The sequence below is a fragment of the Uloborus diversus genome, chromosome 7 (assembly GCF_026930045.1).
Source record: "Uloborus diversus isolate 005 chromosome 7, Udiv.v.3.1, whole genome shotgun sequence".
Lineage (NCBI taxonomy): Eukaryota > Metazoa > Arthropoda > Arachnida > Araneae > Uloboridae > Uloborus > Uloborus diversus.
The window spans coordinates 110,247,106-110,388,447 of NC_072737.1; the positions used below are offsets into that span (position 1 = coordinate 110,247,106).

The following is a 141,342-nucleotide window of genomic DNA, read 5'->3' on the forward strand; positions in this document are numbered from 1 at the left end:
CAATAAATATAGTAAGCATATAAACAGTAATTCTTTCTTTTTTACAGTTTATACATTCATATTTCTCTTAAAACACTCTCTCTCAAAAATGAGGAATATAAGAATATAGTAAATATAGTACACACAGTAAAACCCCTCCTAACGGTCACCCTTCAAAGGTGAACACTCCTCTTATGCGCACTATTTTTTGTTCTCCAGTTCCATTGCAAACAACGTTATTAAACCCCTGTCCTGCGGGCACCTCTCTATTGCGGACAAAACAAATTGTCCCGTTAGTGTCCGCATTAGAGGGATTTTACTGTACTAAGTATTTAAACATTACTTTTCTTTTTAAAGTTACACATTCAGATTTCTCACATATTAGGGATGGTATTATATAGCGAATAATAATTTTGTATTAATATAAAAATCTTCTGTGCGGACGTTTGTCACCATAAGGCTTTTAAACGACTGGATCGATTTTGATCAAATTTTTTGTGCGTAATTAAACTGTGGCAAGCATGGTTTTGAAGCGCGATGGATTGAATCGGAAACGTTTTTGTTAATTAATTCATTAATTTAAACATTTGATGATTTTATCTCCCAAATGACTGCTTATTTTAACCTATTGTTGAGCGAGAACTGAAATAAATAGTTAACCCGTTGCCAAAGAACAATAAGAAAGCCAGCTCTGCTTTTTGTAATGAAATTTTCTACTGTGATATGTCAATTGAGAATAGATAAAAGTAGAGGGAGTGAAGCCTTCATTTCTTGAAAGCAACGATTTTAGGTCCTGTGATATATTTTAAAGTCAAGTACTTTAAGACTGACGCAAAACGTGTATTCTGTCGTCGTAGTTGAGCCATGTGACCGGATCGGTGCTGTAGGTTTTCTTAACTAAATGATCAGAAAATACCGTACCTATCAATATTTGTTTCTCGGCTAAAATCCATCTGAGTTTTGGCACCAATGTCAAGAATACTTTAAGGATTATCTAACTAATGAGTACATTATTAATGGAAAAGATGATGGAATTTAAAGACGAAACAAATTTTATTTTCGTCCAGATAAAATACAACAGGGTAGTTCTGAACACAAAAGATCAGTGCAGTGGAAGGTCTTTATCTTTGGTGGAAAGAACAAATTAGGCATTATATGAAGTATTAAAAGGGAGGTTTTCGTTCAAAAGATCGGTCGGAGTTGGCTTCGCTCACTGATTGTCTGGATTACAGTAACGTAGTGGTTTGGTGACTTTGGCTATAAACAATAGAGTTGCATGATCATTTGTTTACATTTTAAAGCTACTGTTAATGTAATTTGTTGTATTTTTTGTTTATTTGGCGAAATATTTCAAATCGCAAAGAATTCCTTTTTGTTTTGAAAAAGTTTTTAGTCATTTTAGTTGAAGAATGCTTATTTTACATCGGGAGGGGAGGGGGGATGAGAGGTTTTCGCTAATTCAGAGAATTGTTTTTACATTTATCATTTTTTAAAACAATATCCTTTCGATTGTTCTATTCTTTTTCATATGGGGGATGTTGCAGCGGGATTTCCTGTTTGTTCTAGATGAGAAGTTAGTGTTTTACACTGAATATCTGAGGACACTTTTTATCCTTTGAGTATGGCTGAAGGAACAAACCATCAAGTACGGGTGAAAAAAAGTTAACAAAACAACTGCTCAGTGGGCATTCGATAAAAAAAAGTTGTAAAAAATATACGCATTCTGACACCAAGCAGTTTAAAACATTTTCCTTTTACTTATTTTTTTCAACAAAACAGTTCAAACACTTGATAGTTTATTGAATTTTTTTAACTTTTCAATTTACAAAGTTTGAACAGAACAAGGTCTGTCGGGTCCTCTAGTTTTGTATGAATTTCTTCCTGCTGAAAAAAGCACTATTGCCAACTCATCGCTTGGTCACATTTTCTTAATATACAAAAATACATTAATTTAAAATATTACTCTTTTTTTAAGAAAGAAAAAAATCATTAAAAATTATTTTAGAAAATTTCTGACGTTTTAATCATTTGTTTTATTTAGTTGCGCATTAGTTATAATAATTATTTTTTACGTTTACTTTTGCCTGCTTTTTAGGTGTCAGCTTAAGGACGCTTTACTTGAAGTTAACCCAGTTGCCAGGTAAGTTTAATAAATGCCTAGTGCTTGTGTAAACTTTGTTTCTTACGCAATCGAAATTTGTTATTTGTGCGGAAGGAAACATTTTCTTGCATTAAAACTTTACAGAGAGTACTGAGACATTTTGTCTGTTGCTGTTGCTTGTCATACATTTTTTATTTAAAAAAAAACCCCTCATTTTACAAAGTCAAAAAACAATTCCATGCTGAAGTTTCGATGGCACAATGTATTCTTTTCTTCAGAACATAATGAAAGAGAAATATTTTCAGTACTATCTCCTCGGAGTTTCGAATGGAGAAAATTAATAGTAAGCGATGACCTATTGACACTCGAACATTCCCCCAATGCAGTTTTTTTGTACTAACACTATCGCCGACAGGAAAAAAACTTCAAAGATTTTATAAGTGAGTTTCCTTCAGTTTGTACAGTGGCCGCCGCTTATATGAATCATATTTGTTCTAAACTGTTTGATTTCATAAAGCGGTCGATTCAATGAAACGGCTAATTGAATACAGCAGATTTTATTCTGTTTTTGACAATTTGATTCAGAAAAGCGGCTGATTCAATTAAACGCTGATTCAATTAATCGGCGTCCACTGTAGTTCCTTGTTTAGTAGCCTGTCATACATTTTTTACTCAAAAAAAAAAAAAAAATGTCATCCCACAAAGTAAAAAAAGCTACAGTTTCGACAACACAATGTATATTTTTCTACAAAAATAATGAGCAAAAAGTATTTTCAGAACTATTTTTCTGAGTTTCGGATGGAGAAAATTAGTTGTTGTAAGTCAGAGGTCCCCAAACTTTATGCGTCCAGGAGCGCATTTTAAAATTCTAGTCGAGAAGTGGGCACCCCCTCCCCCCATGTAGTTGAACAATATAGGTTAACGTATAAAATTTATTGTTAATAGAGTCGCTTGTGAAATAAAAATTACTAAACACTGCATGCAAAATCTTTGAAGTATAAAAATTCTCCATAAAAATATAAATTAAAAAATCAGTTCAATTTTTGTCATTGAATTTCATTGGCTATTGCTACGTAATTTTATCCATGTTGTCATTTTTGAAAATCCTGAGTTTTATTTCCAGTTCTGTTCTTACTTGAACAAGCTCTGAAACGCATGTAGGGTAGGTAGTTCGGTTAAATTTACTTACTATTAAGTAAAGCATGTAGATATTTCGCTTACATTTACTTACCGGTAAGTAAAAAAGATTTTTAAAAGTGTCCATTGATTCGATGATATTTAAGATTAAAAATACTTATCAAAAGAGATCGGAAGCATTTCGCTTTGTAATTTTGCCAGTGTTGGATATCATATTTACTTTTCGTAACTAATAAAAAATTGTAAAATTTTCATGCAGCATTTAAAAAAAAATATTTTATTGCCTTCATACAGGGCTAGCGCACGTAAAAAGATTAACGGGCGTACAGTGGAGTATTTGACTGAAAATCCTGGCCAAAACTAGTTTAAAATTTTCACTCTTCTGAAGGCGACACCCTTGTGTGCGTTTGTGCGCTGTACGGCGAAGCTATCCCACTTATAGACCCGAAACTTGATATACAAGTTGTCTGAAAGGTCTGATGTTACAATTTGAAACTTGATTTTTTTTCAATTTGAATTAGAAAATGAAATATTTAATATTTTATCCACGGTTTAGACTTTTGCATGTTTACGACCGTAAAAACGATCCTAGTGAACGTAGAAAAAAACCCAATGCATCACTAGACAGGAAAAATTATTTTCTTCAAGAATATGGTTTGTCTGAAGTACCGTAATTAACCGAATTTCTAGGAATTTACAAAGTGAGGTCACTTTTTCGACTTTTTTCAATTATTCAATCAATGTAAACTAAAATTCCTGCATCCAATATTCTAATATCGTTATGGATCTGAAACTTTTTAAGGAAATAATATAAGCACCTTACCTTCATTTACAGCGAAAACGGTGAAGTTATGTTGTTTCACTGATTTATAATGATTTTTTTTTCAATGAGTTGAAATAAAAATTTTCAATAATTTTCACTCGATCCGAAATGGATGCCACAGTTGGCTGCTTGCCAAAATTCTTAGACAAGTGATAAGTAAACACGTTTGATGCGAATGGCTGTTTTCCTTTGAAGTATGTAATTAAATGCACTGTTCGAGGGAAAAAAAAGCGGTTAAAAAATCCTAGTATTCTGTACAAAACACTAATTTAAAACCAAAAAAATAATCAATTTTATTCTTTTCGTTTGGTTTCAATCATTAAAACCCTGAGTTAATCATGCACAAAAAGAATTGAAGACAAGGGTTTCGGGGTTACAAAGAACCTTTTTTTTCTATTGTAAAAAAATAAATGAACTAGGATGTCATAACTGTAAAAACACTCGAAAATAGATATTCAAAAGCTCTTTGCTTTTTAATTGTATATATAGTACTCGTACCTTGGGTCGATACTTAGTTTTACATAGCGTGATGTGTCCCGCTAAAAACTGTACGAACAAAAACTTGGAACTAAAATTTAATATAACTTCAATATCACAATGAGTAGGTAAAATGTCTTAAACGTGGATAGTAACGCTCGCTAGCGTTAGGAGACAATTACAATTGTCTCCTAACGCTAGCGAGTGTGTGTGGGAGGAGGGGGGGGGTTCCCCCTTATGCTACGTATAACGGGTAAAAGACCATCCTTCCCCGGTACATTATTTGCAGCAATGATCTGAAAAATATAAATATTTATTTAATCTAAAATCTATCTCAACTTTAATGAAGAGCAAATTTCCTTAGCGAGATTGCAAAATAATTTAATTTATTAATTTATTAACGTACATGAGAAAATTAACATAATTGAACGCAAACACATGTTTTAGGGGTGCAATGAATCTCTTTAGCGATGCATAAAGGTAAGCGTTTCAAAATTAATTGGATGATTCTTCCATAGCTTACATTTTTATACATTGAAGAAGCGGTTTCTCGTAACCCTGAAACTGGTACCTGAAATTTTATTGTTGTTTGTGCGCTCAAATATGTCGATCTTTTCATTCAGTAGCACTTATGATAACTTTTTACAAATTTATTAATTCTTTGTAAGTAAATTAAGTTTAAAATCATGACTTGTCACAGAACGATCGGATTATGCACTTTAAAAAAAAATCGTATAAAAAAGGGCAGTTGTAGGCGGAAGATTTTTTTGCTGAAATTAGTACTAGAGACTTTGCCAAATACGATGCAACTTTCAAAACAGCCCGACCAAGCCCGACACCCATTTAAAAAGCTTTCTCTAAGTATAAATTAAGGCGAAAAGCCTTTAAATATCTCACGTACCAAGTTTTCTTTATTTTTTTTCACAAAAAGGAAATAAAAATATTTACTTTGATTTAAAATTAGCACAAAGCCCTGACATTTCTTTATCCTGTAAAATTGGTTTGGTTCAATTCCATTCATTTATAAAGCCACAGAAATATCTACATTGAAACGTAATAATTAAGCTGAAACGTAACAAAAAAGTGAAAATTCTTATAGAAATATCATCTTTTACCGAGGCTATGAGCAATTGTACGTGACTCAAGCTTCCAAAACAGGTGCCGATCGATGCACCAGTTAGTCAACTATCATAGAATAAATTTTCATAAAAATCGGGGAATTTTTTAATTTTGGGCTTTTGGCCAGGATTTTCAGTCAAATACTTCACTGTGGGCGCAATGGTTCCCGCGAGCATTAGTTTGGCATTGTTATAAGCAATGACCTATTGACACTCGAACATTCCCCAAATGCAGTTTCTTTGTGCTGACACTCTTGCGGCCGAGAAAACAACTTCGAGGGTTTGATACGTGGGTTTCACAAAAAAAAAAAAAAACCTTTATTTTTTTATTTTTCTGGAACGAAGGGGGGGGGGGGGGGAATAATTAAAAATTAAAAAAATAAATAAGTTAATAAAAATGGGGTGCAAATTGTCGTAAGCATCACAAAAAATTATTTCCCTCTCGTTGCTTAAAGCTATGTTTTAATCTAATAAAAAAAGAAAATAATCAAACACTATAAAATAAAAAAATTTGAAATTTTTTACAATTTTATAATTTCATTCCAGGAAAGCTTATATAATAAGAAACTTTCCGTAGGATTGAGTTATTTTTTCGACATAAAGCGATAGTAACAAACTACAAAACTAATAGCGGTTTTATATTTGAGATGGCTGATCGAAAAATGAGATTTTACTCAATGTAAATCTAGATAGACTTGCATTTTAATTTGTTTATCATATCTGTTAGAGCATTGGTTTCATATATTAAAAGAAATTATACTACAGTAGAATGGACTGTATAAACAAACAAATATAAGTACATAAATAAATAAGTAATATAAGTACATAAATAAATAAATACATATAACACATATATATGGTTCCATATACTTTTGATACATATATACTTTTCTGGTAAGTAGCAACGCGTCAGAAGTGTATGTGGGGTATGTATATATATACAGTGGCTCCCAAAAGTGTTCGTACACCTTGAAATTTTGTATTAAAACCAAAATAAGGCGAAACTGAATTCAAATATGAAATCCAATTTTTTTTCACTCCAATCCTATGCCATTCTGGATAAAACCCAGTAGTTTTATTCAAAATATTGCCCAGAATTTTATTTTTGAAATTTGTCAAAAAACGATGAGACAGAGAAAAAACACGCCACGAAAGTCATCGTACACTGAAATATTTTCGAATTAATTCATGATTAAAATTATCATATGGGTTTTTTTTTTCATTGTAATGACACTGTAAAGTCATTAGCCGTTATTTTTTTTTTGTTTATTTATTCCCTAATACTCTGCTTATTATTTTTAAATGGCAGGTATGCGTAGAAAACAAAAACACGATTCAAAATTTGAATGTTTTCCCTCATTGTAGCCATAAATTGGTTTGAAATGTCTCTAAATTAGTTAATTTATACTATTCTATTGTGAAGTGCTTGATAAAATGCTTTAAAGACAAGAATCGGACCGAAAACAAGGTAAGAAAAGGTCAACTGGCAAAGTTAACAAAGCGTGATCGGAGGTTTACAGTTAAAAAAAATATGAAAAATACACATTTGAGCGCTGAAAATGATTCTGCAGAATTGAGTGAAACATTTTACGTTTAATTTTCACCTGAAATTGTTCGCCAAGTCCTCTGATTAGCTGGATTAAAGGGGACCTCTTCCCGCAGAATTTTCTTGTTCGTGCGAAAAACAGTAAGCTTACGCTTTCCGTCGTAAAATCAATGATAAATAAGCTCAAAACGTTTTGGAAGAACGGCTTACTTATAGATGAAAATAAATTCAATATTTTGGGTTAAATTGTTGTACAATTGTTAATAGAAGAAAAAATGAGGAATTTAATCTTAAGAACTTAGCTGGATCAGTTAATCAGGACGGTGAATGTGTTCTTGTGTGAGGGTGTATAACAGCATTAGGACTTGAAAATTTGGAATTTTTTGATGAAATAATGAATCATGCTGTTCATTTAAATATTTCAAAAAGCAATTTTAAACCATTAGCCCAAAATTTGGCAATCGGAAACAACTTAAGATAAGAAGTACACGTTTGCGTTTGGAGCCGCAAAAATTGTCCTTAAAATGAGAAATATCTCCTCAATCGCCAGATTTAAACTTAATGGGACATATTTGAAGATATCTGGTGACTAGATGACGAAAATACACCATTGAAACGAAAAGCGAACTAAAAACATTAAGACTCGAAGTACGGCTGAACACTTACTCAGAAATTGCATAAAAAAAGGAAAAAAAAAAACAATGAAATCTATTCCCAGACGTTTAAAAGCTGTTGTTGGTACTGCATAATATTCTACTAAATAATAATTTTGCAAAAAGTTAGATTATTTACTAATTTTTCGACAATTTTTAAAAGTGTACAAAAACTTTTGTGAGATAAAATTTCCGGCACTTTTTGGTTTTTGATTTTTTATTAAAAATTTTCCTGTAGTTTTGTTAAAAATAAATCATTGATCATATAATTAAATACCTGTTTCGAAATATTAATTGTAATCAATGCATAGGGGCCTATTTCATTGAAAGTCGTAGGTGTACGAACACTTTTGGGAGCCACTGTATTTATATACAGATTTGTTTTATTTATTTTCTTCTTTGCTGTTCTACACAGACAATAATTCACACTCATGGTGATAAATGTTTTTCGTAAGCAAAAATAATACATGAAAAGGAAAGCAAATAAATTAATGGATATGTGACAAACTTGTCTCGTAACGTATTGTTACTGTGTCCCACAATCTTTACAATGTTTTACTAACAGTGTCAAATAATAGGCAAGCACATTAGCAGTCAGAATTCATTAAAATATATAGCTTGTAAAAAAATACACTTTTTATTAACTTATACAGTTGAAGGAACAAAGAAATAGCTCTGGCAAAGTTTATTTCAAAATGATTGAGAAGAAAATCAAATTTTCGGAAGGTAAAAGAAAAAATATCCTGCGTCGGCCGGGAGTCGAACCCGGGTCAACTGCTTGGAAGGCAGCTATGCTAACCGTTATACCACCGACGCTTGACGAGAATGGAGAAGAAAACAAACAAAACGAAAGAATACAGGTCAAGCGTCTTCCTCTTTCATTCGTAACTTTTGATCCATCACAACACAAAAGCATAAAATGGATTTCAAACCGTACAGAACTCGCTCCGTACAGTGAACAAATTATTCACAACAGATAGAAAAAAAGTATGTCTGGTATTTTAACGTTATAAGGGAAGATACTGCTCACTATATCTTCTATTTGTAACCATCTTTTCTTGACGACCCCCGACTGTTGTTGTTTTGCAATGATTTGCCTGATCGTTGCGGTGCGGGGAGTGGGGAGGGGGGGGGGATTGCATGTCAGAGTAGAAGAAGTTTGAGTATTCTTTACATCGTATGAGTTCGGGTATAACTTCTTTTCTCCGAATATTTCGAGTTCTTTTCTTAAATTTTTTTCTTTACTTATAATATGTTTTCTTCATTAAAATATTAATTTTTTTTTTCTAATAAGCCCAAGTCAGGTGCAGAAAGAGCAAACGCGTGGTATGAGAGGAAATGTGCATGTAAAGTGACAGATCAAATTATTTACAAAAAAAAAATAAATAAAAATAAAAGAAAAAGGTCTCACTTTTATTGTGTTGTGTCTTTACGACACACAGTTTTTTTATTAATAAAAAATATACTGTTCATTATTTTGTAAGAAGTTCAAAATATTTCATTGCTTAAAAAACTAAGGAAGCAGAAGAAAAACTCTTTCACATCTTGCAAAAAAAAAGAAAAAAAAAAAAGAATTTTGACATCTTGAATTCAAATTATGTTTTTCGCAATCACGAGTGTGTGTGTGTGCATATGTAGGGGTGTTTGTTTGTGTCTGTGGGGGCTGGGGGAGGGTATGTGTGTTTGTGTGTGGGGGAGGGTATCTGTATGTGTGTGTAGGCCATTGAACTATAAGGCTTTGTCTGTGTTTGTGTCTGTGCGCAGGCATGAATGTGTGGGTAGTTGTGTGTATGCGCGTCTGTGTGTGTAGGCATGTGTGTTTGTGTGCAGGCATGAGTGTGCTAGTAGTTGTATGTACGTGTGTGTGTGTGTGTGTGTGTGTGTGTGTGTGTAGGTGCGTGTATGTATGCGTGTAAGTGTAAGATATTGATGCAACCTGGAGACGGTTTTCGCAAGAGGAGCAGCATCGTGAGGCCGGTCGACGGTGGTGCTGCAGAGGGAGGCGGGGGAAAATAAAATCATAGGAATTCAAATACAGTCAAGTGAGAACAATAAGCAACCGTGATTGCTCAAAAAAAGGATATTACTACCGTATTACCCCGCATTATCCGGCATGACAGATAATTCGAGGTTTATTTTGCAACAAAACAAAAGCGAATTTCCCCATTCAGTTCCAATTCTGTATGGCATATAATATGTGCTTGTTATTTATGGTAGGTCTTTATATTAACAGATTTAATTATATGCTAATTAAGTCATCAATTTTTAATTTAATTTTTATAGAGTTATTCATTATTAAATAATATTTCTCTTGTTGAAATAATAAATGACATTGTTAGTTAATATTTTCCAAAATTAAACTGTTTATTAATAGTAATTAGATATGTATAGAATTTATAATATTTTTTAAGCTGAACATATATTTTTTAAAGTATTTCTTTTTTCCTAACCTCGATTTTTCCGGCATGCCGGAAAGGACCAGGCAAGTGGTATTGAAAATCTGGTGACACTCGAAATTTGTGACATGCCGGATAATGCGGGGTAATACTGTATTTTTCACCGCATAAAGTTACTCCCAAATCGTAGCCAGTAGCGCGGCCAGAAATTACCTCCTGTGTGTCATTTTCGGTCAGAATAGGTCCTATATGCATACAAACTACTGTAATAGGATTGCAAATGTGTGTTTAAACCAAGGATTCTTGAAAGGCTTTGGAATAGGTCTGTTGTCGGAGTGGAGAGAAAATGTCTGACTCCAGCTCCGATTCAGAATCCGAAATTTTAACGCCTTCAACTCCAACTTAGACTCCTTTGCTCCAAAATCACACCAATAAGTAAGACTCCAACTCCAAGATTTCCACTCTGACTCCGCAGCCATGGTTGAGTTGCGGATTCGGAGGGAAAATAACTGACTCCGACTCTTTGAATCGGAGTTTTGAAGTTTTGGACACGCGACTCGATCTTTGATTCCACACAATCCCGACTCCGTAGTCCTGGTTTTGACCTCAAATTTTCCCTCTGGCTGCGAACCTGATCGTAGTGTCCGGATAAGTGTGCGCATCGAATCTTAACCTAATTATATGCTAAATAAACTGGTATTATGTGTATTGAGAACAATATTTTTGCCGATATATGGAGCAATTCAAATTACATCAAATGCTCAAATAAATTTATAACTATTTGATTAACAATGTTTCTCAAACTTTATTTTTGATACAGTGCGATCCTGAAAATTTTAAAATTGTTTTCCCACGGTCAATTCTGAAATTCAGAAATGATGCAGTGTTTTGTTAATAGCACAGCTACTTTCTGTGGAAAATTATTCACTTTCAAAGCCATAAGGCTTTTTTTCCGGTTGTTAAATTTGATAACCATCAATTAATTCAATGAGAGATTTTATTCAATTAAAATACAGATCGTTTCTGTTTTTAGTGTGATCTCGGAGAAATCGTCTGCATCAAGAAACAAATAAATAAACTTTCTATTGAACTCTTATCAAAGCAAGAAAAAAGTGCAGAATCCTGAAATTTGTTTTTCCAAGCTATTTTATGTAATGCAATATAATGGATGTAATATACGGCGCCAATTGAAAAAACTTCGTTTTTACTTTCTCCATAAGACTTCCAGAAGCCAAACGTAAGAAATAATGTGCACTTTAGTCTTGTTTTTCTTACCCCAGATTGACTCTCATTCGTGTTTTCATTTGTCTTCACCGAATGTTTCCGACAGTTCAAACTAAATCAAACTTTTCAGTAAAAAACATTGCAAAACAAGACATGATATAAAAATCCTGCCCCACTCCCCCTCGTCGTGAAAAAAAAAAAAAAAAAAAAAAGGAAAAGAAAAAATTGAGAAATTAGTTACCTTCAACTTTTACTATCTTGCTAAAGATCGTAAAAAGTAATGCCATTGCATCGGCCGGGAATCGAACCCGGGCCGCCCGCGTGGCAGGCGAGCATTCTACCACTGGGTCTTACGGTCACGCGCAGGGTTTGGCAACTTTATTACGCTGTTTCCTTACAGAGTCAGATTGCTCTGCTTAGGGCCCGAAAAACTGTGGAAATCAGGCAGTTAAAGTTTTAAAAAGTTCGAGTAACTTTACACCGCACTATAGGAAGAAAGCAAGATGCAATTTTTAAATCTATAACAAAATGAACCCCTTAAATTTTTATCTCTTTCGTCACTTACGGTTTAACACAATAATAACAGCATTATTACATCAAGAGCTTAATATAGATATTTTCTATCCTTAGGTTTAATTGAAATAACTTATCTGTTGTTATTCTACTCTTATTAAAACAATAACTCATTTAGTTTTTTCTACAAAATTTTTTAAATAGCCAGAAAGTCACACTTTTTGCGTGTCCCCATCCGCTTTTCCAATGGACCTAAATTATTTTACAAATTTATAGCGACATTGTACAAATTCAATTTGTAGTACAAAACTAAGCATACGTAAAGTTGTAAAATAGCATTCTAAATAAATTAAAATATTTAAATCATCAAGGTACATCGTTTTAAACTTTGTCCCCAGGTTTTTATGTCATTCTCCTGTCCTAGGAGTGAGTTCAATCATTATAAATTTAAAAAGGAATTTTTAATCTTCTGTTGTACTATAAAACTTTTTATTATCAATATTTTTTTAGATTTCTTGAGAATTTTGTTAATATGATTTGTTTGCTGTTCTCATTAACATTTTGAAGTTCAAGAATAGGGTATGTAACATTTTCGCTGTCATTCTCCTGGACAATATTGCTGTTTTTAAAAAAAATGAAAAATTTTAACTCTATTCACAGTATGTGGTTAAATTATGTGGTTAGAATAGAAAATAATATTATTTACCATAAATATAATCCTGGGCCTACGTTAGAGGCAAATGGTATGGAAAATGTCATACTCCTGTCCTAAAAAAAAATCCCTCTCCTAGCATTATTTCTCAAGCACTGGTAATCTAGTAATGCATCCAGTAGAATAGAAGGATTTATTTTCAGTATATTAGTTGAAAAATAAGACTGATTGAAAAAAAAAGAAAATTAAATTTGGCGAACGATAAATAAAAATGTATTAGTAAAATAGTTCTATTTCTTTAACATTTTTTTTGTTGTTGTTCAGACAAATCGTTCCAAAAGAGATTTATTTTTTAGACATTTGTTTATCTAAATATTGCTCGAGTAGGTTAGTGAAGTTGCTATAAATTTCATAGTTGATATAAATTAAAAGTAAAATATATGTTACTAACATTGCTGATTCCCTTTTTATTTTGTGTTTGTACTTCCTGAACAATAAAACAATTCGCAGGTAATGAGAAGGTAACTTTTCATTTCGTGAATTTTATCATACTGTGTATTGCTAACTTAAAGAAAGTTTTAATGTAGTAATTGACTTTTTTTTCGCTGAAATGAATGTTTGTTATTCAGAGTGTAAGCTATTCAGAGATAATAATATGGAAAAACCTATGTGGGACTTGTACTCGAAGAAATTGGGGGGTGTCCGTTAAAGGAGGTTTTACATAAATTTTGTTTTGTCATTTAATAACCATACTTTTTGATTTAGGCTTCAGTTATTTCTTTATTGCTATCGTTACATTTTAGACAACCTTTGAAGAAATTCCTTTTTTAACTCTCCTGGTGTTGCTTGTCAGTCTCTTGCTGTATGAAAATTTGACCCCTCTTTTGAGGGTGAAACATAGTTAAAGTGAGCTCCCTCTATTTTTCTCTTAATAAGTTCTTAACAAAGAGTAAGCATAATTTTTTTCAGCATTTTTATTTTTTTAAATAATGTGTTTGGAAAATGTCAGGTTTTTGAAGAATCACCCACATATTTATTCATTTATACAAAAAGAGGAGCGGTAAGATAGTAAAGTATCATGTTTATTTATTTGATTGATTTTGGGGAAAGAAACAGGAAACAGATAGTATATAGAAATAGAGTTGCAATTGTTATTTATTTCATTAAATAATGACATTTTTAGGTTCTTGTTTCAGATGAATGGTATTTTGTGTTTTTGTTTGTTAAAAATATCTGGAACGGACAAGACAATGAAGAGTAACCATTCCGCTCTTTTAATTGGACACTTCAAGGGCCCTCTCGCATATTCCAACGGCTCCCACTCTGAGAATCTCTGCTGTATAATGTATATTTATCATATTTAACTCTTCTATTTTTATATGCATTATCCTCATATATATATATATAATAACCAAAATCACTGATCTAGTACTGTTACATCACCAACAATTAAACTCGTACCATAACATGCGTGACGGCATTATTTCACTTTTGAAGCACGAAAAATTTAGTCAATTATTTTTAATTTGCTTACGTTTTTTTGGCAATGTTTGACATACTAGGAAGTACTTTATTTTGACCAGTCTGAATTGGATCCGGTAACTTAACTCTTTTATTGGGAAGACTGTTATTTTAGGAAAATGAAGAAACGAAAGAGTGGTCAAAAATGAAAGCTATCTATTGGAGTTTAGGGTTAATCCAATGGAGTTAGGGTTAAAATTGCAACTATAAAAATATTTCCAAATAAGGTAATTACTTCGTTCAAACGAAGAAGCAATTTTCACCCGTCATACCTTGATGGGCAATTTTCTAGTATTGTAGTATAGTACATCGTCATATAGAGCTGGTTGCTGTAATACGTAAGAATTAAATACCTTATTACTTCACTACATATTAAAAGCAAAACAAAAATGGGGAAAAGGGTTACCCAGTAACTTCTACGTTCTCGGAATGTATTCTGTGATATCAAATGCGGATGGGAAAATGCACTCAGAGTGATCCAAAAATAGTAATCAAATATTCAAAATATATCTCATTTCGATTTCGATTCCGAGTCACAACGACTACAACTGTATTTATGTCGAGGACTGCATACTAAGTACCTTGCCTCCATTTTTTTATACCGATAAATGGCATTACCATCACCGGATCGAACAGTTAATGAGAATTTAGAACTAGACCAGGAGCTAATAGCTACCTGGTGCTAGCACCCCCAGAGGTATCGTTTCACTTGGAGGACATTGAGACCACGAGCATATTTAACGTCGCCCAGTCCCCTTTAATGACGACGGTGGGTCTTCGACCATCGAGGTTCGAACTCAGGACCCTCCGGCCCCGAATCCGACACTCTACCGATAGGGCTACCACAGCCCAAAATCTTTCTCATCAAACTGTTTTTCAAAGATAGTCAAATGGAAAGGAGGATCCGCATGCAGTATAAGACGACCGTTATAACGCACACCTTGAGATCAGAGATTTTGCTTTACATAGGTTTTGGTGTTGAGTTGATCATAGGTCATTTCACATAGTCAGAAGATAATATTCAGACTTTTTCAATATATTTACGCATTTGAATAAATTTTTAGAACAATGAATATTAAATATCAAATTATGCAGTTCATATTCAATATATATATTGCCATTCACAACTAATAGTAGGGGGGCATACTACATTCCGTGGGAAATTTCGTGAGGAAATTGTGAGACCAATTTTTTATATTCCTTATGGCCTGTGTAACTATGCCTCACCGGGTGTTTTGCTTGAATTTGTGTCAGACGGTCTGTATGACGTCATCAATCCAAGATGGCGGCTTTGATGAGTTTTTGCAATTATGAGTTAATTTTTGAGTATTTTGTGATAATTTTCTGGTGAATTTACTTGATTAATATCCAATTCATCTTCTTACTATAAATTAAAAGCAAAATATTTAATTTATTTGTTTATTAAAATTCTGATAAATATTCTTTTTTTCACTTTGACTCTCAGAATTAGCTGCTTTAAAAGTACCTCGAGTGAGCTTTGTCAGTTAAAAATACTTTTAATTTTCAGGCTTAGATCACTAAACATTAGTTCAGTCGAGCCTCGTTAATTCGAACACGATCACAACGAACTACTGCTAAAGCGAACTACATTTGCATCCCCGTCCTTCTGTTTAAAATCACTTAAGACACCTAACACTATTGTTTTTCGGATAAAATGAGCTGCTGTTGAGACAAATTCACTTTGAAGGTCCCTTTGATATCGTTTTAACGAGGTTCGACTGTATAATCGTTTCACAGAATTCTAACAACCTGTATACCTCCTGACGCCCTAAACTCTTTGACCGGATGTGAATATCGTACATCAGGGGTGCTCTTATAGAATTTGTAGGGAGAGTAGAAGATAAAGCTTCTGAGTAGAGAAAGTATTGTTTGCCGGTTCGTTGGTGAATAGTCTGCAAATCTACAAGTACGGTTATTTTTCCGTAACTTATCACTGCTATTTTATTTACGATGTCTTCTCTCCCAGAAACTCATTTACAAGTTTCTTTGCCTCCATCTGCAAAAAAAGCAAGGCTACAAATTAATTATAAACAATGTATATTTTGTCAGATAAAGAAGTGCCCATTAGTTAAACCCATTGGTAATCATAAAGTGTTCAGTTAAAGTTAAAGAATATATCAAGAAGAGAGTAGAATGAAATGACAAAGAGTATATACATTACTTACTGGTAGATTAACGAATGTGACCGTAGAAGAATTGAAAAATAAAAATGCATTATGGCCTGCAGAATGCTATAAGAAGTGCACTCATAAAGCAAGAATGGACAGAAGTAAGAAATTACACAAAGCGTAAAAGAATAAACCATCTTGTTCTACTTTCATTCATGAAGAAAATGTTGTAGGCTACACACAACGAGATCCAAAATTGTCGTTGGTGACAAAAATAAATGTTTTTTCTGCCTGGGAAAAGGCGATGTGAGAAAACCATTGGTGGAGATAAAAAAGATCCTGCAGGTCAGCAATTAAACAAGAAGTTCTGTCTAGAACTAAACGAGCCTACTTTCCCATATACCCATACTACTTTCTAGCAGGGCTGCGGAGTCGGAAGGAAAATGACCGACTCCGACCCCGACTCCGACTCCTGGATTTTGAAACGCCCGACTCCGACTCCAACTCCGATTCCGACTCCGGATTTTTAAAAAAAAATTTAATTGTATTTTTTCAACTCCCTCGCTCCCTTCAGGGGAAGGGGGAAAACCTCTAAACAGAGATTGAAATATTAATTCCATTTTATGAAAATTTCGCATTTTGTTTTTTATTGTAAACCTAAGACGCGTACAACGTTAGAAATTCAATTAAAAGATCAAATTTTCCAATAGTTACGAGTTAAAAAGTGAGATGACTTAAAAATCCCTTTTAAAAAATTTGAAAAGGATTATCTGTAATTTGCCCCCTTTAATGTTTAGCAAATAGATATTGATCAAACCGTGTGCTTTCAATTTTTTAAAGCTGTAACTTGAGAGAAAAAAAGCTTTTTTTTCTAAATCCAAGTTCTTGAGAGGGGGTGGTTTGCCCCGGGTGACACCCATCTGGTAGATGACACCCAAAGCTAATTTCAGAGTTTATAAAAAATACAAATACTTTAATTCTGAAAATTTTTGCGAATATATTTTAAATTATATTTTATCAATAAAATTTCAACGAAAATAGGGCACATATACGTCAGGAGCTAATTTTACACAAAATGCGGCGGTATATAAATTTGTACGAATATCTGTTACTATACCTATATTTCTTCTTCGCTAAATTTTTAATTTAAATTTTATTGGCTGCTTTGAATTAACCTTAATATGAAGATTTTAAGATTAACTGCAATTATTGAGCGTTGTAATCAAGAAATCATTTACACTTATTTTGTTCCATACTTTTTAGTGAGAACCAAGCTTATAGAAATAGTCTTAATAAAGAAAAAAATATTTGATTATTTCATCGAATCTTTTGGATTCGTACTTTCGCGCCAGAACTTCTTTGAATTTGCCGTTTACCCTTAAACGCTTCAACCTTAGCTACTGGCCTCAATTTACTAATTTGTTACGTTTCTTTTACTATTTTATAATTGAGATCGAACAAAACACTATATTTCTATTTTTATTTGAAAGTGATTACTTGAAAATGTTAGGCAACAAAACCGTTTGCTGACAGTTGCTATTAGTTAAGTTAAAAAGCAAGCAAACTAGGGGACAGCTACAGAAAGTTCGATAAGCACTCAAGCTAGCTGATTGCCATAATGGCAGTTATTTCCTTATTAGTATCTTTTTATACGTGTAATCGAACCAATTGGTAGTCCGTTTTTAAAAAATGCAAGGAGAGTCAGAGAAAAGGAAAGAAAAAAAGAAACCCGGAGTCGGAGTCGGCATGTTTTCTAACGACTCCGACTCCAACTCCTTTACCCCAAAATCAGTCCGACTCCGACTCTTCGACTCCGACTCCACAGCCCTGCTTTCTAGTACCTGATCAATATTCTCAAAAATAGCTAAAATCACAAATTGTTTCAATAATATTTTTTAAATATTTTAAGCTGATTTCTAGGAATAAAATATTTCTCACTCATCTTTAAAAAAAAAAAAAGCAACACCTTTTAAACAAAACAGCTAATACCCTTTTTTCCATTAAAAAAATCTTTAACAGCTTTCAAAACGAAAAAATAATAATTAAAATTAATAAGCTTATCAAAATAAATACATCATATAAAAAAATCGTTTCTTTTTCCCCTGTTGCCAAAAATAATTTTTAAATGAATTAATGCAATTACCAAAATAAATAAAAACAATAAAATGTCAACTTAAAGAAATAATTTTCATTGTCAAAAAAAAAAAAATCGTCTGCGTATATCTTTATGTAGAAACATGAATGACTTCGAGTTTATTCGCCGAAAACTGAATGCCTAAATTAAAACTTTAGCGTCGAAATAAAAACAAGTCATATCAACAATAATTATTTCACAGTTAAAACCATAGTTGCGGAGTCGGAGTCAATCTCATTTTGGGATAAAGGAGTCGGAGTCGAATATCCAAAAATCAGAGTCAGTCATCTGTCCTCCGTGTATAAATTTTTGCCAAAGCTACGAAATCAGAGTCGAAGTCGGGGAGTCGGAGTCCGATTAATTATCGGGCACAGGAGTCGAGTCGGAGTCAGGTGCCCCTAAATTCTCGGAGTCGGAGTCTGGAGTTTGGCGTCAAGAGCTGTTTCCAACAAAATTTGTTTGAAGTAAATCCCCTTCAAGTACGGAATCTACATTGACTTTCAGTTTCCCCGTAGGCGCTAATGTTAAGGGATTTGAACTGTTCAAAATTGAACGGAAAATTGTTCAAATCAAAAAGGTATTTTATATACAAGTTTTTCATCAAAAGTTTTTTCCTACAAAGTTTGCTTGAAGCAAATTCGCCTCACAGTTCGGAAGCGCTAAGGTAAAGTTTTTTTGAACTGTTCAAAATTAAACAAAAAATAGTTCAAATCAAAACGTGAAATAGAGGAATAAGGTGTACTCGCCGAGATCTTTCGAACAAAAAAAAAGTTTGTTCGAATCGGACTATTCATTCAAAAGTTATTAGGGGGGGGGGGGCAGACAGACCGACAGACCGACAGACATTTTCCCCCATCTCAATACCCTACTTTCCAATTTTTAATTTTTCAATATTTATCTAACTATTTTATTTATTTTTGACTTTTTTTTGCTTTTCGGGATATTTTTAAGATGCATTAAGCCTTCTTTCATGCTTTTTTCTTCTTTTTCTGACTTTTACTGGGAAAGTAGGCTAAAAAAGCGATTGAAATTTCCAATTTCAAAATCAGTGACTGTACAGATCCAGGAGATGCAAAGAACATTTTATACCATAAATCTTACTGGGCAAAACATGTATTTAATGTTTTAAGAAAAAATATCGATTCTGATGTAGTAGGACATCGGAAAAAACATGAGAACTATCTTTGAAGCTGCAAACATTTTACGCTAAGCAGTTTTATCTGATAAGAAATAGACATTTGCAGGATGTCTTGAACATAATCAGATAGTTGATGCCGTTCCAACCGAAGTTGATCAGTTTTTTAAATGGTGCTGCAACGTAAAATTCGAAATTAATTCTATTTATGAGATGCAGAACAATATCGTGCTGAATAAAGCTAAAAGACTATCACACATATTCAAGTATTAAAATACTGTTTCCGTACCAAGCTTCGAAAGAAACTTCATCGACACGCCCGAGATATGCCTTTGCAAGTTGGTGTTGGCTTTAATATGCACTCTGCTACCCGAAGCAAATATATAATTGATTTTTTTTTTACATAAAATTGGTGTTTCGATTGATTATGCTTAAGTTCTACGCTTGGAAACACAGATAGTGAATGAGGTAATAAAGGCGCATGGATGAGAGTGGAGGAATCTATATTCTTTCTGATCTGATAAAAGCAACATTTTTATTTTATGCTGTAGGTAACATCTATTTCCTTGAAGACACATCTTATGGGAAGGGTACTTTGCATGGCATTGTAATGATACTTTAGCAACAGAAAAAAGACTCGGATAGAAAAATTCCACTTTCTCTTACCACACTTTAGCAGCCCGTTCCCTTATGACATTACCTCAGTCCCTGACTGAAATAACGTCCTAAGACAAGTAAACCCAAATGTTCAGCATTAGGGGAAGTATTAAATGATAAGAAAACTGAAAGTGAGATATTAAAGGAATTATGACCGCATTAGAGGACCAGAAAAATCTAAAGGAATATTAGGACTCCATGCTCTATCAGGATGTGATACAAAAGGTTCACTTGCTAAGAAGGGAAACCATCTTTTTGGAAAATTTATAAGACGGTAGACAAAAATAATCTGAATGCTTTGAGTCATCTGAGGTCAATCGAAGAATTTAGTGCAAATGATAAAGTTGCTATTGAAGGATTTATATGCTCCGCGTATGTGCCGCTGATCAAGATTTCAGACATTGTAGAACTTTGTTGGTTCATGTTTTCCAAGCAAGAGGCTCAAAATGAAAATTTGCCTCCTACAAGAGCACCTTTGTCCCCATACATTTTAAGAGCACATTATCAGGTATTAGAGTGGCGTCTTGCTGACCAGCAGCACCCGAAATCACCATCACCGTTAGACTTCGGATGGGAAAAGAGAGAACTTCTATGCTTCAGTTATATGTATACATTCTTGTGCGTTTGAATCCATCTTGAAACTAGTTCGATGCAGCTGTGTGAAAGACAAATGCATTGTTTCATGCAAATGCAAATTTCAAAACATTTCATGCACTGAACTTTGTGTGTGTAGAGGTGATGGGACTTATGTGAAAAGCCTCCTCCCCCCCCCCCAGCCAACAAAGCGATATTGATGACACTTCAGATGAAGAACTTTAAGTGAGGACTGCTTGTTTACTTCTAAATTTATATTTTTGAATTAAAATCAGAGTTTAAATAAATTATTCATTACTTAGAGTACATAAAATGTAAAAAATAAAATTGTCATTGCTTCTGATATTAAGTAACGGAAGTTGTAAATTTTTTCTACATTAAAAAAAAAAAAATGAACCTTGTAACTCCAAAACAAGTGTATGTAAATAATGTTACAGGTTTTTTGGAGTAATAAATTTGATTTAATTATACAAGCTTTCCAAAATATTTTTTAACTGCTATTGATTACTAAAAAAGTTCATAAAATCTGTATCAGTAATAAAAAATAGCAAAATAGATAACTTATTTTATATATACAATTTGTTTTTAAATTTGAAATGTAATAGTATTAAAGTGTTAAATATATAATATAAGTTGAAAAAATTTCATAATATGACTCAAAAATGAGTTAAAACCGAAAATTTTCATCAACATCTAGTGCAGCCGCCATCTTGGACTAATGACGTCACACAGGCGGTCTGACACAAATTCAAGAAAAACACCCGGTGAGGCATAGTTACATAGGCCATAAGGAATGCATTAAAATTAGTCTCGCAATTTCCTCACGAAATTGCCCACGGAGGGTCTTTTTCCCAATGCTGTATGCAACTGGACTATAAGTATGTTTTTTATTTTAAAAAAAGTGCATTATTGTGCTCTTTTGCTAGCTTCATTGTTTTCATTTCTGTTGCGCTTTCTAGAACCATCTGGAACTTTTTAATGTGAATACTAAAAATCATTTAATAACTTTGAATGAAGACGGGAGAGTGAAAAACTTTTTCTTTTTTACCTATTGCCTTCTTCAGAAAGACATTAATCCACATAAAAGGCAGCCATGAACAGGAAAAGTTACTACAAAAAACGATTGAAGATATAACAGCAGCAACAATTTAAAATAAAAAAGAAATCTGTAATGTGATTTGAATAATGAAAAGCTGCCAAAACTTAATTTGCCAAGGAACGGGGTCGTTTCCAAAATTTTAAAAGTATTTTTTTCTGAAAGAGCATGCTTAAAAATATAGGATCTGACCATTTTTTAAATAATTTGTATAAGTTTAATATTTAAAAAAAAACTTAAATCGGTGCTCTTTCATTGTTTACGTTTCTGTCGTGTGACATCGCAAATGATGAAATGCCATTCAGTGTTGCCATTCACGGAGAAAAATATTTAATTCGCATCTTTACTCACGTGTGTTTTGGCAAACGGTATGGTTGATAGCAAGCGTAGAGCGCAAATTCGCTTCTTGATTATCATAACGTGGAAACGTGGTAGAAAGATGCGCCAAATTGCATCCTTTGTGACGTCATAAAGACAACGCCTTGTTTTCAAAATTAGACATTTAAAAAAATTAATTAAAAATTAACTGTTGGGAAAATGAAAGTATTTTCTGGGTAATTGTTATTTTTTTTACTCATTCTATCAATTTCAGTGACTAAAAGTAGTACTTTTGACTGAAGGAAACAACCCCATTGTTATATTTGAAGGCAAAATAAAGCATGCCGAGACCGGTGCCGTAGGCGGTTAATCTACACACCTTGGTGGCTAGTTTCTTACTTAAAAATTTTGAGTTCTTTTCACTTGCATCTAAGAATAAGTCTACAGAATTTTTCAAGAATCTGCGACGTACGTCGCAGCGTCGCACAGTTTCTGCTTCTGGGATTGCTATGATTATGTTATTATTACTTATTACTAGCAATAAATAATAATTACTTTTTATTTCTAACAATTAATAATTGCTATTTATTGCTAGCAAAACATAGCAATCATTATTTACTGCTAGTTGCCAGTCTTCTAGGGAGACGATTTTTCTGACTGCATCAGCAATTTCTTTTTCACGGGAAAAATCTGGTAAATATGACTATTAAAATGAAGCACTATTTGAAAGATATCGATCAATATGTAGTAACAGGTGAAAAGGTGTTCCTGACAACGCACTTGCCACTCACCTGTCCCAATGCTTCCATACCTCACGCTTGAACGCGTCGATAGTAAACATGATTTATTCATTTTGCAAACATTGGCAACGTTTAAGATTTGCTCAGCTTATTGCATTTCAATATATAATAAGCTTTCAATTTTGTGTCCTTCTGTACGATCGCGTTTTATGGAAAATATTTTCTATGAATAGAGACATTTATATTCTTATATGTTAAGAGATGTAGGGAGTTTTGTTAAATTGATAAATTGGCGAATAAGTAACTTAAGGAATGCGTTGTATTGAGTACTCTTTTGAGCGCTTGTTTAGTAAAATTTATATGAGAAAATATATTGAAATCATACATCAGGATCCCTTACAGCAATTTATGTAAATATACAATGTTATTTTATGCTAAGTGTGATTTGATTCATACATATACAGTGACTTCCAAAAGTGTTCGTAGACCTACGACTTTCAATGAAATAGGCCCCTATGCATTGGTTAGAATTAATATTTCGAAATAGGTATTTCATTATAAGATCTATGATCTATTTTTAACAAAACTACACGAAATTTTTTAATAAAACATTAATCGAAAATTTAATTTTTTTAAAATTAAAACCCAAAAAACATTGGAAATGTTATCTCACAAAAGTCTTCGTACACTTTGAAAAAATGTCAAAAAATTAGTAAATAATCTAACTTTTTACAAAATTATTATTTAGTAGAATGTAATGCAGTATCAACAATAGCTTTTAAACGTCTGGGAATAGAGTTTATTGTTTTTTCTTTCTTTTTTCATGCAACTTCCGAGTAAGTGTTCAGCCGCACTTCGAGTTTTACTGTTTCCAGTTCGCTTTTCGTTTCAATGATGTATTTTCGTAATCTAGCCCCCAGATATCTCCAAATATGTTCCATTAAGTTTAAATCTGGAGATTGAGGAGATATTTCTATAAGCTTAAGAACAACTTTGGGCACCAAACGTAAACGTGTACTACTTATCGTTATCTTGATTTAAAAAAAAACGAGCTGATGTGTGCATCACATGACTTCCTTTTACACCAATTTAATGCTATTTCCCTATTATTGCAATTTTAATGGGATTCTCTCTCTAACTCTTTAAATATCACTAGCAATGGCCACATTGAAAGCAGATTTAAAAAAAAAAAAAAAAAAAAAAAAAAATCGCCAAATTTTTCGCCAAGTTGGCGACAAAACTTGGCAACCAAAAGACTGGCGATATATCGCCAAGTGACCGCCAAATTATAACACCACTTGAGTTTGCATCGAAATTAACAATGATTTCCCCCCAAAAAGGTGCAAAAGACCCCTTTAGAAACACCCGAATGCAACCAAAATAGGAGGTGCACAACTAGACCCCACTACGAGTCTATGTACCAAATTTCAACTTTCTAGGACATACCATTTTTGAGTTATGCGAGATACATACGCACATACGCACATACGCACATACGCACATACACACATACGCACATACATACAGACGTCACGAGAAAAGTCGTTGTAATTACCTCGGTGATGGTCAAAATGGATATTTCGCGTGTCTATACATTCTTAGGCACTTTTCCGCATGTGGTCGAATCGAAAAAAAAACTCAACATTCATTTGGGGGTGAGCAAAATGGAAATTAAGGGCGATTTTTGAGTGAAAATTTTTTCGCGAATACAATACTTCCTTTTTTGTAAAAGGAAGTAAAAAGTTGTTTTCGATTATCAAATTTCGGACTAATAAATAAAATTTTTTTTTAAATATTTAAATAAACAGCATGATTCATTATTTCATCAAAAAATTCCAACTTTCCAAGTCCTGATGCTGTTATGCACCCACCTTCACCGTCTTGATTAACTGATCCAACTAAGTTCTTCAGATCAAATTCCTCATTTTTTCTTCTATTGACAATTATACAACAATTTAACCCAAAATATTACATTTATTTTCGTCTATAAGTAAGATGTTGTTCCAAAACGTTTTGAGCTTATTTATCATTGATTTTACGACGGAAAGCGTAAGCTTACTGTTTTTCGCACGAACAAGAAAATTTCTGCAGGAAGAGGTCCCCTTTAATCCAGCTAATCAAAGAACTTGGCGAACAATTTTAGGTAAAAATTAAATGTAAAATTTTTCATTCAATTCTGCAGAAACTTTTTCAGGCTCAAATGTGCATTTTTCATAATTTTTTTAACTGTAAACCTTCGATCACGCTTTGTTAGCTTTGCCAGTTGATCTTTTCTTACCTTGTTTTCGATCCGATTCTTGTCTTTAAAGCATTTTATCAAGCACTCCACTATAGAATGGTATAAATTAACTAATTTAGAGACATTTAAAACCAATTTACTAATACTGTGAGGGAAAAAATTAAATTTCGAATCGTGTTTGTTGTTTTCTACGCATAACTGCCATTTTAAAATAATAAGCAGAATATTAGGGAATAAATAAACAAAAAATTAAAGGCAAATGACTTCAAAGTGCCATTACAATATGAAAATAATAAAAAACCGCATATGATAATTTTAATCATGAATTTATTCGAAAATATTTCAGTGTTTGATGACTTTTGTGGCGTATTTTTTCTCTGTCTCTTCGTTTTTTGACAAATTTCAAAAATAAAATCTGGGAATATTTTGAAAAAAACTACTGGGTTTTATTCAGAATGGCATAGGAATGGTGTGAAAAAAAAGGGATTTCATGTTCGAATTCATTTTTGCGTTATTTTGGTTTTACTACAAAACTTCAAAGTGTACGAACACTTTTGAGAGCCACTGTATAGATATTCTTCAAAGTGTACGAAGACTTTTGTGAGATACAACTTCGTGCACCTTTTGGTTTTTGATTTTTGGAAAATTAAGTTTTAATATTTTTAAAATGATTTTCATGTAGTTTTGTTAAAAATTGGTCACAGTTCTTATAATTAAATACCTATTCCGAAATATTAGTTCTAACTAATGGATGTGGGCCTATTTCATTGAAAGTCGTAGGTGTGCGATCACTTTTGGGAGCCACTGTAAATGCAGTCCTACTAGAATGATCAAGTATTTCTTTAACTAGTATTTTTTTAACTTGTTATTCAGGGCCTTTTTTTTTCTCTTCTTTGAAATGATTTAGAATAGTTGACATCATTTATCTATTTATTTATTCTATTTTTGCTTTATTTAAATCAGATTTTAGGCATAGAACATAAAGTTAAGCACGATACAAAACTTCTCACTTTCGAGAAAAGAAGTGAGAAGAAGTGAAATTGCAAAGATTATTTAAATGCGGGGGGAGGGGGTTAGATTGAAACTGGTATATTTGCGCAATAGCTTTTATTAACATATTAAATAAACCGGAAAAAAAGTTTCAAGAGAAGATAAATTACAAAATTTTGTTTGATTTTGTTTCAATGTTAAATGATCAACATTCTCTCTCTGGATTTTCTCACCAGTAGCTTTTGCATAGGAAACTGGATTTTGTTTGTTTTATTATTAGAAATACTGGTTCCATAAATTTTGGAAGCAAAATACAACAACTGGTTCCGATATAATATTATTTCTATCTCATGATATTTGTAGTAGTATATTAACATTGTTTATATCAATAGTTGGGGCAAACCTCACCTGACAACGTTGTAATGCTGTGGTTAGGATCTGCGTAGCCTTCACAATGCTGCCAGATTAGGTTTGTCTAAATCTTTCAACTATACTGTTTTTATTTGTATCTAGTTACTTATACATAAACATTATCTCCCACAAAATACTATTGCTTCATTGTTCAACAACAATCTCTATTGATTGAAATCTATTGATAATTGCGAGAGCAATTCTTTTTAAGGTCCGAACGGTCGCCATCCAAAAACTGCTGTGGAAATCCGAAGGCTCTGCATGCAGATGTGTTGCGCAGTGTCTCGTCTCTAGTATACCCGTCTAATAACACACCAGGTCGCAGTAGTCAGTTCAGATATCACAGTAATCAGGCAAATATACCGCGGGCAATAGAATCTCCTATGCAGTATGAACTTCATGCTATAGAATGTCATTAGATTTCTGCATGTTTTGCCCTACTGAAATGAGCAATACAGCAGAAAGCCTTGTGGCTTGCAATAGAATGTGGCTCGTGGTATACATGGTAGTACGCTCTTCGTAGCATACGTTGGACGTGGTGTATCCAACCTTGGTGGTGTTCATACATTTTATTTGTTGTGCAGAAAATTTTCAGTTCTTCACGTATGTCTTCGTTTCTATTTTTATCGAGAGTTGTTCAGACTTTTACAGATCAATTACAGCAACGGGGGGGGGGGGGGGATGGCACTGAAATTTTGAAGCGAATGTACAGATGTCCTTGATGTATGTATCCAACCATCATGGTACGGACTTGGCTCCATTCTGTTTCCACTTTTTGCGCGAATAAAAATATGATTCTGAGAACAAATTTCTTTCTCAGGATAGCTTAAAAATTGGATGTTAGACGAGGCGGCTACCTTGTACGACGAGAGCAGAGAAAGTTGGTGCTATGCTATGGTGAATAATCTATTATTCCAAACAAAATGGTTTTACTTTTTTTGTGTGGTTTTTATTTCACGACTGATTGGACTCTGGAAAAAAAAACCGTCTTGTAAGCTTTAAAAATAGCTAAAGCATTTTGAAAAATATTTTTATTCCACAAAATAAATATGTGGTTACATATGGCATTACACAGGAAGATATTAAGCCATAGATAAAAGGCAGCCAAAAACAGGAAAAGTAACTACATTAAACAGTTGAACATACAACAAAAGCAACAATTTAAAATCAAAAAGAAATCTAAAAAAGTAGAGGATTTTACAATTGTAAAGTCATTTCAGGGAGTCCATGACACATCGAGCAGACCAATAAAAAACTTTCTGAGTAATTTTAGTTTTTTTTTTTTTTTCAGTTGGGTTAAGTTCAGAGTAGGAGAGGATATGAGCAGCATTCATGTTGCCAAAACCGCAAATTAGACAGGTACTAGATGTTAAGATGCCTATCTTGTGGAGGTGCTCAGCCAGGTAATCATGGCGTGTAGAGAGCCTAAAAAGAGCCACACCTTCCGCTCGAGATTTGTTACAGTCCACAAAAGAAAAAATATCCTTATATATTATTTCTGTAGCCTGTTTTTGGTTTCTACGCCAGAGTTTCCTCAATTCTTGATCGATTTCTTTGATTTACGCCTTATTTTAAAGCTTATGGTGCTGGCTTTTGACGAAAAATAGACCCACGGTCTAAAAACTGTTTTTTTCAGCCGAAAAACCTGTTTTAAAGAACCAGAATGAGGTTTTCGGAAACTTATAACTTTAATTTTCGCTATGACCGACAGAGCTAAATAGCTTGATCGGCAGAGCGTTTTCTTCGTAACCAGGAGAACGCGTGTTCGGACCCACGTCTGGACAATCTGCATCAAAACATTAGAAAAATATCGCGCATTACATGAATAACAAATATGAGGGAATACTTTAGGTAGAAACGCTTCTAGCTGTTATGAAAACTTGATGCAACACGGAGCTAAATTGATACTCTATTGTAAGGTTTTTTTTTAAGCTTTGCCTCCGGGAGGAAAATTAAAGCATAATGTAAGCGAAAATATAAGTATCAGGTTTAAGATTTCAGACTACATTGGAATTGTTTTTTGTTCAGTAAAATATAATAAATCGCATGTTGAAATATTGATTCTTCTAATGAGTTTTTGACTCTTTGTACAAATAAAAAAAATACTACCTCAATTTAAAGGGTAATATATATATTTTTCTTTTTTTTGCAAAAAAACAAATAGCGTATCACATTTTTACTACATTTGAAAAGCTACGCTTAAAAAAGAACTTAGTTCAAATTATTTTGTATTTTAACCGTGCTGTTAAATGATGAACACGTGCTGCCATCTAAGTCAACGGTTCAAACAGCCTGCGGTAACAAATTGTAAAATTTTTTAAAAATAAAAACACTTCTCGGCAAGAAAAAATTTAAAATTACCTGTGGGTTTTTTTTTCGGTAGAGCGTTCGGCTATAAACTGTCTGAACTTCGGGTCAGTTCGGGCTGTCCGACATAATAGCAAATTTACAGTAATATTACGCATTACATGTACTCATAACATGCAACAGATAACACACGTAATAAAATTAATGCAGTGGGAATGCTATTTGGTGTTTCGATTCCTATATGCAGGCTACAATTATCATTCAGATAAGTTGACTGCGAATCGAAGGGTGTTCTTCCCTTTTTTTTAAGCTTTGACTCCGCCCAGACCACTGAGCATAATGTAAGCATAGAAAAAAGTATTGGATACACTTCAAGGGAATCCTTTTTGTGCAGAAAAACATTTTCATTGTATGCTGAAATGTAAATTTTTCTAATAGCAGTGTTCGAACTTTTGTACAAATGAAAAAATACTACGCCAAATTCAAACTACGAGTTTCAACCAGTAAATCTTTAATTATTTATTCGAATACGATATAAAACATTAAAATTATTATCAACTTCATTAGTAAGAAATCATTTTCTACTCCTCTGCTTTCGGCTGAAAAAAAAAAAAAAAAAACATTTTGTCTACGTTCGAAAAATTACACTTAAAAAACGGACTCAGTTCAACTGGTTTTTGTTTTGAATTTTAAGTGTTCGATTAGAACAAAAACAAGTAAGCCGTACAGGTTAAAGAAGACTGCTATGGGAAATTGTTGAATATTCAAAAAAAAAAAAACACTTATTTTTTCAACCGAATTTATTGCTTCTCTAGAATGTTTGTTTCAATCGCTACGTGAGATCTTCCTCATTCTTTAATCAAATTCCATGTTTTACGAATAATTTTAAATCGTATCATGCTGGCTAATGACAAAACATAGACGCATGATCTTATTATATTTTTTTCGGCGAAAAACTTTTTTTACTGTGTTTTATTACGCATTCCTTCAATGAATAGCATTCGAAAAGGAAGGCACAGTTGCTAGGTTTGTTGGAGCGTCGTACTGTTAATCAGAATGGCGCCAGTTCGAATCCGTGTCACTAAATATCTCTTAAATGTTTCTTCTTTTTCCGTCAGATGCTCACATGGGCAGGACTGTATTTGCCACAACCTGTTTTTTCAAATGCAAAATTACTGATTTTTCACGTGTCACTCAGCCACACTTTTAATGATATTTATATTTGCATTGAAAATACGTACAACCAAAAGGGGAGAGATGATCAAATTATCACAATGTTTTTTTTAACGAGGTTTTGTTACTGATGTCTTTAAATTACATGCCTTCTCTTATGCGCTTACTTTTTTCCGTTTACTTTTTTCGGTTTTACTTCATAATATTCTTTCTTTGAAATTTTTAAAGAGCGAAATGCCTTATGAAACGATTCGAAGTACAGTGCGGACTTCCGCACGGGTCGACTAGTTTAGAATAATTTATATAAATTTTATGTTTTTACTAGTGGTACCCGCACGGTTTTGCCCGTAGTTGAAAATTAAAACGTCATTCGGTTCGCCTGCATATTTACAAATAATGAATGACGAATGTCTCGCCAATTGGCTATGTTCATTCGCTCTCCCATTCCAAGTCATGATAATTTCATTATTTACACGTCCATCTTATGATAATTTTGCTCTGGAAAATGTTCTTAAAATTGAAATAGAAAAAGAAAAAAAATCGAATTTTTGAAAAATCGCTTCGAGGTGCACACCCCTATGCTACAAACTAACTTTGTGACAAATTTCATGAAAATCGGCCGAACGGTCTAGACGCTATGCGCGTCACAGACATTCAGACAGAAAAACTTTCCGCTTTATTATTAGTGTATTACTATATTTTTTAAAAATTAGTTATTCAATTGAGGGGACACCTAGCCACCTTCGTTACTCATTTAGCACCACCCGGGAGACACGTGACAATTAAAGATATCACGGACGCGAGTAACATCGCCTCCCAATTTTTTAAAATAATTATTTAATCAAGCAAATGTTTTTTTAAACCCTTAATAATGAAGTAAATTTTACAATAACAGTGGATCATAAGTATGCTATTTAAACGTACTTATGCTTTTTATATCCATTTGCTATCGCCTGCACTAATGAACTCTTCGAATCCGTTAAGGAAGTTATAATACTGTTTCAGAAAACGAATTAAAATGAAGCTTGTTTAGAAAAAAATATTTTTAAAACTGTTAAAACGTGATATGAAGCAACTCTTCTGGGTGTGCACCACTGATTCTTGATTTAATTGACTTTTTTGAGTCCAATGTACTATACTTTTTACTTCTTTTAAATAAGTATTTTGTTGCAATAAAATATTTTAGAAAAATGAGATGCAAGAATTAACTATAAGAACTTGATACATATACTCGAGATTATATGGAACTCATATTATTAAACACAGATCTTTCTTTGTATGTTAAAGTGTTAGAAAAGTCTCTGAGAAGGGCCGTGGTAGCCCGATCGGTAGAGTGTCGGATTCGGGGCCGGAGGGTCCTGAGTTCGAACCTCGATGGTCGAAGACCCACCGTCGTCATTAAAGGGGACTGGCCGACGTTAAATATGCTCGTGGTCTCAATGTCCTCCAAGTGAAACGATACCTCTGGGGGTGCTAGCACTAGGTAGCTATTAGCTCCTGGTCTAGTTCTAAATTCTCATTAACTGTTCGATCCGGTGATGGTGCTGCCATCTATCGGTATAAAAAATAATGGAGGCAAGGCGCTTAGTATGCAGTCCTCGATATAAATACAGTTGTAGTCAGTTGTGACTCGGAATCGAAGTCTCTGAGAAAAATCTAACGAAGCAGATGAAGCTAACTGTTCTAGGCAGGTAAATAGATATGTTGCAAAAATTTAATAATAACAATAATGATAATAATAATGTTAATGATAATAATAATAATAATAATAATAATAATAATAATTATTATTATTATTATTACATTTTTGACATCTATTTTCATTAGTGTTACTGGAGAAGCTTGCTTATTTAGTTTCCGTTGTAAAAGAAAAGTCTAACTTCAACATTTCCCTATTACAGTCGAGTCCCGACTTGTGCGAGAGATACGTTCCAAGACCCCTCGCATAAGTCGAAATTTCGCGATGTAACAAAGGGTATGTTTACGACTTTTTGAGAAACATAAATAATTATTTTACTCTTGTAAACACCCTTAACACTGCTTTAAAACATTTCTTAAGTATATGCCAACGTTTTCCACCTAAATAACTGATATTATACTGCATTTAATAAAAACATGTGTTATTCAATATAAACTACTATAATGATGCACAAAATCAATTATCAACGGGAAAGTGAGACAAAAGTGCAATACTGTATGTACAGTACGCAATAATAATAATAACGAAAGGCAACACTATTGCACTACTCTACAGTAGATAAAGTAGTAATAATTGCTATAACTAAAAAACGGAAGATGATGATGGTTAATGCTGTGAAACTCACCCGATCGATATTGTTCGGATATTCACTTTTTCTTTAATTTTAGGAAACTTTCTCTTCTCCAGCTTAAGCTGAAAAAGCACGCTTTGATTCTACTATGTAAATTAACTTTCACACTTAGAGTGGATAATGCGGAGCCTTCCCACTCCAGAGATTTATCCATTCTTGAAACCAATATTTAGTAGCCAGTATCGAAGACGATACTTACGCTGAGCGATTCCTTAACAAAAATTTTCGTGTTGCGGGCGAGGAATTCACGTTAGCTCGAAAATTCGTTACTCGTGAAAATCTCGCGTTATAGCCGTTTCGCGTAAGTCGAATTGCGTTTTAGCGCGAGTCGACTGTATACGTATTGAATCCATAACGCTTTTCTTCGAATTTCAGGAAAACTTATTTCCGCAGATACTGCCGTTTACCTGCCCACGGCAGTATAACCGCTTGAATGCATTAATACATTGTCTAATTATCATTAAACTCAAGCTAAGGTTAAAAAAAACGCTCAATATATTATGTTAATGTGGCGTATTATGAGTCTAATTATGAGAGATTTGTCTCCCACCGAAATTACAACACAATATAACGCAGATAAACAAGTTCAAAGTTATAATCTTTAATCACAAGCAAAACATCTTTTCCTAAAAATTAGCATTTTATGTAATCGTTTTATCTCTCATAAACTATTTTATGAAGTAAAGTAGTTAATATTCTAGAGCACGTGTATTATTTAGGGTAGGTTCATTTTTCATTTGGTTTGGTCCTCAGAGGAAACTCATTTAATCCTCCAAACTAAAAAGACAAAAGTGTGCAAACAGTAACAAAGAAAACATTCTTTTAAATAAATATGAACTCCAGTTCTCTTATGCCAAGGAAATGGAATATTTAAAAGCGTAAAAAGAAAGTAAACTCTTCGCTAAGTAGCGAAAAAGAATAATTTATGGCATGAAATCTGCTCGGCACGTATGCTTCATTTTCAGCGTACCCAGGAGACCCCTAAAAATCTATTTAAAAACCACATTTCTCTCTACTTTAATGTAGAATTTATTTCAAATTAAAAAGCCAAAGGAATAAATTTTGACAATGCTTTAAAAATCATTCATTTATTCTATGTATTGACAATAGTAAAAGCCGAAACATGATACATGCATTAATATTGGAAATTGACCAGAAAATTCAAACAACAATAATAATTAAAAAATAATAATTGTAATAATAATAAACTTGAATTAGCTTCTGACAAAGTTTTTGCAAGCACGGACTACAGCAAGGTTTTGAAACATCGTTTTTTATTATTAATAAACAAATTAAAATTTAAAAAAAAGCTTTTTTTAAAGCAGACAGAATGAAGACAAAACAACGTATTCTAAAAGAATTAAATATCATTGGGATGAAAAAATCTTAAGTTAGATGTGATTTAAAAAATAATTATTCATATGCTACGTAGCTAAACGTTTTGAAGTTAAATAATATTCCAAAAATACACAAGGAATATCTGGTCAGAAAGAAGCGGTCAAAGTTAAAGAGAAAAAAAAAAGATAAAAATGAACTCTAATTTGAGTCGTTCCACGTCAACTGACCTAATTTTTCAAATCGTCCCTACTCGATTGTCTTCGATTTGGATGAAACTTTATCTAGGTGTTGAGATGTCTTTGAAACTAACCTATGTAAGTTTTCAGCTTCCTAGATCCAAATTCTGAGGGTCTAAGACTTCCGAAAAATGTGATCCAAAATGTCGGATCAGCTTTTTTTGTTAAATTGCCAAGTTCAGACTAAGTTTACAGAAAAAATTATCGCGCTGAAGGCCTGAAATTTTGGGCACCTAAAGTACAATTGGCCGTTAATATATTCAAGTATTCTTGTGAATTTAAGCTAGTTAGATTTTGTGTAGCATGCGCTTAAACTTGTGAAAAAGCGCGGTATGGAAAAAATTTCCTGAATTTAAGGTTGTCATAAAACTTAAACAAAAATACTTCAAAAGCTCATGCTTCGTGAATCTATAAAAAAAATACTTGTTTTTAATTGTTTACAGTTGCAGAGCTTAAATATGTATTTTCTAAAAGATGTACTTCCAAAGTGGCTATCAAAACCGTTCCAGAAAAAATAGCCTATTTTCCAAGCGCTATAGCTCAAGTTTGTCACTTCGCATCTTCTTTTCGTTAAAACCAGTAGAAACAACAGATTCTTCCTTTTCAAAATAATTTTTTTTTCAATGGTGTTCTTTTGCTTAAGGATAAAAAATTGAGCTCAAAGTTCTATCTCTCGAAACGAATTGACATGTTTAAGAGCAGGTTGTAGAACGTTTTATAACATTGGAAGCCTGAAATTTTAGGGGCGTAAAATACTTTTCATTGTCAATATGTTTTAGTATTTTTATGAAAATGTGTTCATTAGCTTTTGTGTAGCACGCATGCAAAATAACAAGAAAAACGCAGTGGAGAAACTGATTCCTGGATTTTGGAATGTCATAATTTTTGAACAAAAATGATTCAAAAGCTCGTACTTTGTAATTCTATTGTCAATATACATGTTTTAATGGGTGCAGAGTGTAAATATTGATTCTCTAAAAGATATTGGCATCCAAAGAGGCTGTAAAAATCCTTCTCATGAAAAATGGCCTATTTTCAAAGCGCTGCGCTGTAGCTCAAGTTTGTCACCTTGCATCTTCATTTCGTTGGTACCATTAGAAAGAACATATTTTTCCCTATAAAAATAGTTTTTCCTTGCGATGGTGTTCTTTCACATAAGCGTATAAAAATGAACTTGAAATACTATTTGTCGTTTGCGAGAAACTCTCGTTCCACAATAAATAAAGAATGGTGAATGCCATGAAAACTGACTAATAATGACTTTGCAACTGTTATAAGTCAGAAATTGTTTTTTATTTATCTTTTAAAAATATACTTTGCAAATGAAATATGATAGAAGAAAATTATCTTATTCTGTATGATGTATCAGTCTGCTTTCAGTACAGGATATTTTTCTGTTACTATCATATTTATTTTGCAAAAGAACTTTTAAAAAGAGAATTAAAAAACTATTTCCGACTAATAACAGTTTAACAATCCCTATTAGTCAGGTTCCACGGCATTCTCCATTCTTTATTCATTGTAGAACGAGATTTTCTTGCTATCCACAAACAGTATTTCAAGCTCATTTTTTTACGCTCACCTGAAATAACATCATCGGAAAGAAAAACTATTTTTTTTTAGGAAAAAGTATGTTCTTTCTAATGGTACTAACGAAAAGATAATGCAAGGTGACAAACTTGAGCCACAGTGCATTAAAAATCGGCTATATTTCATGTGAACGATTTTGACAGCCACTTTGGATGCCGATATCTGTTAGAAAATCAATATTTATGCTCTGAAGTTATAGCCCCTTAAAAATATGTATATTTACAATAGAATTACAAAGTACGAGCTTTTGAATCATTTTTGTGCAGAATGTATGACATTCTAAAATCCAGGAAAAAGTTTCTCCACTGCGTTTTTCTTGCGACTTTGCATGCGTGCTACACAAAAGTTAATGAACTCAAATTCATAAAAATAGTTGAACATGTTGACAACCAAAGGTATTTTAATCCCCTGAAATTTCAGGCTTCCAATGTAATAAAAATATTCTACAACCTGCTTTTAAACATGACAATTCGTTACGAGAGACAGAATTTCGAGCTAAATTTTTTATCCTTAAACTAAAGAACACTATAATATATATATATATATATATATATATATATATATATATATATATATATATATATATATATATATATATATATATATATATATATATATATATATATATATATATATATATATATATATATGTATATATATATATAGAAAGGAAAAAATCTGATGGTTTTAGCGAAAAGAAGATGCGAGGTGACAAACTCGAGCTATAGCGCTTTGAAAATATGCTATTTTTCACTTGAATGGTTTTGATAGCTACTTTGGATGACAATATTTTTTAGAAAATACATATTTAAGCTCTGCAACCGTAACCCATTAAAAACAAGTGTATTTGCAATAAAATCACGAAGCACGAGCTTTTGAATCATTTTTGTTCAGATTTTATGGCAACCTAAAATCCAGGAAATATTTTCTATATCGCGCTTTTTCATAAGTTTACGCGCATGCTGCCCAAAATATAACGAGCTCAAATTCCCAAAAATAGTTCAATATATTAACCGCCAATTGTACTTTAGGTGCCTGAAATTTCAGGTTTCCAGCGCACAGTGCGGAAGGCTATGGTCAAAAGTGGAAAACGCGACTTGAAATTTGACCTTTTTATCCGATATCATAAAAATAAAGGTCAGAAATCATGTTTGAACAAGTGGCAGATTGCATTTCTCTATAAGTGAAACACGTTTTATTTGGTGTGGTCTTCTTTCCTGTTGAGGACGCATCGGTAATTTTCATAAATTTTATTATATGTATATTTCATTTAGTATGTAAGACATCAAATAAGGTGATTAAGATCCATTGTTTCCGTTTATATCTTTGAATAAAACATTTTCGTTAATATCTTTAAATATCGTTAAAAAAAAAAATCTTCAAGTCAATATTTTTCAATTTCGACCCAAAACATTTTGAGGTTTTGAAATATTTTGATTCAACAACAATCATACATCATAAATATACAAATATTTCCTGCTTTAAACTGCTTTGAAAAGTTTTTAGATTTAGATTTCTGACTGGGTGATTTTCAAAAAACCTCACATTTTCCAATCTCATTTTTTTTTAAATTAGAAATGCTGAAAAAAATCTGAAAAAAATTATATTTACTCTTTGTTCAGGAAAATGTGTAGAAAATTTGTAGAAAAATATGTACATACTTATTTTTTTATTTTTTTTAAAAACTGATGGCTAGAGTAATATTTTTTAAATTTATATATATATATATATATATATATATATATATATATTTTTTTTTTTTTTTTTTTGAATAAATATGCACATATATACAATGATGCAGCATGTTTCATGAGTCAATACTTTTCTCCTTTGGAATAGTGCTTTTAGATAACCTTATACATTTTTTATAATGAATAAGAAACGTGGATCAAATGCCTACTAATAATGTAAAAATAAATTTAAATTAAAAAATGCTCCTAAATTTGCCTAACTGACCACAGGCTGTTCCCTAATATTTTGAACTTTTCATGTCTAATTAACATTTTGTGATTTCATTAATATGAAAATTGGTTGAAAGAAACTGCACGAAATTTTAAAATTACTTTTGGAAAATTAGGAAAGAAGAGGAAAATTGTCTTTCACAAAGAAACTGTTAACTATTTCTAATGTCAAAAGAGAGATGAAAAAAAGAGAAATAAAAGAAAAAAGTCACGGAGGAATCAGTAGCATTAATAATAATCATTATGATCATTAATCGGCCAGAGCCGATTAATCGGTCATCGGCTCCTTTGCTTATCAGTGCATCCCTATAATTCCTTTTACTAAATCTCGTCAAGAACGACTTGTGTCCACTTCGACTGTAAGATCGCCGCACTGTGCAGCGTGATAAAATTTTCTGTAAACTTAGTCTGAATTTGGCAATTTGATACAAAAAGCTGATCCGCCATTTTGGATCACATTTTTCGGAGGTGCTAGATCCTTAGGATTTGGATCAGGGAAGCTGAAAATTTGCATAGGTTAGTTGCATCCAAATCGGAGATGGTCGAGTGGTCGACCCCTAGATCACTAGACATGGAATGACTCATTTGGCATGTGGATAAAGCAGACTATAATATTTATTACCAAAGATGCAATTTTTCTTCGAAAATTGAGATTTAGTGAGTTAAATTCGTCTGGAAATCAATATTGATCATGTGACTCACTATTTACTAATCACATGTAAAACAAACTGTCACTAATCAGTGGTGAAGTGAAAGCTATAAGCAAGCTTGTTAAATTGATAAGTAAGTAAAATTAATAATTAAAAATTCACATTTATTTGCAGTTGAATCTCGTTAACCCAAGACCCGGACATCCCATCACATTTTCAAAGACTATTTGAATTTCATTGCTTAGTCATTTCGGATTTTGAAGTCTTGTTAATTTCTAGGTGTTTTTTTTTTTTATTTTTTTAACGAAAATTAAAACTTTTTCTTAATTCACACGTGTCATCAAGTAATGTACTGGAATGCTCATCCCACTCAAAGCGCACGCTAATGCTTTATACTCTTATTTTTGTTAAAACATTCTGACCTTTATAAATTGATCTTGTAAGAAAATTTCTAGATTCTTTTGACGTGCTTTAAAATTACAAAAATAATAAAAGTAATATTAAAAAAATGGGGTTCTTAGAAAAATATGAATTTGTTCTCTCAATGCATTTCAATTTTTTCGGAAAATGGGGATTATTTGCCCGAGTAAATGATTTAAAAATTGTATACTAATGCAAAATGTACTTTTCTCAAATTTTTAAAGATACTTTCAAATCAACAAGGTGAATATAAATTAGATTTAGATTTCTGACTAATGGTATTTTCTGTTTAGTAAATTTAAAAAAGAAAAAACCCAAAAGAAAGAAATATATGTTTGAAATACATCTCGCCTCGTTTTCTTTGATGACTGGATATTTCAAAATGTGTCTGAATTTTTAAAAAATGTAAATTATTTACGACGCAAACGAAAGATATTTTTTCTTTGTAATGTGAATGCATATCACGTGACCTTTCCAAATTAAATACTAAGGACTTTTCAGGAAAGAATTTTTGAAAAATGAGTGCTGAGCATTTTTTTTAACGTGATTGCGAAACAAAAGCAATTTTTCTTTATATAATTTATTCTGGGTACGTTTCAATAACATAGTTAACAAAATATTAAGTAAAATAAAGTTGAACAAAAGTTTGTACTCTAATATAAATTCTTAGTTTTTGTCTCTATTGCTTAAACCTTTTTGGTGTTACGTTTTCTAAGTGGTTCTTAGAAAACGTCAATAAAACTGTATGTTCGACATACATCGAAAACTACTCAAAACTTAATGTAATTGAGTTATCGGTTTAGTCCAAAGCTTTAGCTAATATTTTTCTTTGTGAAGAGCAATTTCTGATTTTTTGTTCATTTTACAAGATGAATAAAACATTTTATCTCTCCATTTAGTTATTTTCGAAATCTTTCGTTAATATAGGCTGGTATAGCTTGACCGCAGAGAGATGGCAGGTTAACTCGGAGCGGACCTCTTCAAGTTGTAATAGGTAGGACAGCAAGTACGCAAAACTTGACTGTTGACAACGTACTCGCTGATTCTACCTATTAAAAATGAAGTGGACCGTTTTCGCTTCCAGTTCCACCGTTTTAAAAAGTACCTTAAAAAGTGTTCTGTTGTTCATACATATTGTTTTGTCATCATAAAACGCTTTTCGATGCTTTTCGTATGAATGTTCGGTACTAACAGACTGTCACATCTACCAAAATTAGGAGTCTTGGCGAATATTCAATTTTCTTTTATGGCAACCAGATTAATGGAAGTAACTGTCCTGTCGGAATTTATAGTTTATGTAGTATGACAAGTCAGTAAAGAGATTTCGTATTTTGGTAGCTGATCAAATTAAACAGTGGTGACTTGGCGAAATTAGATAACTTTTATGACTATCAAAACGAGAAATATTTTAATATGAAAACTGGAAAGAAGAAAAGTATAAATGAAGGACTTCTAAATTGATCAATCTATGGTAAAAAGACAGCGAAGAAACGACAACACGTTTTGTACAAATCAAGGCTTAGTTTCGAACAAAATAGGTGCGAGATCTCTAATAGTATTTTGAACTTATTTTTATACTGAAATATACTTAACCCTTTTAGACGTGGTGTCCGGTATACCGGACATGAACTTTAAACAGCTGCTAATCATTCATTAATTGATTAAATTACTCGATTTTTTTTTGTAGTTAACTCTTTACAGTCTGCTTATTATTATCTGTGCAAGAATTTTTCATTTTGGGATTGACAAAAGTGAGAATTTGGGATTGAGAGAGAGAATGGGACTGACTCATTTTCTCAACCACGGATTCTCGTCGCAAAAGTGAGGGTTTTAATATATAATCTTGATGTTTCATTGTTTTTTTTATCTGAAATATGTATTTCAGTAATATTTGTCCAGATTATTGGACGTGTCATAACTCTTTTAATTTTTCACCTATAAACTTGAAATTTTGTCTATAAGATGCTCTGTACCATAGTACACTGCTTACCAAATAAAAACGTTTTTGGTTAAGTATTTCAAAATTCCGTCTAAAAGGGTTACTTTGTTTAACATGTAAAAAATAAATAAACCTTGTAATGGGAAAGTAGAGGAGCTGAGCTTACCGTGAACTCCCATGCAAATTATAACGTTGTTAATGGTAAAAAAGTAGCGAAGTAACGTAAAAATATGGTAAAAAGTTATCGAAGTAACGTAAACATAATTTGTAACAAGAAGTTCCGTCTAGAACTAAACGAGCCTACTTTCCCTTATACCCATACTACTTTCTAGTACCTGATCAACCTTCTCAAAAATAGCTAAAATCGCAAATTGTTTCAAACATATTTTTTTAAATATCTTAAAATGATTTCTAGGAATAAAATATTCCTCTCTCATCTATATAAAAAAAAACCGAACAAATAAAATAGCAGCAACTTTTAAACAAAGCAGCTAATATTTTTTTCCATTAAAAAAATTCTTTAACAGCTTTCAAAATGAAAAAATAATAATTAAAATTAATAAACTCATTAAAATAAATGCATCATATCAAAAAAAAAAAAAATCATTTCTTTTTCCCCTGTTGCCAAAAAAAATTTTTTTAATTAATTAATGCACGTACCAAAATAAATCAAAACAATAAAATGTCAACTTAAAGAAATAATTTTCATTGTCAAAAAAAAAAAAAAAAAAAAACATTGTCTGCGCATACCTTTATGTAGAAACATAAATGCCTTCGAGTTTATTCACCGAAAACTGAATATCTAAATTAAAACTTTAGCGTGAAAATAAAAACAAGTCATATCAACAATAAGTATTTCACAGTTAAAACCATAGCTGCGGAGTCGGAGTCGGAGTCAATCTCATTTTGAGATAAAGGAATCGGAGTCGAATATCCAAGAATCGGAGTAAGTCATTTGTTCTCCGTGTATAAATTTTTGCCAAAGCTACGAAGTCAGAGTCGAAGTCAGGGAGTCGGAGTCTGATTAATTTTCGGGCACAGGAGTCGGAGTCAGAAGCCCCTAAATTCTCGGAGTCGGAGTCTGGAGTTTGGCGTCAAGAGCTATTTCCAACAAAATTTGTTTGAAGTAAATCCGCCTTCAAGTACGAAATCTACATTGATTTTCAGTTTCCCCGTAGACGCTAATGTTAAGCGATTTGAACTGTTCAAAATCGAACGGAAAATTGTTCAAGTCAAAAAGATAGGGTCTAGTGGGGTAAAGTGGTCATAAAATCGCAGGTTTTCAACTTAGGTGGATGATAAATACAATAAATTCTTTAAACACTTGAACTTTTTTTATTGTTATTTTACATTGCATTATTAAAGAACACGGTGCATTGAATTTCAGGAAAAAAAAAATATATTGATTTAAGTAGTTTTATAACATTTTCTTTTCCCTTTGTATTTATGACCACTTTACCCCATGGAGTGGGGGAAAGTGGTCATAGCATGGGGTAAAGTGGTCATAGTTAAAAATAGATGCAAAACCGTTACAAATAACCCTAATTTTTGTATATTTAGGTTATTTTTATAGTTGCAAGTATATATATATATATACGAGTATATGCGGGTATACACGAGTATACTATATGTGTCATGTAGACATGAGTAAACATGTCCATATATGAATAGATAAAAGTATACATCAGATACATGCATGCACGTGCCTACTTAAGTATATACGTGCATACACGAGTATATGAGTATCTATACTTGATTACCTACAGGAGTGAATACGTGGTCTACACTAGTATACGTGTCACATGTATATGCGAGTATATACGCGTATAAACGAGCATCATATGCGTGTTTGCACGTATCTCGAGTATATACGTTCATACCTGAGTATATTCGTCTATAGTCGACGCATATATAAGTGTGCATGCATACTTATACGAGTATACACGAGTTAATTCGTGGATATATCCAGTGCGTGCTTTTACGTGTCGATTCACATGTGTATATATATGGAAGCACGAGTATATACGTATGTTTACGTGTAAACACGATTATATACCTGTTAGACGTATATACGTGCATTTACGTGTATACACCAGTACATGTATCCACGTATATCCACGAGTATATCCGCTAATGTACATTAATGCTTACAGAATGAATCCAAGATCTTGAGCAAAATCTAAGTGGTGTGAAAGGGGAGGATAAGAAGCAAAGAATCGTAAGGAACTTGTTTCGCTGACGCGCTACATGCACACAAGGTCAGAAACTGATATTAGCAAAACAGGTCACAGAATTGTTACACAAAGATGATCTTAGCCGACAATTTAGTTTTTAAGAAATATTTAGAGCAATTGTTGACAGTTACTGCCTGTAGTAGCTCTAATACACGCATCGCAACAAAGGCGCAGCGACTGATGAAACTTTTTCAAAAGTCTCGTAATTGCAACAGAGTGATTGCGATGCATGTATTAAAGCTGCCGGTCGAAAAATTTCCTCAATCACTTTAAAACTTTCTTAAAACCTAAAATGTTGTGTAAAATTATCTTTGTGTAATAAATTTGTGACCTGTTTTGCATCCACCAGTTTCTGGCTTTGCGTGCATGTAGCGCGTCAGCGATGAGTTTGTGTCCATACGTTTCTTATGATTCTTGCTCTTATCTTCCCGTCTAATACCTTTTAATAATTTGTCCAAGTGTTTAGACTCACCCTGTATATCATATGCTTGTATGTAAGTGTTTACTCGAGTAGGTACGTGTATATACGTGTCTCCCTGAGTATATAACTGTTCGTATATATACGAGCAGAAGCGGGTACATACGTGTATAGTCGAATGTATATCTGTGTAGATAAAAAATACTTGCAGATACCCAAATACGTGTTTATCGGTGCATTTATGTGAATGCGTATATATACGTGCCTACACGAGTATATGCGTATACATACGCATATACTCGTATATTTAACCCTGTTTATTTTAAAAACAATACATATTAAGTGAAATTAATATTAAATTTATATCTGCCTTATACTTAAAGATTAAGTGACTTAAGAAGAACAATATTCGTTAAGCCTAATATTATGACCACTTTATCCCATCTTACTTAAATTGTTCTAAAAAATTATTCAAAATAGATTCAGCTAACTGCTAATGAGTAAGAGTTCTTGAGACATGTAGGAAGCTTCCAGTGCAGTCAATCTGTTCATGATTCTAACAAACAAAATTTCTCATGAAAGTTAAAAAAGGTGTTTAGATTTTAAAAATTTTCATATTTACACAAAATATTTCTTTTTATCAAATAAAATTTAGCCATTTGTAAAATTTTGTGTTTAAAGTGTAGTTTCTAAATGCACTACTCTAAAATAAAATTTTCACATTCATTCGAACATTAATTTCCAAGCTATAGCCATTTATTTGAATTATGACCACTTTACCCCATTGACTACTTTCCCCCACCAGACCCTATTTTCTATACAAGTTTTTCTTTAAAAGCTTTTTCCTACAAAGTTTGTTTGAAGCAAATTCGCCTCACAGTTTGGAATTGTCTTGAATTACCCCGTAGGAGCTAATGTTAAGTTATTTTGAACTGTTCAAAATTGAACAAAAAATAGTTCAAATCAAAAAGTGAAATATGGGAATGAGGTGTCCTCGCCGAGATCTTTCGAACAAAAAAAAAAAAAAAAACGTTTGTTCGAATCGGACTATTCATTCAAAAGTTATTAGGGGGGGACAGAGAGACAGACCGACGGACCGACAGACCGACAGACATTTTTCCCCATCTCAATACCCTACTTTCCAATTTTTAATTTTTCGATATTTATTTATTTTATTTATTTTTGACATTTTTTTGCTTTTCGAAACATTTTCAAGATGGATAAAGTCTTCTTTCATGCTTTTTTCTTCTTTTTCTGACTTTTACTGGAAAAGTAGACTAAAAATCAAGGCTTAAGGAGGTCCCATTAGCCTTCTGAATTAATTTTGGTTAAATGTACTTAATTTGACCTACTTTTCATATACTTGAAAACTTTGGGAGCTGAGCTTCCGTGAGCTTCCATGCAAGCTGTACTTTTGTGATTCAAGATCATTTATTTAGGAATATATTACACGGAAAACGGCCATTTTGTCCCGCACGCGATGCCATATATATTTTATTAAAAATAACACTTTTAAATATTAATGAACATTTTTTTTCTGATTAGCAAATTACAAACTCATGTGCGATTTTTTAAGCAAAATATTACGTCATTACAATTTAAAATTATTACTTTTTAATGAAATATATGAACCTTCACATGCAGGACAAATTTTTGACTTTTTCGTGGAATGGCCCTATTCGCAACTCCGGTAAACTGTAGGGAGCGCAGCAGCCACTGTCTAATGGCGGATGAAAAAGTTAAAGCAAACAAATGCCGTAACTTATGACTTGGTTTGACACTTAACCGTTTAACCGCCGAACTATTGACGGATGATCAAATTTGAGTAATTTTTTGAAATTATGTCTATTTATGTCTAGTAAATACAGAAATAAAATAAAATTTCCAGAAAAAAATTTTTTACTATGATTTTCTGTGTGTTCCATTTTTGGAACATTGGCGTTTTGCATGAAGTTTTTTTTTTTCAGAGAATTTTTTTAAACTAAGAGGTTTTGAATGCGGTTTTTATCTTAGCATACTTTATTGCGGAAAAAATAATATTTTAAATTGCATTTGTGTACATATCAGAATTCAGAAAATCCAATACTGAAATATCTAATGCCCATCATATGAAAGGAAGCGTTGCTGGTGAAGTCGTTTGTTGCAATGGAAACATTTCTTAGTCGTATTTTTTTTGCACACCGCGCAACGTCCTTGGGATGCAGATACAATATAATGTCCGTCAGACATTCTTGATCGTTTATGTAAATGACAACGAGGCCCTGGAGGACTTTCCACTCGTACTTTTCTTCTTAGGAGGTGAGTTGTTATTTCTCTTCGGAACTCTAAATGCTTCATCTTGACTTCGTGTAAATCACAATGAAGTAACCAACTAGCTACAACTGAAATATTCAGCGCATTACTAAAAAGATTCCACCACCATTTTTTACTCCTCAAATGAGGTCTGTAGCTCCCTAAAAGTTTATCCAAGTCGTCCACACCCCCCATTCCTTCATTGTATCTCTTGATAAGATGAGGTTGTGGCACATCCATCTTGCATTTCTGCGCATTTGAGTAACATTTTACAGATGCAAGTGTCTCATGTGTATAACAATTAGATGCTACTGTAACCACTGCATTATCTTTCCAGCTGCACATGTACACTGATCCATCAGATCGATAGTCAAAATTTCCGCGATCTTCTTTAGAAAGGGCTTTTTTGGATTTCCGTGGACAATGGCCAGTTCGGTTTTCACGAATTGTTCCTGTTGCTCGTACACTTTTTTTTTTTTGATAGCTGAGAAATTAAGTCATATGATGTAAAAAAGTTATCAAAGTATTCTTCATGCTTAGACGTGTCAGTCAAAACTGATAATAGATCATTTACAACTCTGGATCCTAATTGCAGATCAGGGGATCCTTCTTTTTTGCCTGAATAAATCTCCATGGAATATGGGTATCCACTTAAAGAGCACAGCATCCAAATTTTGAAGCCGAATCTTATTGGTTTTCATCTAATAAACATTTTACATGAATGCCGACCGTAGTAGGGAACCATAGATTTATCTATGCTTAATTTTTCATGAAATACACCAAATTGTTGAGGGTTTTTACACAATTCTTCCTAAACAAGGAAAACTTTTCTTAGTTTGTCATTTTGTTTTAATTCATGGTTTTCCATCAAATGAAAGTTGTTTTTTATTTTTCGAAAACGATTTTGAGGCATAACTGTTGGTACAATTGGCACAGATGTATCTTCTGCACTGCTCCAATACATATCTTCAGAAGGAACAGAATGGTACCCACTCAATAGCAACAAACCAAAAAATTGTAGGATTTCATCTCTGTCAACATCTATTCTTCCTCAGTGATATTGCCTAGTTCATCAGGGGGTAATTGGCATATATCTACATCTGACAAATCTGAATCTGAGAATGTCTCTAAATAAGCCACAGCTTGTTCTACAGTAAGAAATCTTGTAGACATTTTTTAACATTTATGAACAGTTGGTATACGTCAAACAGAATTTCGTTTCGCCCGGAAACAAAGCTAGCGAATTATTGAACTGCATTTAAAATATGAAGAATAAAACTCTCACTAATATTATTTTTTATTATTACGTGACAATGCAGCTGTCCGAGCAGGTGTGGATTCGGAGCCATATAGTCCGTCAAACAGAAGACTGTTATTATTTTCTTTGCTAACGAAACGTCATATCCTTTCAAAATATAAACTTACTTGGTTTTGCCAACATCTACATCAGAGTACATTCAAAATGAGAAAAAAAAAGAAACATATATTACGAAAAATGAAATTTCCCCTTGGAAGTCGAACGATTTACTTCTAGGAAATTTGACTCCCTAAAAGCGCCAATGTTCCAAAATTGGAACATGCTATTTTGAAGGGGTACACCTTTCGGAAATATCATTGTACATTTCTACAAGCATTTTAAAATCATACATTGAAGTATTTTTCACAACTATAATAAATATCATCACATTTTCTGAAAAAGCCAATTTTTGGTAAATTTTATAAGAAAAAGTTGCAAAAAGCTAAAAAAAACACTCATCTTTGAAAAATCGCAAAAAATAATTGAAAACATATAAACAATCAAGCAGGAAATCAAAAAAATACTTTGAAATAAGACTAAACTGTGTTAAAAAAAACTTGTTTATTTTAACGTTATTTCTTGGGAAAATTTTCACTTAAATATGATGTTCCATTTTTGGAACATTGGCGGGTAAACGGTTAATGAATGACAGTAACTTTTCATCGTCTATGTGGGGAGCTTTCTTTTCTATTCTTCTGAAATTACATTACACCATAATCTGTCTGAAGCCTGTAATTTACCCCCAAAGAAAGCACGTGGAATGGAATGTTTTACCTTTTTCTTTAGTATTGTTAATCACCGCAAGGTAGCGTATTCGAGCTCTGGAGTTTCGAATAGCATATTGAAACGACAAAGCAGGAGTTCAAAATGTTGTCAAAATTGGAGCTGACCAAGTCACACCATCGAATAATAAAGGACTGAAACAGTATCATTAATTGGATCCAACGTTTTACAGTAAAACTAAATTTCTCTGTGGGTAAATTACTTTCTATTTTGAAAAATCGCTGTGTGAACACACGGCATAAAGTCAAAATGCAAAGTTTAATTTATATTGAATTAGTATAACTATGTAATTCTTCTTTTTATTACTTTTTTCTTTCTAGCGATAAAAGAGAGCAGCGAAATTCTAATAAACGCGAAAGTGTTGTTGCATATGCCGGCGGCACTTTGAAGTTCGCGTAACTCTTTCATCCAAAAGTGCTATTGTCCTGGTAGTCTTAATTATTGCCTCTAAGAAAATTGTTTCTGAGTTAAAAGAATCTTCAAGGAGAAGAATAGAAATCCAAGCGTTTACTTCGTAAATGGAGAGGGAGGAAGAAATTTATTTAGTTGTTTATATGTGTACCCCTTACATGCGCTTACACTTCAGTATATGTTGCTTAGCAACTGCGGCTGAAAACGGAACGCGTGTCCGATTTGGGGACTGTGGATAAATCAAATCATACTCGATTTTGTAGTCGATGAAGGAGAAAGATTAAAACTGTGGTTGATCTGATAAAGACTTGACAAGAAGTTCATGCAAAACTATACGAGCTTACTTTCCTTGTATCAAAACCGATTTTCTCTCTTGATTGTCCCGGGCTCGAGTGTACCTTTATTCAAATATAACATTTCAAAAGTTAAAGTAGTTAATTGAAAACAAAATATAATTTATTAGAAAGCAAAACAGGGAAGTTTTTGTTGTTGTTGTTTTGTGCCAGCTAGGCTGGCAGTTTAGTGTGAACTGCGTCACTCTTCCAATTGTATTGTAATTTGGTGTGAAGTCCGACTTCCACTGTACAGACAAGCTATAAGGACCTGTTTATAGGGTAGGAAACCATTAACATGACAACAATACATTCACATAAATATAAGGACAAGGCCAGAGGGAGAAAGTAAAACTTGGCCACGCAGAAATGGCGGATGACCTTAAAGTGGAAATAAAATAAAATCATGAAGCGCTTAAGAGCCATTGTCTGTAAGAATCAGGCAGTTTAAAGCATTTGTGATTGTTGACATTTTTATTTTTTTTTATTTTCACATATGTTGTTCCTTATCATAAATGTAATGTTTGTGCAAAATATGAGCTTTGTCTGCCTTATCGTTTTTGAGGAATTAAAGTTTTAAATTTAGGGGGCGTGGCACATTTTTGCTGGTTTTTCAAATTTGCAGATTTTAATGTGCTTGTTGCTTGAAGCGCCCTTATAATGACATGGATTTTTCAATTCCATATTACTATATGGTCTTGTTAGATACTGTTACAGCTGTCAAATCGGTGACACTACGAGGGCGACGCCCACAAACTCCGTTTAAAAATGACCAAAAATGAATTTTTTTCTATGTTCAAGGCCAATTTTCTCAAAGCGCCTTCATGATGACACCAACATTTTTAGATCATTTTCTAGCCACACTTACATACATCAAAATATGTATCAAAATCGGTGTCACTATAAGGACGCCAGAAGATATTGGAACTTTTATTCGATAAATTTCACAAAAACACAAATATTTAAAATCTAACTACAACTGTCGCCCTCATAGCAGAGATCTGATACTACATTAGGTTGATAACCAACATGTTTGTCTAACATTTGCACAAAAAAATCGGTGTCGCTCCTATTATTTTTGGAAATATAATCGTTCCAAGTTAGTACGTTATGGCGTTTTTTTATATTTATTTATTTAATATTTTCACACCCAGATTTTTTTTTGAACATATTTATTTTTAATTTAATACAAAGAAGTGTACCTTATAACATAAACAGCTTTGGGCAGCAAGAGAGTGTTTTTCTTAAATAGAAAATGCCCGTTTTGATATAGGTACCAGGTGGATCTATTGTGCATAACATGTCTAGACTATTATACCAATACTCGTCTTGTTTTTCCGGCCAAACAAATTTATTTATTCCAAATGTTCTTGACATGCATTTAACCTAAACTTGCAAATGGTCAACTTCTACAATTTTTCTGGGATACCATGTTTTCCCATGCTTTAGTGCTACAAAATTAGCAGTTTTCAATAAGAGATGACCGTCTTTCTGAAATTGATTTGATTTGATTCTTAATTTTTTCTTCGTTTTGGTCTACGTTATCCTCAAATTCAGTTTCAGATTCTGAATGTTCGCTTTCTTCAATATTCTCATTTGATGTATTGAGAATGCATTCGTTTTTTTGTTTCTTCCATCGAAAAAATAGGGATAGGATTTGTTTCATAGTACAATACTCTGAAGCAACGAACAGTTTTTTCCCCTTTAAGAACTGCATTTCTCATCTAGTGTGCAACTTGACAGGTAAGTTGTTCTTTCCCAATATTTTCACCAATCGTAAATTGTTCTTATAAGTACTCCTTCTGCTTTGAAGTGAACTTGAACTGAGCTCGTAAAGATAGGTCCCATCCAATTTCGTTAAATTGAACTTTTGGCAATGCAGGGGTATTTATTAGTTGAAAATTTGAAGCATTTATATAAGATGTTTGTAAGAGCTTCTCTCTATACATCTTTCGTATAAAATCCATTTGCAAGTTGTGGTCAAATGTATGTCAAGAACAATTGCAATAAATAGATTTGTTTGGCCGAAAAAACAAGATGAGTATGGTATGATAATCTAGACATATTATGCACAATACATCCGCCTGTACCTATATCAAAACGGGCATTTTCTATTCAAGGAAAAGACGCTGTTACTGCTCAAAGCTATTTATGTTAAAAGATACACATTTTTGTATTAAACTAAAAATAAATATGTTCAAAAAAACTATCTGGAGGTGAAAAGATTAAATAAATAAATATTAAACGAGCTGATGTGTGCATCACATGACTTCCTTTTACACCAATTTAATGCTATTTCCCTATTATTGCAATTTTAATGGGATTCTCTCTCTAACTCTTTAAATATCACTAGCAATGGCCACATTGAAAGCAGATTTAAAAAAAAAAAAAAAAATCGCCAAATTTTTCGCCAAGTTGGCGACAAAACTTGGCAACCAAAAGACTGGCGATATATCGCCAAGTGACCGCCAAATTATAACACCACTTGAGTTTGCATCGAAATTAACAATGATTTCCCCCCAAAAAGGTGCAAAAGACCCCTTTAGAAACACCCGAATGCAACCAAAATAGGAGGTGCACAACTAGACCCCACTACGAGTCTATGTACCAAATTTCAACTTTCTAGGACATACCATTTTTGAGTTATGCGAGATACATACGCACATACGCACATACGCACATACACACATACGCACATACATACAGACGTCACGAGAAAAGTCGTTGTAATTACCTCGGTGATGGTCAAAATGGATATTTCGCGTGTCTATACATTCTTAGGCACTTTTCCGCATGTGGTCGAATCGAAAAAAAAACTCAACATTCATTTGGGGGTGAGCAAAATGGAAATTAAGGGCGATTTTTGAGTGAAAATTTTTTCGCGAATACAATACTTCCTTTTTTGTAAAAGGAAGTAAAAACGCTATAACGTACTAACTTCGAACGATTATATTTCCAAAAATAATAAGAGTGACACCGATTTTTTTTGCGCAAATGTTAGACAAACATGTTGGTTATCAACCAAATTTAATATCAGATCTCTGCTATAAGAGCGACAGTTGTAGTTAGATTTTAAATATTTGTGTTTTTGTGAAATTTATCGAATAAAAGTTCCAATATCTTCTGTCGCCCTTATAGTGACACCGATTTTGATACATATTTTTGATGTATGTAAGTGTGGCTAGAAAATGATCTAAAAATGTTGGTGTCATCATGAAGGCGCTTTGAGAAAATTGGCCTTGAACATAGAAAAAAAATTCATTTTCGGTCATTTTTAAACGGAGTTTGTGGGCGTCGCCCTCGTAGTGTCACCGATTTGACAGCTGTAACAGTATCTAACAAGACCATATAGTAATATGGAATTAAAAAATCCATGTCATTATAAGGGCGCTTCAAGCAACAAGCTTATTAAAATCTGCAAATTTGAAAAACCAGCAAAAATGTGCCACGCCCCCTAAACAAAAAAAATTGTTTTCTCAAAAACAGCGAGTAAGACAAAGCTCAAATTTCGGATTTACATTACATTTATGATAAGGAACAACATATGTGAAAATATAAAAAATTAAAAATCCCAACAATCACAACCTGCCTGATCCTTATAGACAATGGTTCTTAAATTTTTTGGCGACAAGTCGGACGTCGGTGGTATAACGGTTAGCATAGCTGCCTTCCAAGCAGTTAACCCAGGTTCGACTCTCGGTCGACGCGTTTTTTCTTTAGGCTTCTAAGTTTTGGCTGAGAATAAATATATCCGAATATATACGTAGTGAATAGTAAAAAATTATGAAATAAAAACAAAAAAACCCGATTGCGTAAATACGAAAGAAACTGAAAAGAAAAATGTATAAGCCCTGTAGCTTAGAATGTTATTAAGTACTACTGAATAACTACACGGTTGAAATAGTTTTATAACCGCACACAGATAAGACAAATCAAAAATTCAAAAGCAGAATAGAAAGATCAACAGTCGAGGCCGATTCCTTTTTGATTCAAGGAACCTCGTAAAATTTGAATGAGCCCCGACTGTAGATCCTTCTATTCTGCTTTTGAATTTTTGATTTGTCTTATCCTGTGTACGGTTATAAAACTATTTCAACGAGGTAGTTATTCAGTAGTACTTAATAACATTCTAAACTACAGGGCTTATACATTTTTCTTTTTAGTTTTTTTGGTTTTTACGCAGTCGGGTTTTTTGTTTTTATTTCATAATTTTTTATTTTACACTTTTTTGTTAATTTTCATTGACTTAGTTATTATGATTATAAGACAGTACATTTCGCAATCTTGTCATTTCATTGAGAGAGTTTGTTTGTATCGTGAGGTTTATTAAGTAACTTGCGGTGGTCTAAACTACTGATAATTAGTCCCTCTAGGGACCTAACTCGGCTTAAAGCTACATGTGCTTGACCTTCAGCAACAATGCTCGAACGTAAGTCAACCCCAACACAGCTATATAAACAGCCTGTATAACTCATGATGACGCGAAATCGGAAACGTCGTAAGCCAAATCTTTCTCGCAAAACTAAAAAAACCTGGCAAGAAAGTACATGTCGCGAAACTCAGTCCCATGAATCAATGCAAAAACAAACGCAACATGTTAGAGATCCTATTCCTATTCCTATTCAGAGTCACAACTGACTACAACTGTATTTATGTCGAGGACTGCATACTAAGTGCCTTGCCTCCAATATTTTATGTACCGATAGATGGCAGCACCATCACCGGATCGAACAGTTTATGAGAATTTAGAACTAGTGCAGGAGCTAATAGCTACCTGGTGCTAGCACCCCCAGAGGTATCGTTTCACTTGGAGGACATTGAGACCACGAGCATATTTAACGTCGTCCAGTCCCTTTTAATGACGACGGTGGGTCTTCGACCATCGAGGTTCGAACCCAGGATCCTCCGGCCCCGAATCCGACACTCTACCGATCGGGCTACCACGGCCCCGTGTTAGAGATGAAAATTGAATTAGTAGACTTTCTTTCTTTTGGTGCTTATTGCACGGGTTTATTTTGATGAGGACTACAATCTGAGTGTCTTGCCTTCGTTACGCATAATATATTTTTTATTGCAGTACAGAATACATATAAAGAACACATGAAAGAATTTACATCAGAAAGAGGGGAAAGTACATCCGGAGCGAGGGTGTCTTGACCAACCGCTTCAAGTGGGAGAAGCATCCGCTTAGACCACTTGGTCATTGAAACCTCAATTAGTAGACTTAGTAAACAAAATAATTCAGGCAACGAAAACTACCTGCATTTGTCGCACGCTGGTAGCGTGCGACACAGTGCGCGACAACCAGCGTGCGCCGATCACCAACTGACAAAATGGCAACTGGTTTTTCAAATGGAACTTTTGATTACTGTCATGTGTTTAGTGACACACCCAAGGTTAAGACAAATCGATTGACGTAAGAATTACCAAAATTGGCCAAGGCGTTTAGCCTGTAGAACGCCACATAGAAACGGACATACATACATAGACTGATAAACACGTTACCCTCCTTTGCGTCGCGCATGGGCAGTCGGGTAAAAAACTAAGACAACAGTGGAAAAGGTCTCTAAAATTACTGAACGAGACACATTTTTCACTACACCCTCATCATGAAATAAAAAGGCGACGGTAAGAAACTTAGCACTTATAAATCATCCGTAACTTTTTCAAAAATGACTCGAAGACACCTGTACCCAGGGGCGTGCACAGGGAGGGAGGAGGGACACCTGTTGGCCCGGGCCCAAGCCTGGAGGGGGCCCAATATTTTTATAACTAGCGGTGAAATATAGGAGTAAAAAATATGGAGAGGGGCCCGGAAAAGTCATTTGGGTTGGGCTCCAAAATTTCTGTGCTCGCCCCTGCCTGTACCGATAAGGAAAAGTCTTTTTTTTTTGTTTGAACGGTCTAATGTGAATCAAGTTCAGGTTTGATGAAATTGATGGAACTCTTCAAATATCATACTCACATTTAAATCGATTTGTACTTTATTAACTTTGCATATCGTCTCACTTAGTAAACCGGTTTTTATCCTTGTTTAGGGGTGGTCTAACTTAGATTCCAAATCTTTGATTTACCCTATTTGTTCTTTAGGGAAAAGTTAAGGGTAAAACAATAAATTTCATGCAATTTCCCTCACAAACGGTAAAATATAAAACCCATTGATAAACAAAGGACATAAAACAAAGGTTTATATTTTCTTTACCTATAGTTAAAGAAAGTACTAAAAATATATATTATTAAGAGTAACGATAGTGAAAATTTTGAATTAAGGATTCTCTGAAGCAAACATAAAATTCATTCTAGTGGAATTTTTAATTTTCATCTATAGTGGGGCCATGTGAAGAAACATGCGACTTTTATCACGAGTTACATGACAATAATTGCGAAACATAAATTACAATTTACAATATTACAATTCTAAAATTTACAAGTTTACAAATAAAAACTTAAAGCGATTTCGTTTTTTTTTTTTTTTTTTTTTTTTTTTTTTTTTTTTTTTGTCGGAAGTCTCCGAGACGCTCGCCGTGTTATTTACACCACTAAAAAGCAAAAAATGAATTTCTTTTAAATGAAAAAAAAAAAACCGCCTTAAAAAAATAACCAGGAACTAAAAAGCAAAAAATAACTGATTACACTTGCATTCTATATCCTACCCAATCATTGAAATGAAATTTATTTTTCAATTCCAGTACAAAAATCAACTAAACTAAGCACCGAATTTTAAAATAAACACTGATTTAAATTACTATACGATGAATTATTTTAAATACCGAACTAATTATATACGATCTCTTAATTTTTAATATCCTTTTGTCCTTTTGATGTCGGGGCCTCCTACAAACTACTACCTAACGGAACTGAGTACGTTTAGTTTTAAAGACTAATTTCGTGTATAGTTAAATTATTGTTTAATTCAGGATTTGGTGGGTTGTCAGTTACGTTATGTAGTTGTTTATGGGAGGCTCCAACTTCAAAAGGTTATTAAAAATTAAGAGATCATTTATAATTAGTTAGGTATTTAAAATAATTCATCATATAGTAATTTAAATCAGTGTTTATATTATAATTCGGTGTTTAGTTTAGTTGATTTTTGCACTGAAATTGCAAAATAAATTTCATTTCTATGTTTCGGTAGGATATAGAAAGTAAGTTTTACCCTATACAGTACAACTATTTAAAACGAGCTGATGTGTGCATCACATGACTTCCTTTTACACCAATTTAATGCTATTTCCCTATTATTGCAATTTTAATGGGATTCTCTCTCTAACTCTTTAAATATCACTAGCAATGGCCACATTGAAAGCAGATTTAAAAAAAAAAAAAAAAATCGCCAAATTTTTCGCCAAGTTGGCGACAAAACTTGGCAACCAAAAGACTGGCGATATATCGCCAAGTGACCGCCAAATTATAACACCACTTGAGTTTGCATCGAAATTAACAATGATTTCCCCCCAAAAAGGTGCAAAAGACCCCTTTAGAAACACCCGAATGCAACCAAAATAGGAGGTGCACAACTAGACCCCACTACGAGTCTATGTACCAAATTTCAACTTTCTAGGACATACCATTTTTGAGTTATGCGAGATACATACGCACATACGCACATACGCACATACACACATACGCACATACATACAGACGTCACGAGAAAAGTCGTTGTAATTACCTCGGTGATGGTCAAAATGGATATTTCGCGTGTCTATACATTCTTAGGCACTTTTCCGCATGTGGTCGAATCGAAAAAAAAACTCAACATTCATTTGGGGGTGAGCAAAATGGAAATTAAGGGCGATTTTTGAGTGAAAATTTTTTCGCGAATACAATACTTCCTTTTTTGTAAAAGGAAGTAAAAAAGGGTAGTGATATTGTTTTAATTACTAGAAGTTATGATTTCACTCTTATTTTGAGTTAATATACTTTGCAAAACTGACATAGAAAAAGTGCTAATTATATGGAAATGGCTCGTCGACCGATGAAACATTGATTTGGAGAAAAGTTTAATGTCCATTATTTTGGACTCAATATGAGCACACATTTCAATTAAAATAAAATCACGAAGCGCTTAAATTTTCGGCGTCGATTGTGGCGTCGGTGGTATAACGGTTAGCATAGCTGCCTTCCAAGCAGTTGACCCCGGGTTCGACTCCCGGCCGACGCAGCAACATTTATAATTCTAAGTTTTGACTTCGAGTGAATTTATCCAAATATATACGCAGTGAATAAAGACTAAGGTAATAGTGGAAAAGGGTCTCTAAAACTACTGGGCGGGACACATTTTTCGCTACACCCTCATTATGAAATAAAAAGGCGACGGTTAAAAACTTAGCGCTTATTAATCATCCGTGACTTTTTCAAAAATGATGGCCTCGTGTAGCATCGGTGGTTCAGTGGTAGAATGCTCGTCTGCCACGCGGGCGGCCCGGGTTCGATTCCCGGCCGATGCATGTTACGTTTTCTTACTCCGCAAGAAGCTCAATGTATACATTACAGAAAGAGTCCTAATCGGCATCACATGACATTGTATTGTTAACAATTCTACCCTTTGTCTGATTTACCTTACCAGAATGAAAATTTATTAACATGTGCATTTATATATTAATTCAAAACTCAGATTGTTAGGAAATCTAGTCCGCAGTAGCATTAGAGTAGTTTTATATTTTCAGAATACGCTGCACCGTCACTGCGGGACTACGAAAACAGGGCGAAAAGATTTTTTCCTCCCTACATAGTATTTTCTCTCTCATGCTCCAGAAAACCTTTGATCTAAACTGAAACTGAGATATTAATAATGACATGAGAAGAGCCGTCTGTTTCCGAACTCTTTCGGAAGTTACAAAAGGAGATATATTTCAATTTTACTGATATCAAAAAGTTTTTCAGTTCCCCTTCTCAGTCAAGGCGTCGGTGGGATAACGGTTAGCATAGCTGCCTTCCCAAGCAGTTGACTCGGGTTCGACTCCCGGCCGACGCAGCGGTTTTTTTGTTTTGCTGTTTAAGTTGCGAATAAATACATGCGGGAACAATGATTAACTGTAAATTAAATCAGTCTAAAAATAGTTACTGAGCCGCTTTTTGGGAGTTTTTATTTTTCTCGATATGTTTTTTGTTAAAAAGATATCGCTTAATATTAGGGTCTGTATACACGACGCTTTCGAAAATGAATGATTTCCGTAGCATCGGTAGTTCAGTGATAGAATGCTCGCCTGCCATGCGGGCGGCCCGGGGTCGATTCCCGGCCGATGCACGCCTCTTTTTTTGACGCCGGAATGAACAGTTCGAATACAATCTTGCGTCTCTTATCGCTATGTATTGCAAGTTTTTCTGATGTATCATTCTTGTGACGAAAGGATTCGTTTGTTCACTGAATTATAGTCTGAAACTTTTTTACGCTATACAACTATTTAAAAAAAAAGGGAAAGATATATTGTTTTAATGCCTAGAAGTTATGATTTCATTCTTATTTTGCGGTTATACTTTGCAAAACTGATAAAGAAAAAGTACTAATTATACTGAAATGGCTCGTCGACTGATGAAATTTTGATTTGGAGGAAAGTTTAATATCCATAATTTTGGATTGAATATAAGCACACATTTTGATTAAAATAAAATCATGAAGCGCTTAAATTGTCGATGTCGGGTGTGGCGTCGGTGGTGTAACGGTTAGCATAGCTGCCTTCCAAGCAGTTGACCCGGGATCGACTCCCGGCCGGCGCAGTAACTTTTATGATTCTAAGTTTTGACTTCGAGTGAATTCATTCGAATTCAGTATACGCAGTGAATAAAAACTAAGGTAAGAGTGGAAAAGGGTCTCTAAAACTACTGGACGGAACACATTTTTCGATACAATCTCATTATGAAATATAAAGGCGTTGGTTAGAAACTTAGCGCTTATAAATCATAGGTGGCTTTTTTAAAAATGATGCCCTCTTGTGGCATCGGTGGTTCAGTGGTAGAATGCTCGCCTGCCACGCGGGCGGCCCGGGCTCGATTCCCGGCCGATGCATGTTACGTTTTCTTACTCCGCAAGAAGCTCAATGTATACATTACAGGAAGAGTAGCCAACGGCGGTACATATGCTGTACCGACAAAAAGTGCTCTCTTCCTACGGCTGTGGTACAACGTCTGTACCAGTCCTTCCCTTCCCCCTCCAGTTACTTCCCGCAGTTGATAATCCTTTCACACACGCCTACGCAGGGAGAAAATGAATGAAACGCACTACACCCCTTTTGGGGGTCTGTCAATCAGAGGCGTTTGGCATAGTTTTGTTCCCAGTGAAGGAATGTGTGGCGAAGTTTCGAAAAAGAGGGGAGAAAGTTAAGCAGAAGTAAAATACTTGAAGGAAAGAAAAATTTTTGATAGCCTTTTTCTGTTTAATAACCCAATAGTAAGGCTTCCTATAAATATTAACAGCATATTTTACTGAGTACAAAACACCTATTTAGTTTAAGCAGTGTAGATATTTAAGGAGCAGAGCGCAAGAAACATCATTCTCCAAAATATTTCTTTTGTTATGGTTTTATAAAAATAATTAAACACTTGAAAAGCATATCTTATTTTGCTAACTTTTCGAAAATGAATATCATGCTGAATAAGAAACAACTTATCAATTTGCGATTTGCCACGTTTCATTTATTTCTTTATTTACATTTTAACTGAAAATTATTTGTAATACCGTTTCAACAAAACATGGAAAACATTCTAAAATCAATAAATTTGAAAGAGAGGTCCAATTAAGAATTTTTGTCGTGAATCTTTTGGTTTGAAAATTGAAAGTTAGACTAAATGCTCATTTTTTTTTTTTTATATATAAAAACAGTCACTAGCACAGCCAGAATTATCTTCTGGAGGGGGTTTTCTGTTCAAAACGAGCCTTTTCATATGTAAAAGTTATTGCACTAGGGATGGCAAGAATGTTAAAATCAAGGGCTCTGAGGGGTGTTTTTATCCCCCCCCCCCCCCCTTCGCTACGCCTCAAAATCTATCTAATTGTTCACTTATTGAGTGAAAAGCATAAAAACTTAATTTTGATGTTTTAGAAAATATAAATGTATTTCCTTGATATTTTGTCTATAGCAAATATTATTTCAGTAGAAAGTCAAAAGGACTAAGGATATGCTGAATGAAACAAAATAAGTATGGTACACCGGGGCACGTTTACGAGGATTTTTTTTTTTCGCTGAATTTTTTAATTTTATGTTCAACTTAGGAATTCTTAAACGTTATGACCTTATAAAGCAGTTAATAAAGTATAAATTTGTGCATTCAGTTTTCCCCCTGTTTGTATTTAAGGGGCTTAAAATGTTAGTTTTTAAGTCAAAGTCGGTTGCTCCTCTTTCTTCCTTGCGCAAAAAAAAAAAAAAAAAAAAAAGAGGTTAAGTGAAAAGATTTATAAGAGCACCTGATATATCTTACTCAGTTTTCAATGAGAGTCTAATGTCTGTTTATTTTTTTTTCTGTTAATTAATTCTTACATTTGGAACTGTTTATGCCAGTAAAAAATGGAAGAAAGAGGTTGGTTTTCTGTTTACTCATGCGTATTTTTTTTTTACTTATCTTCTCTTACTCACAAATAACAACGTACTGGGTAGTGAAAATGTATTATAAAGATAGTACATAAATAGGAAATGTTGAAAAGAGGAAAGACTTGGAATCTAAAACAAATTTGCCCAGATATTTTTCTTGTGCATTGTGAAGGGAGCGGAACTTAATCCTTCAACAATTACTAGAGTTATTTCAACCACAATTAGAAGAAAGAGTGAATGGGGATATCAGGGGATTTGTAGGCTGTCTCTCCATATTATCTCACTCGACAGTGATTGACTTTGAAACGCCAGCTTCATATACAAAAAAGGGTGCCTTGCATGCTCTAAAACATAGATAAGCGCTAACGTTCTTTATGTAAATGAATACGGTGTTCAGGCATATTCCGCTTGCACCTGCTCAGAAAAGCAGAGCAAGGAATTGTTCGCTATTATTGTGGATTCTTTCTTGGACACACGTATTAGTGTCATCATTTTTCTGAATAGCCAAGCTGAAAAGCAAAGTTGCCTCCCTTGAATCTAAGGTATTCTACATTGTATTTACAATGGCTTTGGTCTCAGTTGAACGCTATTTACCTCCGCATTTTAGCGCATAGATAAGGACATCTGGCATTTATTGAATCCAGTGGTCTACCTCACAAATAGAGTTTGATATTTATTATTTTGTTGTCGTTAGCCTTAGGTTAGATGAGAAGCGTTATTTCAGTGATTTCAATTTTAAAACTGAACCAAATATACTTACAGAAAATCTAAACCTAGAGAACCCCATAAGGAACAAGGAGGGAAAAAAATTATTTTCAAACCATTGAATAAGTGATGACTAGTCAAGTATAGTGTCCCACTATAGTAACCCTGTATTGCGGAGAGCTCAACGGTCGAAGTGGACATCGCCCCCTTTATGCTGTCCTATTCGGGGGGGAAGGAACTAAGAAAGCTTTGAGCCGTAGGGAGAGGGAAAAGATAATTGTATAGTTGCCGTAGCCTAAAGGTAATGACATGAGACGAGCCGTCTGTTTCCGAACTCTTTCGGAAGTTACGAAAGGAGATATATTTCAATTTTACTGATATCAAAAAGTTTTTCAGTTCCTATTCTCAATCAAGGCGTTGGTGGTATAACGGTTAGCATAGCTGCCTCCAAGCAGTTGACCCGGGTTCGACTCCCGGCCGACGCAGCGGTTTTTGTGTTTTGCTGTTTAAGCTGCGAATAAATACATGCGGGAACAATGATTAACTGTAAATTTAATGAATCTAAAAATAGTTACTGAGCCGCTTTTTCGCAGTTTTTATTTTTCTCGATATGTTTCTTGCTAAAAAGATATCGCTTAATATTAGGGTCTGTATACACGACGCTTTCGAAAATGAATGATTTCCGTAGCATCGGTGGTTCAGTGGTAGAATGCTCGCCAGCCACGCGGGCTTCCCGGGTTCGATTCCCGGCCGATGCACTCCTCTTTTCGGACGCCGGAATGAACAGCTCAAATACAATCTTGCGCCTCTTATCGCTATGTATTACAAGTTTTTCTGATATAACATTCTTGTGACGAAAGGATTTGTTTGTTCACTGAATTATAGTCTGAAACTTTTTATAGGTTTTTTAACCTATATAACTATTTAAAAAAAGGGGGAAGATATATTGTTTTAATGCCTAGAAGTTATGATTTCATTCTTATTTTGCGGTTATACTTTGCAAAACTGACAAAGAAAAAGTACTAATTATACTGAAATGGCTCGTCGACTGATGAAATTTTGATTTGGAGGAAAGTTTAATATCCATTATTTTGGATTGAATATAAGCACACATTTTGATTAAAATAGAATCATGAAGCGCTTAAATTTTCGACGTCAGGTGTAGCGTCGGTGGTATAACGGTTAGCATAGCTGCCTTCCATGCAGTTGACCCGGGTTCGACTCCCGGCCGACGCAAAAACTTTTATGATTCTAAGTTTTGACTTCGAGTGAATTCATTCGAATTCAGTATACGCAGTGAATAAAAACTAAGGTAAGAGTGGAAAAGGGTCTCTAAAACTACTGGACGGAACACATTTTTTGATACCCCCTCATTATGAAACATAAAGGCGTTGGTTAGAAATTTAGCGCTTATAAATCATCCGTGACTTTTTCAAAAATGATGGCCTCTTGTAGAATCGGTGGTTCAGTGGTAGAATGCTCGCCTGCCACGAGGGCGGCCCGGGTTCGATTCCCGGCCGATGCACTTCTCTTTTTCTGACGCCGGAATGAACAGCTCAAATATAATCTTGCGCCTCTTATCGCTATGTTCTGCAAGTTTTTCTGATACAACATTCTTGTGACGAAAGGATTCGTTTGTTCACCGAATTATAGTCTGAAACTTTTTTACCCTATAAAACTATTTTAAAAAAAAGGGGAAGATATATTGTTTTAATGCCTAGAAAGTATGATTTCATTCTTATTTTGCGGTTATACTTTGTAAAACTGACAAAGAGAAAGTACGGTACAGATGTGATATACCCCCCCATTTGGCGACATTCGATTTTTTTGCACAAAATCAAAATATTTTTCTCGCAAATGAGGCGATAATTTTTTATGCATGGCATCCCTGGCCAAACTAACCTGTGTTTAGCAACCCGAAGGCAATCTTACAGATCTGTTCAAACTTGTTTACTTGGGTTGTTTGGGTTTCACGCAGGAGAGATACGTGGTGTTGTTTCGTGCAATATACCTTACAGGAATGCTAATTTTGTGTTAGTTTAAATTCAGTAGTTGTGTTTTGAAGTAAAAACATTAGAAAATGCCAGTTTCTTCAAACTTGAAGGTTAATTAAAAGTTAACTCCAACGTGGTGTGTATCTGTAACGTGCCATTGTCATATGATGTATTGTCTTAGACTGAGTGTGAATATTTATAACATATAAAAAGGTAAGTTCTTTATTTTAGAATTCAAAAAAAAACCTCTCACTTCCAAAATTCTTCGTTTTTACAAATCCTTGAGGGGTTCTTGTAGTTTTTAACTTTATTTTTACTGTATGTAAATCAATTTTACAGAAATAGTACGGTTATTTTGTTCTAAAAGTTAATTCTTATCGATGCCACGAATTATTTAGACATTCTATTAACGTGCCTCCTTTAGGTACTGAATTTTATGTTAACAATTGAAAGTTCTTTCGGTTGTACTCTTAAAAATGCTGAATTTTATTAATAAATCTGCACAATAATGGTGCATATTTCACACTTAAAACTGTGTCATTATTGTACACTGAACGGAAGGAGCCACCCTTGGGTGTCTCCATGAAAATATACATAACTGTGACCATACTCCGACTGTAATGTATATTAACAGTCGGAGGGATAACGGACCGAGTGGAGTGAGGTCCTGGCGAGACAGAGGTCTCATAGTACTTTCGTAATGAGACCGAGGCAGGGCCGGCGAGCCGAGGTCTCATTACGAAAGTACTATGAGACCGAGGGCCCGTATCCCGGAGAAATGATGAAAAAAAAATTAATGCATTAATTTCGACTTGTAATTAATACAATAATTTATTTCAATGTATTTTAATATGTTTACAAAAAACCCCGGCCCTGTACATTTTTGAAGCATATATTCGTGATGTTTTTTGTTGTGCTTTTATGTTGTTTTTAAACATATTGTGTTCTGAAGTGCTTTGATCATGTTTTTTTATCTGATTTTTTCCTGTTGGCGCTAAAAAAAAGCATCGCTCAGAACGATGTAAGACATATGTCGTCATACATCGTTTTTTTGGCGACGCTTTCTTGGCGCCGACAGGAAAAAGTCGCCAAGGGTGGGGTATATCACATCAGTTCCGAAAGTACTATTTATACTGAAATGGCTCGTCGACTGATGAAATTTTGATTTGGAGGAAAGTTGAATATCCATTACTTTGGATTGAATATAAGCACACACTTTGATTTAAAAAAATTCATGAAGCGCTTAAATTTTCGACGTCGGGTGTGGCGTCAGTGGGATAACGGTTAGCATAGCTGACTTCCAAGCATTTGACCCGGGTTCGACTCCCGGCCGACGCAAAAACTTTTATGATTCTAAGGTTTGACTTCGAGTGAATTCATTCGAATTCAGTATACGCAGTGAATAAAAACGAGGGAAAGAGTGGAAAAGGGTCTCTAAAACTACTGAACGGAACACGTTTTTCGATACACCCTCATTATGAAATATAAAGGCGTTGGTTAGAAACTTCGCGCTTATAAACCATCCGTGACTTTTTCAAAAATGATGGCCTCTTGTAGCATCGGTGGTTCAGAGGTAGAATGCTCACCTGCCACGCGGGCGGTCCGGGTTCGATTCCCGGTCGATGCATGTTACATTTTCTTACTCCGCAAGAAGCTCAATGTATACATTACAGGAAGAGTCCTAATCGGCATCCCATGACATCGTTTTGTTAACAATTCTACCCTTTGTCTCATTTACTTTACCAGAATGAAAATTTATTAACATGTGCGTTTATATATTAATTCAAAACTCAGATTGTTAGGAAATCTAGTCCACAGTAGCATTAGAGTAGTTTTATATTTTCAGAATACTCTGCACCGTCACTGCGGGACTACGAAAACAGGGCGAAAAGATTTTTTCTTCCCTACATAGTGTTTTCTCTCTCATGCTCCGGAAAACCTTTGAACTAAACTGAAACAGAGATATTAATAATGACATGAGACGAGCCGTCTGTTTCCGAACTCTTTCGGAAGTTACAAAAGGAGATATATTTCAGTTTTACTGATATCAAAAAGTTTTTCAGTTCCTCTTCTCAATCAAGCCGTTGGTGGTATAACGGTTAGCATAGCTGCCTCCAAGCAGTTGTCCCGGGTTCGACTCCCGGCCGACGCAGCGGTTTTTGTGTTTTGCTGTTTAAGCTGCGAATAAATACATGCGGGAACAATGATTAACTGTAAATTTAATCAATCTAAAAATAGTTACTGAGCCACTTTCTCGGACTTTTTATTTTTCTCGATATGTTTCTTGCTAAAAAGATATCGCTTAATATTAGGGTCTGTATACACCACGCTTTCGAAAATGAGTGATTTCCGTAGCATTGGTGGTTCAGTGGTAGAATGCTCGCCTGCCACGCGGGCGGGCCGGGTTCGATTCCCGGCCGATGCACTCCTCTTTTTCTGACGCCGGAATGAACAGCTCAAATACAATCTTGCGCCTCTTATCGCTATGTATTACAAGTTTTTCTGATATAACATTCTTGTGACGAAGGGATTCGTTTGTTCACTGAATTATAGTCTGAAATTTTTATAGGTTTTTTACCCTATATAACTATTTAAAAAAAAGGGGAAGATATATTGTTTTAATGCCTAGAAGTTATGATTTCATTCTTATTTTGCGGTTATACTTTGCAAAACTGACAAAGAAAAAGTACTAATTATACTGAAATGGCTCGTCGACTGTTGAAATTTTGATTTGGAGGAAAGTTTAATATCCATTATTTTGGATTGAATATAAGCACACATTTTGATTAAAATAGAATCATGAAGCGCTTAAATTTTCGACGTCAGGTGTAGCGTCGGTGGTATAACGGTTAGCATAGCTGCCTTCCATGCAGTTGACCCGGGTACGACTCCCGGCCGACGCAAAAACTTTTATGATTCTAAGTTTTGACTTCGAGTGAATTCATTCGAATTCAGTATACGCAATGAATAAAAACTAAGGTAAGAGTGGAAAAGGGTCTCTAAAACTACTGCACGGAACACATTTTTTAATACCCCCTCATTATGAAACATAAAGGCGTTGGTTAGAAATTTAGCGCTTATAAATCATCCGTGACTTTTTCAAAAATGATGGCCTCCTGTAGCATCGGTGGTTCAGTAGTAGAATGCTCGCCTGCCACGCGGGCGGTCCGGGTTCGATTCCCGGCCGAAGCATGTTACGCTTTCTTACTCCGCAAGAACCTCAATGTATACATTACAGGAAGAGTTCTGATCGGCATCACATGACATCGTTTTGTTAACAATTCTACCCTTTGTCTGATTTCTCTTACCAGAATGAAAATTTATTAACATGTGCGTTTATATATTAATTCAAAACTCAGATTGTTAGGAAATCTAGTCCACAGTAGCATTAGAGTAGTTTTATATTTTCAGGATACTCTGCACCGTCACTGCGGTACTACGAAAACAGGGCGAAAAGATTTTTTCCTCCCTACATTGTGTTTTCTCTCTCGTGCTCCGGAAAACTTTGAACTAAACTGAAACTGAGATATTAATAATGACATGAGACGAGCCGTCTGTTTCCGAACTCTTTCGGAAGTTACAAAAGGAGATATATTTCAATTTTACTGATATCAAAAAGTTTTTCAGTTCCCCTTCTCAGCTAAGGCGTCGGTGGTATAACGGTTAGCATAGCTGCTATCCAAGCAGTTGACCCGGGTTCGACTCCCGCCCGACGCAGCGGTTTTTGTGTTTTGCTGTTTAAGCTGCGAATAAATACATGCGGGAACAATGATTAACTGTAAATTTAATCAATCTAAAAATAGTTACTGAGCCGCTTTCTGGGAATTTTTATTTTTCTCGACATGTTTCTTGCTAAAAAGATATCGCTTAATATTAGGGTCTGTATACACGACGCTTTCGAAAATGAATGATTTCCGTAGCATCGGTGGTTCAGTGGTAGAATGCTCGCCTGCCACGCGGGCGGCCCGGGTTCGATTCCCGGCCGATGCACTTCTCTTTTTCTGACGCCGGAATGAACAGCTCAAATAATCTTGCGCCTCTTATCGCTATGTATTACAAGTTTTTCTGATACAACATTCTTGTGACGAAAGGATTCGTTTGTTCACCGAATTATAGTCTGAAACTTTTTTACCCTATAAAACTATTTAAAAAAAAAGATGAAGATATATTGTTTTAATGCCTAGAAAGTATGATTTCATTCTTATTTTGCGGTTATACTTTGTAAAACTGACAAAGAGAAAGTACGGTACAGATGTGATATACCCCCCCATTTGGCGACATTCGATTTTTTTTGCACAAAATTAAAATATTTTTCTCGCAAATGAGGCGATAATTTTTTATGCATGGCATCCCTGGCCAAACTAACCTGTGTTTAGCAACCCGAAGGCAATCTTACAGATCTGTTCAAACTTGTTTACTTGGGTTGTTTGGGTTTCCCGCAGGAGAGATACGTGGTGTTGTTTCGTGCAATATACCTTACAGGAATGCTTATTTTGTGTTAGTTTAAATTCAGTAGTTGTGTTTTGAAGTAAAAACATTAGAAAATGCCAGTTTCTTCAAACTTGAAGGTTAATTAAAAGTTAACTCCAACGTGGTGTGTATCTGTAACGTGCCATTGTCATATGATGTATTGTCTTAGACTGAGTGTGAATATTTATAACATATAAAAAGGTAAGTTCTTTATTTTAGAATTCAAAAAAAAACCTCTCACTTCCAAAATTCTTCGTTTTTACAAATCCTTGAGGGGTTCTTGTAGTTTTTAACTTTATTTTTACTGTATGTAAATCAATTTTACAGAAATAGTACGGTTATTTTGTTCTAAAAGTTAATTCTTATCGATGCCACGAATTATTTAGACATTCTATTAACGTGCCTCCTTTAGGTACTGAATTTTATGTTAACAATTGAAAGTTCTTTCGGTTGTACTCTTAAAAATGCTGAATTTTATTAATAAATCTGCACAATAATGGTGCATATTTCACACTTAAAACTGTGTCATTATTGTACACTGAACGGAAGGAGCCACCCTTGGGTGTCTCCATGAAAATATACATAACTGTGACCATACTCCGACTGTAATGTATATTAACAGTCGGAGGGATAACGGACCGAGTGGAGTGAGGTCCTGGCGAGACCGAGGGCCCGTATCCCGGAGAAATGATGAAAAAAAAAATTAATGCATTAATTTCGACTTGTAATTAATACAACAATTTATTTCATTGTATTTTAATATGTTTAAAAAAACCCCGGCCCTGTACATTTTTGAAACATATATTCGTGATGTTTTTTGTTGTGCTTTTATGTTGTTTTTATACATATTGTGTTCTGAAGTGCTTTGATCATGTTTTTTTATCTGATTTTTTCCTGTTGGCGCTAAAAAAAAGCATCGCTCAGAACGATGTAAGACATATGTCGTCATACATCGTTTTTTTGGCGACGCTTTTTTGGCGCCAACAGGAAAAAGTCGCCAAGGGTGGGGTATATCACATCAGTTCCGAAAGTACTATTTATACTGAAATGGCTCGTCGACTGATGAAATTTTGATTTGGAGGAAAGTTTAATATCCATTACTTTGGATTGAATATAAGCACACATTTTGATTTAAAAAAATTCATGAAGCGCTTAAATTTTCGACGTCGGGTGTGGCGTCAGTGGTATAACGGTTAGCATAGCTGCCTTCCAAGCAGTTGACCCGGGTTCGACTCCCGGCCGACGCAGTAACTTTTATGATTCTAAGTTTTGACTTCGAGCGAATTCATTCGAATTCAGTATACGTAGTGAATAAAAACTAAGGTAAGAGTGGAAAAGGGTCTCTAAAACTACTGTACGGAACACATTTTTCGATACACCCTCATTATGAAATATAAAGGCGTTGGTTAGAAACTTAGCGCTTATAAATCATCCGTGACTTTTTCAAAAATGATGGCCTCTTGTAGCATCGGTGGTTCAGAGGTAGAATGCTCACCTGCCACGCGGGCGGACCGGGTTCGATTCCCGGTCGATGCATGTTACGTTTTCTTACTCCGCAAGAAGCTCAATGTATACATTACAGGAAGAGTCCTAATCGGCATCACATGACATCGTTTTGTTAACAATTCTACCCTTTGTCTGATTTACATTACCAGAATGAAAATTTATTAACATGTGCGTTTATATATTAATTCAAAACTCAGATTGTTAGGAAATCTAGTCCACAGTAGCATTAAAGTAGTTTTATATTTTCAGAATACTCTGCACCGTCACTGCGGGACTACGAAAACAGGGCGAAAAGATTTTTTCCTCCCTACATAGTATTTTTAACCGACTTCAAAAAGGAGGCGGTTATCAATTCATACCGTATGTATGTTTTTTTTTTTTGTTTGTCCACTCATAGCGTCTCACCTAGTGAACCGATTTTGATGATTCTTTTTTTAATGGATAGGGGATGGCTCAACTTAGGTCCCATTACTTTGTTTGACCATATTTGTTCTTTAGAAAAAAAGTTATGGGCAAAAAACAGTAAATTTTATGCAATTTCCCTATTAAATGATTTTGTAGCGAAGTTCGCACTTTTCATCCGCGGATAACGGTGGCTCAGTGGTAGAATTCTCGCCTCCCACACGAGCGACCCGAGTTCAAATCCCGACTAGGAAAAAGTGAATTTTACTAAAATTTCGTTTCTACTGTTTCCCGTATTTTCTCGAATCTTCTATTAATTTCTGTATTTTTCCAAGTCTGGAAAGTTCCAGCACTTTCTCAAGTTGTATATAAGGAGATGTAATGTTCATTCGTGGTTCTGAATAAAGATCTCGAGTTGAGACAAACGAGTATTCGCTTCATTTGGCTTTCACATTGTCTTCGCTATCTTCATCTACGCGACAATAGGAAACTCATTGTTATAAAAGTTTGGTGCCATATAACAGTAACTTTAATAGTAATTGTAATGATAATTTTGAATGAAGGCTTCTCTGAAGCAAGCATCAAATTTCTTCAAGGGATAGTTCGATAATGGGGAATCTGGCGCTGTCGTCTCATTTTTGGCGTAAATAATTTTATTTTAGTAACCCTGCTGATTTATAGTAACCCTATGTGAATTATCAAAATCTTCCTTTCTTCAGTGCTCTTGCTCCATAGTAGGGGTAAACCTAAGCTGGAAGCGAGGTGATGCAGTGATTAGGATCTGCTTACCCTTCACAATGTAAATTAGTTAGGAAAAACGTAATACTTAAATGGTTATAATTAAATTAACTACGCATGATTTCCAGAGAGGAACAAAGATAAGTTTTTAGTGCCAATCGCTTAAAGTTTAACGCGTGTCAATAGTTTTTTTTTTTTTTTTTTAGTATGGAGCATTTTTAAGAAAAAAAATGTGAAGTTTCGTGATGGTAACTTCTTATTATTTTTGAAATACCTACATTTACACTAAAAAGAATGAAATAAAAAAATTTTGAAAAAAAAATAGAACCGACTTCAAAATTGCTCTGAAAAGTGAAAAATAATTTTATTCTTTAAACACCATCGATAATGCTTTTAAACATAATTTTTGAAGTTGGCGCAAAAACGATAGATAAAATCATTCACAGTCATAACTCAACTACAACTATAAATTTAACCAGGCCCAGTTTCTTCACTATCACATAAATTATGCATTGATGACAACATATTTGAATAACGACATAAATGTTTCGTTCCTAACTTTGGATGCTTTTCTGAAAAAAATATGAACGAAGCATGGTTACACTGGATTTTACGTTTTGTTTTTGCGCCAACTTCAAAAATTATGTTTAAAAGCATTATCGATGGTGTTTAAAGAATAAAATTATTTTTCACTTTTCAGAGCAATTTTGAAGTCGGTTCTATTTTTTTTTTCAAAATTTTTTTTCTCTCTCATGCTCCGGAAAACCTTTGAACTAAACTGAAACTGAGATATTAATAATGACATGAGATGAGCCGTCTGTTTCCGAACTCTTTCGGAAGTTATAAAAGGAGATATATTTCAATTTTAATGATAGCAAAAAGTTTTTCAGTTCCCCTTCTCAGTCAAGGCGTCGGTGGTTTAACGGTGGGCATAGCTGCCTTCCAAGCAGTTGACCCGGGTTCGACTCCCGGCCGACGCAGCGGTTTTTGTGTTTTGCTGTTTAAGCTGCGAATAAATACATGCGGGAACAATGATTAACTGTAAATTTTATCAATCTAAAAATAGTTACTGAGCCGCTTTCTGGGAGTTTTTATTTTTCTCGATATGTTTCTTGCCAAAAAGATATCGCTTAATATTAGAGTCTGTATACACGACGCTTTCGAAAATGAATGATTTCCGTAGCATCGGTGGTTCAGTGGTAGAATGCTCGCCTGCCACGCGGGCGGCCCGAAATCGATTCCCGGCCGATGCACTCCTCTTTTTCTGACGCCCGGAATGAACAGCTCAAATACAATCTAGCGCCTCTTATCGCTATGTATTACAAGTTTTTCTGATATAACATTCTTGTGACGAAAGGATTCGTTTGTTCACTGAATTATAGTCTGAAACTTTTTTACCCTATACAACTATTTAAAAAAAAAGGGGAAGATATATTGTTTTAATGCCTAGAAGTTATGATTTCATTCTTATTTTGCGGTTATACTTTGCAAAACTGACAAAGAAAAAGTACTAATTATACTGAAATGGCTCGTCGACTGATGAAATTTTGATTTGGAGGAAAGTTTAATATCCATTATTTTGGATTGAATATAAGCACACATTTTGATTAAAATAAAATCATGAAGCGCTTAAATTTTCGATATAGGGTGTGGCGTCGGTGGTATAACGGTTAGCATAGCTGCCTTCCAAGCAGTTGACCCGGGTTCGACTCCCGGCCGACGCAGTAACTTTTATGATTCTAAGTTTTGACTTCGAGTGAATTCATTCGAATTCAGTATATGCAGTGAATAAAAACTAAGGTAAGAGTGGAAAAGGGTCTCTAAAACGCACGGAACACATTTTTCGATACACCCTCATCATGAAATATAAAGGCGTTGGTTAGAAATTTAGCGCTTATAAATCTTCCGTGACTTTTTCAAAAATGATGGCCTCCTGCAGCATCGGTGGTTCAGTGGTAGAATGCTCGCCTGCCACGCGGGCGGCCCGGGTTCGATTCCCGGCCGATGCATGTTACGTTTTCTTACTCCGCAAGAAGCTCAATGTATACATTACAGGAAGAGTCCTAATCGGCATCACATGACATCGTTTTGTTAACAATTCTACCCTTTGTCTGATTCACCTTACCAGAATGAAAATTTATTAACATGTGCATTTATATATTAATTCAAAACTCAGATTGTTAGGAAATCTAGTCCGCAGTAGCATTAGAGTAGTTTTATATTTTCAGAATACTCTGCACCGTCACTGCGGGACTACGAAAACAGGGCGAAAAGATTTTTTTCTCCCTTTATAGTGATTTCTCTCTCATGCTCCTGAAAACCTTTGAACTAAACTGAAACTGAGATATTAATAATGACATGAGACGAGCCGTCTGTTTCCGAACTCTTTCGGAAGTTACAAAAGGAGAGATATATTTCAATTTTACTGATATCAAAAAGTTTTTCAGTTCCCCTTCTCAGTCAAGGCGTCGGTGGTATAACGGTTAGCATAGCTGCCTTCCAAGCAGTTGACCCGGGTTCGACTCCCGGCCGACGCAGCGGTTTTTGTGTTTTGCCTGTTTAAGCTGCGAATAAATACATGCGGGAACAATGATTAACTGTAAATTTAATCAATCTAAAAATAGTTACTGAGCCGCTTTCTGGGAGTTTTTATTTTTCTCGATATGTTTCTTGCCAAAAAGATATCGCTTAATATTAGGGTCTGTATACACGACGCTTTCGAAAATGAATGATTTCCGTAGCATCGGTGGTTCAGTGGTAGAATGCTCGCCTGCCACGCGGGCGGCCCGGGTTCGATTCCCGGCCGATGCACTCCTCTTTTTCTGACGCCGGAATGAACAGCTCAAATACAATCTTCCGCCTCTTATCGCTATGTATTACAAGTTTTTCTGATACAACATTCTTGTGACGAAAGGATTCGTTTGTTCACTGAATTATAGTCTGAAACTTTTTTACCCTATACAACTATTTAAAAAAAAAGGCGAAGATATATTGTTTTAATGCCTAGAAGTTATGATTTCATTCTTATTTTGCGGTTATACTTTGCAAAACTGACAAAGAAAAAGTACTAATTATACTGAAATGGCTCGTCGACTGATGAAATTTTGATTTGGAGGAAAGTTTAATATCTATTATTTTGGATTGAATATAAGCACACATTTTGATTAAAATAAAATCATGAAGCGCTTAAATTTTCGACGTCGGGTGTGGCGTCGGTGGTATAACGGTTAGCATAGCTGCCTTCCAAGCAGTTGACCCGGGTTCGACTCCCGGCCGACGCAGTAACTTTTATGATTCTAAGTTTAGACTTCGAGTGAATTCATTCGAATTCAGTATATGCAGTGAATAAAAACTAAGGTAAGAGTGGAAAAGGGTCTCTAAAACGAACGGAACACATTTTTCGATACACCCTCATCATGAAATATAAATTCGTTGGTTAGAAACTTAGCGCTTATAAATCATCCGTGACTTTTTCAAAAATGATGCCTCTTGCAGCATCGGTGGTTCAGTGGTAGAATGCTCGCCTGCCACGCGGGCGGCCCGGGTTCGATTCCCGGCCGATGCATGTTACGTTTTCTTACTCCGCAAGAAGCTCAATGTATACATTACAGGAAGAGTCCTAATCGGCATCACATGACATCGTTTTGTTAACAATTCTACCCTTTGTCTGATTTACCTTACCAGAATGAAAATTTATTAACATGTGCATTTATATATTAATTCAAAACTCAGATTGTTAGGAAATCTAGTCCGCAGTAGCATTAGAGTAGTTTTATATTTTCAGAATACTCTGCACCGTCACTGCGGGACTACGAAAACAGGGCGAAAAGATTTTTTCCTCCCTACATAGTGATTTCTCTCTCATGCTCCTGAAAACCTTTGAACTAAACTGAAACTGAGATATTAATAATGACATGAGACGAGCCGTCTGTTTCCGAACTCTTTCGGAAGTTACAAAAGGAGATATATTTCAATTTTACTGATATCAAAAAGTTTTTCAGTTCCCCTTCTCAGTCAAGGCGTCGGTGGTATAACGGTTAGCATAGCTGCCTTCCAAGCAGTTGACCCGGGTTCGACTCCCGGCCGACGCAGCGGTTTTTGTGTTTTGCTGTTTAAGCTGCGAATAAATACATGCGGGAACAATGATTAACTGTAAATTTAATCAATCTAAAAATAGTTACTGAGCCGCTTTCTGGGAGTTTTTATTTTTCTCGATATGTTTCTTGCCAAAAAGATATCGCTTAATATTAGGGTCTGTATACACGACGCTTTCGAAAATGAATGATTTCCGTAGCATCGGTGGTTCAGTGGTAGAATGCTCGCCTGCCACGCGGGCGGCCCGGGTTCGATTCCCGGCCGATGCACTCCTCTTTTTCTGACGCCGGAATGAACAGCTCAAATACAATCTTCCGCCTCTTATCGCTATGTATTACAAGTTTTTCTGATACAACATTCTTGTGACGAAAGGATTCGTTTGTTCACTGAATTATAGTCTGAAACTTTTTTACCCTATACAACTATTTAAAAAAAAAGGGAAGATATATTGTTTTAATGCCTAGAAGTTATGATTTCATTCTTATTTTGCGGTTATACTTTGCAAAACTGACAAAGAAAAAGTACTAATTATACTGAAATGGCTCGTCGACTGATGAAATTTTGATTTGGAGGAAAGTTTAATATCCATTATTTTGGATTGAATATAAGCACACATTTTGATTAAAATAAAATCATGAAGCGCTTAAATTTTCGACGTCGGGTGTGGCGTCGGTGGTATAACGGTTAGCATAGCTGCCTTCCAAGCAGTTGACCCGGGTTCGACTCCCGGCCGACGCAGTAACTTTTATGATTCTAAGTTTAGACTTCGAGTGAATTCATTCGAATTCAGTATATGCAGTGAATAAAAACTAATTTAAGAGTGGAAAGGGGTCTCTAAAACGAACGGAACACATTTTTCGATACACCCTCATCATGAAATATAAAGGCGTTGGTTAGAAACTTAGCGCTTATAAATCATCCGTGACTTTTTCAAAAATGATGTCCTCTTGCAGCATCGGTGGTTCAGTGGTAGAATGCTCGCCTGCCACGCGGGCGGCCCGGGTTCGATTCCCGGCCGATGCATGTTACGTTTTCTTACTCCGCAAGAAGCTCAATGTATACATTACAGGAAGAGTCCTAATCGGCATCACATGACATCGTTTTGTTAACAATTCTACCCTTTGTCTGATTTACCTTACCAGAATGAAAATTTATTAACATGTGCATTTATATATTAATTCAAAACTCAGATTGTTAGGAAATCTAGTCCGCAGTAGCATTAGAGTAGTTTTATATTTTCAGAATACTCTGCACCGTCACTGCGGGACTACGAAAACAGGGCGAAAAGAATTTTTCCTCCCTACATAGTGATTTCTCTCTCATGCTCCTGAAAACCTTTGAACTAAACTGAAACTGAGATATTAATAATGACATGAGACGAGCCGTCTGTTTCCGAACTCTTTCGGAAGTTACAAAAGGAGATATATTTCAATTTTACTGATATCAAAAAGTTTTTCAGTTCCCCTTCTCAGTCAAGGCGTCGGTGGTATAACGGTTAGCATAGCTGCCTTCCAAGCAGTTGACCCGGGTTCGACTCCCGGCCGACGCAGCGGTTTTTGTGTTTTGCTGTTTAAGCTGCGAATAAATACATGCGGGAACAATGATTAACTGTAAATTTAATCAATCTAAAAATAGTTACTGAGCCGCTTTCTGGGAGTTTTTATTTTTCTCGATATGTTTCTTGCCAAAAAGATATCGCTTAATATTAGGGTCTGTATACACGACGCTTTCGAAAATGAATGATTTCCGTAGCATCGGTGGTTCAGTGGTAGAATGCTCGCCTGCCACGCGGGCGGCCCGGGTTCGATTCCCGGCCGATGCACTCCTCTTTTTCTGACGCCGGAATGAACAGCTCAAATACAATCTTGCGCCTCTTATCGCTATGTATTACAAGTTTTTCTGATACAACATTCTTGTGACGAAAGGATTCGTTTGTTCACTGAATTATAGTCTGAAACTTTTTTACCCTATACAACTATTTAAAAAAAAAGGGAAGATATATTGTTTTAATGCCTAGAAGTTATGATTTCATTCTTATTTTGCGGTTATACTTTGCAAAACTGACAAAGAAAAAGTACTAATTATACTGAAATGGCTCGTCGACTGATGAAATTTTGATTTGGAGGAAAGTTTAATATCCATTATTTTGGATTGAATATAAGCACACATTTTGATTAAAATAAAATCATGAAGCGCTTAAATTTTCGACGTGTGTGGCGTCGTGGTATAACGGTTAGCATAGCTGCCTTCCAAGCAGTTGACCCGGGTTCGACTCCCGGCCGACGCAGTAACTTTTATGATTCTAAGTTTAGACTTCGAGTGAATTCATTCGAATTCAGTATATGCAGTGAATAAAAACTAAGGTAAGAGTGGAAAGGGGTCTCTAAAACGAACGGAACACATTTTTCGATACACCCTCATCATGAAATATAAAGGCGTTGGTTAGAAACTTAGCGCTTATAAATCATCCGTGACTTTTTCAAAAATGATGCCCTCTTGCAGCATCGGTGGTTCAGTGGTAGAATGCTCGCCTGCCACGCGGGCGGCCCGGGTTCGATTCCCGGCCGATGCATGTTACGTTTTCTTACTCCGCAAGAAGCTCAATGTATACATTAGAGGAAGAGTCCTAATCGGCATCACATGACATCGTTTTGTTAACAATTCTACCCTTTGTCTGATTTACCTTACCAGAATGAAAATTTATTAACATGTGCATTTATATATTAATTCAAAACTCAGATTGTTAGGAAATCTAGTCCGCAGTAGCATTAGAGTAGTTTTATATTTTCAGAATACTCTGCACCGTCACTGCGGGACTACGAAAACAGGGCGAAAAGAATTTTTCCTCCCTACATAGTGATTTCTCTCTCATGCTCCTGAAAACCTTTGAACTAAACTGAAACTGAGATATTAATAATGGACGAGACGAGCCGTCTGTTTCCGAACTCTTTCGGAAGTTACAAAAGGAGATATATTTCAATTTTACTGATATCAAAAAGTTTTTCAGTTCCCCTTCTCAGTCAAGGCGTCGGTGGTATAACGGTTAGCATAGCTGCCTTCCAAGCAGTTGACCCGGGTTCGACTTCCGGCCGACGCAGCGGTTTTTGTGTTTGCTGTTTAAGCTGCGAATAAATACATGCGGGAACAATGATTAACTGTAAATTTAATCAATCTAAAAATAGTTACTGAGCCGCTTTCTGGGAGTTTTTATTTTTCTCGATATGTTTCTTGCCAAAAAGATATCGCTTAATATTAGGGTCTGTATACACGACGCTTTCGAAAATGAATGATTTCCGCATCATCGGTGGTTCAGGCGTGGTGGCAGAATGCTCGCCTCGTCACGCGGGCGGCCTGCTCGATTCCCGGCCGATGCACTCCTCTTTTTCGACGGAATGAATAGCTGAAATACAATCTTCCGCCTCTATCGCTATGTATTACAAGTTTTTCTGATACAACATTCTTGTGACGAAAGGATTCGTTTGTTCACTGAATTATAGTCTGAAACTTTTTTACCCTATACAACTATTTAAAAAAAAAGGCGAAGATATATTGTTTTAATGCCTAGAAGTTATGATTTCATTCTTATTTGCGGTTATACTTTGCAAACTGATACAAAGAAAAGTAATTAATATATCGAATGGCTCGTCGACTGACGAAATTTTACTGGAGGAAAGTTTAATATCCATTATTTTGATTGAATATAAGCACATTTTGGATTAAATAAAATCATGAAGCGCTTAAATTTTGATGTCGGGTGTGGCGTCGGTGGTATAACGGTTAGCATAGCTGCCTTCCAAGCAGTTGACCCGGGTTCGACTCCCGGCCGACGCAGTAACTTTTATGATTCTAAGTTTAGACTTCGAGTGAATTCATTCGAATTCATTATATGCAGTGAATAAAAACTAATTTAAGAGTGGAAAGGGGTCTCTAAAACGAACGGAACACATTTTTCGATACACCCTCATCATGAAATATAAAGGCGTTGGTTAGAAACTTAGCACTTATAAATCATCCGTGACTTTTTCAAAAATGATGTCCTCTTGCAGCATCGGTGGTTCAGTGGTAGATCGCTCGCTCGTTACGCGGGCGGGCCCAAGGTTCGATTCCCGGCCGATGCATGTTACGTTTTCTTACTTCCGCAAGAAGCTCAATGTGTTATTGTGAAGAGTCCTAATCGGCATCACATGACATCGTTTTTGTTAACAATTACTCCCTTTGTCTGATTTACCTTACCAGAATGAAAATTTATTAACATGTGTACCAAGTATATTAAATTCAAAACTCAGATTGTTAGGAAATCTAGTCCGCAGTAGCATTAGAGTAGTTTTATATTTTCAGAATACTCTGCACCGTCACTGCGGACTACGAAAACAGGGCGAAAAGATTTTTTCCTCCCTACATAGTGATTTCTCTCTCATGCTCCTGAAAACCTTTGAACTAAACTGAAACTGAGATATTAATAATGACATGAGACGAGCCGTCTGTTTCCGAACTCTTTCGGAAGTTACAAAAGGAGATATATTTCAATTTTACTGATATCAAAAAGTTTTTCAGTTCCCCTTCTCAGTCAAGGCGTCGGTGGTATAACGGTTAGCATAGCTGCCTTCCAAGCATTTGACCCGGGTTCGACTCCCGGCCGACGCAGCGGTTTTTATGTTTTGCTGTTTAAGCTGCGAATAAATACATGCGGGAACAATGATTAACTGTAAATTTTATCAATCTAAAAATATTTACTGAGCCGCTTTATGGGAGTTTTTATTTTTCTCGATATGTTTCTTGCCAAAAAGATATCGCTTAATATTAGGGTCTGTATACACGACGCTTTCGAAAATGAATGATTTCCGTAGCATCGGTGGTTCAGTGGTAGAATGCTCGCCTGCCACGCGGGCGGCCCGGGTTCGATTCCCGGCCGATGCACTCCTCTTGTTCTGACGCCGGAATGAACAGCTCAAATACAATCTTGCTCCTCTTATCGCTATGTATTACAAGTTTTTCTGATACAACATTCTTGTGACGAAAGGATTCGTTTGTTCACTGAATTATAGTCTGAAACTTTTTTACCCTATAACTATTAAAAAAGGGAAAATATATTGTTTTAATGCTTGTGAAGTTATGATTTCATTCTGTTTTGCGGTTATACTGTAAACTGACAAGAAAGTTCAATTATACCGAAATGGCTCGTCGACTGATGAAATTTTGATTTGGAGGAAAGTTTAATATCTATTATTTTGGATTGAATATAAGCACACATTTTGATTAAAATAAAATCATGAAGCGCTTAAATTTTCGACATCGGATGTGGCGTCGGTGGGTATAACGGTTAGCATAGCTGCCTTCCAAGCAGTTGACCCGGGTTCGACTCCCGGCCGACGCAGCGGTTTTTGTGTTTTGCTGTTTAAGCTGCGAATAAATACATGCGGGAACAATGATTAACTGTAAATTTAATCAATCTAAAAATAGTTACTGAGCCGCTTTCTGGGAGTTTTTATTTTTCTCGATATGTTTCTTGCCAAAAAGATATCGCTTAATATTAGGGTCTGTATACACGACGCTTTCGAAAATGAATGATTTCCGTAGCATCGGTGGTTCAGTGGTAGAATGCTCGCCTGCCACGCGGGCGGCCCGGGTTCGATTCCCGGCCGATGCACTCCTCTTTTTCTGACGCCGGAATGAACAGCTCAAATACAATCTTCCGCCTCTTATCGCTATGTATTACAAGTTTTTCTGATATAACATTCTTGTGACGAAAGGATTCGTTTGTTCACTGAATTATAGTCTGAAACTTTTTTACCCTATACAACTATTTAAAAAAAAAGGGGAAGATATATTGTTTTAATGCCTAGAAGTTATGATTTCATTCTTATTTTGCGGTTATACTTTGCAAAACTGACAAAGAAAAAGTACTAATTATACTGAAATGGCTCGTCGACTGATGAAATTTTGATTTGGAGGAAAGTTTAATATCCATTATTTTGGATTGAATATAAGCACACATTTTGATTAAAATAAAATCATGAAGCGCTTAAATTTTCGACATCGGATGTGGCGTCGGTGGTATAACGGTTAGCATAGCTGCCTTCCAAGCAGTTGACCCGGGTTCGACTCCCGGCCGACGCAGTAACTTTTATGATTCTAAGTTTTGACTTCGAGTGAATTCATTCGAATTCAGTATATGCAGTGAATAAAAACTAAGGTAAGAGTGGAAAGGGGTCTCTAAAACGAACGGAACACATTTTTCGATACACCCTCATCATGAAATATAAAGGCGTTGGTTAGAAACTTAGCGCTTATAAATCATCCGTGACTTTTTCAAAAATGATGCCCTCTTGCAGCATCGGTGGTTCAGTGGTAGAATGCTCGCCTGCCACGCGGGCGGCCCGGGTTCGATTCCCGGCCGATGCATGTTACGTTTTCTTACTCCGCAAGAAGCTCAATGTATACATTACAGGAAGAGTCCTAATCGGCATCACATGACATCGTTTTGTTAACAATTCTACCCTTTGTCTGATTTACCTTACCAGAATGAAAATTTATTAACATGTGCATTTATATATTAATTCAAAACTCAGATTGTTAGGAAATCTAGTCCGCAGTAGCATTAGAGTAGTTTTATATTTTCAGAATACTCTGCACCGTCACTGCGGGACTACGAAAACAGGGCGAAAAGATTTTTTCCTCCCTACATAGTGATTTCTCTCTCATGCTCCTGAAAACCTTTGAACTAAACTGAAACTGAGATATTAATAATGACATGAGACGAGCCGTCTGTTTCCGAACTCTTTCGGAAGTTACAAAAGGAGATATATTTCAATTTTACTGATATCAAAAAGTTTTTCAGTTCCCCTTCTCAGTCAAGGCGTCGGTGGTATAACGGTTAGCATAGCTGCCTTCCAAGCAGTTGACCCGGGTTCGACTCCCGGCCGACGCAGCGGTTTTTGTGTTTTGCTGTTTAAGCTGCGAATAAATACATGCGGGAACAATGATTAACTGTAAATTTAATCAATCTAAAAATAGTTACTGAGCCGCTTTCTGGGAGTTTTTATTTTTCTCGATATGTTTCTTGCCAAAAAGATATCGCTTAATATTAGGGTCTGTATACACGACGCTTTCGAAAATGAATGATTTCCGTAGCATCGGTGGTTCAGTGGTAGAATGCTCGCCTGCCACGCGGGCGGCCCGGGTTCGATTCCCGGCCGATGCACTCCTCTTTTTCTGACGCCGGAATGAACAGCTCAAATACAATCTTCCGCCTCTTATCGCTATGTATTACAAGTTTTTCTGATATAACATTCTTGTGACGAAAGGATTCGTTTGTTCACTGAATTATAGTCTGAAACTTTTTTACCCTATACAACTATTTAAAAAAAAGGGGAAGATATATTGTTTTAATGCCTAGAAGTTATGATTTCATTCTTATTTTGCGGTTATACTTTGCAAAACTGACAAAGAAAAAGTACTAATTATACTGAAATGGCTCGTCGACTGATGAAATTTTGATTTGGAGGAAAGTTTAATATCCATTATTTTGGATTGAATATAAGCACACATTTTGATTAAAATAAAATCATGAAGCGCTTAAATTTTCGACGTCGGGTGTGGCGTCGGTGGTATAACGGTTAGCATAGCTGCCTTCCAAGCAGTTGACCCGGGTTCGACTCCCGGCCGACGCAGTAACTTTTATGATTCTAAGTTTTGACTTCGAGTGAATTCATTCGAATTCAGTATATGCAGTGAATAAAAACTAAGGTAAGAGTGGAAAGGGGTCTCTAAAACGAACGGAACACATTTTTCGATACACCCTCATCATGAAATATAAAGGCGTTGGTTAGAAACTTAGCGCTTATAAATCATCCGTGACTTTTTCAAAAATGATGCCCTCTTGCAGCATCGGTGGTTCAGTGGTAGAATGCTCGCCTGCCACGCGGGCGGCCCGGGTTCGATTCCCGGCCGATGCATGTTACGTTTTCTTACTCCGCAAGAAGCTCAATGTATACATTAGAGGAAGAGTCCTAATCGGCATCACATGACATCGTTTTGTTAACAATTCTACCCTTTGTCTGATTTACCTTACCAGAATGAAAATTTATTAACATGTGCATTTATATATTAATTCAAAACTCAGATTGTTAGGAAATCTAGTCCGCAGTAGCATTAGAGTAGTTTTATATTTTCAGAATACTCTGCACCGTCACTGCGGGACTACGAAAACAGGGCGAAAAGATTTTTTCCTCCCTACATAGTGATTTCTCTCTCATGCTCCTGAAAACCTTTGAACTAAACTGAAACTGAGATATTAATAATGACATGAGACGAGCCGTCTGTTTCCGAACTCTTTCGGAAGTTACAAAAGGAGATATATTTCAATTTTACTGATATCAAAAAGTTTTTCAGTTCCCCTTCTCAGTCAAGGCGTCGGTGGTATAACGGTTAGCATAGCTGCCTTCCAAGCAGTTGACCCGGGTTCGACTCCCGGCCGACGCAGCGGTTTTTGTGTTTTGCTGTTTAAGCTGCGAATAAATACATGCGGGAACAATGATTAACTGTAAATTTAATCAATCTAAAAATAGTTACTGAGCCGCTTTCTGGGAGTTTTTATTTTTCTCGATATGTTTCTTGCCAAAAAGATATCGCTTAATATTAGGGTCTGTATACACGACGCTTTCGAAAATGAATGATTTCCGTAGCATCGGTGGTTCAGTGGTAGAATGCTCGCCTGCCACGCGGGCGGCCCGGGTTCGATTCCCGGCCGATGCACTCCTCTTTTTCTGACGCCGGAATGAACAGCTCAAATACAATCTTGCGCCTCTTATCGCTATGTATTACAAGTTTTTCTGATACAACATTCTTGTGACGAAAGGATTCGTTTGTTCACTGAATTATAGTCTGAAACTTTTTTACCCTATACAACTATTTAAAAAAAAGGGGAAGATATATTGTTTTAATGCCTAGAAGTTATGATTTCATTCTTATTTTGCGGTTATACTTTGCAAAACTGACAAAGAAAAAGTACTAATTATACTGAAATGGCTCGTCGACTGATGAAATTTTGATTTGGAGGAAAGTTTAATATCCATTATTTTGGATTGAATATAAGCACACATTTTGATTAAAATAAAATCATGAAGCGCTTAAATTTTCGACATCGGATGTGGCGTCGGTGGTATAACGGTTAGCATAGCTCCCTTCCAAGCAGTTGACCCGGGTTCGACTCCCGGCCGACGCAGTAACTTTTATGATTCTAAGTTTTGACTTCGAGTGAATTCATTCGAATTCAGTATACGCAGTGAATAAAAACTAAGGTAAGAGTGGAAAAGGGTCTCTAAAACGAACGGAACACATTTTTCGATACACCCTCATCATGAAATATAAATTCGTTGGTTAGAAACTTAGCGCTTATAAATCATCCGTGACTTTTTCAAAAATGATGGCCTCTTGCAGCATTGGTGGTTCAGTGGTAGAATGCTCGCCTGCCACGCGGGCGGCCCGGGTTCGATTCCCGGCCGATGCATGTTACGTTTTCTTACTCCGCAAGAAGCTCAATGTATACATTACAGGAAGAGTCCTAATCGGCATCACATGACATCGTTTTGTTAACAATTCTACCCTTTGTCTGATTTACCTTACCAGAATGAAAATTTATTAACATGTGCATTTATATATTAATTCAAAACTCAGATTGTTAGGAAATCTAGTCCGCAGTAGCATTAGAGTAGTTTTATATTTTCAGAATACTCTGCACCGTCACTGCGGGACTACGAAAACAGGGCGAAAAGATTTTTTCCTCCCTACATAGTGATTTCTCTCTCATGCTCCTGAAAACCTTTGAACTAAACTGAAACTGAGATATTAATAATGACATGAGACGAGCCGTCTGTTTCCGAACTCTTTCGGAAGTTACAAAAGGAGATATATTTCAATTTTACTGATATCAAAAAGTTTTTCAGTTCCCCTTCTCAGTCAAGGCGTCGGTGGTATAACGGTTAGCATAGCTGCCTTCCAAGCAGTTGACCCGGGTTCGACTCCCGGCCGACGCAGCGGTTTTTGTGTTTTGCTGTTTAAGCTGCGAATAAATACATGCGGGAACAATGATTAACTGTAAATTTAATCAATCTAAAAATAGTTACTGAGCCGCTTTCTGGGAGTTTTTATTTTTCTCGATATGTTTCTTGCCAAAAAGATATCGCTTAATATTAGGGTCTGTATACACGACGCTTTCGAAAATGAATGATTTCCGTAGCATCGGTGGTTCAGTGGTAGAATGCTCGCCTGCCACGCGGGCGGCCCGGGTTCGATTCCCGGCCGATGCACTCCTCTTTTTCTGACGCCGGAATGAACAGCTCAAATACAATCTTGCGCCTCTTATCGCTATGTATTACAAGTTTTTCTGATACAACATTCTTGTGACGAAAGGATTCGTTTGTTCACTGAATTATAGTCTGAAACTTTTTTACCCTATACAACTATTTAAAAAAAAGGGGAAGATATATTGTTTTAATGCCTAGAAGTTATGATTTCATTCTTATTTTGCGGTTATACTTTGCAAAACTGACAAAGAAAAAGTACTAATTATACTGAAATGGCTCGTCGACTGATGAAATTTTGATTTGGAGGAAAGTTTAATATCTATTATTTTGGATTGAATATAAGCACACATTTTGATTAAAATAAAATCATGAAGCGCTTAAATTTTCGACATCGGATGTGGCGTCGGTGGTATAACGGTTAGCATAGCTGCCTTCCAAGCAGTTGACCCGGGTTCGACTCCCGGCCGACGCAGTAACTTTTATGATTCTAAGTTTTGACTTCGAGTGAATTCATTCGAATTCAGTATATGCAGTGAATAAAAACTAAGGTAAGAGTGGAAAGGGGTCTCTAAAACGAACGGAACACATTTTTCGATACACCCTCATCATGAAATATAAAGGCGTTGGTTAGAAACTTAGCGCTTATAAATCATCCGTGACTTTTTCAAAAATGATGCCCTCTTGCAGCATCGGTGGTTCAGTGGTAGAATGCTCGCCTGCCACGCGGGCGGCCCGGGTTCGATTCCCGGCCGATGCATGTTACGTTTTCTTACTCCGCAAGAAGCTCAATGTATACATTAGAGGAAGAGTCCTAATCGGCATCACATGACATCGTTTTGTTAACAATTCTACCCTTTGTCTGATTTACCTTACCAGAATGAAAATTTATTAACATGTGCATTTATATATTAATTCAAAACTCAGATTGTTAGGAAATCTAGTCCGCAGTAGCATTAGAGTAGTTTTATATTTTCAGAATACTCTGCACCGTCACTGCGGGACTACGAAAACAGGGCGAAAAGATTTTTTCCTCCCTACATAGTAATTTCTCTCTCATGCTCCTGAAAACCTTTGAACTAAACTGAAACTGAGATATTAATAATGACATGAGACGAGCCGTCTGTTTCCGAACTCTTTCGGAAGTTACAAAAGGAGATATATTTCAATTTTACTGATAACAAAAAGTTTTTCAGTTCCCCTTCTCAGTCAAGGCGTCGGTGGTATAACGGTTAGCATAGCTGCCTTCCAAGCAGTTGACCCGGGTTCGACTCCCGGCCGACGCAGCGGTTTTTGTGTTTTGCTGTTTAAGCTGCGAATAAATACATGCGGGAACAATGATTAACTGTAAATTTAATCAATCTAAAAATAGTTACTGAGCCGCTTTCTGGGAGTTTTTATTTTTCTCGATATGTTTCTTGCCAAAAAGATATCGCTTAATATTAGGGTCTGTATACACGACGCTTTCGAAAATGAATGATTTCCGTAGCATCGGTGGTTCAGTGGTAGAATGCTCGCCTGCCACGCGGGCGGCCCGGGTTCGATTCCCGGCCGATGCACTCCTCTTTTTCTGACGCCGGAATGAACAGCTCAAATACAATCTTGCGCCTCTTATCGCTATGTATTACAAGTTTTTCTGATACAACATTCTTGTGACGAAAGGATTCGTTTGTTCACTGAATTATAGTCTGAAACTTTTTTACCCTATACAACTATTTAAAAAAAAAAAAGGGGAAGATATATTGTTTTAATGCCTAGAAGTTATGATTTCATTCTTATTTTGCGGTTATACTTTGCAAAACTGACAAAGAAAAAGTACTAATTATACTGAAATGGCTCGTCGACTGATGAAATTTTGATTTGGAGGAAAGTTTAATATCTATTATTTTGGATTGAATATAAGCACACATTTTGATTAAAATAAAATCATGAAGCGCTTAAATTTTCGACATCGGATGTGGCGTCGGTGGTATAACGGTTAGCATAGCTCCCTTCCAAGCAGTTGACCCGGGTTCGACTCCCGGCCGACGCAGTAACTTTTATGATTCTAAGTTTTGACTTCGAGTGAATTCATTCGAATTCAGTATACGCAGTGAATAAAAACTAAGGTAAGAGTGGAAAAGGGTCTCTAAAACGAACGGAACACATTTTTCGATACACCCTCATCATGAAATATAAATTCGTTGGTTAGAAACTTAGCGCTTATAAATCATCCGTGACTTTTTCAAAAATGATGGCCTCTTGCAGCATCGGTGGTTCAGTGGTAGAATGCTCGCCTGCCACGCGGGCGGCCCGGGTTCGATTCCCGGCCGATGCATGTTACGTTTTCTTACTCCGCAAGAAGCTCAATGTATACATTACAGGAAGAGTCCTAATCGGCATCACATGACATCGTTTTGTTAACAATTCTACCCTTTGTCTGATTTACCTTACCAGAATGAAAATTTATTAACATGTGCATTTATATATTAATTCAAAACTCAGATTGTTAGGAAATCTAGTCCGCAGTAGCATTAGAGTAGTTTTATATTTTCAGAATACTCTGCACCGTCACTGCGGGACTACGAAAACAGGGCGAAAAGATTTTTTCCTCCCTACATAGTGATTTCTCTCTCATGCTCCTGAAAACCTTTGAACTAAACTGAAACTGAGATATTAATAATGACATGAGACGAGCCGTCTGTTTCCGAACTCTTTCGGAAGTTACAAAAGGAGATATATTTCAATTTTACTGATATCAAAAAGTTTTTCAGTTCCCCTTCTCAGTCAAGGCGTCGGTGGTATAACGGTTAGCATAGCTGCCTTCCAAGCAGTTGACCCGGGTTCGACTCCCGGCCGACGCAGCGGTTTTTGTGTTTTGCTGTTTAAGCTGCGAATAAATACATGCGGGAACAATGATTAACTGTAAATTTAATCAATCTAAAAATAGTTACTGAGCCGCTTTCTGGGAGTTTTTATTTTTCTCGATATGTTTCTTGCCAAAAAGATATCGCTTAATATTAGGGTCTGTATACACGACGCTTTCGAAAATGAATGATTTCCGTAGCATCGGTGGTTCAGTGGTAGAATGCTCGCCTGCCACGCGGGCGGCCCGGGTTCGATTCCCGGCCGATGCACTCCTCTTTTTCTGACGCCGGAATGAACAGCTCAAATACAATCTTGCGCCTCTTATCGCTATGTATTACAAGTTTTTCTGATATAACATTCTTGTGACGAAAGGATTCGTTTGTTCACTGAATTATAGTCTGAAACTTTTTTACCCTATACAACTATTTAAAAAAAAGGGGAAGATATATTGTTTTAATGCCTAGAAGTTATGATTTCATTCTTATTTTGCGGTTATACTTTGCAAAACTGACAAAGAAAAAGTACTAATTATACTGAAATGGCTCGTCGACTGATGAAATTTTGATTTGGAGGAAAGTTTAATATCCATTATTTTGGATTGAATATAAGCACACATTTTGATTAAAATAAAATCATGAAGCGCTTAAATTTTCGACGTCGGGTGTGGCGTCGATGGTATAACGGTTAGCATAGCTGCCTTCCAAGCAGTTGACCCGGGTTCGACTCCCGGCCGACGCAGTAACTTTTATGATTCTAAGTTTTGACTTCGAGTGAATTCATTCGAATTCAGTATATGCAGTGAATAAAAACTAAGGTAAGAGTGGAAAGGGGTCTCTAAAACGAACGGAACACATTTTTCGATACACCCTCATCATGAAATATAAAGGCGTTGGTTAGAAACTTAGCGCTTATAAATCATCCGTGACTTTTTCAAAAATGATGCCCTCTTGCAGCATCGGTGGTTCAGTGGTAGAATGCTCGCCTGCCACGCGGGCGGCCCGGGTTCGATTCCCGGCCGATGCATGTTACGTTTTCTTACTCCGCAAGAAGCTCAATGTATACATTAGAGGAAGAGTCCTAATCGGCATCACGTGACATCGTTTTGTTAACAATTCTACCCTTTGTCTGATTTACCTTACCAGAATGAAAATTTATTAACATGTGCATTTATATATTAATTCAAAACTCAGATTGTTAGGAAATCTAGTCCGCAGTAGCATTAGAGTAGTTTTATATTTTCAGAATACTCTGCACCGTCACTGCGGGACTACGAAAACAGGGCGAAAAGATTTTTTCCTCCCTACATAGTGATTTCTCTCTCATGCTCCTGAAAACCTTTGAACTAAACTGAAACTGAGATATTAATAATGACATGAGACGAGCCGTCTGTTTCCGAACTCTTTCGGAAGTTACAAAAGGAGATATATTTCAATTTTACTGATATCAAAAAGTTTTTCAGTTCCCCTTCTCAGTCAAGGCGTCGGTGGTATAACGGTTAGCATAGCTGCCTTCCAAGCAGTTGACCCGGGTTCGACTCCCGGCCGACGCAGCGGTTTTTGTGTTTTGCTGTTTAAGCTGCGAATAAATACATGCGGGAACAATGATTAACTGTAAATTTAATCAATCTAAAAATAGTTACTGAGCCGCTTTCTGGGAGTTTTTATTTTTCTCGATATGTTTCTTGCCAAAAAGATATCGCTTAATATTAGGGTCTGTATACACGACGCTTTCGAAAATGAATGATTTCCGTAGCATCGGTGGTTCAGTGGTAGAATGCTCGCCTGCCACGCGGGCGGCCCGGGTTCGATTCCCGGCCGATGCACTCCTCTTTTTCTGACGCCGGAATGAACAGCTCAAATACAATCTTGCGCCTCTTATCGCTATGTATTACAAGTTTTTCTGATATAACATTCTTGTGACGAAAGGATTCGTTTGTTCACTGAATTATAGTCTGAAACTTTTTTACCCTATACAACTATTTAAAAAAAAAGGGGAAGATATATTGTTTTAATGCCTAGAAGTTATGATTTCATTCTTATTTTGCGGTTATACTTTGCAAAACTGACAAAGAAAAAGTACTAATTATACTGAAATGGCTCGTCGACTGATGAAATTTTGATTTGGAGGAAAGTTTAATATCCATTATTTTGGATTGAATATAAGCACACATTTTGATTAAAATAAAATCATGAAGCGCTTAAATTTTCGACATCGGATGTGGCGTCGGTGGTATAACGGTTAGCATAGCTGCCTTCCAAGCAGTTGACCCGGGTTCGACTCCCGGCCGACGCAGTAACTTTTATGATTCTAAGTTTTGACTTCGAGTGAATTCATTCGAATTCAGTATACGCAGTGAATAAAAACTAAGGTAAGAGTGGAAAAGGGTCTCTAAAACGAACGGAACACATTTTTCGATACACCCTCATCATGAAATATAAATTCGTTGGTTAGAAACTTAGCGCTTATAAATCATCCGTTACTTTTTCAAAAATGATGGCCTCTTGCAGCATCGGTGGTTCGGTGGTAGAATGCTCGCCTGCCACGCGGGCAGCCCGGGTTCGATTCCCGGCCGATGCATGTTACGTTTTCTTACTCCGCAAGAAGCTCAATGTATACATTACAGGAAGAGTCCTAATCGGCATCACATGACATCGTTTTGTTAACAATTCTACCCTTTGTCTGATTTACCTTACCAGAATGAAAATTTATTAACATGTGCATTTATATATTAATTCAAAACTCAGATTGTTAGGAAATCTAGTCCGCAGTAGCATTAGAGTAGTTTTATATTTTCAGAATACTCTGCACCGTCACTGCGGGACTACGAAAACAGGGCGAAAAGATTTTTTCCTCCCTACATAGTGATTTCTCTCTCATGCTCCTGAAAACCTTTGAACTAAACTGAAACTGAGATATTAATAATGACATGAGACGAGCCGTCTGTTTCCGAACTCTTTCGGAAGTTACAAAAGGAGATATATTTCAATTTTACTGATATCAAAAAGTTTTTCAGTTCCCCTTCTCAGTCAAGGCGTCGGTGGTATAACGGTTAGCATAGCTGCCTTCCAAGCAGTTGACCCGGGTTCGACTTCCGGCCGACGCAGCGGTTTTTGTGTTTCGCTGTTTAAGCTGCGAATAAATACATGCGGGAACAATGATTAACTGTAAATTTAATCAATCTAAAAATAGTTACTGAGCCGCTTTCTGGGAGTTTTTATTTTTCTCGATATGTTTCTTGCCAAAAAGATATCGCTTAATATTAGGGTCTGTATACACGACGCTTTCGAAAATGAATGACTTCCTTAGCATCGGTGGTTCAGTGGTAGAATGCTCGCCTGCCACGAGGGCGGCCCGGGTTCGATTCCCGGCCGATGCACTCCTCTTTTTCTGACGCCAGAATGAACAGCTCAAATACAATCTAGCGCCTCTTATCGCTATGTATTACAAGTTTTTCTGATATAACATTCTTGTGACGAAAGGATTCGTTTGTTCACTGAATTATAGTCTGAAACTTTTTTACCTATACAACTATTTAAAAAAAAGGGGAAGATATATTGTTTTAATGCCTAGAAGTTATGATTTCATTCTTATTTTGCGGTTATACTTTGCAAAACTGACAAAGAAAAAGTACTAATTATACTGAAATGGCTCGTCGACTGATGAAATTTTGATTTGGAGGAAAGTTTAATATCCATTATTTTGGATTGAATATTAGCACACATTTTGATTAAAATAAAATCATGAAGCGCTTAAATTTTCGACGTCGGGTGTGGCGTCGGTGGTATAACGGTTAGCATAGCTGCCTTCCAAGCAGTTGACCCGGGTTCGATTCCCGGCCGACGCAGTAACTTTTATGATTCTTAGTTTTGACTTCGAGTGAATTCATTCGAATTCAGTATACGCAGTGAATAAAAACTAAGGTAAGAGTGGAAAAGGGTCTGTAAAACTACTGGATGGAACACATTTTTTGATACACCCTCATTATGAAATACTAGCCGCCTGCGGCGACCAGCTGGTCCGCCTTTTTACGCCATTCGCCTTTTTACGCCAGGGGTGCCGCCTTCGGCGGCTGCTTAAATAAATTTCGTGGCGGTGTCAATCAATCTATATCTATCTATATCATTAATAATTTGAATAAAATATTTTCTAGATCTGTCTCCAGTTTCGTCGTTTGGAATATTTTTAAAGGAGGGGGAGGGAAGACACAAACGACGTACTCTTCATGCAAATTTGGTCGAAAAATAACAAAATGCACTTCCACTTTTATGTGAAAGCATTGTTTTTTCAAAGTCATGGTGTATGTGGGGGAGGGAGGGGGACATTGACATCCAATGTGCAAGCAGCCACCTACAGCGGCTGTTTGGCTAACTTGTCATTTACGTTTTTACTTCAAGTTTGCCGCCTTCGGCGGTTGTTTAAATAAATTTGGCACCAGTATTAATCAATCCATCTCTATCTTTTTTTTGTGCCATTCACATTTTTAAGCCAAGATTGCCGCTTTCGGCGGCTATCTACCTTTGCAATCTATCTCTACATTTTTTTATCCATCTCTATTTATTTTGACCTCCTCACCCATTTCCTAATAAAAACAAAGAACACTCAAAAAACCGCTTTTTTTATTTAAGTAGAGCAGAAAAAAAAAGCTCAAATTCCCCGTAGTGTGCAAAAAGTAGCGTTTGACAAAGATAAAAAAAAATCTCGCTGTTTTTATTGAATTAATGCGCACAACTATGAAATGTAACGTAATATATATACAGCGAAAGGTCCAGCTTGGGGGGGGGGGGGATGGAAAAAGAAATAAATGCAATCCCTAAATAAAACAAAAAAAAAAAGGAAAGAAAAAAAGCCAGCGCTGCCGAAAAAACACGTGATCATCACGTCAGAAAATGTAGAAGTAAGCTATATAGTAAAAAAAAAAGATTAACATTGCTTGCGGTTAAGATTCCATCGTAAATATCGAATCGAAACCCAAGTAGTGACGTCACAGGCATAAAAGATTGAAGAACGCTTTTTTCGACTGATGCGTGAAAGGACATGATGTGTTCAGCATTAAAAAAATTGTAAAAAAAAAACTATTGCGTATTTTTAAGAACTTTTTTCTTCTGAAGAGGGCGAAATGTTTTTACTATTACCAACTTAAATTTCAGAAATGAGGCTTTGATACTTCTCGCAGGATGATATTAGAAAGAAATAAAACCCAGAAAAACATGCAAATTAAAGGTTTTTTCAAAAATTCATAAAAAATACAAAAATTGCTCTATCTTCAAAATTTTTTTGTTCATCATATTTAAAATTAAATTTCCGACACTATAGTACCAAAAATATTTGTCTGGCGCGATTGGTTCGGGGTCTGTGAGGTTAAAAGTACTAAAAAGTGCTAAAAATCACATAAAACATTAAATAACTTTTTTTCTAATTAAAATATCAAAAATCGAAGCCCGAGGTGCACAACTTCAGCAAAAACTACACCTGTATACCAAATTTCATCTTTCTAGGCCTTACCGTTTTCCCGGGATGCGCGCCACACACACACACACACAAACATCTTATTTTATTATATGTATAGATAGATAAAGGCGTTGGTTAGAAACTTAGCGCTTATAAATCATCCGTGACTTTTTCAAAAATGATGGCTTCTTGTAGCATTTCTGGTTCTGTGGTAGAATGCTCGACTGCTGCGCGGGCGGCCCGGGTTCGATTCCCGGACGATGCATGTTACGTTTTCTTACTCCGCAAGAAGCTCAATGTATACATTACAGGAAGAGTCCTAATCGGCATCACATGACATCGTTTTGTTAACAATTCTAGAGTAGTTTTATGTTTTCAGAATACTCTGCACCATCACTGCGGGACTACGAAAACAGGGCGAAAAGATTTTTTCCTCCCTACATAGTGTTTTCTCTCTCATGCTCCGGAAAACCTTTGAACTAAACTGAAACTGACAAATTAATAATGACATGAGACGCACCGTCTGTTTCCAAACTCTTTCGGAAGTTACAAAAGGAGATATATTTCAATTTTACTGATATCAAAAAGTTTTTCAGTTCCCGTTCTCAGTCAATGCGTCGGTGGTATAACGGTTAGCATAGCTGCCTTCCAAGCAGTTGACCCGGGTTCGACTCCCGGCCGACGCAGCGGTTTTTGTGTTTTGCTGTTTAAGCTGCGAATAAATACATGCGGGAACAATGATTAACTGTAAATTTAATCAATCTAAAAATAGTTACTGAGCCGCTTTCTGGGAGTTTTTATTTTTCTCGATATGTTTCTTGCCAAAAAGATATCGCTTAATATTAGGGTCTGTATACACGACGCTTTCGAAAATGAATGATTTCCGTAGCATCGGTGGTTCAGTGGTAGAATGCTCGCCTGCCACGCGGGCGGCCCGGGTTCGATACCCGGCCGATGCACTCCTCTTTTTCTGACGCCGGAATGAACACCTCAAATACAATCTTGCGCCTCTTATCGCTATGTATTACAAGTTTTTCTGATACAACATTCTTGTGACGAAAGGATTCGTTTGTTCACTGAATTATAGTCTGAAACTTTTTTACCCTATACAACTATTTTAAAAAAAAGGGGAAGATATATTGTTTTAATGCCTAGAAGTTATGATTTCATTCTTATTTTGCGGTTATACTTTGCAAAACTGACAAAGAAAAAGTACTAATTATACTGAAATGGCCCGTCGACTGATGAAATTTTGATTTGGAGGAAAGTTTAATATCTATTATTTTGGATTGAATATAAGCACACATTTTGATTAAAATAAAATCATGAAGCGCTGAAATTTTCGACATCGGATGTCGCGTCGGTGGTATAACGGTTAGCATAGCTCCCTTCCAAGCAGTTGACCCGGGTTCGACTCCCGGCCGACGCAGTAACTTTTATGATTCTAAGTTTTGACTTCGAGTGAATTCATTCGAATTCAGTATACGCAGTGAATAAAAACTAAGGTAAGAGTGGAAAAGGGTCTCTAAAACGAACGGAACACATTTTTCGATACACCCTCATCATGAAATATAAATTCGTTGGTTAGAAACTTAGCGCTTATAAATCATCCGTGACTTTTTCAAAAATGATGGCCTCTTGCAGCATTGGTGGTTCAGTGGTAGAATGCTCCCCTGCCACGCGGGCGGCCCGGGTTCAATTCCCGGCCGATGCATGTTACGTTTTCTTACTCCGCAAGAAGCTCAATGTATACATTACAGGAAGAGTCCTAATCGGCATCACATGACATCGTTTTGTTAACAATTCTACCCTTTGTCTGATTTACCTTACCAGAAAGAAAATTTATTAACATTTGCATTTATATATTAATTCAAAACTCAGATTGTTAGGAAATCTAGTTCCTGAAAACCTTTGAACTAAACTGAAACTGAGATATTAATAATGACATGAGACGAGCCGTCTGTTTCCGAACTCTTTCGGAAGTTACAAAAGGAGATATATTTCAATTTTACTGATATCAAAAAGTTTTTCAGTTCCCCTTCTCAATCAAGGCGTCGGTGGTATAACGGTTAGCATAGCTGCCTTCCAAGCAGTTGACCCGGGTTCGACTCCCGGCCGACGCAGCGGTTTTTGTGTTTTGCTGTTTAAGCTGCGAATAAATACATGCGGGAACAATGATTAACTGTAAATTTAATCAATCTAAAAATAGTTACTGAGCCGCTTTCTGGGAGTTTTTATTTTTCTCGATATGTTTCTTGCCAAAAAGATATCGCTTAATATTAGGGTCTGTATACACGACGCTTTCGAAAATGAATGATTTCCGTAGCATCGGTGGTTCAGTGGTAGAATGCTCGCCTGCCACGCGGGCGGCCCGGGTTCGATTCCCGGCCGATGCACTCCTCTTTTTCTGACGCCGGAATGAACTGCTCAAATACAATCTTGCGCCTCTTATCGCTATGAAATACAAGTTTTTCTGATATAACATTCTTGTGACGAAAGGATTCGTTTGTTCACTGAATTATAGTCTGAAACTTTTTTACCCTATACAACTATTTAAAAAAAAGGGGAAGATATATTGTTTTAATGCCTAGAAGTTATGATTTCATTCTTATTTTGCGGTTATACTTTGCAAAACTGACAAAGAAAAAGTACTAATTATACTGAAATGGCTCGTCGACTGATGAAATTTTGATTTGGAGGAAAGTTTAATATCCATTATTTTGGATTGAATATAAGCACACATTTTGATTAAAATAAAATCATGAAGCGCTTAAATTTTCGACATCGGATGTGGCGTCGGTGGTATAACGGTTAGCATAGCTGCCTTCCAAGCAGTTGACCCGGGTTCGACTCCCGGCCGACGCAGTAACTATTATGATTCTAAGTTTTGACTTCGAGTGAATTCATTCGAATTCAGTATACGCAGTGAATAAAAACTAAGGTAAGAGTGGAAAAGGGTCTGTAAAACTACTGGACGGAACACATTTTTAGATACACCCTCATTATGAAATATAAAGGCGTTGGTTAGAAACTTAGCGCTTATAAATCATCCGTGACTTTTTCAAAAATGATGGCTTCTTGTAGCATTTCTGGTTCTGTGGTAGAATGCTCGCCTGCTGCGCGGGCGGCCCGGGTTCGATTCCCGGACGATGCATGTTACGTTTTCTTACTCCGCAAGAAGCTCAATGTATACATTACAGGAAGAGTCCTAATCGGCATCACATGACATCGTTTTTTTAACAATTCTAGAGTAGTTTTATGTTTTCAGAATACTCTGCACCATCACTGCGGGACTACGAAAACAGGGCGAAAAGATTTTTTCGTCCCTACATAGTATTTTCTCTCTCATGCTCCGGAAAACCTTTGAACTAAACTGAAACTGACAAATTAATAATGACATGAGACGCACCGTCTGTTTCCAAACTCTTTCGGAAGTTACAAAATTAGATATATTTCAATTTTACTGATATCAAAAAGTTTTTCAGTTCCCCCTCTCAGTCAAGGCGTCGGTGGTATAACCAAAGAATATAGATAAAGGGAGAAGAAGTTCCACTTCGAGACCAGTTTGTAAGCTCTGCAAAAAAAAAAAAAAAAATACTGACGAAAACATGGTTTTGGACTAAAGCCGACATTTAGGAACAAATTCGTTGCCAACGGCTTGGCGGAGGGTTGCCATTTCATCGCGGGAGTCGGGGAGACACGACCCCTGTGGAGATTCTAAAGCCTTTTGTATCTGAAGATTTGAAGAGTTCCAGATGTTCAATCGTTCTTCTCTTTTAACTAATGTACTCATTTGCTACTGTTGTAAAACCGCAACTGATACCGCGATTTTTCTCTTTGAGTGGGCCTGGAAGAAGTGTCATCGCGCCGTTCGACCCCGAGCGTTGTGTTGATGGGGGAAATTTGTTTCTTCACTCTTTTTGGGGCAACTTTAATCGTTGTGTTCATTACGTAGTTCCGAAGTGATGCATCTACTAATCAGAATAAATTCGCCCTAAATTTCCCCTTTTACTGATCATTGAGGGAAGAAACATTATTATTTATTTCCACTTCGCTGATTTATATCATTGAGGATGTAAAAACAAAATAACCTTTTTGGTCTGCTACGGGAGTAGTTGTAGGGGAGTATTCTTCTTTTTTTTATTTAAAGAAATTGTTTAAACGAAGAAATAAATTTAAAAGTAGTTAATATTTTATTTGCTTAATATTTTATTTGCATTTCTAAATCAAAGTGTAGGCTTCTGAAACAAGGACTGCCTCCAGCATATTTGCTCTGCTATAGTCAGTTTGCAGTCTAGTTGCATTCAGAAGAACTCACTACATGGAGTAAATATCTAGCAAGTTTACTTAGGCTTCAACGAATTACGGTCAACTTGTAAGTTCTTGCAATGCATATATTCGCTTTGCGTGATGTTTGACGAATTGGATCTTTGTATGTAATATTTTCAGGGCCCGACTAATGTAGACCCTAAACAAACTTTTTTGAGGGTCCTCTACAGTCCAACCTTATAAACAAAAGCATTAATAAAGAATCAGGGGTGGTAGTTTTAGGGGTGTTGAGGTGTTAAATAACTTATTCAAAGCAACCCACTCTTGTACACATAAAAAACTGCAGATAAATTCAGGAGAGTACTTTAATTTTCTTAAATAGAAACTACAGCAATTTTAGTATTTTTGGGGCTCTTAAAAATTGGAGACCCATGGGCAACAGCCTAATTGGTCTGGTTGGTAATTGAGCTCTGATTCTTTTGTATAATACACTTTGAATAAAAATTCCATTATTTGTTTTTCATTTGATCTATGGATGTAACTTAAACCCATTTCACAAATATTTCAATGCTATGTTTTAGAAATTTGAACTCCTGCGCAAAAATTGATGCCCCGTAAGAAATGCTTTAGTGAAACGGATGCAACGTGAAAATGCAACTTCAGACCGTTTCGTTACATTCATTCAAATAAAAGATTAAACCGAAAATAAAATGCGTTAGCATCTCACCCCCCCCCCCCCCGCACACACAACCGTACTCCGATTTCCCTGCTTTCCTTAACAAGGAGGAACAAGCGAAGTCTTAATTACATCGTATGCAATACTTCACACTTCACTGTGGCATTTTACGTAGAGGTCAAGTCCATCGAGAAGTTAATCGGGTCAACGGGAGAACATGAACCAACGGGACCCCACCTTATCCTAGCCTTGTCAAATAGAAACGCAGCTAAAAGGGAGCTAAGAAAATACGAACCTGTACAGCGAAATAAATGCGGTGTGCTGATCTTCTGACAACAAGCTTTAGCTATAAACCATCTGAATTCTATTTAACGTATAAAAAACTCACCTAATAAAATAAGTACAGATTTTAGCTTCTGAGAATTCCTATGCAAACTAAGCTCTGACACGGGACATCTTGTGGCTGCATAAAGTTTAATAATTTCATACGACTTTTTTTATAAAAATGTATCGAAATTTATTTTGGATTTTTTTTAAAAAAATGTTGAAAACTCTCATAACTGTCTCTCTAGTGAAAGTCACTGGTTATTCTTTGTGCGGACTCGTCTCCAGATTAGAGGTGCTTTAAATGCAGTTTTACCTACACGGGTATGTACTAATTTGTGAGGTTTATTTTATTATTTTTTTTAAACTTTTATATTACTCAAAAAATCATATATGTTTCTACAATCAACTCTCTTTAGAATACGCAACCAGATTTGAAGAAGGCAATGCAAAACGATGGTAACAGTAAACAAAATGATCTCGTAAATTATTTTAAAACAATTTTTTACTGTGTTGTGCCACTTTTGTTTATTTATTTTTTAACTCTTAACATGCATTTCAGCCCAAAGTATCCTATTCAACGTTTATCATATTTATGACGAGCCCTTTTTGTATGCATACATTACACAAATGAGTAACATGTATATAAGTATTGTGTTCTTGATAATATCGTGTATATCATGATGCATGCTATGGTATATGCATAAAACAGTATGTTATGCATTTAAGTTATTTTTAATAGACATTTACTCACTATTTTCACTGACTCAATATTTTCAATATTCTCAATAACTGTTTTTTGTTTGTGGTCATTAATCATAATATATTTATGGTATATACTTTTAGACTATTTTTAAAGGAATGAAACAAATGAGAAACGAATGATTTCCAGAGAAAAAAAAGAAAATAACTCCCGATGATTTACGTACTCGATTGTCCATAGTTTTCTTTGGCTTTCGTTTATGTAAATTTTCAGACTTTTCCTTTACTGCAGTAAATTTATGCATCCCAAGCCAGCTGGGTACTCATTTTTTCGACCTACTGAAGAAATAAAAGGCAGAGTGACCGTGCCTAGCCCGGGAATACATTAAAGTAAAGGTTGGTATAATTGTTTATTTATAAAACTTCATCAATTAATTTTCAATCCCGACTTCCGTAATTTCATGAGTCAATTTCAAAGTTCCTACTTTATTACTCTTTCAAAAGTCGCCCAACTACTATTTTCTTTCTTCTAATTATAAGTATGTGAATAAAAATAAATGTTATTATGTGCAACTCAAAGTCACGGATTATTTCTATTATAAGTGAGTATTCACACTTTCCAAGTTAATTTAAAATAATTTTCAAATATTACCGCACAAAACGCAACATACAGCCGCAATAGGTTGTGAACTATTCTTTTCTTTTACGAATGCAGTGAGTTCGCATGTTTTATTTCGAAAAACCTTCATCGCATGTTTTTCCGCATGGAAGAAATTTAAAACTTAAATAAATAAATGATTTTAAAAACATAAAAATATAAGTAAATAAATGAACATGAAAGCAATCTTTTGAAAACTAATCTTACAATTAATTGAATGGTCCATTACATGTCAATATTGTTGTAAGTATTTTTTTATACAATGTATTCATAAGTTTTGAAGTCTTTGATAATACAGAATTGTTGAAAAGTTTTTCTTTTTTTTTTTTTCTTTTTTCAGTGGTGTCTGTTTGGCACGCAGGCAATTCCAAGCAATGACAACGGAAACAAAGATCACATCACATCATTTCTAACAGAAATAAAATACTTGAGATAGCAAACAACTCTGGAAAGTAAGTGTCACGTTACCTGCAGTAATCAGATTCAGTTATTGAGTTTATCCTCGCAATAAGCACCAAAGTGGCACATTGCAGCTTAAGTTTTGACAATGTGTAGTTCTTACTTCACTAATTACTACTAGTTGATGCACTCAAATAATTTACAAAAGGAAGTGGGTAGTGTAGATATTAGTATTTATGCCCTTCTCCGGACAAAGCAAATGCTCCTTCGTTGGTACTTGGGTCCAGCCGTCCGCTTCTAACTTCCCACCGATCTCTTCGTTTCACATTAAGTTGGCACTGAAGGGAAAGCTAGGCGAGCCGAATTGCTGCCGTTGTCAAGGAAACGAGGTTACTCTGCGTAGGGCGCGTGCCAGTCAGCGGCGCGACTTGCCGAATTTGGCGAGGGAAAAAAAATAATTTAAACTACCAAGAACGAAACAACAAAAAATTTCATATTTTTATCACAAATGCAAAGTTGTGAATGGGATTTCATTTTACAGCGGCGGAGAGTTATCGGTCACAAAGTAATTAACAAATAATTCATGCCAACCATTACTTCGGAATTGGGAAAAGGTGCCATTCTGTCTTTTTATACATATGTATATGAATCAAAGAAGTACCTTTGTGCAGAAAAGTAAAAGAAAATGTAACAGCGTTAAATCGTTAAAAAGAGAACTACAAACACCTGTTTAGAGGTTTCAAGGAGCCCCTTTTTCATCGAAAAAAAAAAAAAGATTGTGCTCACTTTTCTGCATTAAAACTGGGTGTTCCTTGAAACCCCGAAACACGTGTCTGCAATTCTCGGCAAATTTGTTGTTTTACTCAACGTTGTTTTATTGTCTAAAATAATATACTTCAACTCTGTCTAAGCGTTTTACTTTTATACACTCTAGTAATAACGGTAAAGATCAAAGATTAAATCTCCAGTTTTGATAAAAAAAAATTAAAAAAAGATCGCCCTTTTAAAAAAATTCTATTCAAATAAAAAAACTTAGAAACTTCATGGAAACAATTAGCTATTACTGCATTCCGGAGCTTAGAAAAGATATTAAGTTTGAATTTTTCAAAAAAAAAAAAAAAAAAAAACAAAGGTCGATTTTAAGCTCAACTTATTTCTGAAAAAAGTTAAAAATAATAAACGAAAATGCATCGAGGTTTGTGCAAATAGAAAAGTTATGGCATTCAATTTTGCGTGACTGTGAAAGTATATGACTAACCCCGAAACTCAATATATTAAAAATTATTTTACTTACCTTAGCGTAGTTAATGCATCCTACTTTATAAGTATACTTTGGGAGTGAGTAAATTTACTTCCCATAAAAAATTAATTTAAGGAGGGGTTCTAAACCTCGAGGGGGTGGGGCGAATTAATTTCGTATTTCGAGAGAGATGTGTATGTTTCAAATTTAAAATGAAAAGTAAAACTTCTTCATGCAGCAGTTCATCGGTGTAAATTTGTAATAGTGTATCTGTACATACGTGAGAGCATTTTATTTTATTTCCTCCATAAACTTTTCAAACGATCCAAAAAAAAAAAGACTTTTGCCGTAGCAAGGATTTGTACACAACAAGTATTCATTACATTCAAACAAAATTCGGCTTTCTTCCATTTTTTCACAATAATTTTCTTGAAGTTTGGGCTCATTATGTAAGAAGCGAAAGCTATTTAAAACTACCAAGTAAATAAATCTAAAATTCAAAGAAAAAAAAATCCTGGTGTATTTGTGATTTCAGCATGTAAATAATTGAAAACTAATATTTTCATTTCATTTTTTATTTCTTACTCACGAAAACAGTTTTTAAAAATGTATTCAATTGCTTGGAAATAACGATGAAAAGCATAAATGAGAAAACAGACCAGGCGGAAATAGCGAAAACGCTTTGACCACAATGTGGAGAGTTCATTCAAGAGTCATAATGACAATCAGATGTTTTTCCTTGGGCGATGCGAAGTGGGGAGAAACGAGTTCTGGGGGGTTTGCCAGTCCACAGGAAGTCCGCCAAGGTTAACCTTGAAAACTCAAGTCTTCGCCAAGACAGAAATCGAGTTACGGCGCTTTGATTTTCCTTTCGTAATCAAATTCTTACAAATTAAGCATATTTAACACACAACAACTTCAACTATATGTCTCAACCACATACAGTCTCTATTTTTTTCACATCATTTATGAATTTACACCCGTTTAAACCTCCAAATTTACTAGAACTACTTCTCGTCGCGGAGTAGCACATCTCGTACCTTTCCCTTCAGTGCCAACTTAGATTGGAACATGGCGGCTCTGCGGGACACGTGCCTTCCGCTATACGCTTTTTTCTTCTTTTTTTTTCTTCTGTACTTCCATATCTTACAAGGAGCTTACAGTTATTTTGAAAACAAAACGTGTCAAGATATTCCCAATTACCCAATACAGTATAATACCAATCCAAGGAAATAAATGTGCAGTCCCGTTTTAATTGACACTACATTACTTGAATTCCAAAACAACAAACAAAATTTGCTGTCCGTTGAGCCATGGCCGAAGATCAGCAAGGTGCAAGTAAGTACACACATTTTAAAAGTAAATATTACCTGCGCCTATTCATATTCACCTATGTGTCAATTATTTTTTATTACTTCTTACGATTTATAACAGTCAGGCTAAGCTGAGATAAACGTTCAGTTATAGCAATCACATTCCAGTGATTGGCCATCAACTTTAAGATTGCTTGTATCCGCTGGCGTCACTGCATGTCAATTTATGCTAGAATGTTAAAATTACTTGTTTATAAATTCAAAAAAAAAAAAAAAAAAAAAGGAAACTATGCATTCTCAAGAATTGCTAGCTGAAACATTGCAATGTGACTGTAATACTAGCTGCTTATTCATGTTTACTGAACTTATACTGCCTCAACAGGATTAGAATAAAATAGAAGGTAAAAGTTTAAAATATTATTTGGTCTGATGTTCAATGAGAAAGTAAAATTTGTGCATTCTTTCTGTATGGCTGTAACCCTTATAAATTGGCAATATATAAATATCTGCAATATGTAGATACAACGTATAAAAGTTTGTACCATAAAAGTATGTATCATAGAATTATTTATATTTCAGATTCGTCACTGCTACCAAATAATTTTCAACCTGCATGTTCAAGCTCGCCGAAAACGGGGAAGAATCTTATGTCAGGTAGCGTAACCATTATTGCAATTGTGAAACTTAGTTACAAATTTCTTTTATTAAGACATAAGGCGGTGTGTCAGTCAAGTTCAGAAATTAGAAAAAACAAGAAGTTCCGTCCAGCACTAAACGAGCCTACTTTCCCGTAAACCAATCTCTACTTTCTAGTGTGTGATGAATATTCGTAAAATTAGCTAAAATCGCAAATTATTTCAAACAAAACTTTTTAACAGTTTAATCTGAAAACTAGGAAAAAAAGGTACCTCTCTCATTTGAAAAATAGATGCGCAAAAAATTAATGAACGAACAAATAAAGTAGTAGCACCTTTTAAACAAAGCAGCTTGCAGCTAATATATTCTTTTCCAATAAAAAAAAATAAAGTAAGACAAAACAACGTTAGAAGAAGCACAAATTTGTAAATTACAGCAGACACGTGTTTCGGCGTTACAGGGAACGCCTTTTTCAATGCAAAAAATAATGAGCTTATGGATGAAAAGACATCCGACAAAAGCCAAGAGCAGATAAGCATGCAGCTTAAAAGATAAAAACAGCGGATTAGCCAAACACCAATGACAAAGTTATAAACCGATCAGGAACTAATAGGAATGCAAGCAAAGGCCAAGAGCTTTCTCTTAGGTACGAACCCAGAAAGAAAGAATTCAATTGGTCAAAGATTAAGCCGAAGCTTAAACAAAAAGAAAAGAAATTGTCAGTAACCGTTAACCGCAAGAAAGGAAAAGCTGAATGGAAAACCATGAAATAAAATAAACAGAAACACAAAAAATATTCGAAAAAAGGAAAAATAAAGATAAATAGAAGAAAATTGGGGGGGGGGCGGTGTCAATCAAGATAAAAAGGTAAAAATAAACAAAGGAAGATCGATAAAAAAGGGGGGGGGGAAGGACAGTATTAAAGATATGGGAGCCAAATGTTAGAAAAGTATGGAACTGCACTAAGATCGTTAACTAAGTTAGAACTGTTCCTCAAAATATGAAAGGATTCCCAAAAGTCAAGATCTGATGAATTGGGGCATTTTTGGATAATCTGATAAGAGTTAAAATCAAAAGAGTGATTCGAATCCCACCAGTGTTGAGCAATACTAGACTTATTTAATTGTTGTTTTTTCACATAATTTTGATGCTCTTTCAAGCGAATTTTTAAAGCACGCCGAGTCTGTCCAATATAGGCAAGTTTACAACTACAGTTAATTCTATAAATTCCACATCAATTAAGAGGGTGAATAGGATCTTTAAGAGAAGAGAATGAAAGTTTATTAATAGGAGAGAACACCACCTGGAATTGGAAACGTTTTAGAATGTATTTATCTTTTAAGCTGCATGCTTATCTGCTCTTGGCTTTTGTCGGATGTCTTTTCATCCATAAACTCATTATTTTTTGCATTGAAAAAGGCGTTCCCTGTAACGCCGAAACACGTGTCTGCTGTAATTTACAAATTTGTGCTTCTTCTAACGTTGTTTTGTCTTACTTTACTGTTCAGCACAAAGGTATTTATTTATCTTTTAAAAAAATGTTTAATCGCTTTCAAAAAGAAAAAAAATAATAATAATGCAAAATGATGAGCTCGTTAAAAGAAATAAATTCGGTCAAATAAAAAAAAAGGTTTTTTTTTTTTCACCCTAATGCCAAAAAATGATTAAATGTACGTTCAAAATACATAAAAAACAACTCGTCTGCGCATATCTTTATGTATAAATAAAAAGAACTTCGAATTTCTCCGCCCAACACTGAACACATGAATTAAAACTTTTGCGTGAAAATAAAAACAAATCATATCACCAATAATGGGGTTGTTTCCTTTAGTAAAAAGGACTACTTTTAGTCACTGAAATTGCTAGAATAAACAAAAAAGTAACATGGACCCGAAAAATACTTTCATTTTCAAACCAGTTATTTTTTTATTAATTTTTTTAAACGTCCTATTTTTCAAACAAGGCGTGGTCTTGATGACGTCATAAATTATGCACTTTGGCGTATCTTTCTATCACGTTTCCAAGTCATGATAATCAAGAAGCGAGTTAAATATATCGCTCTATACTTGCTATCAACCCTATCGTTACCAATACACGTGAGTAGACGCGAATTAAATATTTTGCTCTGTGAATGGCAACAATAAATGGCATTTGTGATGTCATCAGCAGAAGCGTAAACAATGAAAGTGCATCGGCTAAAGTAATTTTTTAAACATTTTAAACTTTTACAAATTATTTAAAAAAATGTCAGATCCAATGTTTTTAAGCATGATCTTTCAGGAAAAAATGCTTTTAAAATATTGGAAGCCACCCCATTATCTCAAAGTATAAGCCATGGCTGAGGAATCGGAGGGAATTTCATTTTGGGTAACAGTCAGATTCGGGAGTCGAAGGCTTTTAATTTGACGATTTGGAGTCGGAATCGGTTATTTTCCCTTTAAGTCCGCAACTCTGCCAATGTTTGCGGGGTCGACTTATTTTGAGATAAAGGAGTCGGAGTGGAAGACTCGAAATTTCCAACAGTCGCAGTCGGTTATTTCCCCTCCGTGTCTAAGTTTTTGCCAAAGCTACAGAATCAGAGTCGTGGTTGCGGAGTCCGACTAATTTTCGGTAACAATAGTCGAATTCGGAGTCGATTGCACTAAAATTGTACGAGTCGTACTCGGGAGTTGGTCATCAAGAGCTATTTCTAACAAAATTTGTTTGGAGTAAATCCGCCTTTAAGTTCAGGATCCATACACCCAAACCTTTTTTTATGCGGGACTGCATAAATAAAAGTTTCACATAAAAAATAACCCAAAATGTTTTATTTAAACGAAATTAAAATAAACCAAGTGATGATAATTTTGACGACTTCGGAAAAATTTCCCGAATAAAGAAATTTTTGGGAGGTCACACAAATTTTTGGGATTTTCAATCGCGATGCTCATGTATACTACATTGCACTCGTTTGAAAAAAAACATCCGCTCGTTTTATAAATATTTTTCATAACCCGCACAGGAAATAAAAAAATCTAACAAAAAAAAAATCGCACAAAAAATGACTGCACAAAAAGTGGTTTAGGTTTATTGACTAATGTTAAGGGATTTGAATTATTCAAGCCTGAACGGAAAATAGTTCAATTGAAAAGGATAATTTCTATACATGCCCTTCTTCAACAGCTTTTCCCCACAAAGTTTGTTTGAAGCAAATTCGCGTCGAAGTTTGATATTAATATTTGTCTTGAATTTCCCGGTAGGCGCTAATGTTAAACTTTTTTGAATTGTTCAAAATCAATCAAAAATTGCTCAAATCACAAAATGAAATATGGAAATGAGGTGCCCTCGCCGAGATCTTTCGAACAAAAATAAAATTTGTTCGAATCGTACTAATCAATCAAAAGTTATTAGGGGGCGGGGGGGCTACAGACCGACAGACACTTTCCGTATCTCAATAATCTACTTTCCAATTTTTAACTTTTCGATATTTATTCAATTATTTATTTGTTTTTGACATTTCTTCTTTTTTCGCGATATTTTAAAGATAAATTAAGCCTTCTTTCATGCTTTATTCTTTTTTTTTTTTTTTTGACTTTTATTGGGAAAGTAGGCTAAAAAACGGCTGTTAGTGGATATCTTAGACAAAAGTATTTCGCGCTACTTTTGACCCCTTCGTTTGGTAACAACTATTAGATCTACTGTATTGAAATTTTGTATGTCTGATCTTGAGTGTCATATGACTCATGATCACAAATTTCATGAATGTATACATACCATAGTTAAGGAGTAATTACGGTCTGGAAAATCAATTTTTTTTTTTACATGGATCTACACTCATTCGTCAAAATGTTCAAGCACTTTTGAGCGCCTCAAACTCTTAACATTTGGCAGGAAGATAGTATCATGCCTTTTAAAAGAGAAATGTCTAAAAAACCAAAACAAATAACATTAAAGTAGCTAAAAACTACCCCTTTTTTAATGCGAATCTGGGAGCGAATTAAAAATAACTTTGTATACTAAAAAATTGATTAATTTCTATCGACTTTAAATTTTTAACTTTAGTGCACATATTTTACCTTGTCCTATGTATATCGTTCCAGGTTCACGAAAGCGTCAGCATTCAGAGGCTTGTACTGCTCTCACACCTAAGACTAAAAGAATTAAAGTGCTGTCCAGTAGAGTGCGAAAATTGCAAGCTTTAAACAGGAAGACTGGAAACGCTTTGAAATGTCTCCAAGCACTGAAACCGCTACTGAAACCAACGCTGTACAATTTCGTGCGATCTCAACTGAGAGCTGCACAAGCAACTCCACATGGCCGAAGGTGGAATTCAGATGATAAAAACTTTGCTCTGCAGATTTATCTTGCTAGTCCCAAGGCGTATAAAACCCTTAGCAGTTATTTCGATCTTCCGAGCATCAGTACTTTAAGAAGGGTTATAGGAAATATCCAAGTGCAAGCTGGTTTCTTCCCCACAGTGTTTTCCTCTTTAAAATTCATTTCACAAAAAATGCAAACGCATGACAGGATGTGCGTCTTAAGTTTCGATGAGATGAAACTGAAACCGGGATTAGCATATGACCATAGAACAGACTCTGTAATAGGGTATGACAATTGTGGAACAAAAAAGGATAAAATTGCAACACATTCCCTTGTTTTCATGGCAAGAGGCTTGTGCATGAAATGGAAGCAGGCATTAGGAGCTTTTTTTTCGGCCGACACTGCTTGTTCTAAAGATTTAAAACTCTTGCTGTTTGAAGCAGTAGAAAAACTACTTGAGTCCGGAATAACGCCGGTTGCCACAGTTTGCGATCTGGGCAGCAACAACCAGAAACTTTTGTGGGACGAATTGGGAGTAACCCCTGAGAAGCCATATTTCATTGTAAAGGGGCATAAGATATATGCAATTGCTGACCCACCGCATTTATTAAAATGTGTAAGAAATAATCTATGCAGATATCCTGCACATTTTGGACTTCAACAGAGTAAAACGGCAAACTGGGTGCATATTAAAAAGGCGTACTTGTTTGACCTGCAGCTAATGGAAGAACGTGATGCCAGGATGCTGGTAAAGCTTACCAAAAAGCATGTTTATTTGACAAGCTTCAATAAGTTAAGCGTGAAATTAGCAGCGCAAGTTCTGAGTCATACAATGCACTCCGTAATTAGCTTCCTGGTAACTTCTGGAAAGGTACCAGTGTCTGCGGCATATACTGCTGAGTTTTGCAAGACCTTGGACAGCATTTTTGACAGTGTTAAGGCTCTTCTATACCGTCCATCTTGGTTTTCGACGCTAATGCTTTCTCTACGGGAAAATCTGCTACCTATACAAAGCATAACACGAGAAATTACTGGAATATTTTCATGCGGTTTGTTTTAAACGATGGCTATGACTTAGAACTAGAGATGCTCTTTTTTATTTTTTCTGTAGTTATTTTGAAATTTTTTTAATAACATTTTAAAACTTTAAACGACTATTTTCACACGTTTGAAAAATGATATGGAAAAACGGAAAAAGGAGCGCAAGAGATTGAACATTTCTCTTTAAAAACATATTTTGAGTTTGTTTCTGAGACAATTTGTTCTATTGATATTCTCCACGGAGTAAAGCCTTATTTTCGAAAAATTGAGAAAAACTGCGAAAAACACGCCTTCCACCAGACCACACCCATTTCCCCCCCACACCCCACTTTGAGGGACCACTTTCTCTTCTCCCCCAGGGTCTTTGGCTGCATCTCCGCTTTTCCCCTCTGCCTCGCCACAGGCCTCGCCAGGCAATAAACTGGATCCCTACTAATGACCATTCATTCTTTGTCGTTTTTAGTGTTGGTCTTGTATCTATGTGACTCGACGGTGACATCCGTTCTAAAAAGAAAACGCATTTTTTTTTTCTTTTTTCGAGTTCCTCGATAAGTTTTTGAAATTATTTAGGTGATATATTTTTCAATGCTGTTTTAATATAAGTACACCGTTTGAGTGTAGAAGTTATTTTGTTTAAAGAATCTGTGTAAATTACTGCATCTTATAATGGGAAAAAATGTGAGTCTTCTCGTTTGAAGATTCATATACATATTTCAAGAATTCAGCGGCGTACGCAGACAAATCAGTTCGGGGGGGGGGGGGGGCTGAGCTCGAAAGTCTTTGAGCTGGGGGGGGGGGGATACTTATGAACTGTAGCTAAGAAAAGTTCATGTATCGCTTTTCTGATATCAATACGAATGTAAGATTTCAAAAATACATCATAAAAAAAAAAACTTGTTCTTTATTATAATTTTCGTAATTAATTTTGAAAATTCCGGGGGGGGGGCTGTAGCCCTATCAGCCCACCCCCTGGGTACGCCACTGCAAGAATTGTCATTGCTTGAACTTTTGTCTTAATCATTTGCGCATAACCAAGATCAAAGAGCTCTACTCAGGTCCGCGCCAAGCCTGATCAACGCCGTTGTGCAAATGTCTTTTGAGCGCCTTTATGCAGTGGCGTTCGGCGAAAATATAGTTAACAGCTGGATTGACGTTTTGTAGACCAATATGACGTAGAAAAAAATACGTTTGTCATTTAATTGATTTTGAAAAAAATGTGTATTTAATTTTGGATTACAGTGCACGTGTGTGATTACAGTTTCACTTCATATCTCGAACTTATTTCGAGTTCAGTAGCTCCTCTGATATGCTAATGCGTTTAGGAAAAAGAAAATATTTTAAATATTAACAATTCTAAAATACGGAAGGCATTGAATATGATATCTAAAACAAATACATTGTCCAAAGCTCTTTTTCTGACACACAAATAGTTAAAAAAAAAGGAGGGGGAGAGGAATCGAGTAATTATGGTCAAGTCGTTACTTTTTGGAACTAAAAAGTTAGCCAAAATTGTAGTCTACAATATACAAATATTACGCACAAGTAAAATATATGCAAATACACTTACCATAATTTTTATGTATGATAAAATGAAATAGTCGAATTTCCGCGAGCAATAATTTAAAATCACAAAGAGACATATTGCACAAATTATAGTACAACATATTCTCCTCAAGATCCAAAATGAAGAATAGAAAATTTCTCGCGCCTCATATGTTCAGCTTCGTGTACTATTAACCCTAAACAGCATTCACGCCTCCACACGAAGAAGAAAAATGCTGATGTATGCATTAACTAGCATCACGTGATTTCAGTGTAAAAGATTGCACTCTTGAAAAGCATGTTTAGACACACAACATGGCAATAATTTTTCATTTTAGATAGGCAGCGAGAGGATTGCTTGTTTCAGTGAGCAGTGTAATTTCTCCGCCACCATAGGATATATAATCAGGGCCTGATGAACTCACGGTCTGGTAGGTCCATGGACCTGGGCACCACAATTTTAGGAGCACCAAAATGGGGGTAAATTTCTTTATTTCTTCCCGTTTTTGAAAATTTCCACACAAAAAAATTGCAGATATTCCTGTGAGAGGGGGCACCAAATTTTGCCAGGGCCTGGGCATCACTTTGGGCTGAGCGGGCCCTGTTGGATACTGGATATAATGAAAAGTTCTTTTTTTTCCTTCTTTGGTTGGAGAGATTCCCCCCATTTGGAACATTTTTGATTGGTAGTGAAAGGCGCCGTTTTGACTCTGGCGCCGTAGTGCGCCTCACGACCTCGCACATAAGGACGGCGCGACCATGGATCTACTCTCTTAATTCACAATGGTTTTTCCGAACTCTTTAATGTTTCATTTTAGATAAAGGTTTTTCTTTTTATTATTTTTTTTATTTACAATATCAATTTATCAGTCATTATAATTGTGTGAAAAAAAAAGGAAAGAAGGAGACTGCGAACAAGAAAGTTCACTATGGTAATACTCTCATCAGCCAGTATCTATCTTTTTCCCAGATAATTGTTTTTTTAAATTTTCATATTATTTTGTGTTCCTCCTATACTCAAAATGGAAAGGGATCACATTTGATTAATCCAATATATATATATATATATATACAATTTCATGCATTTTTTCCTCCCCTGTGACTTTAGAGCCACAGGTGAAAGTATTTTTTCGAAGAATCAGCAAAGTCAGCACCTCGTATCAAAATGCTTCTCCTTTAAAGATTGTACATATTTCAATAATTATCATTACTTTTATTTTCGTCTTGATCATTTGCGCAGGCTCACAATCAAAGAACTCTATTCACAATTTACAATGCATTTTCCGAACTCTTTTGATGTTACATAAAGTCGATTTTTGCAAAGCGAATTTGTCTATCTTCGCAACTGCGTGAAAAAGAAATGAGACTGCGAACAAGGAAAGTTGAGTGTGGTGATACAGCCATCAGCAAGTAATTTAGTACCTCACAACCTTTTTTCTACGATCAATGTTTTTGAAATTTTCATATTATTTTGTTTTCCTCCAATACTCAAGGTGGAACAGGATCATATTTGATTCAATCAATTTCATGTATAAAATGACGCTTTTCGGCCAGATAGCTATTTAAAACCTCAAGTGGAAGTATTTTTTCAAAGAATCAACAAAGCAATGACGCCTGCAGCACTTCATATCAAAATAATTCTCGCTAGTACAAGAAGTATCATCAGTTGAACTTTCGTCTTGATCATTTGCGCATGCTCACAATCAAAGAACTCTATTCACAATTTACAATGCATTTTCCAAACTCTTTTCAGGTTACATAAAGTTTATTTTTGCAATGCGAATTTGTCAATCATCGTGACTGCATGAAAAAGAAATGAGACTGCGAACATGAAAGCTCAGTACGGTGATACTGTCATCAGCAAGTATGATTTAGTACATCAACAGGGGCGGATCCAGAAATTTTTGTAAGGGGGGTCAAGTTTCAATGGATATCGTTATTATTCCTACGTAAAAAAGTAGCAGTTAATCAGGGTTGCCCATCATTCCATGCAGGAGAGCGTACCGCCTCATATGCTACGAAGCACTCCCCTCCCCCCAAGTCAAAACCCATTCAAATTACCTCCCCTCCCCCTAAATTTTCAATGCCACAGCCTGAGCCATGGATCATATTCCCTCAAACTTTCACCAAAAGTCACATTTCTTTCGGCAGATATGCTGGTCATGTCACCGTAAGCTTTGGTTATATGAGATAACATCTATAAATAGTAATAAAAAGCACCCATAACACGCACAACATGTGGTTTGAGGGGGAGGAGAACTGGGGAAAAAGTTAAGCTCATTAGAGAAATTTGCGCTTTTGAAAATGAACAAAGAAATCAAACTAGCAATGCCTCAGTAAACAAATCCAGTCAATTCTTTGAATTATGACGCTCTAAAAAGAACTACCTTACAGAACCGAGCAAAAAAAAAAAAAAATGTTGACATTGATTCCATGTACTATTTTTTCGGATGTAAAGAATTGAAGTTTAATAATAATCATAATGACATTCTTCTCACAGGGGGTCGGCTGATCCTTTGACCCTCCCCTGAATCCGCCCTTGTACCTCACAACCTTTTTTCTCCGATCATTTTTTTTTTTTAATTTTCATATTATTTTGTTTGCCTCCAACACTCAACATGGAACAGGATCATATTCGGTTCCTTCAATTTTATGAATAAATTGGTGCTTTTTTTTCCGCCCAAATGGCTCTTTAAAACCCCAGTTGAAAGTATATTTTTTCTAAGAATCAAGAAAGCAATACGAATTTTGCAGGGCGAATTTGTCAATTATCGTGACTGCATGAAAAAGAAATGAAACTACGAACAAGAAAGGTCAGTGTGGTGATACTATCACAGTAATTTAGGGCTACAGTACTCTTTCCTCGCTCTTTTTTTTTTTTTTTTTTTTGAATTTTCATATTATTTTGTTTGCCTCCAATACTCAAGATAGAACAAGATCATATTTGCTTCATTCAATTTCATGCATAAAGTGATGCTTTTTTCCGCCCAAATGGCTCTTTAAAACACTAATTGAAAGTATTTTTTTCAAAGAATCCAGAAAGCAATGACGCCAGCAGCACTTCATATCAAAAACATTCTCCATATTTCAAGAAGTATCATTAGTTGAACTTTCGTCTTGATCATTTGCGCATGCTCACAATCAAAGAACTCTATTCACAATTTACAATGCATTTTCCGAAATCTTTTCATGTTACATAAAGTTTATTTTTGCAATCCGAATTTGTCAATCATCGTGACTGCATGAAAAGAAATGAGGCTGCGAACAAGAAAGTTTAGTATGGTGATACTGTCACAGTAATTTAGGGCCACAGTACTATTTTTCCTTGCTCATTTTTTTTTTTTTTTTTGAATTTTCATATTATTTTGTTTGCCTCCAATACTGAAGATGGAACGATATCAATTCATTTGATTTCATGTATAATTTTTTCTCACCTTTTGCACTTTGTTTCCCCACTTTGGATAAACAAGTCTTCTCTTTTGCGTACAGCGAATGAGACTGGGAACAAGAAAGTTCCTCATAGTGATAATTAATTCGGCACATAAATTGAGTGCCTCACTGTCTCTCCTTTCGAATAATGCTTATTTAATTTTGTGTCTTTTGCAATCTATTTTTTCCTATAATTCTCGATATTGAACATGATCATACATTTGATTCATTGAATCGATGCATTTTTTTTTCTTTTTGTCATATGACAGTTTTCAACTCTAAACGAAAATATTTTTCGAAAATATTAACAAAACCATGTTCCTTCCTTTTTTTAGGATTTTTTTTTCTCGTTTCATGATTGATGGCAATCTTTTTACAACAGCGTAGTTGTTGGTACACGTAAATATTTTTCGAGACGCTTTCATGATAGATAACGTTTTTCATTTGTATACTGTGCTACTCATATTGTTTAACGCCACTCTATTTTCATAAGGAATTTTATTTATTTCCTACTATGTGAACAAAATGTTTAAATAACAGAGAGTGTCAAACTGAAAGAAAAAAACATTCTTTGCCTCAAGATCAAGAAATCAAATTTTTATGATACGGAAATTCCTAAATACCACTTGCTGACTATTTTGAACCACTGTACGCTTTCTTACACTTCATTCATTCTTTCGAAGTATATTTAAACCATTAGAGTTCAATTACTTACGTTTAATTATATGCATTGGTAAAATTTGTGAACATATAATTTTTATTCTTTTAACAATACGCTCAATGAATTGAAATTATCTTTGTTGATGAATAGGCACATCGACGAAAGTTTGAATTGAAGTAGGCTTTTATCCAAGAAAAACAACAGTAAAATTCCCAATTTGCATTCAGAGCGTGATAAAGGGCTTTTGTACGCAGTAACATGGCTTTTCTCAGATTTAAATCAAGCGTTGATTCTGCATGCAACTGTCAAAAATACTAAGCTCTGCAATAATTTGCTTTTAGCATTACTGAGAGGTGTCATTTCATTCTAATTATTTAGTACACGTGTATAAATAATGAAAACCTTAGTGGGTATTTATCAGTGGCGCACACTAGGGTCCAGGGGGTCAGGATCCCTCCCATAGGTCTTGCTTTTTTCCCCGATCTATTACGATCTTATATTTTGTGCGTGAAATAATTTCAAACAAAGGTTACAATAACTTCTGTTTTAATAAGTGAAAAAATAAAACCCGCATGTTAAGAGATTTTTAAAAATATTGTGCACTTAGCCTATGAGAAGAAGAATGGGGATTATGAATGAATACACAGTAATAAGTATGTTTTTAGTTTTGTGATTACAAATTGAAATGAGATCCTTTGAACTTGAATTCATTTTTTTATTATGAGAAAAATAAAAGCGTAAATTATTTAATTTCTGGTTATTTCTTTACTTAATACTAATTATTTATTCATTAGCTTATTTTTTACTGTTTTTTGTTCTCGGGAATCGATAAAATCAAGTCAATATGTTTGACGGCGTAATAATGGAATGAGACTTTCGACCTTGGACCCTCCCTTTAAAAAATTCATGTGCGCCACTGGTAATATGGTATCCTTCTGATCACTAACAAGACAACAGCATTTTTTTTCTTTTCCTGTTTTCTATCGTGCCAACATGCAGATTCGTCAGTTTCTTTATTTCCTCTTTTGATGCGCAGAAAATTCATAGACAAAACAAAAGCATAATTTTCTAATTAAAAACTGCACAGAAAATCCTTGTACAGGGCGCGATTGTTTTCGAAAGATTTACTATTTATGCCTTTTTATTAATTGTAACATTCATCAAACTAGCTATCAGCAAACCTAACTACACAACTACCAAATGTTTTTATTTTATGCTCACACCGACATCCGCAGAAATTCTTCGACATTTTTCTATGATTAATTTGCTGTTCTTTTCAAGAATAGTTTCAGAAATTTCTGTAAAAAGTAAAGCAATCTTTTATCGATAAAGTTATAAAGATCATCAGTGTTCCGCTCGCCCTCTCCCCCTCAATTATATATTGAAAAATACATAAATGAATGAACTGAACGAATAAATATAAAACAAATAAAAAAAAACGAAGATTATGCCGCCCATGAATTGCAAAACAAATACAGAATTCGATTCGAAGAGTAAATGTGTAGAATTGTCCCGCGGTTTCAAAGTTTTCAAGTAAAAGTGAGAAGGGTGGTAGAATAGAATAATAGAATTGTCGTGGTGGGGAACAGGCCGGAGGGGTGGGGGACATGTTTTGGAACAGAGTACTGATGGGGACAGCTTAGATTTACGACTGTCCTTTCAACAACTCAATGATTGACGTTGTCCATCATGAAATCTGACCAATTAGCAGTGCAAAAAAATCGAGTTAGCCCCTCCCAGATACACCCCCTGTGTTGCCACAGATTTCGTGTTTTCGTCGAATCTGATTTTACGGAGAGGTTTAGAAGAGCCTTAACGGTCGCATTATTACTAATAAAAGAAAACCACTTTTAGCGAGTGTTAGAAAAGGCTCAATACATTTCCAAGAGTGGGAGGACGGAATTAAATTTTTTCAGACATTGAAATTTGCTGACAAGACGCAAAAAAAATTTCCTTGTATCAAAGGATAGATTCTGACGCTGAGTGCATTTCAGCAAATGGTACCAGAGTTGTTAGAAAAAATCCCTTTCCTTCTTATGAGCAGATTTAACCAAGATGGCCTGGAAAATTACTTTGCCCAGGTGAGTAATTTTTTGATATTAATTATAATCATTCCATAATTTCAGCATCGTTTATCCAACACAAGATTTTAAACAAGTAATAACAATAATTAAAAAATAAATAAAAGCAAAGAACTCTATGATGAAATATTTCTATGCTTCAAAAAATACTAGCATACATAGATAACTTTTTCTAAGACTTTTTATGTGTAAAGTACGTAAAAAATTTATGCTGCGAAATACTTCTTGGATGCTGTATACTATTGCTTGAGAATTATTGTATGTGACATATATTTAGTTTTTTCGTGTATATAATGACATTTACTTTTAGATTCGCAGAAAAGGGGGAAATAACGAACATCCAGAACCCTTGAGTTTTTTACAAAGAGGCCGATTGTTACTTGCGGATTTTTTAATCAAACTCTGCGGCAATACAAACTGTGAACCTGACGGCTGTTCAACATTGCTCCCGGTTGAAATCTTAGATGCTGCCGATTTGGAACCGGAACCAGAGCCAGAAAATATATCAATGTTCGACGAAGAAGAGCTAGAAGCAGCTATTCTTCCAGCAGTGTTCACAAAACACACAGTAGAGTCAGAAAACGTGTTTGCTTACATCGGGGGATATTTAGCAAAAAAGTATTTGCAAAAATTTAAGTGCAAGTACTGCATGTCAATTCTCACGACAGATAAGAAAACTGGACAGAAACACTTGCTGATAGACAGTTTACAATATGAATGGGTGAAACATGGTCTGAAGTACCCCACGCAGTCGCTGCTGGACACAGTCTTGATTTTCGGGAACATTTTCAAAAAAATGTTTCCCGAAATTTCGTCAAAACCGGGGATAAAGAAAAAAAAATAGTTGCTGAGATGCGTAGTATTGAATATGAATGGTTTGATTGCCCAGAGCACTGCAGTAAATGGGACTTTTTTCCGTTGTTATTTACAACGGCAATGTTGTACAACAAAATAAAATTTTTGAATAGAACTATTCAAAAAAATACTCACCAAGAAGAGAAAAAATTGAAGAAATTGAAATAAGATTAAAAAAAATCCCTTTTATGAATATTTTAAATTTTTCATCATGCAATTTTAAACTGTTATCGCAGCAGAGTACATATTGTATATACAGTTGTGTTTTCCCTGTAATTATTAAGTTATTTTTCTGTTTAATGTGCTGTGTACGAAACCAGTGTTCGTACGCCGTTGAAAAAACTTGAAAAGTGCTTGAAAAAAAAGGTAATTTTCACGTACTTGAAAATCTTGAAAAAGTTTTAAAACCTTGAAAAAGTTTCTTAGTCCTTGAATTCTTTCAAAGAATCATCGGATTGTGCTTAAAATTTTTTTACAAAATATTTCGCCAATGCAATTTTCTGAACATGTGTTCGATATGAAACAGTCGACGATTTCAATCTCTTTGCACCGTGTAAATATTTTGATGTTTTTTACACAGTCGGAAGTTATTTTAACATATTATATTACCTTAGAGTGGCTTATATTTTGTTTAATTTCAATAGTTAAGAAAGGAATTATTTTGGAAACCATGACAACATTGAACTTACTCGGATTTCGTGGGAAATTGTTCTTGTATTTGAAATTTCTTTTTGCATCTTGCAAACATTTAAATATTTTGGCTAATTGCATGTTATTTTTACATATGATAACTTAGATTAGCATATTTTTTGTTTAATTGCAGTAATGGATGAATAACTTTATTTAAAGGGAAACGCGCCTACATTGAACTGGGCTTGCGAAAATTTGCTTCCCTTGTTTAATTCATCTTGTAAATATTTTTATGTTTTTGGCAATTAGAAATTATTTAAACATTTTTGTTTTGTTTAATCAAAAACGTGTTGAATTTTGCAGTTTTGATTTTAATTACTTTTAGCTGATGTTTGGTTATTACAGATTTTTTTCAAATATACAAATGTAAACATATATGAGTTTTATAATTTTATAAAGTTGAATTTATAAGTGGATCATTTTCTTTATGTCTGCTAAAAGAATTACGATGTGTAACAAGGATGATGGTGTTTCCGTTATTCACTGGAAATGTTCACCTGTGTTCGTTATGTTTTTACCTCAATACCTACGATTTTCCCCCTTTACCTCAAATGTTCAAAATTGCTTCTTTTGTTGGGTTATGGTACTTTGAACAGCTTTTTGAAAGAGACTGTAATCAGCAATGGAGTAGATAATGTAAGGGGTGTCAGTGATCTTCATTTGGGTCCAGTAAATTGACTAGGAACAGCCTAGCTAGGCCCAGTGCATGTTGCAGGTCATCACATTTGTATTTATATGAACACTATTTTGACTTAAACACAAGGCTTGACTACCCAAGAAATGAATTGTATGAATATCAAAAGTAATTGTTGTACATATGTATATTTAAGTAATAGGGATCGTAGTTTTAAAAATTGCTCCTCCCCCTTTGCTCTTTGAAACTTGCAGACTGTTTTCTATGAACTCAAAAAATCACACCTGAGTATTATAAACTTTCAAAATTTAAATTATCATTCAACAATAGCCCATTTGTTCTCAGAATATAACAACCTTTGCCATAATGCACGCCAATTTCTTGTGAATCTTTTCAATTTGGAAAAATTGCTCTGTTAACCTGAACGTGCACATTTATTGACTATATCAAATTATTCAGAAAAAGCAGGCTGAAGTTTACATTCAGACTATTTATCATTTCTTAAGCAGCTTTTGTAAATTTTGAGGTGTGGTGACTGGACTGGCGAATTTCATAAAATGTTCTCTTTCTTACAAATTTTTAAATTAACTTGAGAACAGCTGAAATGCCTCATTGGCTGAACAATGCAAACAGACGAACCGACCTCACTCGTGTATAAATCACTAGATGGAAATAAATGTTGAAATCAGGGAGGGAGGGCAACAAAACCTCCTCTATGGCAAATTCACTGAAATTAGTTAGTTTGGTTTCTTCCCATAACAGTTAAAAGCACTAATGGAAGGTTTTTTTTTTTAAATTTTATATATGAGCTTGCTGATTCCAGAAAATATACTACTTTAAATGTGAAAATGAGCAAACTGAACCTCTTGGGATCTGCTCCTCTTCATGACAGACCTTTTCAGATATTTTTGGAAAAACTTTCGACAATCTCTCATCATCAAAGTGTTTCTTGTTTTTTCAATCAAGTGTCTCTTCTGGTAGAAAAAATTTTTTGTTATGCTTTACTTTTCTATATTATTGCCTATTATTTATATGTTTGCTTTAAACGAAATCTGCTCGTAATATTTTTGACACAAATTACATAGCTTTGAAAAAAAAAAAAAAACTTTTTCCTTGAAAAGTACTTGAATTTTTTCTCTGAAGGGTAAGAACCGTGGAAAGGCATTTCATAATAAAATAAATGCAAAAAAGTATTTCAAAAAATTATACACAAAAAATAATAAGAAGTCCCACCTATGCCTCAAAGAGCACACGAACATACATTTCTGCATACTAAGATATCCAAAGAGACATCCAAACTAAATGAAAAGTTTCGTAAAAAATAATTGTTTGCAACTTCCTTTCATTTTGCGCAAAAAAGTAATTGCATTAAACTTTTTATCCGTTGCCAAAACTTTAAAGCGAGACTAAATTTTTGGACTGAAATAAGAGTGCATCGTGAAAACAACTTTTATCAGCAATAAAATCGCTTGCAGCTCTTTATTTTGAGTAAAGAGGAAAGCGCTTTGATTTTCCTTTCTTTACGTTACACAAAAACAAAAGTAATCGGAGTTCTAAAATATCATGGTATTTTGATATGCATCGGGATATTTTGATACGTATCCGAAATTTTCAATCAGTGCAAACTTCAGTCGTTAAATAGTAACTGTATCTTGAAATCACTGTTCATTTTCTTATGTTATTATTATAATGCATCAATTTTAAAATTGTTTCTTTCATTGTTTATATACATAAATATACATTTTATATAAAAATTGTGTACTTGGAATGGAATTTAAGTATAAGTGATATTTACAATAATTTTTAAAATGTGATAATGTAATCTAGTATTAGAAATAAAATATAGCATAACTGATACATTTCTAGTATCAGTTGAACTGTTGAAGCATTAGATGCTTTACTAATTTTGCTTTGGTTAACCACTTTTATGAATTTTACATATTTCAGAAAAATAATACATGCATTAGTCAGTCTACACTACACATCCATAGGTGATCTCTAATCAATTAAAATTGTTACATTGCTAATAATTATATGAGTAGAAAATAAAGTAGGAATATTATATTATTTTCATTATATTAATGATATATTAATATGTTATATAAATATACTATACCAACTTGGCGACAAATTTGCGATTATTATTATTTTTTTTTTTTTTAATCTGGTTTCAATTTGGCCACTGTTGGTGATATTTAGAGAGAAAACAATTGAATCATATTGAAACTGCCAATAGTGAGAAAATGACATCGAATTGGTGTAAAAGGAAGTCATGTGATGCACACATCAGCACGTTTTTTTCTTTATTATTGTGCTTATTACTTTAAAATGGCTGGTATTCGTAAAAAATCACAAACACCATTCGAAATTTGTCTCTAAATTAGTTAATTTATTCCATTATACAGTCAAGTGCTTGATAAAATGCTTTAAAGAAAAGAATCGGACAGAAAAGAAGGCAAGAAAAGGTCAACCGGCAAAATTGACAAAGCCTGATCCGAGATCTACAGTTAAAAAATTTATGAAAAATACACATTTGAATGCTGTAACACTTTCTGCAGAATTTTATTAAAAAAAACTTACATTTAATTTTCACCTAAAATTGTTCGCCAAGTTCTCTGATTACCTGGATTAAGTGGGAACTCTTCCCGCAGAAATTTCTTGTTTGTGCGAACATCGGAAAGCTTGCGCTTTTTGTCGCAAAATAAATGAAAAATAATCTCCAGAGCGTTTTGAAATAACGTCTTACAGATGAAATTAAATTCAACATTTTTGGTTAAACTTGATCTTGAAATTAGTTGGATCAGTTTAGCAGGACGGTGAAGGGGTTCTTGTGTGAGAGTGTATATCAGCATCAGGACTTGTTAGTTTGGAATTTTTTGATGAAATAATAAATAATACAGTTCATTTAAATATTTTAAAAACCAATTTTAAACTCTTAGACAAAAATTTGGTTATCGGAAACAACTTTGTTTTTTATCAAGAAAACGATTAAGAAGCACACGGCTTTAAACGTTTGCGTCTAGCGTGCCTCAAAAATTGCCCTAAAGTTTAGAAAATACCCCTTCAATCTCCAGATTTGAACTTAATGTAACGTATTTAGATATATCTGGAGGCTAGATTACAAAAATACGGCTTTGAAAGGAAAATAGAGCTAGAAACAGAAAGACTTGAAGTGTGGTTCAACATTTACTCAGAAATTACGCAAAAAAAAACAATACAGTTCCAAAAATTAATTTTTTGAATGAATTAATGCACTTACCAAAATAAATAAAAACAATAAAATGTCAACTTAAAGAAATAATTTTCATTGTCAAAAAAAAAAAAAAAAAAAAAATCGTCTGCGCATATCTTTATGTAGAAACATAAATGACTTCGAGTTCATTCGCCGAAAACTGAATACCTAAAATACAACTTTACCATGAAAATAAAAACAAGTCATATCAACAATAATTATTTCACAGTTAAAACCATAGCTGCGGAATCGGAGTCAATCTCATTTTGAGATAAAGTAGTCGGAGTCAAATATCCATTGATCGGAGTCAGTCATTTGTCCTGCGTGTATAAATTTTTGCCAAAGCTACGAAGTCAGAGTCGAAGTCGTTGAGTCGGATTCCGATTAACTGTCGGGCACAAGAGTTGGAGTCGGAGTCATGTACCTCTAAATTCTCGGAGTCGGAGTCTGGAGTTTGGCGTCAAGAGCTATTTCCAACAAAATTTGTTTGAACTAAATCCACCTACAAGTACGGAATCTACATTGACTTTCAGTTTCCCCAAAGGCACTAATGTTAAGGGATTTGCACTGTTCAAAATTGAACGGAAAATTGTTCAAATCAAAAAGATATTTTGTATACAAGTTTTCATCAAAAGCTTTTCCCTACAAAGTTTGTTTGAAGCAAATTCGCCTCACAGTTCGGAATTGCCTTGAATTTCCCCGTAGGCGCTAATGTTAATTTTTTTTGAATTGTTCAAAATTGAACAAAAATTAGTTCAAATCGAAAAGTGAAATATGGGAATGAGGTGTCCTCGCCAAGATCTTTCGAACAAAAAAAAGTTTGTTCGAATCGAACTATTCATTCAAAAGTTATTAGGGGGGGGGGGGACAGACCGAAAGACAGACCGATAGACATTTTTCCCATCTCAATACCCTACTTTCCAATTTTTAATTTTTCGATATTTATTTAATTATTTTATTTATTTATTTATTTATTTTTTTTCGGGATATTTTTAAGTTGCATTAAGCCTTCTTTCGTGCTTTTTTCGTCTTTTTCTGATTTTAACTGGGAAAGTAGGCTGAAACGTTAGATTATTCAATAATATATAGAAATTTTTAAAGTGTACAAAGACTTTTGTCAGATAAAATTTCCGGCACTTTTTGGTTTTTGATTTTTAAAAATTAAGTTTAAATAATTTAAAAACAAATTTCATGTAGTTTTGTTGAAAATTGATCATAGATCTTATAATTAAATACCTATTCCGAAATATTAATTCTAACCAGTGGATAGGGTCATATTTCATTGAAAGTCGTAGGTGTACGAACACTTTTGGGAGCCACTGTAATTATGCATCTCAGAATACCATAGATTGCAATGTTCTGTGTCAGAGCTGCTTGTTCTGCGATCTTACTAGTTAGTCGGCTCATTCTGACCTGTAGCTCATTCTGCTATTTGCCCCCCAATGCAATGCTTTAAAATTAAATCTTTATTAGGAAATACTGTAGCAATGCATATTTTCACAAATTATGACGTTTCTTTTTCATTAAATTCCGCATACATAGTAAAAAAGCTTTGACCAAGCTTCCAAGCAGCAGCGCTTCAACTTAAGAATTATTCCACGTAAACATTATCATCCGGTTCGATGGATGTCAACAGCTATGAAACGATTGTTAAAAACGTATTTTTATTACGTTAAAATTATGAAAATAAAAAATTTAGAAAGAAAACCATGACTTTCTTTTCTACTCAACTTCGAATCAAGATATTTTAGTATTTTAACCATGGAATATTTTCTTGTTCATTTCTGCTGTTTTTTTTTTCATTTTGCAATTCCATTGTCGTAGAATGAAACAATATGGTTGACTGTCCCACGGACTATCCGTTTTAGGAATTGCTCAGAAAGTGTTAGATATCGTAAAAGTAGCCTAAACCATAAATTGAACAAACAATATGAATCAAATTTTATTTTGGCGTCTAGGTCCTTAGTATCTGCAAATATACCTTATACAGTGCAACCTCTCTGAGCAGTCACCCCTTCGTTCCGCAAAATTTCGTCCGTTCAAAATGGGTGGCCGCTTTAAAGAGTTTTCGTTACAGTTGCAATGTTATTCTATATTACGCAATATAAGTTAGTCTAATACATAGAATGAAATTTGAGACTGTTCTAAAATGGAAATAGTATATTATTTAACTATTGTTTACATTTTTTCGAAGAAAGGATACAGTTTGGGAATTGAGCTTTCAATCTTCTCCTACAATTGTTCACAAAATCGAATTCAAAATGTTGCTTGTTGCAATTCAAATGTTTTTCAGTTCAAAATGACAAAAAAATTGCTCTAACCAATTTATTTGTCATTGCATCTGAGCAGATTTCTAGTGAAATATAGTGTTGTAATTAATTTGTTGACCTGACAACAATAAGAAATGTAATGATATGGAAGCAAACTAATGAACTAATCATGTAAATATTCTTATTTTATGTAATAAAGTGTTTCAGTGTATTATGAATTTTATTGACTCAAATTTTTAATGCAATCTTTATTTTTGATGCAAACAATACAATTGGGAAAATGAGAATACATACCAAACTGATTGAAGTCAAGGTAAATTTAATATAAAAGGAAATAACTAATGAAATTGCCTATTGATCATTAGAATATTAGCTCTTTATAAGCTGTAGTACACATTACGTAGCATAAAAAACATTGTATTACGAAAAACATTGAATGATTTCACCAGAAATGAATTGAATTTGTGGGATCAAAGCTATTTTTTAAATTAGACATCTTTCATTACTTTTCATCATTGAAAGACTATCACTCATTATCATGTTACCGACCTTTGTAAAAATTATTATTATTATTTTTTTTTTTTTTTTTGCACAATCTAAAACATTTTCACTTTTATTAGAACCTGTTGAATTTGTCAAAGTGAAGTTTCAGTACGAGTTCTCTCGAGTACATTTCTGGACGAAAATAGTTTTAAATATGAGTTCTTAATTGTTTCCATCCAGGTATAACTATTTTGAATAGTTTCACACGGCGAAATGGATCAAGCTTCTCCTCTTCCTACTTAATCATGGAAAATTATCGAACTTTATCGAATATCGGAGCAACTTGCACGCTTAATAAGGGGACCCACTAATGATTTTTGGAAAACTGCTGAATGATCCTAGTCGTTGATACTTTTTAGGAAACTTTGTAAAGATACATTTACCGGGCTTTCCCCCTTCCCCATCTCTCTTATTAGTTCTCTCTTCTCTTCCTTTCCTCCGAAAACACCAATCACTACCCCATCACCCCCAGAGGCACGGAAGAAAAAGCTATGTCCGTAAGGTTAGTTCCCCCTTCCCCCCCCCCCCGGAGATCATCAGTGAAATTGTTAATGAGGTCTAAGGATATCAATGGTGCAATACTATACTGCCGTGTGGAAGTGAAAAGCAGTAACTGCAAATTTTTCATTTTTGATTTTTTTGCATTTTTGTCATTTATTGTGCGTTATCTTTACTGTACAAGCTCGCTTATTTGGTTTCCGCTGAAAATAACGCGCGAAAAAGACATCTAATTCCAACACTTCCTATTGTTAGCATTAAATCCAAAACGCGTTTCTTCAAATATCTTGAAAAATCATTTCTGCAGTTACTGCTGTTTACCTGCACAGGGCAGTATAATAAGGTTTAAGGCGAGCTGAACGATGGTTTTTCTTGATCGTAGGAGGTCTGTGATGAATTTCCCTACTGAATGGAAAACTGGTAGTCGGCCCCGCTTAAACGAATACCGTGAGTTCCAAGAAATATTATTCGATTCAGCGGGGAAATTTTATTTATCTTTCCTGATTGACAACGTTTGTCTTAAAACGTTATAATAAATCAATATCTAAGTAATAGAAGAAACATGTTTTTTTTATTAAAAAGCGTTTTAAATAAGCTAAGTAAATAAAAGTACGTATGAAAATTATATGTCACTTACAACTATGGGTAGTGAATCTTTGTTTCGACACCTTTTTAGCCTACTTTCCCAGTAAAAATCAGAGAAAGAAGAAAAAAGCATGAAAGAAGGCTTAATACATCTTAAAAATATCCCGAAAAACAAAAAAAAAGTCAAAAATAAATAAAATAGTTAGATAAATATTGAAAAATTAAAAATAGGAAAGTAGGGTATTGAGATGGGGAAAAATGTCTGTCTGTCTGTCGGTCTGTCTGTCTGTCGGTCTGTCTGTCTGTCCCCCCCCCCTAATAACTTTTGAATGAATGGTCCGATTCGAACAATTTTTTTTTTTTTTGTTAGAAAGATCTCCGCGAGAACATCTCATTCCCATAATTCATTTTTTGATTTGAACAATTTTTCGTTCAATTTTGAACAGTTTAAAAAAACTTAACATTAGCGCCTACGGGGAAATTCAAATCAAAAATAAATCTTGAACTTAGAAGCGAAGTGGCTTCAAACAAACTTTGTAGGGAAAAACTTTTGATAAAAAACATGTATCGAAAATGTCTTTTTGATTTGAACATGTTTTCGTTCAATTTTGAACAGTTCAAATCTCTTAACATTAGCGCCGAAGGGGAAACTGAAAGTCAATATAGATTCCGAACTTAAAGGCGGATTTACTTCAAACAAACTTTGTTGGAAATAGCTCTTGACGACCTACTCCCGACTCCGACTCCGAGAATTTAGGGGCACCTGACACCGACTCTGACTCCTGTTCCCGACAATTAATCGGACTCCGACTCCCCGACTTCGACTCTGACTTCGTAGCTTTGGCAAACATTTATACACGGAGGACAAATGACTGACTCCGATTCTTGGATATTCGACTCCGACTCTTTTATCCCAAAATGAGATTGACTCCGACTCCGACTCCACTGCTGTGGTTTTAACTGTGAAATATTGTTGATATGATTTGTTTTTATTTTCACGCTAAAGTTTTAATTTAGGTATTTAGTTTTTGGTGAATAAACTCGAAAAATATGCGCAGACAATTTTTTTTTTTTTTTTTGACAGTGAAAATTATTTCTTTAAGTTGACATTTTATTGTTTTTTTTTATTTTGGCAAGTGCATTAATTCGTTTAAAAAATTATTTTTGGCAACAGGGGAAAAAGAAACGATTTTTTTTATATGATGTATTTATTTTAATGAACTTATTATTATTATTTTTTCGTTTTGAAAGCTGTTAAAAAAAATTTTTAATGGAAAGAAGTGTATTAGCTGCTTTGTTTAAAAGGTGCTGCTATTTTATTTGTTCGTTTTTTTGAAGAAAAGTAAGGAATATTTTATTCCTAGAAATCAGCTTAAAATATTTAAAAAAATATGTTTGAAAAAATTTTCGATTTTAGTTATTTTTGAGAATATTGATCAGGTACTAGAAAGTAGTAGGGGTATACGGGAAAGTAGGCTCGTCTAGTTCTAGACGGAACTTCTTGTTTCAGTTAATATTTTTTGGAGACAGTCCATAATAGTGAATTCCTTGCTCAAGGTATTTTGGGAGCACCTTTCTAACTTCAATTACCGTGTTTTACGCAATTAATATCTACCAATTTCTTATCTTCTGCAATGTTTATATTTCGTTGTGTTTTTTAATTTAATTATCAACTGTCTGTTGGTAATGGCAACGATAAAAGAAAATAAATACAGTGGCTCCCAAAAGTGTTCGTACACTTTGAAGTTTTTTAGTAAAACCAAAATAACTCGAAACAGAATTCGAATATGGAGTCCAATATTTTTTCACATCATTCCTATGTCATTCTAAATACAACCCATTGGTTTTTTCAAAAAAATATTAACGGATCTACTTTTTGAAATGGGTCAGTAAACGAAGAGACAGAAATACCACGCCACAAAAGTCATCGTACACTCAAATATTTTCGAATAAATTCATGATTAAAATCATCATATGCCGTTTTATTATTATTTTTGCATTGTGTTGACCCTTATAAGTCATTTGGCTTAAATTTTTTGTTTATTTATTTCTTAATATTGTGTTTATACTGCTATAAAATCGCTGGTATTCGTAAAAAACCGCAAACACCATTCAAAATTCGAATTTGTTTCCCACAGTTGCGGTAAATTGGTTTGAAATGACTCTAAATTAGTTAATTTATTTGTTTGTATAGTAGATTGCTTGATAAAATGCTTTAAACAAAGGAATCGGACCGAAAACAAGGTAAGAAAAGGTCAACCGGCAAAGTTGACAAAACGTGATCAGAGATTTAAAGTTCAAAAAATTATAAAAAATACACATTTGAGTGCTGTAGAAGTTTTTACAGAGTAAAAAGAAAAATTTTACGTTTAATCTTGTTCGCACGAAAAACACAAACATTACGCTTTTCGTCGCAAAATCAAGGATAAATAAGCTAAAAACGTTTTAGAATTATGTCTTGTTTACAGATAAAAATGAATTCAACATTTTTGGTTAAATTGTTGCATAATTGTAAGTAGAAGAAAAAATTAGGAACTTAATCTTAAGAACTTAGTTGTATCAGTTAATCACGACGGTGGAGGTGTTCTAGTGTGAGGGTGTATATCAGCATCAGGACTTGGTAGTTTGGAATTTTTTGATGAAATAATGAATCATACTGTTCCTTTAAATATTTTAAAAACCAATTTTGAACTCTTAATCAAAAATTTGGTTATTGGAAACAACTTTGTTTTTTATCAAGATAACGATATGAAGCACTCGGTTTTCAACGTTTGCGTCTAGGGCCTCAAAAATCGTCCTAAAATTCAGAAAAAAAACCCTCAATCTCCAGATTTGAACTTAATGTAACGTATTTAGAGATATCTATAGACTAGATTAGGAAAATACGGCTTTAAAACGAAAATAGAGCTAGAAACAGTAAGACTCGAAGTATGGTTGAACACTTACTCAGAAATTACGCAAAAAAAAAAAAAAAAGAAAGAAAGAAAGAAAAAGATTGAAATCTATTCACCAGACGTTTAAAAGGTGTTATGAATACTGTATGATATTCTACTAATTAATAACTTAATAAAAAGTTAGATTATTCAATAATAAATAGACATTTTATAAAGTGTACGAAGACTTTTGTGACATAGAATTTCCGGCACTTTTTGGTTTTTGATTTTTTAAAAATTAAGTTTTAATATTTTTTAAAAACTTTCATGTAGTTTTGGTAAAAATTAACCATAGATCTTATAATTAAATACCTATTCCGAAATATTAATTTTAACCAATGGATTGGGGCCTATTTCGTTGAAATTCGTAGGTGTACGAAGACTTTTGGGAGCCACTGTAGAATAGTGGATATGCTTTGATGGATTATGAATGTTTTTTCCCCGCCGGTTGTTTGCCGAAAAATACAATTTTTAATTTTTGCTTCAGTAATTGCTCTTAATTAATTTTTTATGTATTCAAAAATTTTCTCAGCTAAAACATATGCGAAAGCTGATCACTATTATTCGATTAACCGGGGAAATTGTTCGATTAAGCGGGATCCCTAACATTGCGAAATGTCTAACATTGGGAAATATTCGGTTCCTGGAGATTTTATTCGTATAAGCGGGGTTTTCGTTTATCCGTTACAAGATAAGGCGGGGCTGACAACATTGTGTTTCCATTACGATCCAAGTGCGCAGAACAAAAATTGACTTATTTTGTAAACAAACAAATAACAGAATTTTTTTAAAAATACCAAGAACTTTTCATAATGAACTCAAAAAGTACAAAATAATTTTTCTGGGTCACAAAGGACAATTTAAGAATTCCTGTAGTTTTTGAAAATGACACCACAAACGAAGAAAAGTGCGGCTCATGTCATGAAGAGGATTTATTATTATCTAGCTTTCAATCATAACTTTGAGTGTTGAAACATGCATATTTTTGTTATTGGGAAAGTTTGGTTTGAAATGACTAGAACCGCGCTTTTCTTCGTTTGTGGTGTCATTTTCGTAGAATTTTCGAAAAATACAAGAATTCTGATCTAGAAAAGCTATTTTGTCCTTTTGAGTGCATTATGAAAAGTGCTTGGTATTTTTAAAAACATTCTGTTCTTTTATTCTTTTTAGTGTAAATGTATTTCAGAAATAGAATAATTTTACCCTCACGTTTTTAATATAAATGCTCCCCACTAAAAGGGAAAAAACCTATGTACGTGTCTAAAACTTTAAGCAGTAGGCACTAAAATGTAATCCTTGTTCCTAAGTAGGATTTATGTTTGCTAATTTCATGATTGCTTCAGAGGAGCTTTGATTCAAAATTTTCATTATGATTGCTTTTAACATTAGTGTTGAAAGGCAACAAAATTTGTAACAATGGGTTTTATATTTAAACATTTAATGAGGAAATTACATGAAACTTGCGGTTTTCCATCTTAACTGAAATCATTATTTTATTTTAGAATTTTATTTTTTCAGCGCTAAGTTGTACCTTAAGATTAAGCAAATCATTTAGTGAAATCCCGAAGTCTCTAAGTGGTCTAATAGCAGAGATATAAGCAAAACCAGGCCTCAGATTTCTCCGAGACAATCAGGCCAAGTATAATAAAAGTGCTTAAATAACAGAATTTAAAAAAAAAAAAAAAAAAATACTAAGCACTTTTCATAACGCACTCAAAAGGACAAAATAACCTTTCTGGATCAGAAAGGACAATTTAAGCATTCCTGTAGTTTTCGAAAATTCCAAGAAAATGACACCATAAACGAAGAAAAGTGCGGCTCAAATCATGAAGAGAATTTCTTATCATTATATAGCTTTCAATCATAACTTTGAGTGTTCAAACATGCATATTTTTCTTATTGGGGAAACGCTTTTTGTGTTCTCAAGAAGCATTATGATATTGAATGCAAAATAAACCTAATATTTACTCTTTGTTAAGCTTTAGTAGTTCAAAAAAAAAACTCTTAAAAGTGTTACATGACGTTCTGTATTTATCTCTGTACTTTTTTGAAAAACCTTCTTCATATAAAAACGCTGTCCGAAAAGGTGATTTTCAGGAAAAAGTTATAAAGGTCACTATGTATGTGTCGTGGAAAAGGTCTGCGGACTGATTTCTAGTTGATTAGGATACAATGCGAACATTTATCGCTTGAAATCTGAAGACTTTTATTGTCTTAAAGTTAAAATTGCGGAATAAAACGCAAATGCGTATATTCACAAGGAACGATAAAATTAAAAATTTTAAAAACCTCCGATTGAGTCGCAACTGCAGAATCAAGAGGGAAAATTGAAAATCCTTTTAAAAGTCTTATATTATTTAAAATCAAAGTTTTTTTTTTTTTTTTTTTTGCTATTAAATAGAAACTGGCAACAGATAAAAACTTTAAATCACTGCTTTTAATTTCCTTGTTGGCCAACAATGAATGGGATCGTTTCCAAAATTTTAAAAGTATTTTTTTCTGAAAGAGCATGCTTAAAAACACAGGATCTGACTATTTTTTAAATAATTCGTTTAAGTTTAATATTAAAAAAAAAAATGCCAAAATCTGCACGCTTTCATTGTTTACATTTCTTGCCTATGACATCACAAATGATGAAATGCCATTCTGTGTTGCCATTCACAGAGCAAAATATTTAATTCGCATCTTTACTCACGTGTATTGGCAACGATATGGTTAATAGCAAGCGTAGAGCTCAATTTTAATTCGCTTCTTGATTATCATAACGTGGAAACGCGGTACAAAGATGCGTCAAAGAGCATCATTTGTGACGTCACCAAGACCACGCTTTGTTTGAAAAATCGAACATATTAAAAAATTAATTAAAAAATAACTGTTGGGAAAATGAAAGAATTTTCTGGGTTATGTTATTTATTTATTTATTTATTTATTTATTTTTGCTTATTCAATCAATTTTAGTGACTAAAAGTACTACTTTTGACTGAAGGAAACAACCCCATTCGGTTTTCAATCGCGTGAATAAATGCTTAGCCGTTATTAAAATCTGCTTTAAAAAAAGTCATAATTCGAATTTTATGAAAGATAGAAGCTCCAAACACATTTTATCAGAAGGCGGAAATTTTTTTTTTTCTTGATTGGTATTAAATTTTAAAATTTTTAACTATGTTCTCACTGCAAAAATCGCGAAAAACATTTTAGAGGTTTTTAACTAATATCTTCGTTAATTAATGTCATCCAAAGACGCAACCTAGCTAAAAACACTCCCAATCAACTCCCCTTTCGATTTTTTTTTTAAATTTTTTTTTAAATAAAGCTTTCCGTCCATTTTGGCGCTAGAGTGCGACAGACAGATACACACACACACACACACACACACACACACACACACACACACACACAACGGGAGCTCAGATTTTAAGAAAATGCATATGTACTTGAATAATTGCAAAATGCTTATCTCTACTACACTGTTAAAAAAATTTCCTGAAAATAACGGAGAAAGTACCGGCAGCAAAGTTGCCGTAAATATTACGTTTACGTTCAATGACTTGCCGTGATTTAACAGAAGTTCCATTTCTTATTTCTCCGTAGTTGTAGTTTTCCGTTTATAAATTTTTCGTGACTGAACGAAAATTCCATTTCTTATTTTTCCGTTCATTTACGATCTTTCTGTGTTTTAACAGAATTTACGTTCCTTATTTTTTCATTGCGATATTTTTTCCATTTCCCGTATTTAAGTAAAAAGATTTTATTTTCAAAAAATATTTAAAAAGTTATGTCAAGTATTGACTTTTCGTTTCATTAAAAATTTAGTTCTTTAAAATGATATATAATACAGATATAGTTAACTGTTCTAAAATTATTACTTTTTTTTATTTGCATTTGTTACTCAAAGATTTTTTAAATTAACATCTGGAGAGAGAACTTACCTAACATACCAAGCATCCATTTGCTGACCAAAACTTTTTATATCAACTTCAGATGAGTCAAATTAATCAAATAGTACTAGCAGAAAAATTGATGGATTTGAATAGGACACCAATTATCCCTGCTGATACTGTTCGATATTCCCTTCGTCGTACATTGTCTGGGGTGGCATGGAAAAACATACATGAAAAATATGATATTTTTATTCGCAGAATATGTCAAATAAAATGCTATTAAAAACAGGTTGACGTTATCATATAATAATATACCTGATAGAGAGTACCGCATATCTATTGTGTTTAAAAACAGAATCATTGACATGCAAGTGAAGAATTTTTGGTTCCAGATGCTACATCCCCCCCCCCCCCCCGAATGATATCCAAATTTTTCACTCATTGGAATCGCAACATAGATTTTTAGTACATAATCATTATTACTTAACATATATCAATATCAATGAGTTCATTTTACCCGCACTGTTTTTCCAAGAAACTTGCAATAATCTCAAACAAGTTGTTGGATAGGATCTTAATAAATTAAATTAAGTACTTATTGTTGCCAAAACTTTCATTGTATATATCAAAGATCAACAATACACCTTTATTTAGAGATTTAAAATAGTTACTTTCAGTATTCCAAACTGTGAAGTGAATCCCCCCCCCCCCAAAAAAAACTGAGTGATTTATCCTATCTTGCTCGCATACCACGATAATCTCCGGTATAGATACGAAATGGCATTTAGTGTATTAACTTTCAAGAATGCGTAAGAGTAATAAAAAATAACTCTATAATAGTTGTATAAATTCTAAATAAACTATCATCGGAATTCTATCAAATGCATATTAACAAGGAAAATACATTTGTATATTAACATGTACAAAGATATTCAACAACACTTACATATGACCAGCGGTGCTAAATGCATCTGGATACAACTAATCCAATAGGCTTTATTTTAAATTGATAACACGAGATCCTTAAACTATTCTCACTGCTAGAGCACACAATATGACTAACGAATAGAATTGTTCAAAGTATTGAGCAAAATATTAAAACCACAAAAATATTCTAATACTGACTCAGTAAAACCCACATCAAATCACCAAGGCGATCAAAACACATCTGCCAGTCTAAAAATGGCGCGAACATTTTTCCAAACCTACAAAGCTCAAAGGCGTATAAACAATTTCGACATACGAGTATATTACTCTCCTGACATGAAATAGCAAGCTATCTATTTTGTCTACAGCATCTGAGTTGTTATTCTACATATGCTTTTAATTAGCAAAATGTAACAGTGCGATTAATAAGCACTATCAATAAGTGATGTTTATCATGACTTGAAGACTAATCGGAGCAAAGTACAGCACAGCGGCAACCCTAGAAATGAAAAAATTCCGTTTTCGTCGGGATGTTTACGTTTTTGTAAGGAAAAAATACATTTTGAAGCGTTACAGAAATATTCTGTTAAAATCAGTCAGAAAACTACCTGAATTTTCAGTTTTTTTTAACAGTGTATATCAGTGATATAATTGATTCACGTGCTTTAAGAAGTACTGCGGAACTTAGAATTGGATATGGAGAATGTCCATCCGTCTCAATTTTTCAGGCTGGCCAAATTGATTTGAGAAGGTAATTCAATAAATGACGAATTTTTTTTTTTTCCAAGATTTTCTAAACAATTGTTTTACAACAACATGAGGGGTATTTAGCGTGTTTGGGAACAAATAACAGACGTGTTTAGCGTTTATCATAAGTCTAGAACATTTTGACTGCAAAAATCCACAGTGAAAAACACACGAACACAATGAAAAAGTATGTTTTGGTTTTTCCAGTAACTAAAATAAAATATTTAGATTTCGGATGTTTAGTTCTGATGTAAATTAGTATGCTAATTAATTAATATGTTGAAGTTTGCTGATCGTTTATCTAGTACTTTTGACGTAAAGTTATCTTACCAACCCACTATTACTCTCATTTTAGAATAAAGAGAGGGGGGGGGGATATGTAAGAGGTAAAAATGTCGCGTAAAAATGAATAAGTGAAAGGGAGGGGGGGGGGGGGGGTTCACGAGCGGTTTCTTTATAATATCTGATACCAGGGTCCACCGACTGATGACAGGCCCTGGTGTTAAGCAAATTGTGATTTAAAAAAAGGACAAAAAGAAAAAAAAAATTCGAAGTGAAAAACAACGCATGTTTTCTTTTTTTCCTGCAAAATTAATTTATTTTAAGGATTCAAAATTTTTACTCGTTTCATACTTTTGCGCTATTCTAATTTCGCCCCAATTCTTTTAAATCACGTGTCGCTAACGTAATAACTTACGCTTGACGATTCTACAATGACTTTTTTACTACCCTTTAGCAATGAACCATCGGACAAATGAGGCTTAATTACCTCCCTTTCAGCGCTTTCGCAGAGGGGAGAGAATAGAGAAAACATCTTCACCTCCGGATTGCAAATGCAGCGACATCAGCATTGGCGATTTAGTGCCTTTTCGATCATTCAAGCACGCTTTTTTCCCAAACTTGTCTCGCCAACCTGTTCCTGAATGTCGGCTTTTGGGTCGAACCACTATTCCGTCAGGGGTCGAAAGAAAGGTTACATACGTTTCTACCGGAGTGGGACATCTTTGCGTGTGAAATATCTTTGGTATAACGGTTAGCATAGCTGCCTTCCACGCAGTTGACCCGGGTTCAACTCCCGGCCGACGCAGCGGTTTTTGTGTTTTGCTGTTTAAGCTGCGAATGAATAAATGCGGGAACAATGATTAACCGTAAATTTAATCAATCTAAAAATAGTTACTGAGCCGCTTTCTGGGAGTTTTTATTTTTCTCGATATGTTTCTTGCTAAAAAGATATCGCTTAATATTAGCGTCTGTATACACCACGCTTTCGAAAATGAATTTTTTTCCGTAGCATCAGTGGTTCATTGGTAGAATGCTCGCCTGCCACGCGGGCGGCCCGGTTTCGATTCTCGGCCGATGCATTCCTCTTTTCCTGACGCCGGAATGAACAGCTCAAATACAATCTTGCGCCTCTTATCGCTATGTATTACAAGTTTTTCTGATATAACATTCTTGTGACGAAAGGATTCGTTTGTTCACTGAATTATAGTCTGAATTTTTTTTTCCCTATACAACTATTTAAAAAAAGGGGGAGAGAGATATTGTTTTAATGGGGGGGGGGTCTAGAAGTTATGATTTCACTTTTATTTTGCGGTTATACTTTGCAAAACTGACAAAGAAAAAGTACTAATTATACTAAAATGGCTCGTCGACTGATGAAATTTTGATTTGGAGGAAAGTTTAATGTCCATTATTTTGGACTGAATATAAGCACACATTTCGATTAAAATAAAATTATGAAGCGCTTAAATTTTCGACGTCAGTAGTAAGTAGGCCACTATAGGGGCAGAAGGAGGAAAACAACTCAACAGTCCTGAAGGGGGCGTGGTCGTCCGCCATCTTGGATTTTTCTCGTAGTCTTCTACGAGGGTATTTTTAGGATGACGTCACTGATTTCTCGTAGTCTTCTACGAGGGTATTTTTAGGATGACGTCACTGATTTCTTGTCGTCTTTTACGAGGGTATGATGACGTCATCTATGACGTCATGAACGACGCCATCTTGAATCATCCGCCATCTTGTATTACGTCATTTATCATGTTTATTCATGTCTGAGCTTGAATGGTTTAATTTAATTAATTTGTTTTTTTAATTAATTTATTTTATTGAAATTATTCTGAAATATTTACGAGGGTAATATTCTAAAATGCTCTCCCTGGGATTTGAACCCGTGACCTTTAGCTCCGAACGAGGATGAGCTAACCACTAGACCGGACTAAGCAGTTAGTAGGGAAGGATAATAAAGCTTTACATGGACAACTCTCAGTAGTGGCGCCATCTGTCGAAAGCTGGGAGCAATAAAGAAATATTTTTTGAGATGTGAGAAATATTGCTTGCTAGAAAAAAAATTAGTGGCGCCATCTATTGGATTATTTTGGAGGTAATGGAAACTAATTTAAATGGTTGAACGATGGTGGCGCCATCTATCGGATTATTTATGACATTTTTGTAAATATGTATATATATTTGTTTATTTTTTCTTGAAATAAAAATAAAATGTTTCTGGTGGGATTTGAACCTGGGACATAAAGTTTCCACAGTCGGCGGTTTGGATAACACGTGAGACCGCTCGGCTGTGGAAACTTACGAAGAACAAACGATTTAATGTTTATATACAAACACAGTTGACACCCAAGGAATATATTTGCATTAAATTCAATAATGAAAGTCAAGAGTAGATTAATCAGGCAACACAATTTTAACCCTGCATGATGAAGCAAAGAAACTTTTATTAAAATTTATTATTAATGAGTTTTTTTTTTATTACTTGTCTGAGCATGTTTTTTATATTAACAAAGTTTAGAGTGCGATACAAAGTTTAGAGTGCGTTTTGAGTTTCTGGCATACTTACATAATAGTCGTATAAAAAGAGGTGCCCAAACATTTTTACCTCATTGTATCGATATGAACTTTAACGTACGGATTGATCATAATCACTGCTGTGATGGACAAGGTTCTGAATCCTCTGTATCGGGATCCTCAAGTTCCAGGAAGTTTTGGAGGTGTGAATGCTTTACATCGTGCTTTAAAAGGACGCGTGAAGACAAAGGAGATCAAAACATGGTTGCAGACAAAGGACTCGTACACTTTGCACAAGCCTATCAGACACAAGTTCCAGAGAAATCGAGTCATCGTAGGAAGTATAAACGAGCAGTTTCAATCTGATTTGGTCGACATGCAGTCCCTAGCAGATACCAATGATGGTTACAAGTATTTACTTACTTGCCTGGATATTCTATCAAAATATGCATGGGTTGTACCGCTAAAAAGTAAGAAAAGTGATGAAATCGTATCCGCTTTTGAAATTATATTTTCGGAACGAACACCGGAAATAATGCAGACAGATGCGGGTAAAGAATTTACAAACAATCAAGTGCAAAAATACCTGAAGAAGAAAAATGTACACTTTTTTACAACAAACAATTCAACAAAAGCATCGGTCGTTGAGCGTTTTAATCGTACACTTAAGACAAAAATGTGGAAGTATTTTACAGAAATGAATACGAAACGCTACATCGATGTGATTGATAAACTGGTTTACAGTTACAATAATACGTGGCATCGAAGCATAAAAATGAAGCCTTCTTCAGTTAACATAGATAATCAAGATATTGCTTGGAAAAATCTTTACGGAGATCTTGAAACCACACCAAGGCATGGAAGTAAATCTTTACTTAAAGAAGGAGACACCGTTAGAATAAGTAAAGAAAAATTGCGATTTGAGAAAGGATATGAGCAGAATTGGACGAGAGAAATATTTACGATCCATAAAGTATTGCCCAGAAATCCCGTAGTGTATAAACTAAAAGATCTCACTGGCGAAGTGTTAGAGGGGACGTTTTACTCACAAGAGCTTCAGAAAATAACAGATTCCGGGTATTATCCCATAGAAAAGGTCTTAAAAACAAGACGGCGATTAGGAAAGACGGAATATTTTGTTAAGTTTCAAGGCTATCCTGAAAAATTCAATGCATGGGTGAATGATGTGAAAGGGATATAAAACAGTGCTGTACTTACCTCTTTCATTCAGTCGCAATCATGTCATTCTATGTGACAGCTCTAGTCGCTTCTTCCCTGAGAATAAAACTTCTCATTTTATTACACAGCTTCCTTCAAGTATTCATTTGAGCCATCATGAATGGGAAGTAGGTTTAACAGATATTATATACCCTCATTCGTGGTATAACATCAGGTCGGACAATAATTTATTTGGATTTGATTTAGGCGATGGAGTGGTACAAGGGCGACGAATACCTCCTGGTTGTTATGAAACAGTTCCAGATCTCTTGAAAGCTATGATTTTAACGACATTCAAAAATAAATTAGAATTTCACTATCATCCTGTAACAAAACGAGTGACAATCAAAACAAAAGAAGGTGGTAAAGTCATTCTTCACACAGGCATAGCAGAACTTTTAGGTTTTCATGCCGGAGAATATAATGGAACGACACAGAGTCCCTTTATAGCCGATCCAGCAGCTTCCTTTCCCGTCATGTATGTGTATTGCGATCTCGTAGAGCCACAAATCGTGGGTGATGTCAAAGCTCCTCTGTTAAAAATTATCAAAGTAGAAGGAAGAGATGGTGAAATGGTTAATGTTCATTATACGAGACCTCACTACTTACCTGTCATACGACAACATTTTCAAACAATTGAAATAGATTTACGTCTACACTCTGGCGAATTCGTTCCTTTTGAACGAGGCATGGCATACATCGTGCTCCATTTTCGCATGAAACAAATTGTATAAATACTGCATGACATTGACGTGCATCGTCATTTGTGTAAAAAACGTGAATCATGCTTGTTCCTTACACTTGCTGTCCGAAAAAATTTGAAGACTATTATGTCGGGCAAACCGGAAACGGTATGCCCTTTTATCAAGGACTGTCTCTGCAAAAGGGACACGGCCTTGGTGGTTTCTTCGCAAAACTTTTCCGCACTGCACTGCCTTTCCTGAGAAGTGGAGTTAAAACAATAGGAAAAGAAGCTTTACGAACTGGAGCCATGATTGCTAATGATGTATTAGCTGGAGAGAAATTAGAAAACTCAGCTAAAACAAGAGGCAAAGAAGTTGGAAAATTGTTAGCTAAGAAAGCTCTTAAAAAGGCGGATGAGATGATTGGCCATGGAAGGTTTAAAAGGAAGCGCAAAGCTTATAAACCAGTCATTCGAACCAAAGTCAAGAAAGCAAAAGGACGTGATATTTTTGACTCCTAATCAGAATGGCTTATTTGTTAAAAGATTCTCCTGAATGTGCTAAATCTGAACTTAATTTATTTACTTTACCACCCACGCAAACAGTTATCGAAAGAGGGCAGTGGATAGAATTTCACCCTGTTGCGAATGCATCTGATGGTAGTCCAATAGAATTTAACATTTCTGGGACCGGTGACGATTATTTAGACTTGTCACAGAATCTCTTATTTGTTAAAGTTAAAATTGTGAACGGAAATGGAACTCTATTAACTAAAGAAAATGTGGGTCCAGTCAATTTATTTTTACATGCCTTGTTTTCCCAGGTAGATGTTAGCTTGAATGAAAGATTAATTTCTTCGAGCAACAACACTTATCCATACAGAGCAATTATCGAAAAATTATTAAATCACGGATATGAAGCAAAGACGTCACAGTTGTCTTCTGAATTATTTTTCAAGGACACTGCAGGTCGAATGAATAACTGTGATTTGACTGCCGAAAACAAGACCCCTAACGAAGGATTTATTAAAAGAGCAAATATGTTTAAACTGAGCACTACAGTGGATATGATAGGGCGTCTGCATGTTGACATATTTCATCAAGATCGACTCATGCTTAATATGGTGGATATGAAAATCAAGCTAATACGAAGCAAACCAGAGTTTTGCTTATTGGGAGATGGTAACTTTAAAGTAGTCCTCGAGCAAGCATCGATGTTTGTACGCAAAGTTCGAGTCAGCCCTGGCGTGGTGTTGGGGCATGCTAAAAGCTTGGAGAAGACAACAGCCAAGTATCCTATTAACAGAGTTCTGTGTAAAGTATATTCTATTCCTGGAGGAAACATGAGTTTTGTGCAAGACAACATCTTTACTGGACAAATGCCAAAGCGCTTGGTCGTAGCCTGTGTGGACAACGATGCTTTTAATGGAAGCTATAAAAAGTCACCATTTGAATTCAAACACTATGATATTAATTTCATTGGAGTTTACATCGACGGACAACCGATGCCTCATAATCCATTGCAGCCTGATTTTACCAATAAAAACTATATTCGTGCATTTAACAATTTATTTTGCACTTCAGAAGATCGAGGACTTTATTTGTCAAGAGAAGAATTTCCCGACGGATACTGCTTATTTCATTTTGATCTGTCCCCTGACCTCTGCGATGGAGCTCATTTAAATCTCGTTCGACACAGTAATTTAAGACTGGAACTTAAATTTAAAGTGCCTCTACCTCAAACCATTTCCTTATTGGTGTATGCCGAATTCGAAAATTTGATTGAAATCAACAAAGCTAGAAATATCTTGTACGATTTCGGTAACTAATGAATTCTTTGGATATTCGTAGAGTATTGATTCGTCATCGCTATGCGTCGAGATACTTTGTAGGAGTTTTTCCTTGTGATAAGATTCCTTGCATTACATCGTTTCCTGCTGCAATAGTTGTTAATACTGATGAGCACACTGAACCAGGAACTCACTGGATTGCCCTGTTTATAGAAAACCCTCAAACTGTTGAATTTTTCGACTCCTATGGTTTGTCTCCTCAAGCCTATGGCCATCATATTACAAGATTTGTGAAGAAATATAAACATGTAAAATGGAATCAAGTACCTCTTCAAAGTTTGACTTCAAATGTATGTGGACAATATTGTATTTACTATCTAACCAAAAGATGTCAAGGTTTATGTATGGATATCATTGTGAAAAATTTATTTCAGAAAGTCAGTGATTTTCAATTGTATCAATATGTTAAAAAAGAATTTCGGTGTAAATATGATTTTTAAGAAATAATAAAATGTTCTTTTTATTTTTAATTCTGAGTTCGTTTTACTGTCTGTATAATTTTTTGTCATCACACAATATTTTTTTCCAGCAAAACAATAACATATCTGGAATTTTTTTTTTTTCTCTTTCTGTAAATAAATGTTTATTCTATTTAATTTTTTTTATTGCAAGTATTTTTTCCAACTTTTTACATTTTTTCCCCCTTGTAGTCTTTTGTTCCCCCCTTTTTTTTCTATTAAACTTTTTTTTTTAATTCTTTGCATTTGACTTAAGGTAAATTTAATTTTTTTCACTTTTATTTAAAAAAAAAACGATTATAAAAAAATTAGTAACACAATCCACACAAAGTTTTATTTTTCAACTCATATTTATTTAACACAAAACAAAAAAAGTTACAAATAATTTTTCCAGGCATATGGTTTTGCATACATTTTCTTCTGTCGATTAACAATGGGCTCTTTTACAGGTGATTTGGCATACATAGTTTTCTGTCTTTTAACAATGGGCTTGGGAACACTTTTTTTCAAATACTTGTTCTGAATAAACTCGGAAGGAAAATTTACATCGTCTAATACATTCAAAAATGCTTCATGTCCAATGGGTCTCGCTTTCCTAGAACGCAGTAAAAAAGTGACCAAATCTGTAATATTTGAATTCGGTATACTTTCACCTTGTACCAGAAGCTCATTCTTATCATTCCAGGAAACAGTTGATTGGTTGTTCTTGAGAAACTCTAGAATCTTCAGCGCGTGTTTTTTCCCTTTTTCTGGTGCTGTTTCCAGAATATCTTTCAGAATATCAGGAGGACCTCTTTCTTCCACCATTTCGGATTCCAAGGGTTTTGTAGAAGGAAATTTTACGAATTTTTGCAAAATTTGCAAGTACAACACACGTTTTTTCTTCGTCACCCAGATCGCGGCGAAGTAAAATGGCATTCATATCCTTGTCCAGTGTAGATAAAT

The 141,342-nt window shown here is 34.7% G+C and overlaps 65 non-coding genes across 65 annotated transcripts; 64 read left to right on the top strand and 1 right to left on the bottom strand.

The window, feature by feature from the left end:
* Positions 1–8,578: 8,578 nt before the first annotated feature.
* On the bottom strand, positions 8,579–8,650 carry Trnag-ucc (transfer RNA glycine (anticodon UCC)). The gene has a single exon. It is a non-coding gene; the product is annotated as a tRNA-Gly (tRNA).
* Positions 8,651–56,382: 47,732 nt separating this feature from the next.
* Trnag-ucc (transfer RNA glycine (anticodon UCC)) lies at positions 56,383–56,455 on the top strand. The gene has a single exon. It is a non-coding gene; the product is annotated as a tRNA-Gly (tRNA).
* A 215-nt stretch (positions 56,456–56,670) lies between these two features.
* Positions 56,671–56,741, top strand: Trnag-gcc (transfer RNA glycine (anticodon GCC)). Its single transcript has one exon. It is a non-coding gene; the product is annotated as a tRNA-Gly (tRNA).
* Positions 56,742–57,470: 729 nt separating this feature from the next.
* On the top strand, positions 57,471–57,541 carry Trnag-gcc (transfer RNA glycine (anticodon GCC)). The gene has a single exon. It is a non-coding gene; the product is annotated as a tRNA-Gly (tRNA).
* A 398-nt stretch (positions 57,542–57,939) lies between these two features.
* Trnag-ucc (transfer RNA glycine (anticodon UCC)) lies at positions 57,940–58,011 on the top strand. Its single transcript has one exon. It is a non-coding gene; the product is annotated as a tRNA-Gly (tRNA).
* A 218-nt stretch (positions 58,012–58,229) lies between these two features.
* Trnag-gcc (transfer RNA glycine (anticodon GCC)) lies at positions 58,230–58,300 on the top strand. Its single transcript has one exon. It is a non-coding gene; the product is annotated as a tRNA-Gly (tRNA).
* Positions 58,301–61,211: 2,911 nt separating this feature from the next.
* Positions 61,212–61,282, top strand: Trnag-gcc (transfer RNA glycine (anticodon GCC)). The gene has a single exon. It is a non-coding gene; the product is annotated as a tRNA-Gly (tRNA).
* A 406-nt stretch (positions 61,283–61,688) lies between these two features.
* Positions 61,689–61,760, top strand: Trnag-ucc (transfer RNA glycine (anticodon UCC)). The gene has a single exon. It is a non-coding gene; the product is annotated as a tRNA-Gly (tRNA).
* Positions 61,761–61,978: 218 nt separating this feature from the next.
* Positions 61,979–62,049, top strand: Trnag-gcc (transfer RNA glycine (anticodon GCC)). The gene has a single exon. It is a non-coding gene; the product is annotated as a tRNA-Gly (tRNA).
* A 2,025-nt stretch (positions 62,050–64,074) lies between these two features.
* Trnag-gcc (transfer RNA glycine (anticodon GCC)) lies at positions 64,075–64,145 on the top strand. Its single transcript has one exon. It is a non-coding gene; the product is annotated as a tRNA-Gly (tRNA).
* A 727-nt stretch (positions 64,146–64,872) lies between these two features.
* Trnag-gcc (transfer RNA glycine (anticodon GCC)) lies at positions 64,873–64,943 on the top strand. The gene has a single exon. It is a non-coding gene; the product is annotated as a tRNA-Gly (tRNA).
* A 696-nt stretch (positions 64,944–65,639) lies between these two features.
* On the top strand, positions 65,640–65,710 carry Trnag-gcc (transfer RNA glycine (anticodon GCC)). The gene has a single exon. It is a non-coding gene; the product is annotated as a tRNA-Gly (tRNA).
* Positions 65,711–66,437: 727 nt separating this feature from the next.
* Trnag-gcc (transfer RNA glycine (anticodon GCC)) lies at positions 66,438–66,508 on the top strand. The gene has a single exon. It is a non-coding gene; the product is annotated as a tRNA-Gly (tRNA).
* A 1,945-nt stretch (positions 66,509–68,453) lies between these two features.
* Trnag-gcc (transfer RNA glycine (anticodon GCC)) lies at positions 68,454–68,524 on the top strand. Its single transcript has one exon. It is a non-coding gene; the product is annotated as a tRNA-Gly (tRNA).
* A 2,292-nt stretch (positions 68,525–70,816) lies between these two features.
* On the top strand, positions 70,817–70,887 carry Trnag-gcc (transfer RNA glycine (anticodon GCC)). Its single transcript has one exon. It is a non-coding gene; the product is annotated as a tRNA-Gly (tRNA).
* Positions 70,888–71,286: 399 nt separating this feature from the next.
* On the top strand, positions 71,287–71,358 carry Trnag-ucc (transfer RNA glycine (anticodon UCC)). The gene has a single exon. It is a non-coding gene; the product is annotated as a tRNA-Gly (tRNA).
* Positions 71,359–71,572: 214 nt separating this feature from the next.
* Positions 71,573–71,643, top strand: Trnag-gcc (transfer RNA glycine (anticodon GCC)). Its single transcript has one exon. It is a non-coding gene; the product is annotated as a tRNA-Gly (tRNA).
* Positions 71,644–72,099: 456 nt separating this feature from the next.
* Trnag-ucc (transfer RNA glycine (anticodon UCC)) lies at positions 72,100–72,171 on the top strand. Its single transcript has one exon. It is a non-coding gene; the product is annotated as a tRNA-Gly (tRNA).
* A 203-nt stretch (positions 72,172–72,374) lies between these two features.
* On the top strand, positions 72,375–72,445 carry Trnag-gcc (transfer RNA glycine (anticodon GCC)). The gene has a single exon. It is a non-coding gene; the product is annotated as a tRNA-Gly (tRNA).
* Positions 72,446–72,843: 398 nt separating this feature from the next.
* Trnag-ucc (transfer RNA glycine (anticodon UCC)) lies at positions 72,844–72,915 on the top strand. Its single transcript has one exon. It is a non-coding gene; the product is annotated as a tRNA-Gly (tRNA).
* A 213-nt stretch (positions 72,916–73,128) lies between these two features.
* Trnag-gcc (transfer RNA glycine (anticodon GCC)) lies at positions 73,129–73,199 on the top strand. The gene has a single exon. It is a non-coding gene; the product is annotated as a tRNA-Gly (tRNA).
* A 454-nt stretch (positions 73,200–73,653) lies between these two features.
* Positions 73,654–73,725, top strand: Trnag-ucc (transfer RNA glycine (anticodon UCC)). The gene has a single exon. It is a non-coding gene; the product is annotated as a tRNA-Gly (tRNA).
* Positions 73,726–73,927: 202 nt separating this feature from the next.
* Positions 73,928–73,998, top strand: Trnag-gcc (transfer RNA glycine (anticodon GCC)). The gene has a single exon. It is a non-coding gene; the product is annotated as a tRNA-Gly (tRNA).
* A 397-nt stretch (positions 73,999–74,395) lies between these two features.
* Trnag-ucc (transfer RNA glycine (anticodon UCC)) lies at positions 74,396–74,467 on the top strand. Its single transcript has one exon. It is a non-coding gene; the product is annotated as a tRNA-Gly (tRNA).
* A 214-nt stretch (positions 74,468–74,681) lies between these two features.
* On the top strand, positions 74,682–74,752 carry Trnag-gcc (transfer RNA glycine (anticodon GCC)). Its single transcript has one exon. It is a non-coding gene; the product is annotated as a tRNA-Gly (tRNA).
* A 454-nt stretch (positions 74,753–75,206) lies between these two features.
* On the top strand, positions 75,207–75,278 carry Trnag-ucc (transfer RNA glycine (anticodon UCC)). Its single transcript has one exon. It is a non-coding gene; the product is annotated as a tRNA-Gly (tRNA).
* Positions 75,279–75,480: 202 nt separating this feature from the next.
* Positions 75,481–75,551, top strand: Trnag-gcc (transfer RNA glycine (anticodon GCC)). Its single transcript has one exon. It is a non-coding gene; the product is annotated as a tRNA-Gly (tRNA).
* Positions 75,552–76,230: 679 nt separating this feature from the next.
* Trnag-gcc (transfer RNA glycine (anticodon GCC)) lies at positions 76,231–76,301 on the top strand. The gene has a single exon. It is a non-coding gene; the product is annotated as a tRNA-Gly (tRNA).
* A 1,187-nt stretch (positions 76,302–77,488) lies between these two features.
* Trnag-ucc (transfer RNA glycine (anticodon UCC)) lies at positions 77,489–77,560 on the top strand. Its single transcript has one exon. It is a non-coding gene; the product is annotated as a tRNA-Gly (tRNA).
* A 741-nt stretch (positions 77,561–78,301) lies between these two features.
* Positions 78,302–78,373, top strand: Trnag-ucc (transfer RNA glycine (anticodon UCC)). The gene has a single exon. It is a non-coding gene; the product is annotated as a tRNA-Gly (tRNA).
* Positions 78,374–78,575: 202 nt separating this feature from the next.
* Positions 78,576–78,646, top strand: Trnag-gcc (transfer RNA glycine (anticodon GCC)). Its single transcript has one exon. It is a non-coding gene; the product is annotated as a tRNA-Gly (tRNA).
* A 384-nt stretch (positions 78,647–79,030) lies between these two features.
* On the top strand, positions 79,031–79,103 carry Trnag-ucc (transfer RNA glycine (anticodon UCC)). Its single transcript has one exon. It is a non-coding gene; the product is annotated as a tRNA-Gly (tRNA).
* Positions 79,104–79,305: 202 nt separating this feature from the next.
* Positions 79,306–79,376, top strand: Trnag-gcc (transfer RNA glycine (anticodon GCC)). The gene has a single exon. It is a non-coding gene; the product is annotated as a tRNA-Gly (tRNA).
* A 398-nt stretch (positions 79,377–79,774) lies between these two features.
* Trnag-ucc (transfer RNA glycine (anticodon UCC)) lies at positions 79,775–79,846 on the top strand. The gene has a single exon. It is a non-coding gene; the product is annotated as a tRNA-Gly (tRNA).
* A 214-nt stretch (positions 79,847–80,060) lies between these two features.
* Positions 80,061–80,131, top strand: Trnag-gcc (transfer RNA glycine (anticodon GCC)). Its single transcript has one exon. It is a non-coding gene; the product is annotated as a tRNA-Gly (tRNA).
* A 454-nt stretch (positions 80,132–80,585) lies between these two features.
* On the top strand, positions 80,586–80,657 carry Trnag-ucc (transfer RNA glycine (anticodon UCC)). Its single transcript has one exon. It is a non-coding gene; the product is annotated as a tRNA-Gly (tRNA).
* A 202-nt stretch (positions 80,658–80,859) lies between these two features.
* Trnag-gcc (transfer RNA glycine (anticodon GCC)) lies at positions 80,860–80,930 on the top strand. Its single transcript has one exon. It is a non-coding gene; the product is annotated as a tRNA-Gly (tRNA).
* Positions 80,931–81,327: 397 nt separating this feature from the next.
* Trnag-ucc (transfer RNA glycine (anticodon UCC)) lies at positions 81,328–81,399 on the top strand. Its single transcript has one exon. It is a non-coding gene; the product is annotated as a tRNA-Gly (tRNA).
* A 214-nt stretch (positions 81,400–81,613) lies between these two features.
* Trnag-gcc (transfer RNA glycine (anticodon GCC)) lies at positions 81,614–81,684 on the top strand. Its single transcript has one exon. It is a non-coding gene; the product is annotated as a tRNA-Gly (tRNA).
* A 454-nt stretch (positions 81,685–82,138) lies between these two features.
* Positions 82,139–82,210, top strand: Trnag-ucc (transfer RNA glycine (anticodon UCC)). Its single transcript has one exon. It is a non-coding gene; the product is annotated as a tRNA-Gly (tRNA).
* A 202-nt stretch (positions 82,211–82,412) lies between these two features.
* Trnag-gcc (transfer RNA glycine (anticodon GCC)) lies at positions 82,413–82,483 on the top strand. Its single transcript has one exon. It is a non-coding gene; the product is annotated as a tRNA-Gly (tRNA).
* Positions 82,484–83,166: 683 nt separating this feature from the next.
* On the top strand, positions 83,167–83,237 carry Trnag-gcc (transfer RNA glycine (anticodon GCC)). Its single transcript has one exon. It is a non-coding gene; the product is annotated as a tRNA-Gly (tRNA).
* A 454-nt stretch (positions 83,238–83,691) lies between these two features.
* Trnag-ucc (transfer RNA glycine (anticodon UCC)) lies at positions 83,692–83,763 on the top strand. The gene has a single exon. It is a non-coding gene; the product is annotated as a tRNA-Gly (tRNA).
* Positions 83,764–83,965: 202 nt separating this feature from the next.
* Trnag-gcc (transfer RNA glycine (anticodon GCC)) lies at positions 83,966–84,036 on the top strand. The gene has a single exon. It is a non-coding gene; the product is annotated as a tRNA-Gly (tRNA).
* A 397-nt stretch (positions 84,037–84,433) lies between these two features.
* On the top strand, positions 84,434–84,505 carry Trnag-ucc (transfer RNA glycine (anticodon UCC)). Its single transcript has one exon. It is a non-coding gene; the product is annotated as a tRNA-Gly (tRNA).
* Positions 84,506–84,719: 214 nt separating this feature from the next.
* On the top strand, positions 84,720–84,790 carry Trnag-gcc (transfer RNA glycine (anticodon GCC)). The gene has a single exon. It is a non-coding gene; the product is annotated as a tRNA-Gly (tRNA).
* A 454-nt stretch (positions 84,791–85,244) lies between these two features.
* Trnag-ucc (transfer RNA glycine (anticodon UCC)) lies at positions 85,245–85,316 on the top strand. Its single transcript has one exon. It is a non-coding gene; the product is annotated as a tRNA-Gly (tRNA).
* Positions 85,317–85,518: 202 nt separating this feature from the next.
* On the top strand, positions 85,519–85,589 carry Trnag-gcc (transfer RNA glycine (anticodon GCC)). Its single transcript has one exon. It is a non-coding gene; the product is annotated as a tRNA-Gly (tRNA).
* A 687-nt stretch (positions 85,590–86,276) lies between these two features.
* Positions 86,277–86,347, top strand: Trnag-gcc (transfer RNA glycine (anticodon GCC)). The gene has a single exon. It is a non-coding gene; the product is annotated as a tRNA-Gly (tRNA).
* A 454-nt stretch (positions 86,348–86,801) lies between these two features.
* Trnag-ucc (transfer RNA glycine (anticodon UCC)) lies at positions 86,802–86,873 on the top strand. The gene has a single exon. It is a non-coding gene; the product is annotated as a tRNA-Gly (tRNA).
* Positions 86,874–87,075: 202 nt separating this feature from the next.
* Trnag-gcc (transfer RNA glycine (anticodon GCC)) lies at positions 87,076–87,146 on the top strand. The gene has a single exon. It is a non-coding gene; the product is annotated as a tRNA-Gly (tRNA).
* A 397-nt stretch (positions 87,147–87,543) lies between these two features.
* Trnag-ucc (transfer RNA glycine (anticodon UCC)) lies at positions 87,544–87,615 on the top strand. The gene has a single exon. It is a non-coding gene; the product is annotated as a tRNA-Gly (tRNA).
* A 214-nt stretch (positions 87,616–87,829) lies between these two features.
* Trnag-gcc (transfer RNA glycine (anticodon GCC)) lies at positions 87,830–87,900 on the top strand. The gene has a single exon. It is a non-coding gene; the product is annotated as a tRNA-Gly (tRNA).
* Positions 87,901–88,354: 454 nt separating this feature from the next.
* Positions 88,355–88,426, top strand: Trnag-ucc (transfer RNA glycine (anticodon UCC)). Its single transcript has one exon. It is a non-coding gene; the product is annotated as a tRNA-Gly (tRNA).
* Positions 88,427–88,628: 202 nt separating this feature from the next.
* Positions 88,629–88,699, top strand: Trnag-gcc (transfer RNA glycine (anticodon GCC)). The gene has a single exon. It is a non-coding gene; the product is annotated as a tRNA-Gly (tRNA).
* A 398-nt stretch (positions 88,700–89,097) lies between these two features.
* Positions 89,098–89,169, top strand: Trnag-ucc (transfer RNA glycine (anticodon UCC)). The gene has a single exon. It is a non-coding gene; the product is annotated as a tRNA-Gly (tRNA).
* Positions 89,170–89,383: 214 nt separating this feature from the next.
* Positions 89,384–89,454, top strand: Trnag-gcc (transfer RNA glycine (anticodon GCC)). Its single transcript has one exon. It is a non-coding gene; the product is annotated as a tRNA-Gly (tRNA).
* A 728-nt stretch (positions 89,455–90,182) lies between these two features.
* Positions 90,183–90,253, top strand: Trnag-gcc (transfer RNA glycine (anticodon GCC)). Its single transcript has one exon. It is a non-coding gene; the product is annotated as a tRNA-Gly (tRNA).
* Positions 90,254–90,649: 396 nt separating this feature from the next.
* Trnag-ucc (transfer RNA glycine (anticodon UCC)) lies at positions 90,650–90,721 on the top strand. Its single transcript has one exon. It is a non-coding gene; the product is annotated as a tRNA-Gly (tRNA).
* A 2,218-nt stretch (positions 90,722–92,939) lies between these two features.
* Positions 92,940–93,011, top strand: Trnag-ucc (transfer RNA glycine (anticodon UCC)). The gene has a single exon. It is a non-coding gene; the product is annotated as a tRNA-Gly (tRNA).
* Positions 93,012–93,213: 202 nt separating this feature from the next.
* Positions 93,214–93,284, top strand: Trnag-gcc (transfer RNA glycine (anticodon GCC)). The gene has a single exon. It is a non-coding gene; the product is annotated as a tRNA-Gly (tRNA).
* A 684-nt stretch (positions 93,285–93,968) lies between these two features.
* Positions 93,969–94,039, top strand: Trnag-gcc (transfer RNA glycine (anticodon GCC)). Its single transcript has one exon. It is a non-coding gene; the product is annotated as a tRNA-Gly (tRNA).
* A 337-nt stretch (positions 94,040–94,376) lies between these two features.
* Positions 94,377–94,448, top strand: Trnag-ucc (transfer RNA glycine (anticodon UCC)). Its single transcript has one exon. It is a non-coding gene; the product is annotated as a tRNA-Gly (tRNA).
* A 202-nt stretch (positions 94,449–94,650) lies between these two features.
* On the top strand, positions 94,651–94,721 carry Trnag-gcc (transfer RNA glycine (anticodon GCC)). The gene has a single exon. It is a non-coding gene; the product is annotated as a tRNA-Gly (tRNA).
* Positions 94,722–95,118: 397 nt separating this feature from the next.
* Trnag-ucc (transfer RNA glycine (anticodon UCC)) lies at positions 95,119–95,190 on the top strand. Its single transcript has one exon. It is a non-coding gene; the product is annotated as a tRNA-Gly (tRNA).
* Positions 95,191–141,342: the final 46,152 nt, after the last annotated feature.